The sequence below is a fragment of the Medicago truncatula genome, chromosome 3, assembly GCF_003473485.1.
Source record: "Medicago truncatula cultivar Jemalong A17 chromosome 3, MtrunA17r5.0-ANR, whole genome shotgun sequence".
Lineage (NCBI taxonomy): Eukaryota > Viridiplantae > Streptophyta > Magnoliopsida > Fabales > Fabaceae > Medicago > Medicago truncatula.
Window position 1 is genome coordinate 15971397 of NC_053044.1, and position 144179 is coordinate 16115575.

The window sequence follows — 144179 nt, forward strand, 5'->3', positions numbered from 1 at the left end:
GGCCCTACACGGGCCGCGGGCTTAATGGATCGGCCCGTATTAAAGTTTATATTTTTTTATTTTAAAAAAGTACTATAAAACACTGCTATAATTTTTTTATAAATAATATTTTTAATATGTTTAAATAATGTCTAGCACAAAAATAAATTGTACACATTTTCGTACAAACGTCGTAAACTAAAACGACTAGGAAAATGATTTTAAATAAATTAGATACGGTATGGTTATAGATATTTATATATTCGATCTTTAAAACTATAAATAATGAAACAAATAAATATAATTTTATATTACATTTATATTTGTGTTAATTCATTGAATTTTACTTTTGTTCTTTATTTGATAATCAACTAAGTAAAGAATTATTTGAAAAATATATATAATTTATAGGATTTTTTTGTTATGCGGCTACCCGCGGCCCGTTCGGGCTAGCCCTAACGGGTACCGGGCTTTTAAGGGTAGGGCTAAAAAGCCCTATTAAAATTCGGGCTCAATATTTTAGGCCCAAACCCTATATTTATTTGGGTTAAACGGGTCGGCCTATTTTGACACCTCTAGTTAATAGAATAAAACGACAAAGTACAAACGCCTACACATATGACTATTTTTAAATCTCCGGAATAACCATGTTTACGGATCTGACAATCTGAACTAATCAAATACCTGAGAGAAAACAAGAAAAACAAACAACGTCGCACAAAGACGACGAACAACCAACGTCGCACGAAGACGACGAAATCACAAAATAAAAAATGAAATAGATGTGAAAATCACTTATTTCAATAAAAGGGAAAGAGAAAAACGAGTTAGAGAGGTGATTTTGGGTTAAAAATCACTCATCTTTGATGGATGAAGGAGAAAAAACTAGGGTTTATGTGACGGCTCACAAAAGAGAGAAAAGAAAAAGAGGAACAACCAATTATTATCTTGTAAATTTTACAAACAATATTAGATATGAAACGTATCCAATATTACCTCATATGTCGGCAACACATTAGATATAATGAATCAATACCTATCGATTCTAATCTCACATTTATTTGTTACTTAACCATGAAAGCTGACGGTTCACGAGCACCTTATTTAACTTGTCTCATAAACCTTCGATTCCATAACTGTCATAAGACAATAGCAACTGAACAATTTAGTCAACTATTTTGTATTATACCCGACAAAATCATTCCATTTTATATGATTATAATTTAGTCAGTTGGTAAGGACAATGCATAATATATGCAAGGTTTGGAGTTCGAACCTCGGACACCAAAAAAAGAAAGCCTCTAAAAAAATATTTATTTGGAAAGTGATCTTCTATTTATCATGGCTAATAAATATTAGTCTTAATTGCAGTTTTGGTCCCCCTATTTTCACCACTTTGCAAAATTGGTCCCTCTAATTTAAAATTCATCAGTTTTGGTCCTTCCATCATATTGGTTAGAGTAAATTACTCTATTTTTTAACTATAAAAATTTGATGTGATAAATTTTAAATGTCATAGAATCTAAAGAAGAAAAAAATCAACATCGATAAAATTGTAACGAAATTCCCTTGAAAACTTCATTTAAAACAACATATCACAATATTTTAGACAATATTTGATAGAGGGACCAAAATTGTCGAATTTTAAAATAGGGGGACCAATTTCGCAAAATGATGAAAATAAGAAGACCAAAACTGCAATTAAACCTAAATATTTTTTGGAAAGTTATCTTACATTTATTTGAAATAAAAGGTTTTGCATTTTTAATACAGTAAAAATTCATATTAGTACGTTAAAATATACACATATTTAAAAAATTGTAACAGAAAATGTATTTAGAAAATTATAACAAAAAATGTTTTCAAAAAATTATCGAAGTGTTAGCTACGAGTGAGAAACACATTTGCAAATCTACAAATTTGAAAGTAACAATCACGTATAAGATTCTTATTTCAAGATGAGGAGATCGTGTTCTGGAAAAAGTAAAAAATTAAAATGGTTTAATGATCACTTACGATATTTATCTTGAGTAAACTACTAAATTGATCACCATATTTATAAATAATTTTTTTAATTAAGTCTTTCATCATGTGACAAAAATATAAAGATAACAACGTAATTGAAAAACTTTTAAGAGAAGTAAAAATTAATTTAAAATATTAATAGCTTTTTTTAGAAACCAAAAAAATATGAATAGAGTTAAAAGACTAATTTAAAACAAATGGTTGAATTGTTTGGAACATGTTAGAAGTATGAATTTTTTGGTAATTCACATATACAGAGAGGGGAACTCTTGTGCAGACAGCATGGCTAATGTTGGACTAGCATTGTCTTCATTTGCTTGGTTCCCCTCCCTCCCTGACTGTATTAGGCATGATTATGGTAGAAATCGACTGGGTATGCCTAGTTTTAGGTTTTCTTAATTTTGAAAGGGTCTTGACTTAGTTCCCCCTTTTTATTTGTTTGTACTTTGCTCTTTTTCTTTTTATATATATTCGGTAATGCTCTTTGCATTACTTTTTTTGGTTAAAAAAAAAAAAACTAATTTAAAAGTTGATTTGTAAAGATATAAACCAATTAAATATTTACTCTATTTACCTCACTCTAAAAAAATCAAAAAACTCCTAGTCCAATCACCCTTGGGATTCTTCTCCACCGACATTCCAATTCATATTAACAAAAAATATATTGGCCAAATTACACATGTGGTCTTTAAATTATTTAATTATAACAAATTTATCATTTAAATTAAGGCAAATTACACTAACCTCCCTTGAGGTATGTTGAAATGACACTCACCTACCCTCTATTTTTCAACCATACACAAACCTCCCCTAAAACACATCATGTATTGTTTGGTCCATTTACAATAGATGCGTCCTGTACTTTTGAAATGGTTAATGTTGGCATCCTGACCACAAGCACAAGCACTTGATGTCAAAGGCACTTGATGTCAAAGCCATTGTCAGTGCTTGAAAAGGGATGCGGTTATGCACCCTGCATAAATCTAGAAATGGTTTTGGAGTACAACTCACATAAATTATTTCCACAGCAAAATAGTTTTGGCATAATTTTATACAAAACATACTATAATTTTATGCAAGGTGTTGGAAACCATTAAGTACATCTAAATAGTTTTGGAGTACATCAGAATTTGCTTATGCACCATAACCACAGCCCTTGAAAAGTGGCAGAACATATCCTATACTATTATAACACCGACTCATCACCACCTACCTTTAATGAGGAAGAAGAAACCAAGGAATGTAAAACGGATCAAAGGAATTGGCTGGGATTTAGGTGTTTATTTTATTTAATGATAGGCTTGTAGTGCTGTCAGTTTTATTTTTTCTGTTTTGGAGTGGATCCCTGTGTTTTTGTTTTGCGCCAGTTTTGGATCTTGTTTTTAGTTTCTTGTCTTTTACACTTCTTGTGCCAAACTTTTAATGATATATGTTATTTTTAAAAAATAATATATATTTGGCTTGATTGTATAAATAGTCCTCTAAATAATTCGCGGTTTACATTTTGGTCTCATAAATTGTAAAACTCACATTTTGGTTTCATTGGTTTTGCTCCGTTAGTCAAATTGATCATCTCCGTTAATTTTTTAATGTCTAAATTTTTTGATATGATTTTAACCGATTGATTGCATGTCCATTATACATATAGTGAACCATCAGCACCTAATTTTTTCACTTTTCATCATCTTCCCTGTTCTTCTTCCTCATATCTTCATCATCTTTTCATCGTGTTCAAATTCCAGAAGAAAAAAAAAATCCCAGAAACCTAAATCCCTTCTAATCTTTCGATTTGAATCATCACCAACAACAAAAACCCTCAAATTTGAGTAAAAAATCAGAGCTGACAGAAGGAGCGTCGCGATTGGTGGTTGAGGAAGGAGAAGACGATGACAAATCTCGAGATTACATAGCGAAGAAGAGAGAATGAGAACGGAAGGGCTGCCGGGAGGAATTTTGCCTTGAACGATTTCACTTTCACACTGCACGTGTCTTCAAGAATTCCCAACTGCAGCTTTAAAATGGAGGTATCTAGAAAGTTGAAGATTGTTGCAGATTGAAATTGATTCACACTACCCCTAATTAATTCCTTTCAATTAAATTTAAAATTGAAGTTAATTAAGATGAAAACATGGTTTGATTGAAAAGAAAAACCCTTGGTGTGTGTTGTTTTTGCAATGATTGGACAGATAGAAAGAGATGAGTTACTCTGAGAAAAATCCTTGGTTTAATTTTTTTTTTTGTGAGGTTGTTTGATTTTTTTTCTTCAGATTCTTATAGTTAGAAATCAATGGTGTTGATGATATTGTTGTTGTTGATGATGCTTGATGTTTTAGGATTTTTATGGAAAAATGATGAAGATGATGATAGTGTTGATGAAGATTTGATGAAGATGATGAAGAAGAGGAATGAAGAAGATGAAGAAAGGGAAGAAAAATCAGTTGTTGTCGACTCACGATACGATACAATGGACCTTCATTATCCAACAGTCCTCATTTTAAAATATAGATCAAACAGTTTAAATTAAAATAATTAATAGGATCTATGGTGAACCACTCTTAAGGTTGGTCCACCACAGATATTTGGGGTTAAAGTTGACGGTCATGGACTTTTTTGACTAACTGAGCAAAACAAGAGGGACCAAAACGTTGACTTTACGAGTTATGGGACCAAGATGTAAACTGAATATTATTTAGGGGACACTTTATGCAATTAAGCCTATATATTTCCCTAATTGATTTGATTAGATCAGTTAGGAACTCCTGAAGCAAATTTTAAATTGTGATTTTCTAATTAACAGTATTTTAACGGTGTTCACTTAAAGGGGAAGTAAGTGTTTTTTTTATAAAATAGAGGGGTGTTAGTGTTCTTTAGTGAAACCTCAAGGGAGGTTAATGCAATTTACTCTTTAAATTATTTTGGGTTAAATATGTTTTTGGTTGTTATAAATATACTGATTTTTTGTTTTAGTCACTCAAAAATTTTCCTTCAACTTTTAGTCCCTCAAAAATTTTCCATCTTCACTTTTGGTCCCTCCTTTAAAGTAAAATTCATATTTTTGAATAAAATTTTGCAAAAAAATTCATAATATTATAAGAATCTTCCAAAAAAAAATAGAATTTTTTTAACAAACCATGAATTTTTACATTTTTTATGGTTAAAAATTCATATTAAATTTATGTTTTGTTAAAAAATTCTAATTTTTTTGGGAAAGATTTTTACAGGATTATACACATTTATGCACAATTTCATTAAAAAAAAATAACTTAAAAATAGGGATCAAAAATAATGATTGAAAATTTTATATGGATCAAAAGTTGAAAGAAAATTTTAGAGGGACTAAAACGAAAATTTTGTATATTCTTAAGGACGAAAAACATATTTAACCCAATTATTTTCATTCCACTTATATCTTTTAAATTATTTAACCATAAACAAGCTGGTGGATTCTAGGGTGAGGGTCCAATTAAATCCCTCCCCGGTGGACCACGAAAAAAACGCCACTAGATGAAATAGATGGATCAGATTTATTTAAATTAAAAATGGAAACATATACGGCTACTCACATTTAATCTTATCCTCAGCCTATGTTACACCCTTAGTATTTGTGGTTACACCCGGAATTGACATAAACACCCTTAATTCCTTTTTAAATTTTCAACTATTATCCTTTGTCTTCCTCTCCTATTTGTCCATTTTCCTTCGTCTTCCTCTCCCCTTCATTCTTCTCGTCCTTTGTCTCCCTCTTCCTCTCACTTTCAAACTGAAACCATTTTCTTCACCTATTTATTTGCATCATATTCCTATTTTAATTCATATTCCTATTTTAATTTCATTTAGGTTAGTCCAATTCACAATTTGTTGCAATTAATCAGTTATGTTAATCCAGTTCAAAATTTGATGAGTTAAATTAATTCCATAATATGAACAAATCAAGTGTGCAATGGCCCTGATCTCTATCTTTCTATTACGTGAATTCAAATGCAATTCAAGTGCATATCCCTTATTTGCAACAAAGATCACGTATATGATTTTTTTTAGGGAAGATCACGAATATGATTAAATGAATAAATTCATTTACGTGTGGGCGTTAAACATTCTGCATATACATTTTTCATATACATTGTTTCCTTTACGAGCAAGGGTAATTTTGTTTCCTTCACATTCTGCAGATAGTTTCATGGTGTAAGTACATAGGGTGTAACCATTAAAGGATAGGATTGAATGTGAGTAGTTGTATATGTTTCCATTTTTAATTCGAATAAATTTGAACCATGTATTTAATCTAACGGTGTTTTTTTCGTGGTCCACCGATGAGGGACTTAATTGGACCCTCACCTAGAATCCACCAAACAAGCTAGTCTTTTTAAGTTTTTTTTTTCCCTGTACCATTTATGTTTTTTAAGTTATTTAATTGTAATTTTTAAACGTCGAGCAACTCATATTTATAAGATCTACAATTCTCCAAATATTACATTTAAATAACATAAATGACCTAAGTGGTAAAAAAAAACTTAAAAATCAAATTGTTACAATTAAATAAATTAAAAGACTTTTTGTGTAATTTAGCCAAAAAGATTTGTTAAAAAAAAAAAAAAAAGTAAAGTAAAAATAGAAAAATGAAGAAACGGTATAAAAGGAGGCACATACATGACCCTCTCTTTCCATAACGGAACATATCCAAATAGAGAAAGAAGTTACAGAAAGAAAAGGAGAAGAAGAATGGCAACGGTTGGTGGAGTTCGCGATGTTTCAGGAAACCAGAACAGTCTTGCGATCGATGGTCTCGCTCGCTTTGCTGTTGAAGAACACAACAAAAAACAGGTTTCTTTTCTTTCTCTTTATGTTAATTTTTTATTGCGTCATGCCGATGATCGCTTTTGTTTCAAATACGCATGATTTTGTATTAGACTATGAAGCACGGATACGGATACGGACACCGGACACGACACTGACACGCCGACACAGCTAATAATTTGAAAAAAATCACATAATTTAGTGTAATTACAAGGGTCCGTGTCGTGTCTGTATCCGACACCGAGACACGCCTAATCCGTGCTTCATAGATTAGATCTTTCATCTTGTAAATTTTTTAGTAAATATTTGATTTGGTTCTTCACAATTTTCTCAAAACCCAATTTTTTTTTTATCAAGCTTAGTCGCTGGATATTCACCTCTAAGTGGAGAATTCATGTACCGCAATATCAAGCCATGCTCAAGGGAACACTAAAAAAGCCCCCTTTTTATTTTGACAAAATTATGAGAGACCAATTGTGTCTCCACTCATTTTTTTATTTTTGATTTTTTTATGTAGTAGTTTTTACTTTTGGGAAAAATTGAGTTAACCCTTCCGGTGAGTTTAGAGTTCAGTCAGTAGGACAATGCATAGCAATGACAAAGCATAATATAAACAGGGTTGAGGTTCGAAACTTAGACACCCCACTTATTCATCTTGAGAAAAATGTGACTTTCTAGTCATTAGGTTACTTGACAAAAAAAATAAAAATTGACCACCAAAGTAGATCCTTGAGATTATGAGTAGCATGTCAAAACGCTTCCGACTCTATTAAAATGTCAAGTTGGTCCATATATTTAACCACTTATTTTCAATTAAGTCTCTATATTTTAAAAACTTGCTCTTAATTAGGTCGTTAAGTTTATCCACTTTCTATCAATTTATTCCTTATCATGTTCTTTAAAATGACTAGTATGAGTAAAATTTGAGAGTCGCATACCTTTTTGAAATATTCATAAAGTCAAGGACCTATTTAAGAGTGTCCTGCAATGTCAAGGACTAATTTGGTGGTTTACTCGGTCAAAACCTGTTCGCTCTGCAAGCAATAAGCAATTGTTGAATCTATCGATTGGTCTAGAGGACCTTCAATGAGATCTCTCAAAAAAATTTATTAGAAAGGTTCGTTCCCGTGATCTTGTTTAAGGAATATGAGTCTGTTCCATTGAAACAATATAGTGTTGGTTTGTATAGTTGTATTTTATTTTAAGAAATACTAAAATTGGTTTTTGAGGTTCTTAAATATTCATTTCAGCTTTCAAATTAGTCCTCGCATCGTAAACTTTATACACAAATTACAGCAAATTTGACTGCTAGATTCATACTAAGAGGCCTTGAATGTAACTTCACTTTTTCAGTACTACATGACCTGGACCGTCTCTTACCAAAAGCCAAAGCCGTTTATTTATTTATTTTGTTCATTTTGTAGTGTATAGACTTCAATTGCAAATTTCTTTAGTTTTTTGGTGTGTTTTTTTTATCATTTTTATTTAGTTGATGATGGTTATGCAGAATGCACTTCTGGAATTTTCAAGGGTGATAAGTGCTAAAGAGCAAGTGGTTGCTGGTACCATACACCACATCACTTTAGAGGTAAAAGATGGGGTGAATAAAAAGGTTTATGAAGCCAAGGTTTGGGAAAAGTCTTGGATGAACTTCAAGGAGGTTCAAGAGTTCAAGCTCGTCGAAGATGCGCCTGCGCAGTAAAGCGCTTAACTAGGTATTTTATTACATTGCATAACTCCTCCTGTCTGTTGTTTTAAATATGAAGGGTTTATGAAGTTATAATGAATGCAAATCTTCAATGTTACTTGCTAGTTTTTGTGGACAGATGAATGAAAAAATGGGTTTTGAATGATTAGGGGAAGAAATGGGTTAAGGGAATTAGAACATGATGTTTTAGATCAGTTTCAGGTTTAGTAATGGGCTTATTTATCAATTAATGTGCTTGAGTTTGATGAATGATAATGTTCTTTCATTTTGTCGTTCCTCGGTGAAACCAGAACAAAATTGGGTTTTAATGGTGTGTAATTAGTTACTACCAAATGTACAGGAAATTAGAAATTTTTTAAATTCATTCTTTGATCAGACTCGCTGTTTTTTTGCCCCTATTAAGAAAGATAAATTTTATCTTTGCATGATTTTTATAGCATTTGGAAGTGAAAAAGAAAACATGAAATTTCTGTAGGTATTTGTAGCATTAAGATAGGGGAGAATGGTCTTATAATTACTTTTCCTCTGCACCTTTTCCGAACTGAGGTATTGTATAACCAAACATGATCTTGTTGTGAGAAACTGTGTTTATATATTTCTCTTCTAGACTAGACATTCAGAAATCTTTGTTGGGCTTTACGTATTTGGTGTCTATGAAGAGTGATTTATTACAAATATTCCAGATTAAATTAAGGTCATGTGAAAATCTTATATTAAAGTATCAATTCATGTTAAAAAAGAAAGACATCTGCAATGTTTTCCTCTTCTCGGATGCTCTTGGTTTCTTTACTTGTACTCATGCTGGTAACAAGGTTTTGCTGCCAATAAGGAGTACTGTTTTTATAATTATTGTATGCTTTAGGATATTGCTTTTGTTTTTTAACCATTAACATAACAGCAAAACAATACTCACTTTATGCTTTAGAATACATTATCCTTCCCAAATGAATGTTGTTCGTTCAAAGAGTATAATATGGTGGAGAGAAAGAAAAAAAGTGAAAAGGAGAATATGTTTTTTTACGAATAAACTTTTGTTATTGGTGAAGAGAAAGAGTAAAGGAGATAGATAGAATAATTGTGTTTTTGGTGCAAGACATATAAAATGCTTTTAGCACCAATCAACATTATCTTTTCAGATTTATTCCATTCTGTTAAATTATCTAACTTGACATGTATCGTATGTCCCTAGTTTTACTAATATTATTAAGGGAAATGTTAATCGGTGCCTCTGGTTAAGGAATTATAAGAGGAAATGATTCCTTGGAAATTGTGTATTCTATATTTTAAAAGTTAAAAATTTGCACTTTTCAATACAAATTATACTATATAAGGGACCATTATTAATGATTAGTGAATACTTCTGCATTGATTTTTCAGGTGACTAAAGAATAAAAATTATGTGCCCACTGCCCAGCATGTCTCGAAGGTGAAAAGCCTAAGGATCATGTTATGTATGGAATAAATCTAAACCATTGCTTTTACTTGTCACGAGTGTTGGAATTTTAGTTTCATCACAAATTATATATGAATCAAATTAGTTTCATGACTGTGACTGTATCATATAACACTCTCCTTGTGTGTGTGTGTGTATGAGCATTATTGACAACCCAATACAACATTCAACTTCGAAGTTGTGCTAATTAACAATGAAAAATGATATTTATACAACTATTTTATAGCTACTTTCTTTTTTATTGTTGACTAATAAAAAGATAAAAAAGAAAGTTGTCATTTAAATATTATTATTAATCATTACTCCCTCCGTCCCTTAATACATGACACAGTTGATCCAGTTACGCATACCAATGCGTAATTTTGAGTTTAAATATCTTGAATAATATATTGAAAAAAATTATGAAAATTTGATATTTTGAAAAATATTCATCGAGACGAATCTAACGACATCTTATATGATATTATTTATCTTTGTATATTAGTAAGTTAGGTCAAAATTGCACATTTTCAAACAGGTCATCTATTGCGGGAGGGAGGGAGGGAGTAACATATACCCAATAATATTGATAATTTTATTTGAGATATTATTCATCTAAAGTGAGCATCTTGCTTTGGGGAGTAAAGTTAGGCCATCACTATCATTCAATTATTTAACGTTCAAGATTGGTTCTTATTTAAAAATCTTTGTTTCTCACAACAATGGCTCTTTCCTCTTTCTCTTGTCACACTTTATCACAAACATCATCTTCTTCCTCATTTGTCGGCAACACGATTATAAAAATGGCGTGGCGTATAAGCTCATTGTGATGGCAATATCATCACTTAGATCAAGACAAAAGGCAACATTCTCTAAAAAATGTCACCAACGAATTTGAGAATGTAGAACAATTACATATGTGTTGAAATCTTGTGTGACGCCACCAACCTTGTTGTAGTTTTATCATATTTAATGCTACTATCATATTTAGTGCTAGTTTTATCATACATGAATGTAGACACAATGTTAACTAGTTTTATCATATTTAGTGCTACTACTTTTTTTAATTACCTTTTGTAATTTGTTCACAATGTGAGTGAATCTCATTTGCATGGAGGAGATAGTTTCACCATCTTCCATGTAAAATAACGCATATTGTTGGATAAGGGTGTTGATTTTTTATTGTTTGACGTCCTCGATGTCCTCCTGGAGCGTTTCTAAGGCGTCACCCATTGCTTTAGAGGTCTTACAATGTGAAACCGAGTGGTATGGGTGGGAATAGGCCAGGTCAGGCCAGGTTTAGATAGGCCTGAGCCTGACCTACGAAAAAATTTACAAGCCTGAGTCTGTCCTGTGGCCTATTATAGGCCGTTTTTCTTGGCCTGACCTGACCTATTTAAAAGCCTAGACTGGCCTGCAAGCCTACTTACAGACCTACTTTATATTAAGGCCATCAAATAGTTCATTTGGCATACTAAATAAGCTAAACATGTCTTAAAGCCTACTTAAAAGCCTATTTAACTACAAGTAAATTTTAACTAGATTAAAGCCTATTTAGGGACTAATAGATAGAGAAAAAGATACTCCCTCCGTTCCAAATTATAAGCAAAAAAAAAAAAAAAATCACACTTATTTAGAAAACTAAAACATAAGAATTTGGAGTATAATTTTTTGTGTTTTCTTTGGAAAAAAATTTATAGGAAGATGTAAAAACAATTTTCATTGACTATTGGTTATGGAAAAAATGAAAGAGAGAGAAAATTGAATGTAATTTGCATTTAATTTTATGAGAATAAAGAAAAGTTTTTCTTGGAAAAAAGATTTTTTAAAAAAACAAGATTAAATAAGATAAAAGTTTGTCTTTTTTGCTTATATTTTGGGACAAAGAAAATGAGTTTTTTTTGCTTATATTATGGGACGGAGGGAGTATTTATATTTTTAATGTATGCAATTATTTTAATATAAAAAATATTTTTTAATAAATAAGTATTAATAGGCCAGCCTATTAGACTTAACAGGCTTTTCTGGAAGCCTAAGCCTGACCTATTTAACTAAACAGGCTTTTAAAAAGCCTAAGCCTAAGCCTATCTACTAAACAAGTCAGGCCAGGCCAGGCCAAAACAAGCCAGGCCGTAGGCCCCTGTAGGCCAGCTTGGCCTATTCCCAACCCTACCTAGTGGTACTCGTTTACACCTAGGGTGGAAATGAGTATATTTCTCGCTTTGAAATTGTGTTGAACCTTTTCCTTATCATCATTCGTCCAAATCGGCCTTGTGCTTGTTCTGCTTGACACCGTTAACATTTACTTGCAGTTCAAAACGCCTATTGGCAATGACATCCCAAACATCTATGTCGACCGATTGAATGTGAACAATCATACATTATTTCTAATAGTCATAATTTTCACCATGAAAAATAAGAGCTTTATTATAATGAGTTAAAATAAAGCTTGAGTTAAAATACGATTATGATTGTCGGATTGTGCTTGAATATGATGACATGAAAAAAGCAATGTAAAGAAAAAAATTCAAATAAGAATGAGAAGTTCATTATTGAATCTTATAATACAATTCAACAAACAATACACACATTCAAATCACAAAACTAAACAATCTCAAACCAAACTGAGATTTATAGAGGTTCTCCTATTTTGTCCTCGCTAGGGGTACATCCTCGTGATAGAAAACATCGTTATCACGGTCTTCCACTATGATGAAAAATGTTTACAAGTCTATGATTACAAAAATTCATTTGATTCTCCAATCTTATTTGATAAGCAATCACACAAGATTCAATCTTCAAGACCTCTTGATATTGGACACCCACAAGGTCTTCGAACATCAAGCTTCCATGCAATCCTTTGAACTTCTACTCTAAGAATTCGTCTTTGGTATGTTAAACCTTTGATCCCCTTGAACCTTAAGTAGTTGAGGAGCAACCCACAAAACCCCTTTTCGAGGTGAAAAGTGTCTTCTTTTCTTCAGGTCCTTGATCCACCACTAGACCATCAACCTTACAAATTCACCGCTTCGCCTTGCCCCAAGACTCGTGCTTGGGGGGGGGGGGGGTGTGGACCGTTAATCTATCCTTGAGGGCACAATGCCCTCCATAAGGGCTCAGGTGCCTTCCATAAGGGCTCATGAAGCCTAGGCGCGATCCCTTATGGGCACCACCTCAACAAGCTTCTAGAAACCTCCAGAACGATGTAAAATGACTTAAGGCCCAAATTGCTTGGGGCTTAAGTCACGGAAATACAAGCCCATGAAGGGCTATAAATACCCCTCTTGAGAGCATTCTCAAGGTATCACCTAAGCAGTTCTAAACCCTAGTTTTAGATATTGTACTCACTGTAAGTACAACCACCAAGACCCTTGAGAGAAACAAATCTTACAAGTTATGTAGCACCCTAACAATCTAGACCTCACACTCTACAACATGCTTGAATCAAATCATAAAAAGCATGATATGATTCAAATAGTGTAAAATGATGTTCACAATGTGGAAAGCATGAAGATTGATACGAATCACAAGAACATTGAATCGTATCATATAATTTTCAGATGAAGTTTGAATCGATTCAAACTTGCAAAGGCTAGATTTTGAATCGTATCATTAAACCCATATAAAGTTTGATAGGATTCAAAGAATATTGATACGCATAAACCAAGCCAAAATCATGTTACATGGGGCTCAATTGAATTGTATCAAAGATTTCAAGAAAAACATAATATCATAAAAATACCAATAGAACCTGAGACAAGGAATGATATGAATCAGTATAAATTTGAATCGTATCATATGACTCAAAAACACATTTTTAACAAGGCTTGAATCCAAATAAACTTCTACACACAATTTAACATTTGTTATCATAGGACACTAAAGAAGAGGACCTGTGATTATGAATTGACTAGGGTGCTTTCACAATTGAGTTAGTTAAACATAAAATGTAAACAACATCTAAAGTAAAACATTTTCAAAATCCAAACTACGGAGTAACTAAAGGCACATGTTTAAGATTTTAAAAATAACAAGTATTTATTGAAAAAATTTAACTTTCAACTTGTTGAGAAATAAATTGTCACAATTTCCAATTTATAATTTATATTTTACTCCTAATTAATACAAATTAGTAGGTGTATTTCTTACTTTCTTCTTCTTCAATACATATCCCTGATTAGTACTATCAACTTGTATTAAAATATGAAAAGTCAAATTAAATATACATATTAACGAAGGATAATTTAATAAAATTCATACACAAACTTGTCACATTAATTACACTATCAACTTTTCTTAATACGTGGGAAATTAGTTAAAGAGACTTATAATAAAGGACAAATGGAGTACTCCCTCCGTCCCAATTTTTTTTTTTTGAATCAGCAAATATTAATAAACAACCAGGCTCAAGACGAACAAATATCAGTGAAATTGAGAATACAAACTAAAGGCGCCGTACATAGGCGGAACACCCTAAAAACACCCTATAAAGACAACACCCATCAAAATCCACCTAAAACAGACCCCTTCACGAAAGCGACCATTGTAAAAACGATATCTAATACCATCCATCGCCGCTACCACCCCCAAAGGAAAAACACCCCCTTAAAAACAAACTCTTAAACCTTAACACCAAAGCTGAGCCACATCCAACAAGCTCATCCCCGAAAGATCATTCAACTTCCACCATCTCTCGACCTCCGATCCATCGAAAGAAACAATAAAAAGCCCAAATCCAACCTCGAAACCAAAGAACTGACTCCCGATCTTGAATCAAAAGTGATCGGCCCACCAGACTTTAGCACAAAAAAAAGGGCACCCCTCACCTTCGGTACACCAGAGAAACACCAAAACGCGCGAAACAAGATTGCAGCTAGATACCGACTCCCGATCTCGAAGCAAAAGTAACCGGCCCATCGGAAATCAGCACACAAAAAGAATGGCAAATGACATGATATGCGATAGTGCAAACAACGAACAAATCAAAAGGAGAAGACTCATTTCAAACGAGACTCGCTTCCTCCAAACACCCTAACCTTAACAATCCCAACAAACACAAACAAGAGCTAGTGACGACGGATACAGACACGAGTAACAGAAGTTGCCTCCAAACGGAAAAACACCCCCAACAAACACCCTCCTCCTGACATAAACAACACCAGCCTACCCCTTATAAAGCTTTCGTCTGCCAACCGTTCCGACACCAAATCCGAGTCCATAACAATCATAATAAAATAAACGAACACAGAGTGACCTCGGGGGGTCTTCCACCAAAAAGAGTAAAATCTGAAGCACCACGGCCACCGGCGCGAACCACCACAATGCTTACGACGAAAAACGATCTGGAAGTTCGTTGAAGGATGATTAATCATGAATGAAAAAGATGATGCCACACGTACAACCGTCTGAAATAGATCACACATATCCGTACCACACATCGCCCCCTCCACACCACATGACCGTCACCCCCACCGACCAACCCGTCACTACCTACACTCCCTCTGTCCTAGATTAACTGAGTCATTTGCTCATTTTACACATATTAAGAAAAATGTATAATTAAAGGAGAGAGAAAAATAATTTTAAGTGCTCTTGTTAAGTACTGGTACATTCTCCACTATCATAAATGCAAAGTAGAATATATTAAATTGAAAATGATAAAAATAGTATTAATTAGAATTAGTATACAAGGGCACATCATGTTAGTATTTCCCATTTGACAATTCTATACAAGGGCACAAGGCCACCCGGGTGTGTCAGATTAATTTTGAAGAGAAAAAGTTTTTTTATTTGTATGAAATTAATATTTCCTCCACTCCCTCATGTCTCAATTATAAACAATTTTTCATTTTTTAGATTATGGTATACATTCTTTGGTCAATATTATAAGTAAAATTTTACATTTTAGATTTATTCATTTAATGATGTATATGGTCTTTATTATAGACCACATACATCATTAAATAAATTAACCTTAAATACAAAGTTTTGTTTATAATAGTAATCGGAGAGTGTATTTATTTTTTATTTTTTTTCAGATCTTAAAATGTGTCTTCAATTTTGCTTCTAATAGTACATTAGACTTAAACGGACCAAAAGTAGTAATTAGGCTACTCTACTCCGGTCTAATTTGTGAATCCATTTTACTTGGCTTCTTCAACTTCCAAGATTTTTCACATTGCCTCACAAAATCCTCGTTAACGGTGGTAATTTTATAACTTCAAATGTCAAGATGAATTGTATCAACCACAACCATTACTCATGCGCTGTTTTTGTTCTTGGAATTCCATCAGATTTTCACCCATTAATTATCCTTCTCATTTAATACATAAATCATTACACTTCCTTCCTCTTGTTTTGGGGTTTGCACAATCTTTAACTGCAATATTGATCCTTCATGTCTCTGTAATCATGCCTATTTATTTAACCTTCTTTTGCACCAGTCTTCCATCCAATCCTCCAAAAGTGATAAAGCCAAAAACAAATTATATTTTCCTTTGATTGACACAAATGGTTGAAGTTGAGTACCTGAACTCTGATCAGTGGCTCATGATTCCTTCTGGGCTAGGAATTAATCCTGTCACACCTGCTATAGTTCGTGTTAATCCGCGTCCTGAGCTGATCACACGATATTGGCAAATAACACGAATGCCATATGATCGGATGAAAGAACTGATGCAGCAAAACACTTCTGCTGCAACTGTATGTGCTGAAATAGCAAGATTCGACTCTACACCTGGGACAACTCTGTTTGCTGACTGGGGTATAGGTCCTGCTGTTGGAGAGGCTGATCCAAAGAGTGTTGTTGATAATGTTTACATGTTTGTTAGTAAAAATGCTGAAATGAACTTTGATGTACGTGATATGGGCATTTTAAATGCTGATAACATGTCTGTCACTGATGTTGCTTGGAGGAATCTTAACGATGTCGATATGGATCGGGTGAGTTTGAAGATAAATGAATACAGTATGCAACAACTTGCTGCGTTGAATCTTGTTCCATGCGCCGGCTCAAAATTGGCAGCATGGACAAGAGCTTATGGGGTAGGTTGTGGTATTATGCCTCATCCAACTTCAAGAATGATGAAAGAGTATTGCTGGACTGATTCTTTTGCGAAGCAAGAGAATGTTAGGGCTTGTTTAGCTTGGGAGAAGGAGATGTGTTCCGGAAAGCCGACGAACATGATTTGCTTGAATATTATTGGTCTGTTTGGGCTATTTCACCTCAATAAGGATCACACATTCTGTAATAACGATCCGATTATGAATCGTATTTGTACTTCATGGCTTAATACCTTGGATTCTATTACAACAAAGACAATGCAGAATGAGATTCTTAAACAGAAAGAAGCACTTTGTAGAATTGCTGCACATCCATTTGGACTAGCACAAACATACTGGCTTGCACAGGTGCTTGGGAGGACTAATATGTTGGCATCAAAGCTAGCTCTGACCATCGATGCGTCCCCGCCGCCGGTGCAAAGATTTTTGGTATTTGAGGCTACATTTAGTGATTGGGGGAAGCTTGCAACAGGTAAGGAAGTTAATTATTTCTATAAAGAGAGGATTGAGTTGATTCTAGAAGGTGTTGATTTAGTAAGAAAGTGTCCTCCTGCTTATTCGGAGCTGTATAAATTGTATGGTCTAGATGAAAAAAATGATCTAAGGAAGGAAATAACTGAAGCTTTATGGACAATGATGCCACTAGTATTCGGTTATGCTAGGTCAAAACATGGTGATAAAGGTATAATTCATGGTTTGAAGATGGAATATGGAGAAGTAATAATTAATTGGTGGACCAATAAGTGGGATATGGACAATGTGGAGAAAGCATATCCAACATCTACTAGTTCATCCGCTGATGGCTACTTGGGTTAACTTAAATATTATTTTGAAGTGGAAGACCTAAAAATATTAATCATTCAAATGTCCCTATTTCTTTTGAAAATAGTCCTTAATTCTCTGTTGATGAAACTTTGAATGTTATGTTATTGATCAAGAAAGTAGAGAACCATTTTGCTTGACTTTCTCGTTTGCTCTTGTTTCTTCCTTTCCCCTAAGCATGTGTGGTGGTTTTTGGTTGTTTCTTTCAGTACTGGACCATCCATCTTTTTTGATGAAAAATATAGCCCGTGTTTTAAAGCGAAAATGTTAATTTATACTAGTAATTTGTTTTTTCTTTTATGTAGTACTTTTTTTGGTAGATAATATATACTCCAATCCCCGTGAGCTTAGCTCTAAGAACAATGAATGATATATACAAGGTCTGAGGGTTCAAATACCGGACACAAAAAAAATATATTACCTCCGTCCCTAATTATAAGACCCTTTTGATAATTTTTTTTGTCCCTTTTTATAAGACCCATTTGCTATTTCCAACTACATTAATTATTTCTTTACATTTGCCTCTATTAATTATACATTTTTTTCTTCAATTAGCAATAAATAACATGTTGAAAACATAAATCATCTCTCTCTTAAAAGATAAAATTGTAAAAACAATACTAATTACAAACATATTTAATACAAATATCCATTATCTTAATTCCCGTTATTTTTTCAAAAGGATCCTATAATTATGAACGGAGGTAGTATATATATTCCTCCATCCTAAATTATGTCATTATATCAAAATTTATGTGTCCTAAATTATATGTTATTCATTCTCCTAGAATTCATGTGTGTGTAAATCCACGTAGCGACCTACCTAAAAAGAGTTAAGATCTTCTCCATCTACTATCACTCCGTAACCTTGTTTGTATGCACGAGTACCAACTTCCAAAATTTTGTAGTTGTAAATTTCATACTATTTCTCTTTAAAAATGTCAATAAATGTTAATTTCAAAAATATATCAAATTTTTTATAATATTGGAAATTTATTTAAATTTACTACAAAAAAGAGCTTCGATGTATTCACCGGTAACCAATTTTGAAATTTTATATTTATATATTTAATATTTATATGTAAAAATATCATTAAATATACATTTTCAAAAAATAGCAAGTTTTTTATAATATAGAAAGATTATTTGAATTTAACACAATTGCGACTTAGAAAATGGAGGAGCACACCTCAAGGTCTCATGCCAACACCACGAGGTCAATCCAAGTGGATTGCGACCTACTCTAAAAAAAGGAGATGTGATCTTGTTTGTATGCACGGGTATCGAGTTTCAAAAGTTTATTATTATAAATTTCATATTCCTCTTTTTTTAACGACAAGTGTTAATATATTAATTGTTATGTTAATTTTCTTCTTGTTAGTATCTGAACATTGAATTTTTAACTCCTTACTTATTAAATTTTTTAGCTCAAATCAATTGAACTACTCAATCCCTACATTTCATATTCCTCTTTGATTATATCATTTAACATTATTTAAATTAAAATTTAGCATAATTACGTCATATCTCTAAAACGCAGCGCAACACGCAGCCTCTTGTGTCCGTGCACGGGTGTCCTGCTAGTTTTTGATGAAAATGTAGAGCCTATGTTTTAAAGCTATTTACCACCTTAACATGTGTGTATTTTTTTTTTTTAAAAGGCTAAAATGGAATATATATATATATATATATATATATATATATATATTACTCAATCAAAAGATTCTCCCTAGCACAAGGTGTACTAGGAAAGAATTAAAGTAACAAAACAGCGAAATCGAAACAAAAAAAAAGAGAAAGAAAAAAAGAAACATTAGTCAATTCTCATCATAGTGAACGGACTAAGCCACCAAGCGTGATAGTTGAAAGAGAGATTAGGGATTTTCGCCTTCAACCACACAAAAGAAAGAGACTTAATCTTGTCCACCAGCTGATGAGACGAGCATTCATTGCCATTAAAGATCCTGTTCTTTCTTTCTTTCCAAATTTCCAAACAACATCATACCAAATTAGATGCAAAATGGATTGAGGCGTCTTAGAACAATTACCACCAACAAAACCAAATTGATTGAGATAATCCGCAGACCATCACGATGAAATTTCCAAAAGCAAGTTTTATTGAAATTGACTATTTGAAATTTGCTTGAACAATCACAACCAATGATATAACAAATATCAAATATATGTGGAATAAGATTTTATCTTAGAATTGAGAGATTCACGATACAAATATTTTGTACACAATCAATTATTAACAATCCTTAAACAAGATACAAAACAATTCACAATTTCAAACCAAACCTGTATGACAATAAACCTAAGTATCAATTAAAAACACAAAACACATGAATTTGGATAATTGAATTGGTATTGCAATTAATTGATCCAAGTGAAATTGTTTTAACCTAAATCAAAGGATTTAGATTAATTTGTTGAGAAAATACTACTTAGATCAAAACTAACAATTCACTAATCAATTATACAAATAATCAAGTGCTATAACAAAAGTAGAGAGAGAGAGAGAGAGAGAGAGAAAGAGAGAGAGAGATCAACACTGATGTTTATAGTAGTTTCCCCTTGTTCGTCCTCGCTAAGGGGTACGTCTACTCTACTTGATGAAGTACGCCTTCACCAAGGTCATCCACTATGTATGAAAAGTTGATTACAATGTTTACAAGAGTTCCTTCAAATTAAAGCCCTAATTCTTCAACTCCTATGTAAAATAAAGCTCCCCCAAACTTCAAGTACCCCTTGAATTTGGTGCTCCTTGAATCTTCGGATCCTTGCATTACTCGTGCAGTCCTTCGATCTCTTCACTCGAGTCTTCAATGCTACGTCCGGTAAATGAACCCCCTTCGATATCAAGAACGGTTAGAAAGACCCCCAAGCCCTTTGGAGGTGGAATGAGATTATTCAATTCCTTCGAAGCCTTGATTAAGCCCAATCAATCTTCTTGAGAGAACCAACTTACAATCCATATTAGCACCCTAGAGAATCTACACACTCAAAGACAAAGTGATTCTAAGAAAAAGTGTTTAATCTTGAAGAATGTATGAGAAAAGAGTTTTTGAGACCTAGAGAGAATAGATGCAAACGATTCAATACCTTTGGAGTTTAGGAGAGAAGTGTATATATAGTAATGAGTGAAAGTACCAAATTTTCGCACAAAATTAAATGATTGAATCGATTCAATTATATACTGAATCGATTCAGACACTGAGAGCGACAATCCCAAGAAGAGAGAAAGTATGAACATTGATGCAAGTCAGAAAATATTTGAAACGACTCACGCAACCCAAATGAAGGTTTGAATCGATTCATATCACATTTGAATCAATTCATATAGAAACAGAGAGATAGTTGAAACGACTCAAAAGCAAGTGACACGATACCAGCATGAATCGATTCATGATCATAGTGAATCGATTCAAGCTAAGTCAGAGACTCATCTGAATCGATTCAGACATGTTGTGAGACTATAAGGATGTAATTAAAAACATTGACAATAAGGATGTAATTAAAAACGTCTAACATAATCAAAACTAAAACTGAAGGCTTCACTTCTCACCATTCTTCTCCAAGCCTCGAAAATCTCTCTTCTTCTCCATTTCCAAAAAACGATTGACATGAAAACCAGATAACTAGGGTACGATTGTTTGAGTTCCTAATTTCGGTTAAGTTTGTGTTACTATTTAGAGTTCCGGATCTAGGGTTTGTGTTACTATTTTCAAAGAAGATGAAGTGGGTGGATAAATGCTTGAATGGAAAGGACACTGGTGAAAAATCTGCTCGTCGACAAGAGAAGAAGTTTCCTGACAAGAATGCCTCAAAGTAAGATTCGTTTTTGTCTTTGCTTGAATATAGGGTTGTCTGTTTTGGTTGTTGTGTGATGTCTGCTGCATATAATATTGTAACTAGGGTCGTCTTTTTTGGTTGTTGTGATTATATGATGTATGTTGCTTGTAACGCCCTAATTGTTATTTAATTATTTTTAGTTGATTTAAAGTCTTTTATATGATTTTAAATGATTTATGTTGATTTTGTGGTGTGGTGTATTTTATTAAATGGTTATTTTCATTATTTAATAGAATAAGTGGAAATTATTATTATTTTAGAAATTAGGGAGTTAATTAGGATTTAATAAAAATTAAGGGAGTTTAATGAAATAGGGAAGTTATAGTTTGGAAGTTAGAAAAAGAAAGAAAAACAGTCAGAATGTTTTAACGTAAGAAAACTAGCTTTTGGGAGAAAAGGGAGAAGAAGAGCAAGAACAAGAGAGGAGGGCTTAGGAACCGATTGTGCTGTGTAATCATTCTGCAAAATTAAGGTAAGGGTGAGACTATCTCTCAATAATCATAATCTATAATTTCTGAAAATTGACCTAATTGCATAGTTTTAGAAAATAAATTGAGGGTTAGGGTTTGATGATGATTCTGAGAGGAATGGGTATTGATCATGTTAATTCTGTTGTAATGTAATGTTTAGAATGAAAACTTAATCTATACTGTTGTTGTGATCATAAATTGATTGAAATTATGATTGATTGGATGAATTGATGAAGATTTGTATGATGGTGGAGTGATCTGTATTTGTTGTTGTTGATGCGTGTTTTATGTTCCTTTAGATGCCTAATTGTATAATGAACCTATAAACAATCTTTGGAAACATGTTTGGGCATTGGGAGATCAAAATTGGGAGTTTTGGGGTGAAAAATGGTTTAAACCCGTGAAAAATTATGCAGAAACGATGACTGTTCGCTTAAGCGAGCCGGAAGCGAGCTGTAAGCGAACAGCTACTGTAAGTCGTTCGCTTAAGCGAAGACTCGTTCGCTTAAGCGAAGTTCCTCTTTACAGCATTTCTTATTTTGCGTTCTTGTGTCTTTTTCACACGTTTCTGTTTTGAATTGGCCTTTGGTGTAAACATGAAAGTTGTAGATAATTTTGTTAGCTTTCCAATGGCTTTGGTTTGACTCTAAAATGATTTTTGGTTTAGGAGTTATGATAAAAATACTCCAAGTAGATCTTAGGGAAATTTTATGAAAATTCAGCAAAACATTTTCCAAGTTAATCCAAAACTTGTGGGATAATTCCAAGGCTCAAAACTAGAAGTAATATGAGTGCAATTAAGATGTTTAAGTTGATATTGATTATCATTTGATATTGTTATATCTTGAGATGTTTATGTGCTGCCTATGTTGCCATTGTTGAGTTTAGTGAATTTGGAGATGATTAATTGTGTATTTTCTGGAATCGTTGGATCAATTATGATGGATTATTGTTGACTGTGATTATATTTATATTTAAATAAATTATACATGTTGCTGAATTCTTTTCAAAGGTTGAAGTATTATTAATTGGATTGTCGAGGTGAAGTCATATTTACATATATGCATTGATGAGTGGTGGTTGTCGTTGATGTTGTTGAGTTGTATGTAGATATACACAAGTGGAGTCAGTTGCATTAAGGGGTGGTGAGTCATATAAGTACATATGCATTTGTCGTTGAGTTGTATGCAGATATACACAAGTGGAGTCAGTTGCATAAGCATAAAAACGATGAGGACTTCGGTCCTGGAACGCTTTGTCGTTCAAAACGATGGAACACTATGTTGTTCAAAACGATGTTATGATGAGGACTCATGTCCTGATAAAAGAATGCTTTAACCATTCTATAAAGATGAGGGCTTCGGCTCTGTTATGGTACCACATGCATAGTTGCATTTGTTGAGGAGTCTTAGTAGAGTTGTCATGTCCTGCATGAGTCTTAGAGGTGAAGTCGGGTTGTTGCATGAGTCGTTGTTTACTGTTTTTATTACTGTTGGATGTTGAAGTTGCTAATGATGCTATACTATAATTGATGAATTATTATTATGACAGAGTGTTAGATTTAATTGATGAATTAGATATCTATTATTGATGATATTGTTGATTATGAAATATATACATATATTGGATAATTGTAGCTGTCGTTGTTCTTGAGAGATTTGTTGTTGTCGTTGTTGATTAAGTTGTTGTCGTCGTTGATGGTTGAATTAGCAAGTGTTACTAAAGTTAAAGAAGTAAGAACATTATTGTTGAATATATGTAGTTGTTTATATTGTTATGATGTGATGATTATGTTGTGTCGTTTATATTATTATGAGAAGATGTTTATGATATTGATTACGATGTTATGATGACTGTTTATGGTGTTGAATATGAGGTTGTTATGATGTTACATGATGATGATTATGAATGTTGTGATGATGATTATGTGATGTTATCTATGAGTCGTTAAATGTACTTGATGATGGTTATGTTAAGTTGATAAGTTGTCTTATATTCATGAATTGCTAATGGAATGTTTGATGAATAATTATTATTATGAAATGATGATGTTACGCATAGTTGCTAAGTTGTCCTCTATTCATGAGTTGTTAATAAGGTGCTTGGTGGAGAATGTTAATAGGAATTAATGATGTTGTTATGTTGTATATGAACTATGAATATGATGTTGTTACGTTGTTTATGTCATTGATTATGAAGTTGTCATGTTGTATACGAATTATGAGTATGATGTTATATGATTATGATTAAGATGTTGATTATGAAGTTAAATGATGTTGTTATGATGATTGTTTATGATATCGAGTTATGACTGTTGATATGATGAGTACATGATATGGTTTAGGAGTCGTTAAAAGAATTATTATTACTAATTGATGGAGTTTAAGTTGTTAGATGCATTTGATGAATTATATATTATTATTATTGATTGTGAATCTCACCCCTTCTGCTTGAAAATGTTGCTCTTCGTATGAGTAACTTGCAGGTGATCGAGAGTAGGCTGCTGTGTTTTTGCTGTCGTGAGTGGCTATCCCTCACTGAGTCGTTTAGGTGCTCTGATACGTAACGGGATGGAAACTTAGTTGCATGCTTTTCTATTCCTTACGTATTGTTTATAAATTTACATGATTAAGTTGTTAATCGGATTTTTATGAGATGTTTTGATGAGGCCTTCGTGCCAAGACTTTTTATGTTAATGAATTTAATCCGCTGCAAAGTTTGAATTAATATGTTGAAGGATAAATTAGTTAATTAACTTATTTATGATTTTATGAAGTGTAGCATTCCGTTTACATGTTGAATACTCTGATTACTTAAATGAAATTTTTAAGTCGGGAAAACGGGGTGTTACATTGCTTGAATTTAGGGTAGAAATACTTTGTACATATGCTTTGTATAAATACTGTTGTACTGTAGAAATACTTTGCACATGATATAGTATAAGTATTCTTGTACTGTAGAAAAACTTTCTACGTTGTACACATACTTTGTAGAAATACTCTTGTACACATACTATTGCACTTATACTACTGATTTTGGTAAGGTTGGTGAGTCTATTTAATATAATAATAATGTCATTTAAGGGCTTTTTTAACTTAGCTAATATTATATTGCTTGCAGGGCTACTGAGGACCACCCACTGAAGATAAGGTATAGATACAATGGTTACTTTAGTGGGGATCCTAACTTGGAATATAAAAGGGGTGATACTTATGAGTATAGGGGCTTGTGAGACTTAGAGGAAGTTAACCTAATTGACTTGGACAAGCTGGTGAGAGAGATAGGTGTAAAGGGGGACTATACTGTCTGGTATGCTATGGCTGGAGGACAAGTCAAAGATGGTCTTAGAGAAATTAAAACTAATGGGGATGTGGTAATGTTCATAACTGAGTATAAGGCTGAGGAGAGTGTGACTTTTTACTTGGAACATTTTGATCTAGTTGATCTTGATGCAAGATATGAGGATGAGGAACATTCATATTCCCCTTTTGAATCTGAAAGTGGAACAGATCTTGAGTTTGTAGCAGTTGAAGGTGATGAATCTGAAAGTGATAGTGTTGATGGGGTGTCTCCGAATGATAGTGACTATGATGAGTGCTTTGACTAGACAGATGTGTTGCCTGACCAACTAATAAATCCTGAACTTGTGGTTACTTCAGATGTTCAAGCTTTGGTGGCTTTTGAAAGTTCAAAGAATCCTGATGCAACAAGACTTGAAGATTTTGATGATGAGAATGGAGATTCATCTGATTTAGATAGCATCTGCTCTTCTGATGAGGATACTGACCCTGGTAAGCCAAAATTACATAAGTTCAAATTGTCTATTGAAATTATTTTTGTAAAGGGACAAGTATTCTCAAGGGCTAAACTAATTAGGACATCTGGGAGAGAGTTTGCTTTGCAACAAAGGAAAAATATTTATGTTAAGAAAAGTGAGAGGAAGAGGGTTGTGGTTAAGTGTGTTGAGGGTTTTCCATTTTACATGAGGTTTAGCAAGGCTCCACCTAAAACATACTTTGTTTTAACTACTTATTACCCTGACGATAAGTGTCATTACGGTGGGAGAACTAGATTGATTAGAACTTCTTTGTTGGCTAAGAAGTTGATACCACTCCTGAAACTAACACCTCATATGAGGATAAAAGCATTGAAGGACGCTTGTAAAGAAAGATGGGGGGTGATGTTAAGTAGCTATCAGTTATATAGGACTAAGAAGAAGGCTTTGGAACTTATCCATGGTGCCATAGATGAGCAATATGTGCATTTGAAAAACTATGCTAAGGAATTGTTGAGGAGCAATCCTAATAGCAGTGTGAAGATTAAGTGTGCTGATAGTGATGTTGGGCCAGTTTTCCAAAGAATATATGTGTGTTTTTATGCATGCAAGAGGGCATTTGCAACTACTTGTAGGCCATTAATTAGTCTAGATGGGTGTTTTCTGAAAGGAAGAGATGGGGGACACTTATTAGCAGCAATTGAGAAAGATGGAAACAATCAAATGTTACCAATTGCATTTGCAGTAGTAGAAGCTGAAACAAAGGAAGCATGAGACTCGTTTCTTGAACTGTTATTGGCTGACTTGAATGGCATTGATGCAAAAAAATAATCTTTCATATCAGACCAGCAAAAGCTATGCAATTGTTGTTTATTTAACAAATTTAAGATTAAGTTAATTATAGTTGTCGTTATTTATTTATGCTTTAATATTTTTTTATTTATTTGAAGGGACTTGTAAACACAATTGCATCAATTCCCGATGCTCATGAGCATAAATTGTGTGTTAAGCATCTGTATGAGAACTTTAAGAAGAGACATCCAGGTGAGCATTTGAAGGAGGCAATGTGGAAGCTGCTAGGTGTACTACAATGGTTGAATTTAACAAGGCAATGGAGAATTTGAAGAACATTAATGAAGCTGCTTGGAAGGAGAGAAGTGAGCATGATGTAGGTACTTGGTCAAGGGCTGGGTTTAGTACTTACACTTGTTGTGATCTACAAGTAAACAACATGTGTGAGACATTTAATAGTGCAATAGTTGATATAAGAGAGCATGTTGTTATATCTCTTGTTGATGGGCTGAAAATGTAAATAGGATAGTAAAACTTAGATAAGTGTCCAATGATTGTGAAATTTGTCCAATGATTAACAAGTTGTTGGATAAGTGTAAGAAGGAAGCTGAGGGCTGGTCTCCAAATTGGAGTAGAGATAGGGGTTATGCTAGATTTATACTCCCTCCGGTCCTATTTACAAGAGACAATTTACTTTTTAGATACATTAAATAATTTATGTATTTGGTTTAGGTTCTTGACTAGATACATATATTATTCAATGTATCTAAAAAATCAACTTTCTCTTGTAAATAGGACCGGAGGGACTAGTTTATAATGGCACCGACTCATATGCTGTGAATCTTGGAGAAAATTCATGTGCCTACAGGAAATGGGATCTATATGGTATAGTCAGAAAAATCCAGATGACTATGTGGCTCATTGGTACCGGTTAGTACACTTACTGTCTAGCTTTTACTTTATTTTAGTTTATAAAGTACATCAGAAAGGGCTTACAATTTAACTTGAAATTATATAGGAAATCTACTTTTTTTGATACTTATGACAACCTCATACTGCCTACTAATGGACCAAAATGATGGCCACAAGTTGATCTTCCACCTATCTTGCCACCATATGTTAGAAGCGCACCACGTAGGCCCAAAAAACAAAGAAAGAAAGGTAATGATGAGAAGGTGAAACATTCTCAATCTGGTGCTAGTAGTAGTAACTTTTTGCCCAAAAGAAACCAACACAGTCTCAAGTGTGGAAGGTGTGGTGAGCTTGGTCATAATGCTAGGACATGCTATGGTAAACAAGCTAGTGACAAGATGCTTGCACCAGGGGGAATCAGGTACAAACTGTAATGTGTTATATTGTAGTGTAAAATATGCAACTATAATATGTATTTAACTTGTATTATGCCTACTTCAGACCAATCCAACTGTGCAGCAACCTCAAGCACCACCTGCACCCAAGAAGAAAGCGTCAGCTAAGAAGAAAGGACCAAGCAAAAAGGCTGGGCCACCAACTGCAACCGCAACTGCACCAACAGCAGCAACCACAACTGAAGCATCACCTGGAAACACAACGGCACCACCAGCTGCAAGCACCATTGTACCACCACCTGCTGCAACCAAGACTGGACCACCTGCTAGAAAGAAGACTGGAGCACCATCTGCAACCAAGACTGCACCAACTTATGCATCCACAACAAGTGGACCACCTGCTGCAACCAAGATTCGACCACCATCAACTACTTTGAACACTGTCATCAACAAACCACTTGCAAGCAACAATGTGCCAACTACAAGTAACACTATCACCAAAATTGTCCCAAAGAAGATTTTGATCAACTCTGTGCAAATCAACTATATGCCAATTGTAAAGCCACAAATAGTGGGGGAAAACATACTCATGGTGCCTAAGAAGTGCAGGAACATTGGTCTGAAGAGAAAGTCTGATGAAATGGAGCCTATTGGAACACAACAGTCAGTAAACAAGAAGTAGTGCCACCTATTTGATATGCATGTGGAAACTTATTCTATATTTTGGGTTGTAATGCAATTTAAGTACTCTTTTGTTGGCATATTATTTTGGGTAGTAATAGTTAAGTATTGAAACTTGATGTCATGTGTTATTTTGGAACACATTAGTTTAAGTTGTGTTATTTTGGAACCTATTAGTATTCAAACATGGTTGGTTGTAACTTAAGTCTTCTTTTGGATATTTTATTTTGCAACTTAATATCAAACTTTTTGTTATGTGTTATATTCTGTCCTCCATATCATATTTTCATATCGTTATCTTGTATATGTTCATAAGTTCATAACCACAAACATTTTTCATTAACTTGCCAAAATCAATGGTTACAAACATTTTCATTAACTTGCTGAAATCAAAGGTTACAAACATTCAACATCATTCATCTTCTTACAATAAAAAACAACTTCGAACTTAACATCCGAACAACATTCAACCTTGTTTCATAGCTAACCCTAGATCTAAAAGGCCAAACATGAACAACATCATTCCTAACACAACTATGGCAATTACAAAACTTCTTTCTTTCTTCTTCAATTCATCATTCTTCCTCAACAGTTCTCGAATTATTTTCTTCTGCCTATCAGGTACCTCAGGATCATACCACCTAAAAAAATTGCATTTTCTTTTGACAAAATACCTCCCACAACCGTGAAACCTCTTCCCTGGATTCTCATAAGTCCAAGAAGTCACCAATGGTGAATCAACACCACAATAACAAACCACTAACCGATGAAGATGAATATTCAACCATTTTTGATTTCCAGCAAAAACTGAGCTTCTTGTGTAGTTATGCAAGTCAGATGAACAAATAGAAGGCCATAACGAAATCGAAATCGATTTAAGAAGAAAGAAACAAGGACAATGATTGGAGAATAAGAAGGAGGAAATCAAACTTAATTTTGAGGTTGAAGAAGAAGGTGGATTGAGGTCGATTTGCAGATTTTGGAAATTGGGGATTTTTAAACCCTAATTTCTTACCGTTGTAGATTTTGGGGCACGTGACTTGACTTTCTTTTTTCCTTTTTTTTTTTTTTAATTTTTTCTAATTTAAAAATGCTACCATGAATTAAAAAAAGAAAAAAAAATTACACGTGGCACCTCACTTAAGTGATGTGGGTGGCACGTCAGCGAAGACCAAGTCAAAATTGATCTTGAGGGCCAAAACGGCCAAAGATCCAATACATAGGGGGCTGTTTTGTATTTTAATTAGTTAGGGGGCCAAGATCGCAACTTTTGGAAAGATAGAGGGCCAAAAGTGCAATTAAACCTTGATTATATTTATAACAACATATACTTGATCGAGTTTGTTTTACTTTTTTTAAGGATAAATGAAAAAAATTCGTCATATACTCAAATCGTGTTTGTTACTTGATATATTTTGTGTGGTGACAAAAAATAAATTTTGTGTTTGTTACACTTTTTTAATATTTGAATTCGCTCTCATCCATTATTTATTCTTTAATGATAAGGAAAAAAATTAGACTTATACATTTTGTTTTAATATTTGAATTTACTCTTATCTATTTGTTATATATGTTATTTGCATTGAATGTTAAGGGTAATTTTGGAAGAGGAAAAGTCAGCCAAAAGTTGCTATTTTCTTTATATATAACTAGCGAAAAGACGGCACTCACGTACCCGTCTTTCCGCTCTTTTTATTGTGTTAATACGCGTGTAGATTATCAACGATATTTTATAGAAATTTGCGTGTAAATTACAAACGATATTATATATTATATAACAAACTCAACAAACAATATTTATCATTTTCAATGACAACAATATTATAGCTAATATAATAAAAATTCTTATATTTTTTAGTAACGCCAACAATATAGCATTATTATAAGAAAATTTGTTTATCCCCGTGAACTTAACTCAGTTAGTAGGCATAATGCATAATATATGCAAGGTCTGAGGTTCGAATCCCGGACACCACAAAAAAAAATTGTTTAATGGTATAATTGGAATAGCAAAAAAGTCAGCCCAAAATCTTCCCAAAATGGACAATTTTCTTTATGAGGTGTGTTATTTGAATAACCATTTGTTTGACAATTTTTGGGACAATCATAAAAGTAGACATTGACATGGAAACAAAGCAGTAAAGAGAGTAAGTAAAAACATAATGTGAGTATAAGATAGACAAAAATTGTCACGAAATAGTTGTATAAATATCATTTCTTTTTCTTTATATATAGTATAGATAGATATGATATAGATGTATTTTGACATTTTTAACTAAATAAAATTCTAAAAAAATCATTGTCTCATCTATTTAAAAAAATTGGTGTGGTTTTCTTATATAGGTTAGATCTTATGCTTCTATCGATTGATCCGACTTATTTTCACATTTAGTCTTGGACAATTGAAAAGATTAATTATTCGAAATAATTGTAATCAATTGAAGAGTGATAACCTCTTCCAATTAGAGCTGTCAAAACGGGTTACCCTGTATGGGTTGGCCCGTTAAACCCGATTAATTGTAGGGCTTGTGCCTTAAATTTTGAGTCTGGATTTTTATAGCGCATTTTAGCCCGGTACCCGTTAGGACTAGTCCGCATGGGGAGCGGGTAGCCCTTTAGCCCGCATAACAAAAAAAATCCTATATGTTATATATATTTTTTAAATAATTTTTTACTTAGTTGATTATTAAAGTAGAAAATAAAAGTGAAAATTAAATGCATTAACACACAAATATAAAAGTAATATAAAATTATATTTACTCGTTTCATTAATTATAATTTTAAGGCTAAAATATGGTTTTGGTCCCTGCAAATATGCTTCGTTTTGGTTTTAGTCCCGGTAATTTTCTTTTTATAGTTTTTGGTCCATGCAAATATGTCTCGTTTTAGTTTTAGCCCCTTACCCCACTTTTGTGATGATTTGTACACGTGGCACATGATGATTGAACCCATTTTGTGGAAAAATAGTCCATACAAAATATTTTGATTTTTAAAAAGGTCCCTGCAAAATATTTTCCAGCGACCAAAAACAACTTTTTTTTTACAGGGACTAAAACCAAAATGAGGTATATTTGCATGTACTAAAACCATATTTTAGTCTAATTTTAAATATCAAATATAAAAATATATATAACCATAACGTACATAATTTATTTAAAAATGCTTTTCTTGCCGTTTTAGTTTGCGACGTTTGTATGAAAATGTTTATAATCTATTTTGTGCTAGGCATTAATTAAACTTATTAAAAATATTATTTATAAGAAATTTATAGAAATATTTTATAGTACTTTTTTATTAAAAAAAAAATAATTTTTAATACGGGTCTGGCTGTTTAGTACTCGACCCGCGTAATATTTTTCAAGCCCGTATTATAACTGGACTTTATAGTCCATCCTGATAAAACTCAAAGCTTGTTAGAGCCGACCCTAAACGGATTGTGTAGCCCGTTTTGACCGCTATACTTCCAACATATATATTTTTTTTTATATGTTTCGAAAATATTTTCTCTCAGAACTATAAAATTTATTACTACTAGTCTTTCCACCGTACTTTCTAGTTTCCGTGGAACCAAACAACAATACGTTGGGGCAAGGGCAAAAAGGAAAAACTTGCGGCCCAAGTCGATGACACGCATCATGTAATAAAAGCATAAATAAATAATAATAAAAATGACAATTAAAAAAATAAAAAAGGAGAGAGAGTGTGTGCGTGTGTAAGCGAGGGTTAGCTGATGATATATTGTTTTTGTCCCAAAACATTTGGAAAAAGTCTCATCGCTCTTTTGACACAACACAACACTCTTTAACACAGCCGCCACCTCTTTCCCGATCATCACTTCCTCTTCTATGAACCATGCAGGTTTCTTTCTACCTTTCTTCACTTCACTATCCACATTATTATTATTTAGGTTTCTCTTTTTCTTATACCTTGTGTTGTTGTTTTGCACTCTTGTTTATAAAGATTACTCATTTATTGAAAATAAATAAATAAATTTGATTCATTTTATTTGTGATGAGAATTCTGATCCCTTTGATGATAACCCTGTTCTGTTAGCAGTCTCTATTTTATTTAGGATGAGAAGGAAAAAAAAAATGATATTTTTTTTGTTTTTAGTTATTTATTAAAAAAGGGTTTTTAATTTTGTATCATTTGATTGAGTTTTTTTGAGAGATTAATGTTATTGATTGCATCAACATTTTATTCTTTTTCTGTTGGATTCAATGTTCTGAGTTTTTTTTTTTTTTGTTTTTTTTTTGTTGTTGTTGTTGTTGTTGTTGTTGATGATTATTATAATGTTTTACATGTCTAGAGTTTCTCTTATGTCATTGGTGTTTTATAGCTGATGATAGCCTCAAATGATGTTAGCTTTAACATGGTTCTTACATTTATGTTTCACGGTAGTTGTTGTTATACATGAAGCACGAACGGGACAGGACAGGACATGACACTCACACATAGAAATCGATAATGATTTGAGAAAATGACATAATCAAAATGTAATCATATGTGTCGTTGTCGTGTCGTGTCCATTTCTGTAGGTGGACATGTTTTGGACACTGAACACTCCTTCGATCAGAAGTGTCAATGCTATAGAGGTTGATATGTTGTTTTTGAAGTGGAGAAAGTTCCTCAGAAAATTGTCATCTTTCAGCTAATGCTGCCTATTTCATTTCATTTTTCTATAATTTAATTGTTTTGTAATATTGAACTTTATTTGCAGAATATGTTACGGTCAAAGCCGATCAGTACCTTTTCTAGTAGTGCTAGGAGCTTTTTTCTTGGTGGTACACGATGTAATGCACCAGATGCTAATTCCTGCACGTGCAACGAGGACGAAACATGTGCGTCAATAAGACAACAGAGGAAAAGGGATCAAGATTTACTTGCACAGAAGCCAACCTCTATAGTAGCCAAAACACTTGCACAGAAGCCAAACTCTATAGTAGCCAGCACACTTGCCCAGAAGCCAACCTCTATAGTAGCCAACGCTACATCTCGAGTAGAAGGAGCCTCAGTTTCAGAAACCCCGGCAAGTGGAACAAGTTCTCACAAGGTCGAGAGTGTTGATAAATCTGGCAGTGTACAACAAGTCAGGTCTACTTCACTTCCTTCAAGTAAATCAAACTCCGTAGCATATGCTTGTGTGGCTGATGATAGTCAGAATCATGTTACAGAGTCTTCACCTCTTGATGGTGAGCAGATTTATAGGGCCGGTATTGCAGCCGTCAATTTCATTTCTGATTTAGTTAATAGTAAGCTTCCTTTATCAGACGGGATGGGAATCCTAAGCTACTCTAAAAATTGTATGGTTGAACCTATAGCCAACATAAGATCTTCCAATGTAAAAAAAATTAGAAAGGAAGACTTTATTAGTGTTCATCCCAGACCACCTGTTTCTACTGAGCGAGGTCCATCAAACAATACTAGTAGTTATCATGGTTCAAAGGGGAGAGGTGATAAATCAAAGATAGGTAAAGGCTTTCAGCATGCTGCTTCTTCAGGGACCGGGAAGTCAGAGGTGGCTCCCAGTATTCCTTTCAATAATTATGACAGCAGACCCTTGCCACAGAGGACAAGAACTCATGCAAATCGATTTGTCACTAAATTTGATAGCAACATGCAAACTTCAAACTCGCAGATGTTGGGGTCGTTCAAGGAAAGCTTCAATAGATACCCCAGGGATCTGAAAACATCAACTGGAACTACTTCATCAAAAGCACATTATGCGAAGACAAATCGCCGCGGTGTGGAAGTTGTTAAAGATATACTGCAACAGTTAAAGTGGGGTCCTGCTACAGAAGAGGCTCTTTATAATCTGAATTTTTTTATAGATGCATATCAAGGCAACCAAGTCCTAAAGCAACTTGAAGACCACTCTGTTGCTCTAAGCTTCTTTTACTGGTTAAAGCGACAACCGAGCTTCCGGCATGATGGGCATACTTACACCACCATGGTTGGTATCTTGGGGCGTGCAAGGGAGTTTGGTGCCATAAACAATTTGTTGGAACAGATGGTCAAGGATGGATGTCAGCCTAATGTTGTAACATATAATCGCCTGATTCACAGCTATGGCCGCGCAAACTACCTAAAGGAAGCACTAAATGTCTTCAATCAAATGCAGGAGAAGCGATGTGAGCCTGATCGTGTCACTTACTGCACGCTCATCGATATCCATGCAAAGGCTGGATATCTTGATGTGGCCATGTCCATGTATGAAAGAATGCAACAAGTTGGCCTGTCTCCTGACACGTTTACTTACAGTGTGATGATCAACTGTTTGGGAAAATCTGGTAATTTAGCTGCTGCTGACAGACTATTTGGTGAAATGGTTGATCAAGGTTGTGTTCCTAATATTGTCACCTACAATATCATGATTGCTTTGCAAGCTAAAGCAAGGAATTATGAGGCAGCATTGAAACTATATCGTGACATGCAGAATGCTGGATTTAGACCTGACAAAGTTACATATAGCATTGTAATGGAGGTGCTTGGTCACTGTGGGTATCTTGAGGAAGCAGAAGCAGTCTTTGTTGAGATGAAGCAGAGGAATTGGGTTCCAGACGAACCTGTTTATGGTCTTCTGGTAGACCTATGGGGAAAGGCTGGTAATGTTGAGAAGGCTTGGGAATGGTACGGGGCAATGCTCAGTGCAGGTTTGCTTCCAAATGTACCAACTTGCAATTCTCTCCTCAGTGCATTTCTTAGGGTGCATCGATTGCCAGATGCGTATAATCTTCTCCAAAGCATGGTAGCACTTGGCCTAAGTCCTTCTTTGCAGACTTACACTTTGCTTCTCAGCTGCTGTACAGACGCACAATCACAGTATGATATGGGATTTTGTTGTGAGCTGATGAAAGTCAGTGGCCATCCTGCTCATGTATTTTTACAGTCAATGCCGGCAGCAGGGCCCGACGGTCAGAATGTGAGGGATCACGCAAGCAAATTTTTGGACCTGATGCATTCAGAGGATAGAGAGGGCAAACGAGGACTTGTAGATGCAGTGGTGGATTTTCTTCACAAGTCCGGGCTCAAAGAGGAAGCTGGTTCGGTTTGGGAGGTGGCTGCACAAAGAAATGTATATCCAGATGCTGTGAAGGAGAAAAGCCGCTGTTACTGGCTAATAAATCTTCATGTCATGTCTGATGGAACAGCCGTAACTGCATTGTCTAGGACACTTGCTTGGTTTCGCAAAGAGATGCTGGTATCTGGTGTTAGCCCTAACCGGATAGATATTGTGACTGGATGGGGCAGAAGGAGCAGGGTCACAGGTTCTTCTCTTGTGAGACAGTCGGTACATGAACTGTTGCGTCTATTTAGTTTTCCTTTTTTCACAGAAAATGGGAATTCAGGTTGTTTTGTGGGTTGTGGGGAGCCTCTTAGTGAATGGTTGCACCACTCTTACGTGGAGCGAATGCATTTACTCTAGTTGCTTTCTATCTTATTACACCCCAATTTTGCTGTGTTGGATTGACATTCTAGCATTTTACTCTTTAATATGTCACAGTGCGCAGTTATTTAAGCTATTACTCTGCCAAGTTTATGGATTTTTGGACTGGTAATATTATTGATTCATGTTAATGTTCACTCGCATTTGTTTAATGTTTCTCTCAGTTTCATTTTTTCAACATGTTGGTGCTTTGTTTTGTTGCCAAAATGTAAACAAATTGTGATTTGAGACATATCAATTAGATTACAGCTACTATTGTATATTACTAATATGATTATATCATTACTTGATTGAGTTTATTCAATTTCATGCCATGTAACGGAATGTTAAAGGGTCACAGGAATTATTTTATTTTTTAAAATTTATATAAAGGACAAAAACTGTTATTATATTATTTTGCAACTTTATAATTTTATTATATTTATAAGTCTTTTATAGTTGCAGCTTTTGTTTTTTTTTTTGGTTACAAAGCTAAAGCTAAAGAAAAAGTAAGAAAAAAGAAAACAAAGCTTTTATAGTTTAAGCTCTTCAGTGGTGATGCAAACCCCTACTTATTATATTTTTTTTTTTGAGGGAACTTATTATTTTATTTTGTTATCTTGTGTTGCCACTCCCTCTTGTTGACTCGGTACAGGTTGACTTTATGTCTCCAGTTATTAACATTTGTACTCTAATAACCTGTTTCATGTGGGTGTTGTGGAACTAGAATAGTGATGAAGTCTATGATTTTGATGACAACAAAGTTATGGTGATGGAAAAACTTATCACTAGATACTCCTATTTAGCAACGTTTATTGATGTCGGCAAATGAATAGACTTGAAGTTATCGAAAAAATATAATGAAATTCGAGACAATTGCGTATATTGACTAAAAGATGCGTCTGAAGTCTTTGCCGAGAATTGATGATTCGATGGATTGGTTGTTAAAGGGAGTGTCAGTCTTTTCAAAAAATCAGTATGTCACCTATGAACAAATTCAAGAATGATTTTTTTTTTTGTAACAAGAATAATTATTAAAACACACGGACATGATATACATGGTTCAAGGATTAAGAACTTCGAACATAAGCTAACAAACAAAGCTTGATCGTTAATTACTGTCATTGGCAGCTGGTGAAATGATACTCTCTGCCTTATTGGAAAAATATTGCGAAATTTTGAACTGATTAGTAATTGGATGGTTCCTCCAAAAGTTCGGGAAAGCTTAGAAACATCTCATTTTCTTGATCGAGTATGGTCTCTACGAATGAAATGTCCGAGGATGATGAGACTTGGTGTGACACGACCTCTTTCTTTGATAACAATCCACCTAAAATTTGTTGTTCTTGCAGGTTATTAGTAGGTGCATCTTGTGAAAAAGCATCTTGTAGAAGAAAGTCATTCCAACTAAATGGTGCAGAAAAGTTTGTTTCTTGTGTTGAAGTGGAGGAACAAGGAGATAAGGTAGGTAATGGTGTTGACGACGACGACGACAAGAATGCTTCCACAAACATTGATGTTGGGTTATTATTATTACTGGTTTGGAACTGACAAAGATTCATAACTGTTTCCATTTTGGGTGGCAATTGCTTTGATAGGTCATTTGTGTTTCTGATCAATCTTTGATTCCTAAAGTCTTGATTAATATGACAATTAGCACCACCTATATTTCCATAATCAACAATTAGTTTAGAGAAAGGCTTGTGAGTAACAGGGTCTATCCCCATTTGAGACAGCTTCTTTTTCAGCTTTGTGTTCCAATTGTTCTTAACATCATTGTCTGTTCTCCCAGGTAGTTGTTGAGCTATGATAGACCACCTACTACCTATGGCTGCATGAAGCTTAACAATTAGATCTTCTTCTTGGGATGTGAACTTATCATCATGCTTTGGATCAGACATGGAGTTACTCCACCTAAGCCTGCAACTTTTTCCATACCTTTTAACACCTGTTAAAAACATATTCTTATCAAATTCAATCCATGTATTCATCAACTTTACTGTGTCATTTTGAATAAACTTCAATTTTGTAAAATTGATTATCAATGAACCAAAAACACTTCTTGGATTAGGCGTCTCTCAGCAGCGCTGTTCTTGGGCAAGCGCAAAGAACTCTGCAGAGCCAACCTCCAATTTATGGGGGCCTCAATTATTAGTAGGGGTATGAGTATAATTGTTGGGATGTAGGGTAATATTTTCTTTTGTTATTTAGGTTCAAATCAAACACTTATTATTTGATAAAAATAAAGAGTAGATGGACAAGTTCGGCCAAACCCACCTTCAAAAAAAAAAAAAATTAGCTGAAACCCACACATCTATCAACAAAACAAATTAAAATCAAAATAATGCTTATTGTTAATTTGTGATTGTTTAAATTATCATTAATATTTTTTATTAGGGGTCATTTTTAATATTAGAGCCGAGCCTCCAATTTTATTGGAACGGCCCTGTATCTCAGTGTCAGACATGCATCAATGTTTATATTTATGACATTAACAGTGTCAACGTGTCCACGTCAGTGTCGTGTTTGGTGTCTGTGTAGAGTCCGTGCTTCATAGTTGATTATGTTAAAATTGAAGCAAAAGTCTTAATGTAAACTTTTCAACCTAATGCAATCAAAATCATTTTGCCTTGAAAGTAACCAAACATCTATATTTGTACTAAATTTGGTTGTACAGAAAGGTAAAATCAACTGTGACATTCTCTCCTTTAGAATCAAACATACATTCAAGAATGAGATGAAACTTATTTGTGTGAGATAAAAAATTACTAAGAAAAAAGAATATGAGAAATGAGAATAACAATGAAACCATAAGATAGAAAAGATAACAATTTCTCATTTTAACATATAGTAAATATTTTATTGAAAAAGAAACAAGTCTCTAACCTGTTTTTTTAGGGACAGAAGTCAAATTAACAGATCCATGCTCTGAGACAAATGAAGGTGTCTTTGCATCTTCTTCTGCAATCCATACACTTCTTTTGATGACACTATTTTTTTCACAACTTGAAGACCTCACCATGTTTTCTGCCAATACAAAAGATTAAATGGAAATCAAGGGATTTTCAAAATGCATAAGAAAAATAAAATGGACAGAGAGAGATGTCACACTCTGAAAATGGTCTTTGCTAGGTAAAAGAAGATGAGTTTAAAGGTATGACAAGTATGGAAGCAAGAAAAGCATGTGATGTTGTTACAAATTCAACATAATTTGCATGATGATTCTCACCATTCACAATAAATGGTGTCATACGAGATATATAAATAAATGTAACACACTTTCTAACACAACAATACTCACCTTGTACCATAATAAATTTGAGATCAGGTTTGAATCCGGTAAAATATTTGGTTAAAATTAGATTCAATTTAAGTTAATATCTTATTGTTCACACCAGTGCGAAATATCATGACCACTTTTTACATTAATTAAACAATAAAGTCAATAACTAACTGGGTTTTTCTAACATGTGCAAGATTGCACAGCTTAAGGGTTAATAAATACATTATTTTATTTGGTTTTTCTAATTTTTATTAATGATGGAGTTAAATAATCTTTTTCTTAAAAACTTTTTTTTTCTCTCTCCTACTAATATCCCACTTGTTTTATCTCTCCTATCGTCTTAAAAATAGTGTATTTATTAATCCTTAAACTGTGCAATCTTGCACAGGTTAGAAAAACTCTAACTAATTAGTGACATCTTTGAAAATATGAGATACATCTGTAGTCCATTGATTTTTTTTTTTTTAAAGATTCTATCCTATAATTCAAGATTCTTATCGTCTTAGTCTCTAATGTCATCTTTTCATCCAAGATAGATGACATGGCACATGGTATGAGATTTTGGTGTCATGTGGCTGACGATATCATGGCAAATCAGTGCCACATGGAAGCAAAATCACATACTCCCTCCGTCTCAAATTGTATGTCGCTTTGGAAAAAAAAATTATCCCAAATTATATGTCGCTTTACAATATCAATGTTACTTTTCCTATTATATCTTTAACTATTAATTACTCTCTCTTCTTTCAATTATTTCATTTATCTTTTCCATACCATTTATTAAGGATAATTTTGTAAAACAACTCATAATTTCTCTTCCCCACACAATATTAATTACATTTCTTAATATGTGTGAAATGGTCAAAACGTCATACAATTTGGGACGGAGGGAGTATGAGATATCACCTCAGCATGCCATATCATCTACTTATGATCAAAAGATGACTAAAGACTAAAACAATGAGACCATACATATCCGAGAGTACTTAAGGAATTTTTTTTTACTTCTCCAGTCAGTTTCAGCAAATGAAAAGACTAGTTTATAATCTGATTAGATTAATAAAGAACGACATACAACCCTAATATGGTAACGACTCTTCAATATCGAGTCTAAGAAAGAAAAAGCAACTAAAGGGATTGATAATCTAAAAGTCACATCTACTTAAAGTTACAAGTTATCGTACATGGATTGGATGGGATGAATAACGGCCAACAAACTCATTCATTTTCGTAGACCCTTTGATTATAGAAATACTAACTGCTACTAAACAATGACTATCTACTCTACACAACTCAATCTACAAGACTAAGTATCATGCTGCTTGGGGTGGCATATCAGGCACCAAGGACTGCTTATTGGCAACGTGGAAAAAACGATGTATCAATCTCAAGTAATATTCCCTTTCGCCCATTTATTCGATTTAGGACTACGTGTTTGTTATTTTAAACCTATCAACTAAAAACTTAATAATCAAACTTATATCATAGATTGCTCCATCAAGTTCAATTGTTGGGTTGAAATATTTTCAAATCAACGGTAAAACTAGAACTTCACACTTTACAATTGATTTTTCACAGACTATAACATAATACCATCAAATACATTTCCATATATAGAGATAGATTTATTACAAACTATTTTAGTTTTGTCCAATCACACATACTTGAGAATTGAGCTCTTGACAAAAGGGAAGATAAATCTAGATGACAAGCCCGACTTATTTAAACAAAAAAAAATGCTAACCAGTGTCCCTGAAACACTAATCAAGGCTAACCCACAATACCCTTCAGCACCTCAACCAACCTCAGGTGTGCAGTTAACTGAGGGCAATGGCCAGTCATGTCTATAAACTCCAAAGTAGACACTCCTTTAATGTTTTCATCCAAGTAATGCCCTATGCTTATTGGAACTGCCACATCATTACTTGACTGAATGATTGTGCAAGGGATCACTACCTTTTCAACCATATCTCTATAGTCACTGAAAAACACAGTTTTGGCTAAGGTAATTGCAACTTCACCACCCATTCTTTTCAAGCATTTTTGAAATTTGTCAACAGAGTCAGCATCATTTGGATCCACTGCAATAGGACCGTATGCTGAAACCCAGCTTTCGTATTGAGACTCTATGGTTGATATTAAGTTCTCAATATCTGATCTCTCAAAGCCTCCTTCATAGTCATCTGTATTTATATACCTATGTATGAATAATTATGGGATGTTAATACAAGACTATATTATTTTCCATCGATATTGTGCCATGAAATGTTTGAATTGGCCTAGGCTAGGAAAAAAAATAGTGATTTATTGAATTGGACTAGGCTAGGACAAAAAGAGGTGCACTTCTTTATGTGTTGTGGATAGAAAAACATAGTTGTGAGGAGAGACCACTTTAAAGATGGTTAGTGACTTTTCTAGATAGACATTAGATATTGACAAAAATTGGTGGAGATTTCGCACCAATAACATAATTAAAAAGTTACTTTAAATTACTTTCAAACATTTATCCAAATCTCTGTAGCACCGACACTTCTGATGGAAAGCGTGTCTGGTGTCCAACACGTGTCGTTGATACATGTGATTACGTTCAATTAATTCATTTTTTCAAATTTTTACCAGTATCAACATGTTTATGTCAGTGTCATATTTGATATTCGTGTTTGTGTTAGTGTTTCACCAAATACGCAATATGAGATTTCACCAAATAATCAAGTGTTTTTAACAATAGAATTCAAATATTGTGTTATTGTTAGTATTTTCATAAAGATGATAGTACCTTGGGGATGCACAAAGAAGAACAATCCTCTTAAAAAGCTCAGGCTTTTTAATGGAGGCAATGCAACCTATCATAGCAGCCATAGAGTGTCCAACAAAAGTGATACATTTGAGGTCCAACTCATCCATAAGAGTGATTAACTCATCAGCATAAGGTTCATAGGAATTATATTTTGCATGATTATAAAGGCTTTTATCTGTAATAGCTCCAGAAAATGGCCAATCAAACAGAACTAGACTGTAATTTTCAGCTAAAAGAGGAACAATTTTATTCCATGTAGACTGGTCTGTTCCAAAACCATGACATAAAACTATTGTTTCGGGTCCTGAGCCTATGGTTCTTGCATTTAAAGATGTTGAGAGGCTCTTTTTTGGTGTCACCATGCTTGTAAATGGTTCAAGGAGAGTAAGACAATTGAACTTCAGGGATAATGTGAGATAACTACATATAGTTAGAGTGATTTTGTTTATGCTACTTGATATCTATTTATAGTCCTTGGGATAAGATTATAAATGACCGATAATATAAAAGACGGTGGAAAATCGAGTGATTTAGATATAATGAGAGAAGACGTTTAGATTATGTAGTAAGGAGAGTAGATCAGATGAAAGATTAGTCAGATCCCTAAAGGTAGATGAAGACCTAGAAAAACTATCAGAGAAACTATTAGAAAATAGGCTTAAATATTGCACTTGTCCCTGCAAATATGGCCCGTTTAAGTTTTGGTCCTTGTAAAATAAAAATTCAGAAATCAGTCCCCGCAAAAAAATTTGTCGTTTAAAAATGCCCCTGGGCCCATTTAAGTCATGACAAGTCACCAAAATGCCTACGTGGCGTACGCTGATTGAACCCATTTTGTAGTTTTTGGGCCCTGCAAAATATTTTGTTTTTTAAAAAGGTCCCTGCAAAATTTTTTGTTTTTGAAAATAGTCCCTTCAAAAACAAAAAAATTTGCAGGGACCAAAAACAATTTTTATTTTTACAGGGACGAAAACTTAAACGGGTCATATTTGCAGGGACGAGTGCAATATTTAAGCCTAGAAAATATTTTGTATTAATGAGTTGAACCAAAATATGGTTTATGATAGAACATTGACGTAATTTGATTCATATAACCGACCTCACTTAGCAGAGATAAAAAAAACTTGGTTAATGTTGTTGATTTCTATGTATAGTTCAAAAGTGGCTTATTGTTTGTAATAAGAATGGTTCAGTTGGTTAGAAAATGACCCATATACTAATACTACAATGAGGATTTTGTAACCAACACAGGACCACGTTAGTTAGAAATCTGTTAGTGTAAGTGCTCCATTTTTTGTTGAAAGTATATTCACCTAATTTATTTTATATTGTAGAGAGGGGATTGGAATGGTTAGAATGTCATCTGTCAAATGCAGTTTAATTAGCTTATTGTGTAGCCTTCATGAAATTCAAAAATAAATAATGATACTTTGACTATTGATTTTTATATATATTAGTAAGAGAATAACTCTTTCTTTCAGCAAAAAAAATGAAAACTTAGTATATTCTGCATTATCTTTCTTCACAGCATGAATCATTGAGTGGAATATTGTTTGTTAATTTGTTCTAGAAACAATTTAATAAGAAACTATATGTGTCTAAAAAAACAAATTTGTACTTTTAATGAGGTAAGGAAGTTGACACATTCAAGAACCCTGATATATCTATTTGTGCCGGCCTTCTTTGAGAAATTAAATATTATGTTTTTGGGAGTTGTTAATTATTTTTGTTCTAATGCTGTGAGTTGTTAATTTAAATTGGGGTATTTAACTCTATTGTAAAACATAAATTGGGTTAATTAACTTAACTTTTGTTTCACGATGTTGAGGATGTGTCTTTGTTGAGCTATTTTTCTATGGTCGCAGGACCAAATAAATAGTGTTTGGGGGCACACACATAAAGAGATTATTATCAAAATATTCAATCTTTTTTTTTTATCAATTTCCTTTTTATTATTAAAAAATACTTCTTTATGTGTGTGTCCAAACACTATTTATTTGGTCGTGATCATATTAGAATTCCTCGTCTTAGTGACATTAAAAGTCATGGAGGTATATGTCACTTCTATTTCTTCCCCACTAAAAGGCTAATATATAAAATTAAAAGGAAACTACACCCTCCAAAAAATGTCTAATTACATCTCACGACACTCTAAGACAAGATATAAGAAGAAATAGTCTGGTACAAGCTTAAAGTGTTTCCGACCGATGCATCTTGTAATGGAGAACTACAATACAACTTATATATATATGGTCTTAGTCTCCCTCTTCCTTTACATTTCTAAACAATTCGGGATTTCTTCAACATGTATCAAGATGCATCAGTCGGAAACATTTTAAGCTTCTATTAGACTTTTTCTTTCAACGTGTATATTTTCAACCAACACCAACAAACAAATCAGTCACTGTGATGTTGAATGTCAACAATAAAACATAGTTATCAACTTTTCAAAACTAGAAGTAATTACAATTTACAAACATAAAAATGATTCAAAGATGGGTGAGATAAAGGAAATGCAGAAATGAAAATAGGAAGATAAAACCATAACATCATTGGAAGAGGGTAGAGAAACTCAGTGATAGAATGAGAATTATCTACTTGTAACATAACAGATTGATAAATAAATTTGATATACACAAATTTTCAGAAAATCAACAATTACATATCCCAAGGAATGTAATCAAAATCCAGTATCTAAGCTTTCTATTTTCTCACCAACTAGAAAACCATGCACTTGGTCTCCAATTTGAACCCAACTACAACCAGGATTTTTCTTAGCTCCCCTTGATTTCATCAATTCCCTTACCATATTTGCCTCATCCCATCTTCCAGCCTCAGCATACATATTTGAAAGCAGTATATAGTATCCACAATGGTCAGGTTTCAATTTAAACAAATGCTCGGCCGCCCAATGACCCAATTCCACATTCCCATATATCCTGCAAGCTCCAAGTAGTGCACCCCATATATTAGCATCAGGTTCAAAAGATAAGCCTCTAATAAGGTTTGCAGCTTCTTCAATTTGGCCTGCTCTTCCAAGAAGATCAACCATACAAGCATAGTGCGTATGTGTTGGCTCAATATTATAATCTTGCATTTGCTTAAAATATTTATTCCCTTTCTCGATTAGTCCTCCATGACTACATGCCGATAAAACTGCAATATATGAAACTGAATCGTATTCCACACCACCATCTTCCTTCATTGCTTCAAAGAGGTTGATTGCAGTTTCGAATTCACCACGCATACCATACCCTAAAATCATGGTATTCCATGAGGCTACATCTTTGTGTTGAATACGGTCGAAGACTTTAGTTGCAAGATCTATTCGACCACACTTGGTATACAAATCCAGAAGGGAATTTGCTGCAAAAAGATGAGTATGGAAAAGCTTTCTTACCAGATGTCCATGAATCTCCTTACCTTGTTTTATGGAAGACAGATGTGCACAAGCGGATATGATACCGATGAACGAAACAATGTCAGGCGTCATACCGGAAAGTCTCATTTCTGAAAACAAATTTAGAGACTCTGAGCTGTTAGTTGTTTGAGAATAGCCTATAATTAGTATATTGTAGGAAACTTTATCCTTGATAGAGACATTGAAAACATTTCGCGCAAGGCTTAAATGTCCACATTTTGAATACATGTCTGTCAGAGCATTGGACAGAAACAAATCAGTGGCGCATCCAGTTTGAATTATCCTGGCGTGAATTTCTTTTCCAACATTCAGGAAACCTAATCTTGCACATGCTGGAAGAACATTTGTGAAAGTCACATTGTTGGGGTTTTCTCCATGAGCTTGCATTTGTCTCAATAATTCTACCGCTGCAAAATGGTGTCTGTTCTGAGCAAAATTTGCAACCATAGAATTCCATGACACAATGTTTCTATCTCCCATTTTGTTAAATATAGTAGACGCTACACGCGACGATCCCGATTTCGCATACATATCTATCAATGAGTTACCAATAAAAATATCAGACTCGATACCCATCCTTAAACTATATCCATGTACTTCCATTCCTAACTTAAAAAGTCCTAACTCTCCTAATACAGGTAGCATACTCGAAATTGTGACTGGGTTTGGTCTCATTCCTGTATTAATCATCGACCTAAACGCATCCAAAGCATCCATAGAAAGCCCTCTAAAAGAAAAACCAGTAATAACAGCATTCCAAGAAACCTCATTTCTCTCATCCATTTCATCAAAAACTTTCTTGCAAGCCTCCTCACTCCCACATTTCCCATAAACATCAACCAACGCATTTCCAACCTTTACATGACCCGACAAACCAACCTTAAAAACATAACCATGCACAATTCTCGCCATGACGACATTCTCACTATCCGCACAAACCGGCAACACACTAACAACAGTAACCAAATCCGGTCTAACTACCGGCGCAGCCACAACCATTTCCTTAAAAAAACAAAGCGACTCCTCGTGAAAACCCCGATCAGAACACAAACCAATAACAGTATTCCACGACACCTTATCCCTCTCAAACATTTCATCAAACACGTTCATCGCATCAACAAAAAAACCACAATTACCATAAAACATCAAAAGCGTATTTCCAACAAAAACATCCTTATCAAAACCAACCTTAAACACAACACCATGAACCTCCCTACCCTTATCAAACTTTAAATAATCAGAACAAGCCTTTAAAACAAAAGGGTAAGTATGATCATCAGGTTTAACACCAGAACGAACCATGGTGTTATAAACACCAAACCCATCAAAAAAACCAGCAATGGAATAAGCACGAATAAGCGTGTTCCACAAGAAAGCAGTTTTGGAAAATGGAAGAGTGTTTTGGAAGAGGATGAGTGAAGTTTCGGGGTGTCGAAAGGAGGCGTATTTAAGAATGAGAGAGGCGGAGATGGAGACACTGTGAGGGAGGAAAGCATTGAGAATGGAGAAAGCGTGAAGTTGGTTTGTTTGTGAAAGGGTTTGGGAATGAGTGCAGAGATGAAGAAGGTTTGAAGATGAAGAAGAAGAAGAAGAAGAGAATGAAAAAGAAAAGTGTTTTTTGAATTTGAATTTGAATTTGAGTTTGTTGAGAAGATGATGGGAATGGAATATCATGGAACAATATTTGTCACTCAACTTTGTTGTTTGTTTGCTTCTGTCTCTCCCTAATGCCTATGTAGCATCGTATGTTTCTGTTTCAAAACTCAGTCGTTAGGTGAGGTTTAGCATGGGAAATCTACTTTTTTTCCCACCATGAAAAGTTAGTTTTTGACCATTAGAACAAACCAAGAACACATCTTTATCATACTCCCTCATCACTAAATTTTCTTCTTTTGTCTTCAACCTCAGAACCATCAACCAAGACGGTTATTATTCCCAAAGCTAAAATATGTTTTTGGTCCCTGCAAATATGCTTTTGGTCCTTAGGAATAATAACCGTCTTGATTGATGGTTGTGAGGTTGAAGACAAAAGAAGAAAATCTAGCGATGAGGAAGTATGATAAGAATGTCTTCTTGGTTTGATCTAATGGTCAAAAACTAACTTTCCCATGATAGGAAAAAAGTAGCTTTCCCATGTTAAACCTCACCTACTCGTTGGTAGGGTATATTGCAACATTAATGATGGGAACACTTTCTTCTAAAGAGTGTCTTTTAACGACATTTTTTTTTATCAATTTATCAATTCAGTGGTGGTATCTCCAAGGTGTGCCCCTCAATTATTCAGGTCATTTGGTTTGCTAGGGTGTGGGAAATCTGGAAGGAAAGAAATAACAAAATTTTCAATGACAAAATATGCTCGGTTTTATAGGTGGTAGATAAGATTAAGTCCCTTGCTTTTACGTGGTTGAAGGCGAAATTTGTTTCTCTTCCCTCCAATTACCATGAGTGGTGGCTTAGTCAGTTTGCCATTCTGGGTATAGGCTAGTGGTTATTTCTTTTCCTGTTTTCAATCATGTACAAATTCTTTTTGTAAATATTGTTTCGACTTTGTTGTCTCCTCCTTAGTATATTTTCTGCTAAGGAAAACACTTTATTTTGATAATATATTCCATTTTAGACTCTTAAAAAAAATATTTTTATGAATATATTTTATATAAAGTGGTAGAACATTCATTGATTTCATCAAATAAAAAAGAAAATGTTAGAGTATTTTTATGAATATATTTTATTCCATTTTGATAACATTCTTTATCTTGCGATGCTTTTTTTTTTTGGTTGAGAAATTCATCTTGGAAGTGATCAAATACAATGTTTTGATCCTGTGACCAACTAAGAATCGCTCAAAAACATGACATTCATTGAAATAAAAGAGAAAAACTTCAAAACTTATTGTATTTATGATAGTGGAATGAGATACAAAATGAAAAAGATAATACAAAAAGTGGTGGAGAAAGAAAAACTTCGGATGGATCACTAAAATAAATTTAAACTATAATAATATATAAACCTAAAATTAAGTTGTAATAAACATGCACAACGTTTTTGATAGCAATTAAACATATATTTGATCATAAAAAATAAAAACTTCATGTGTTAAAATAATTCTCTACGCATTATGAGTAATTTAAAATCATTATTAATAGACTTAGAACAATTTACGACTGTACTTGCAGAAAAGTACGGTAAGGATTCTAGGGTTGAGAATCGTAAATTAGGATTTTTAGACTGATTATTGGATAGATGAGAGTCTTCTCAACGATGGTATTTATAGCCTTCTTATGGGCTTGGGTTTTGGTTGCTTAACTTTCAAGTAATAGGGGTATTTACGTATTTAAGGGCGGTTTCTAGAAGATTCTAGATGTTTGTTGAGTCGGCGCCACGGGTAATGCGCGCCCGGGGCCCTTGGGCCTCTTTTAAGGGTGTTAAGACCTTCTTGAGGGGGTCTAGAAGCCCTTCCGAAGGTCTTTAAAGTCCTTAGGAATAATATGACGGTCCAACGACATAAAAAAGTATATATTTATTATCAAGTACTCTCCCTAGAATGAAATATAAATGATAGTTATTACATCAATATATGTGGTTAAAAATTTAATGCAAACATCAACATTTTTTTTTCTTTCAAAAAAAAAAAATGTAATTAAAAATTTAGTCTGCAAACATCAACTTTTTAACTATCGTTTTTGCTTATATTTCATCCTAGATGGAATATATTTTAAGAATATATTTTATTTATGTTTTCCGTGGTTAACTTAATCATCAGCATTTTATGTCAAAGGAACAAATACAAGACATAAAGACATAGTGTTAGGTTGGAGAATAAACCATTTTTTTTAAGGAATGTTGGGAGAATAAACTTATTCTCTTCAAATTTTGAAATGATATATATTTTTTCCTTCACCCTAAAACAAATGCAGAACAAGCTTTCAGATTCACTTTAAAAGCTTCAAAATATACACATTTACCTACGATACAAAGATCCAAGGAATTAGGTGCTGAAACAGCTTGACTTTACACAAATGTTTCCCCTTTCGAAGCAGTTTTGGTTTCTATATAGAATGAAACAGACTAAAAGGGGATACTACAAATGCCAAGATGAAATAATACAATGACCTGTTTAACCACGCAAACATTTCAACAACCACTTTTTTCTCAATCTCTCTTTTAAATTCAAAAACATCAATCCTCTCTTCTCATCGAAACATAAATATTCACAAGCTTCAATAATGAGATCATCATCAAAGTCAGGAATATTCTGCACCTTTTCAACCACTTCCTCCAAGCACGCAGTTTTGTTTCTTTCGGTCAATGCATCGGCTATCCGGCCGATATCAGTAGCCATAACATTCATCATTTGTAGCATCACATCATCGGTGCGTCTCCGCTTTGATGGCTGCTTTGAATGTGATGACGAAGGCCTTGCCCCTGTTTGCTCGGATGAACCCTCCACTTCATCACTTGCATTATCATGGCTCATCTCCTCTTCATTCGCTGACATCGGTGTTGGAGTTTCAGCATGCTCTTCAAAGTGAGAAGTGAGATTTACACCAGTGTGCTCTTCAAAGTTAGGAGTAAGATTTACATCCGCATTCTCTACAAAGTTAGGAGCAAGGTTCACATCAAACATCTCAGTGTCTTCCGACCAATTTCCACTAGCTTCCTCGTTGCCAACAATCAAACCTAACTCGTTGTAGTTCTCTATTCGTTTGTCTCGCAGATTCCTAGCATCTCGATGTTTCTGAATATACACAGGCCAATGATCAATCACGATTATCTAGGAACACATACATATATACTTGCGATTAGTCAGGAATATATAGGAACACATATATACCAACATATGGTGCACCTTGCAGGAGTGTGTGAGCATCTACACTATTGAGCACTCATTGGGACAAAGCCCAAAGGTGCCTAATATGGTTGTGGCTGCAGTTTGAAGCAACTGAACCCAACCAAATGCACAAACAAAAAATAAGTCAAAGATGCGCATTCAAATACAATCTTTGGTGTATTTTGGTAGCTACTATAATAATGGGTCTTTGATTAAATTACATAGAGAAGATAACAAATGGTTAAAAATTATGACAAGATCACCAGGCTTAATGACCTAATCTTGACATCCAATGAGCACTAGTTAAAGTACTACAATAGCAAATAAATGTAACCATAATTACTTCTGAAACTAAAATGAATATGAAGTTAGACTGAATAACTATACCTTAATGTATTCATTCCATGTTGAATCAGTTGCAACAACCATCTTACGTCCTTCATCCCACTCAAATCCCCCACGAGAAAGCATTTCCTTCATAAGGACATACTGCTTCTTCCATGTTCTTAATCGGCTTTTAATGTTTTCTATTGTTAAATTCAGGTCAAATCTCTCATTTAGAACTGCTAGAGTAGCTATGTAAGCTGAGGTCTTGAAATTTTTCTCAAGCTTATTTCCCAACATCACTTGCTTGACAAGCAGCTCTGTCAAGCAAAGATCCATTTCATCAGTCCATGTCACACTCTTTCCTTTTTCTGTTGTATTGTCAGTTCCATGGTAATTTGTCTCTTGAGCTTCCACAACATTATCATCTGTAAGCATACCCATCTTAGCACGAGCAGTGATCATACCTGGTGGATCAATGTGACCAATGATTATGCACAGCTCCTCATAGTTTCTGATGACTCGTCCTTTAAGAATTCGAACATCAGGATTTATCTGCTCCAGAAAAATGTATTAAGCTTAACAGTAATATTGTGTTATGCTACAACAAATGCCATATAGAAATTTAAAGTAGTATATAACATGCACCTTAATATATTCATTCCATACAGAATCATCTGCAATGACCATTTTTCGGTTCTCATCCCATTCAAAGCCACTCTTGCCCAGAAGTTCTTTCAGGATATCATATTGTTTCTTCCATGTTTTAAGACGGTTTTTAATATGATCTTTTGACATGTAAAGCTTAAACTTTTCATTAATAGCTAGCACAGCAGCTTCCAATGCAGCAGGTCTTAATTTGTGGTCAAACCTGCTTCTGTTACCAAGTTTAATTTGCTGCACGAGAATCTCACTTAAACAGCTGTCCATATCACTTGTCCACCTCATATGCTTCATTACATCTTTAAGATTGCTATCATAATTTACAGGACAGACACTTTCAAATTCAAAAGGCTCATCACAAGGCACAGAATCATTGCGATGCAAAGGCTCGTTGAAATGGCCAAAGATAGTGCAGAACTGCTCATAGTTCTCCAGGACCCTAGCACGGTAAGTCCTTGCATCTGGATGTGTCTGACATGATAGAAAAAATGAGGAGCAAGAATTAATGCTGGTAGGGACTGACATTTTATTAGCAAGACAAATACAAGAGTGCCACTAAGAGCTATCTGCAAACAGTGTACCAATGAAAAATACAGAAATAATAAAATACGGTTTTAAATTACGGCGAAACAAGATTTTTTTCTCTACCCATCGCATCCTCTCCAATGTCTTACTGCAAACTGTTCATTCTATTACATTAACTTCTCCGAGAAACTATAATTTTGCCACTTCCCTTATTTCTCAAACATGAGTGTCTAATATGCAAAATCTACAACCAAGTTTGAATTGTCAAATAGTGTGATCCATCTCTTTTGCATAATTAACGGTCTTTCAGAATAAACTAATTGATAAGTTGATTATCTGAATAAAAATTAATCAAAATTAAATAAAAAAATGAACCAAAACTACAGAGATTAAATATGACACTTGAACACACACAAAATGAACTCTGAATGCTGTGCTACTATTATTGATGGTGGGAGATTTATGTCCCAAACCCTAATTGGATCACCTACAAGAACAGTTAAGGTCAACCTTACGCATAACTCATATAAGTGCTCCTTTGGCTGAGGAAGGAAGTGTGCAAGGAATACATAAAGAAGTTTGAAACCATTGCAAATTAGAGAGCAAGATCATCTCATCGGAATCTTTTTGAACAGGTTGAAGGATGAGGCAATGGCTTTAACTTAAATGTTGCCTCCCCAATTTATTAGCAGAAGTTTGAATAAGGGAAACAAATGGAAGGTAGGCAGTGCAGAGGAGTAGATTCTGGAATTTGAGTGACTGACAACACATGTAGAGCAATAATCAGATCGTCAATATTTTGGGTATTTGATCTGTGGTTTGGAGGAGGGAATCAGAGGAAGGTTGCATATACAAACCATGCCCACCACCCCCCTGCCTTGTTCAATCCTAAGCAGTAGCGAGACGCAAAACAGTGGGGCGGAAAATCTTTGTGCATAGGATTTTCATCATGGGTCAGGCTCCAATTTTCGACCTGGACCATACAACTTAAGCAGCCCAAACAACACAGGTTGAAGTCATTAGCTAGATTGGGTGTACAAGTGCAAATCAGGGAAACAATGGCATGAACTTGAAAAACAACTCTGAGTGAGAAACGACATACCGGTGAGAGGGATAGAGGGATTATACATCTATTGCCATCAGTGTCGTCATCGACAACAAGAAGTGTCATTTTGCTCAAATTGTTGGAGAACATTTGGGGAGAGTCCAAATCTGCTCCAGTTTCTGTAACTGATGTGCAACACGTGGCAAGGGCAGATTTCAACGGATCAGATTTTAAAAACAAATCCATTTTTGGCTGAACAATTAGTGTGTAGGTGACTATTAATGTAATGGTTGGAGGAATAATGTGTATAAACTACTATGACTCAAGTTCATGTTGTCAATCGCGGATCGTGGAAAAAAATGGTCTGTTCATGTTACGCTGAACAAAAGTACTACAACACCAAGAGGCGCTATTTGACAATATTTTGTACTAAATAGCGTATCGTGGAACACTAGCAACTTGTTAACGCCGCGATTGAAGAACACTGCTCAAGTTAGTTACATGTTAACCAAAAATAAGTTATTTGCTATGTTTCCTTAATAATTCTTTGAGCATTTTGTTTCATTCAAGACCATGGTTCTCACGCATTTTTCTCCCTCAATCATATCAGTGCTAAGATCATGGAATGAGCCCGTCCACAGTGGAAGATCATGAGATCTTGGGAGCAGTACTTTTCCTAGTACTTTTCCTCGTGCTGGTTTCGCACATCTTGCCCGTTTGACCTGTTTCCGGCCCGGTACCAGTAGCGCCTTTTCAACCCGGTTTCATACATTTTCCACTCGGAATGCGCCTGAGAGAGAGGCTGAGTGGGTGGCTTATAGAGAAAATGAACAAAGATAAGACAAGAGGCAAAGTGGGTGGCTTGTAGAGAAGACGAACAGTTATGAGACGAGAGGCAGAGTAACAACTAGCTTTAGAGGAGACTTCAAAACAAAAAAAAAAAAATAGGATTAGAGGAGACTGTAACTAGTGTTAGCTAGGTTTCTCACGTGGGAATTGGGTCATTGAGCCAAATTCTCTTTTTTGTCCCTTTTTTTTTTTTGTTAAGTCCAGTTTTTATTATCTTAATAACAAAAAAAAAAAGGTTCTAATACTAATAACAAATAGAATAAATTAATGTTAGATAATAAATAATTCACAAAAAAATTATGATATAAAAAGTAATAAAATATAATTGTCATTTTGGTGGGATCTTACGATCCATGTTAAGATCCCACGATTTGTCCCCGTGAGCTTAGCTTAGTTGGTAGTGACATTGCATAATATATGCAGGTGCCAGGGTTCAAACCCCGGACACCCCACTTCTCCACATTTAAAATGTGTGAGCTCCAACCACTCGGCTACTTGACCAAAAAAAAGATCCCACAATTTACAATTTTTCAATATCCAAACGATCTTAGGTAGGATCACAAGTTTGACAACCATGTTCATGACTCTATTATCAAACAAAAAACTTTCTAATTTAAATGTTTATACCTACCCTTCATTGACAGCCAAGGCCGGAATACATTAATCTTGAATTTGAAGGCCTAATAATCTAAAATCAACAGAGAGCTAGCTGTAAATTATTGACATTTGCTACTACAGTTCACTTTGACTATTTGCTACATATCATTTTCTTCAGGCAATATTAAAAGGTTGAAACAAATGATAATCTGATGCAGATGGGATGTCAAATAAAATATGGGATTCTAATTACAAAATTAAAGCAGTACGAAAACAACCAGCTATCCAACTATCCATCCCCCAAAATACTTGTTACAATGTTATACATTAAATAAAAACTAGAGGATGTTTTGCAACATGTGAAGCATAGAAAACATAATGGTATCCCTTTTGACAAAGAGACCAATTTTACTGTATAACTTCATCTAAATAGCATTGGTTTTGAAAATATCATCACTCAATTGCCTTAACAGTAATAGAAAAAAGATTATAGATGCATGTGCAAATATTCGATGCTGTAAAGATGCCTTTACATAGCAAGTGAATTCAAAAAATTTGTCCTACCTACCTTATTTCATTCCAAATTAATTTCATTAATGAGAACAATGGATTATGACTTTTGCAAAGAATATAAAGAAAAATTCATTTTGCTACTGCATAAAGGTTTCTCTTCCAAAACAAAAGAGAAGCAAACTATGTAAATGACTTTGTTTGCATAAGAAGATAAATACTTTGTAAACCATTGGTACTTAACAGTTATAAAGGTCGAATAGGTGAAAACATACCCGGATGTAGTCAATCCATGTTGAATCATTTGCAATGATCATTTTCTTTGTTTCGTCCCATTTAAATCCAGCATGACACAGAATTTCCTTTGCTATTTCATACTGTTTCTTCCATGTTTTAAGACGATTTTTAATGTGAAATTTTGTTAGATGATGCCCAAATTTTGCATTCATGGCGGAAACAGCTTTGTCATATGCTTCTGTCTGAAAGACATTATCTATTTTAAGCCCTTTCCTCACTTGATCTACGAGAATCTTTCCAAGCCAGTGATCCATTTCCTCTGTCCATCTGAGGTGCTTAGACAGGTTTCCATCAGTTTGTGTTTCAGATAAAATGACAAGATCTGGCTCCTCGTCATCAACTGTGAAGTTTACATCAATTTCAGTAACATTGTCAGAAATTCTTGCAATTGATTGATCACTTTCAAGAATTATACATAATTTATCATAGTTTTCAATGGACTTTGCTCGGAAAATCTTGGCATCAGGGTGCTCCTGCAGGTATCGTAAGAATTTTACTTATTACTTATCACACAACAAACAGAAAACTATAAATTAATGGGGTGAATATTGTATTGCAGGTAACAATATTACCTTGATGTAGTCATTCCACACAGAATCGTTGGCCACAACCATCTTTTGTGTCTTATTCCAAACAAATCCCCTATGGGAAATGAGTTCCTTCAAAACCCCAAACTGCTTCCTCCAAGTCTTCAGCCGATTTTTTATGTGTCCTTTTGTCATATGCATACCAAACTTTTCATTTAATGCTTTCAGTGCAGCGGCAAATGCTGCCGGCTTTAAGATGTTATCCACTTTATTCCCCTTTTCCACCTGCTCTGCAAGCACATCAGTCAGGCAATTGTCCATTTCACTTGTCCAGACTATGTATTTTCCTCGGTCTGCAGCTCCTCGATCTATAGCAGTAGAGCTACGAGTCTGGTATACTTTTGGATGCATCCCTGAAAGTCCAGGTAATACACTATGATACTTTTTCTTGTGTACCAAGATGAACAAACATAAAAGAGTCGCAGGATTTTGAGTAAGGAAAAAGAAGGACGTTACAATAGGGATTTAAAAAAAAATATTTGCTTATGCAAAAATACTTTCCGAACTGCGAGTATAAATTTAAAAAGAAAAACCATTGTTCAAAACTTGGGTTGATGTGCTGATCTTAAAATTAACGATATGGCAGTTGTGATGATCTTAAATATGAAAACTTAATAATGTTGCTTATCCAACTGCCAAACTACAAATCAGATTAAATTAATAAAACAATAATCCTTATGTTACAAATTTCTTGAATACAACACGAGAAGTTAATAGATGGAGACTTAAAAATCTCATTCCTACTCTTCCAAAACTAAGTTCGAAAAGAAATGCATGTTAACCAAAAAAGCCTCTGACAAATTGGATTATTTTAACTCGGGCTATATTTGAAGCCTATCTACATCTACATCATAAGCAAACCCAAGGATGTGAAGCATCCAAAGATCACACATACGTAAGGCTCTTGTGATCAAAACTTACCTTGAAAAACATTTGAGTATGCAAATTACACAGTACTCAAATAGAGAAACCAATCAGATCAAATAATCTACACATTCAATAAAATATCACAAATCAATGCTAATTTACATAGTTCACATAATGTCAGTCGGATATATATATATATATATATATATATATATATATAGACACACACACACACACACTATGTTGTCAATGCGGTGCGGCGAACCCAAGGTCACAAGGTCACATCACGACTTATGAAGCCTGGATACTCTAGAAATGGAAAATATCCACCTTGTATCCATATCTCCAATACTTCTCGGATACTTCCCGTTAAGTATCATAAAAGTATACCAACAATATGGCTTTATTTGATCCATCAGCCGACCCCACTTAGTAGAGGCTTGGTTATTGTTGTTGTTGTAACTTTTCTCAAACTTTTGTGTCTATCTCACTCCAAATGAAATCCTCAATTTATAACCCGCAAAGCAACAACGCAACAACAACCATTAGTGAATCCGGATTTACTCCATTTATTTTCCATTTATGTCTATAAATGTAGCAAATCCGGACTCACCATTTTTTATTTTTGAATGGCAAAGGTTAGTAGTTAATTTGTTAGATTAATATTTACTCCTTTTTTCCTTAACTCAAACTAAAATCCGAACTTACCATTAGTCAGTAACTAGTAACTTAGCATCACAAATATTAATTAGACAACTAGGATTTTTTAAATTTCAATTTGAATTAAAAAAAAAAAAAATGAATTAATCAGTTACTCGGCATTACAATTATTAATTACTGAATTATTATTAAATTTGAATAGAATAAAAATATAATTAAAATAAGGGTTTGGCGAAATTGAAAGCGAAGAGAGTTTGTGTAAGTGTAACTCACCACCAAACAAAAGAGAAAGAAGAGAGACGAGCTACGGCAATGTGAAGACACGGCGGAGGAGATCGAAACGAAACTTGAAAGGGAGCACGCCGGAAAAGGAATCCGGCGGCGGAGATGGATTTGGTTTCCGGTGAAGCGGTCGCTGTGGCCGGGAAATGGGATTGAATCAACGAGACTGAATTTTGGAGTGTCGTGTGGACAGTGGGGAAAGGGATTAGGGTTTCTCAATTGAAATCTGTGTTTGGATGTGAAAAGAGAATTAGGAAAGAGAGAAATAAGAGTTAGATAGAAATTTGATAATTGTTATTTTATCAAATTATCTTTATTTATTATTTGTTTATTTTCTATTAAACTTTGAAAATTGTGTATATAATATTATTAATTAGAGCGTATAATTGAAAGAAGAAAAAAAAAAGTTAACATTATGTTAAAAACGAAAAATAGTATTTATTTTGAAACAATTTATTTTTGTTAAAATGACAATTATTTTAAAAAGGAAAGAGTAGTAAAGGTGAGAGAAACATTGTAATTTATTTTCATTGAATCATATAGAAAATAAAAAGTGTGCACTTCTACCATAGTCCACCAACACCCAAGTCCTGACCCATTTGACCTATAACACTTGATAAATTTGTAAATAGTTAAACTCCTTGAATGAGGGTCCACTTCTACCACTTGCTCGCCACTTTACCACCTATCAACCACTTGCTCGCCACTTTACCATCGCCGGAAGAATTGTTCTCAGCATGGAGGTAAGACTCTCACATTTTTCCACTACTTGCAAAACATGTCTCATATTTTTTTTGACAAAAACTTTTTGTATGTCCAATGGAACCACGATAAAACAAAATTTACCTAATTTCTCGTATTTGAACATCAACCTAGTATTATCTCTTGCATCACATTCAATTATGAGGTCTTGTTTTAGTGGCTCTTCAATAGCAATCTCCACCCTAATTTTCATATATTTCCTCCAATGATCATAGTTGTTTTCCTCGTCGTACTTAACCATTTTGCCAATATGACTCTCAACCAAGTCTATTATGGTTGTATCCATGAAATCGAATGGGATTTGATGAACTTGAACCCAAATATGTGTCGTGTTCATCGAAGTAGTCATGGAATCTTCACCAACCACTGCCTTCTTCAATATAAACATGTTGTTGTCAATCAGCCATGGGCTCCCTTGAAGAATTCTCTCCATATCACCTTTATGGAACAATTGGACCATAATCTTGTTATCTTCCATAAGAATCAAGGTCATTTGTCTACATGGTTTCCATATGTTTCCTAGTATTTCTTCTAACAGGATAGGTGAATCGGTTTGTTTCACCATTATCCTTTCAATGAGACAAAGATTTAACAACTCAATATGGGACAGTTTCGGTAGGTTGTTAATTACTCTGCCATCACTGAAGGTGAGAAAAACACAAGGGGGGGAGGGGGGTTGAATTGTGTTGGCTTTTTCAAAATGTTTCACGATTCAGAGTCTTGGAGAGTCCAGAGTTCATAGTTCATGAGTCAGAGTTTTTCAAATGGTTGCATGAATATTATGATTTGTATCATGCTTGAATCAGATCAAAATAGTTTGATTCGTATCATTTAAGTTCTTTAGTCTTGTGATTTGCATGAACGAATCATATCATTGTTCTTTGATTCGTATCAATCTTCATCTTGGTCTCTTTAAATCGATTCATTCCCTTGCATGTATTATTTTGATTCATATCATTATTTATCTAGAAAATCTTTGATTCGATTCAAATGTTCTTTGAATCGTAATCAATCTTTATAGCTTCATGTTTGCCCTTTTTCACATGTTTGATACTTAGTATGATTCAAATCAAGCTGTTGTTTTTTCCACAAAAATTGCACTTACCACCCATGTATGTATATAGATATACCCATACACCTTCCAACCAACTGAATCAATTGCAAATATTATTCTAGAGTCTCCAAACCTTTCTCTCTATTTGTTCTTGAGATTAAACATTTTTTTAAGATCTTTGTGGATTTTGAGTCATAGATTTCTAGAGTGCTACATGAGTTGTACATTGGTTTCTTTCAAGGAACTTGATTGAGGGTTAAAAGTCTAAAATAAAAGAGGGATTTGTTTCCACCTTCAAAGTGAATTGTGGGGGTCTTTCTAACTTCTCAGAAGTTAAAGGGGATCCAAGCTTCGGACATAGCAAAGAAGAATTCAAGGTGAAGGGATTCCAAGTATTGCATGGAAGCTTGAGTTTTGAAGACTTGTGGAATTTCCAATTTCAAGAGTACTTGAAGATTGGTGGTGTTGTTGTTTATTAGGATTGAAGATTAGGTTATCAAAGGAATCTTTTGTAACCATAACAATTTGTAAATATTTTTCAACATAGTGGAAGTTCTTGATAGAGACGTTTTCAATCAAGAAGAGTGGAGGTACCTCGAAGCGAGGACGAAAGGGGAGCCACTATTAATCCTAATGTCATTCTCTTCCCTATCCTTTTAGATTTCTGCAATTTCAATTACATATGAATTACTTGTTAAATACATCTTAATTTGATTATGAACTTTCTTTTACTTTACTCAACCTCAATTACTTCAATTGAGTTTCTTTCAATTTTATTCTCACAATCAAATTTCAAGAAATTCTCAAACAAGTTGATTCATATGTCTTGTGTATATTAGTTGTTAGTTTTCTCAATTGTTAATAGGTTTGGTTTGAGATTGTTTCGTTTTGCAATTTGGATGTATGTGTTGATTATTGACTATATAAGATTCATTATTTGAACCTCGCAATTCATACTTGATTCTTATTTTATTTTCATTGTCTTAATCTTCTTATCATCAACACACAAATTCAATAATCATACTCTTATCTGAAGTAGATAAAATAGTCACAAGAAAGGGGGGTTTGAATTGTGACCCTTTAAAAATTATCCTGTAACTTAAAAAGTAATTCTCAAGTTGAAACTTGGAATGGTTAAGTTAATGACAGACTTCAGAACGTTCTGATGTCTGAGTGCAAAAACAGTTTAACAAAGTAAATGTGTTTGTGTGTTTGTGTTTGCAGTAAGTAAAGAGTATAGGGAAGAGAGAATCAACACACGGAAATTAATAGTGGTTCCCCCAATGTGGGTTAGTCCACTCCTCACAATCTTGTGAGAGTTTCCACTATGATGCTTGAGATAACCTCTCAAATCCTGCACCTTACAATCTGTGTTCACCTGAACACTTACAATAATTATGTATTGTGTAAGCCTCAACAGGCTTGCACCTTGTTGCTAAGTTAACCACTTAGACTTTTACAATCTTTGCTCAAGCTAACACTTTAGTACCCCTAAAGCTAGATGAGAGTTGATTATAATTTGTGAGAAGTTTGAATGATTGTGAATCAAACAGAAGAGGAGGAAGAAGAAGTTATCTTTAAGAGAGATAACAAGAAGAGAATTAATTTACACTACAAAGAAGGTAAAAAGAGCCTTCAGTGATGATCAATTCAAATTTCAAGAGCTTCAAACAATTTATGTTGTTTTCTTGTATGCTAGCACCAAGATTGGCAGGAAAATTATATATTCTCTTCACACAACATATGATACAGTTGAAGAGTTCAATAATTGCAAAAATTATGTTTAGTAACATCAACACTTTGAATAAATTGAAGTGTATGCTTCAATGCAGTGTAACATATGTTCAAACCTTTTTCCCAACATATAATCTCAGCATCTAGGATGTTTAAGATACCAATATTCCTACAATATCCTCGAATACAAATAATTTTAAAAGTTCGCTTGACAGCACAAAGAAATAAAAGAAAAGAAAATAGAAAATTGTCAAGATTAACTCCAATAAGAATTCCCACAATTTCCCCGAATACAAATAATTTTAAAAGTTCGCTTGACAGCACAAAGAAATAAAAGAAAAGAAAATAGAAAATTGTCAAGATTAACTCCAATAAGAATTCCCACAATATCCTCGAATACAAATAATTTTAAAAGTTCGCTTGACAGCACAAAGAAATAAAAGAAAAGAAAATAGAAAATTGTCAAGATTAACTCCAATAAGAGAATCACCAAAGAATGAACGAAGAGTGGTGATAAAAGGGAGAGTTGATGAGTGTAAATGGCGATTGCATGAGCAAAATTTTCTCCATCCACTTTCAATTATAACAGTTGTTGTATTTGTTTCTGGATCATGTTTGAAAAGTCATTTGCATATTTTGACGGTGTTAGATGGTCCACATAATCTAAGATATTCGTGGTTTTTAATTTGTAAAAAGTTGTCAAGATCATTTGGTAAAATATGTAAAACCAATGAAATGAGATAAAATAGTAAAATATTTAAACAGTTGATTAAAATTGAAATGTTAATAAATAATATTACATAATTAGTGTAAATATTAAAAGGCTTACCAATTTTGAAGTAATCGATGAATTTTCTGGAATGGTGAATTGAAACATTAGATCTCGAGTAATGCAAGTAGTCAACCTATGGTAACTTGGATATTCATTTGTTGGTGTAGAAGCATTGAATATTTTTATTTGGAATATGCTATTACCTAAATATGTGAAAGACATAAGTGAATTTGTTTTGATATGATAAAAATCTCTAAATTGACCCCAACCGGCAGTAAGTATTGATATAGTGAGGATGTTGTTAAATACAACTTGATGATAATTTCCAATGCCATCTTGTAAAATCCATTGTTCTTCTAGTTCGTCGAAATATTCTGCAACAAAAAGTGGATCTAATTCGCAAATTATCTAGAAAATAAAATAAAGAATGTTAGTTGTATAGTATATAAATAAAACTCCTTAAAGATATATTGAGAAAATTTAATAAGTTATGTTAGTAATACTTCTGTGCAAACAGCTAAGAAAGAAGGTCTATTAGATTCAATTTCTATCAATGGAGCTTTGCTGCTCTCTCCTCTTCTTTGATTTGATGGTAGTTGACTGGTAGAGGAAGAACTTGACTGCATTGTTAGTGGATTGAAAGGAAAATACTTATAAGATTGTAAATAAAATATATGATAATGAAAAAAGTGAGTTGGTTTTTGAGGGAAGGTCTATTTATAAGAAGGATGTAGAGATGAGTTAACCTATATAGTTTGAATAAATATGTAAAATATATCATTTTTTAGTAAGTTTTATCAAGATTCCTGACATGATTTTACCATTCAATAGTTTGCTTGTGATATATAATTTGTAAGAGATTCCTTTTATTGAGTAGACCTTACATTGAGTGCATCTATTAAGAAGCATGAATATTATGTACTATTATATGTTTTGGTTTTTTATAATTAGTAGCAAGGTAAAAAACAGTTTGAATTATTGGATATTATATGTCACGAAAAAATACATTCATTTCACTAAGAGAAACTTTCATTAACTACTACATATACAAAGTGACACTTAATAGTTCATGACAGGAATAGTTAAATTACATAGGAAATTAAAAAATACTTAACACCAAAGTTCATATTTAAAAACATTGAACACTTTAATACTAAAGTTCATGACATAAATTTAAAAAAAAAAAAAAGACATATGACATTAAGATAAACGAAAATAAGAAAAATGAAATCTTCAACACACTGAGATTACATTTAAATCTTCCTCACTTTGATGACATTTGATCTTGACATGTTAACAAAGGTAAACATCAACTCATCACCCTCTTGAAATCCATTTAAACGACAAAACAATTGCCATTCCATTCCGAATTTCATTTTTCTCTTTCCGTCTACAACCTTCGTGATTACTTTGCATTCTACTTCACTCCCCTCTGCTCCATACAAAACAACATCATTGTATCTTGTTGATCGAATTATGTCGCCAATGTTCTTATTGAAGGTCTACAAAAATGTAATTTTCAATATTAAATAAAATATAAAGAAACAATATTTATTATTAAAACCAAATTAATTAAATAAAAAAATAAGATTAAAATCGAATTAATATAATTATAATTTATCAATTGTGATCCAGTGGCCATATTGTGTGTTAGTGGAACATCAAAGATATCATAGTGTTTATTGCTTAGCCGATAAGTGTGTTGAGATGGTAGCATAGATAAGTTCACAGGTTGTCCATGGTAAATATTGATGTAGAAAAGATTATTTCCTTGATAAGTGAATAAAATCATTCTATTTTCCTTAATTTGAAACAAACTTCGGACACGATTCCAACCATCGATTAGAAGGGGATGATGTGGGTGTTGGTTAAGCTTAACAGTGGTCCTGATGTTGTTGCTATCAACCAAAGTCCAATTTTCTCCAAGTTCATTGTCAAATTCTTCGACAAAATGGCATGGTATTTCTCCTCATGGCTTTTGAAAATGAAAAAAAAATAAATAAATAGAGTTAATAGATAAAATGAGACAAAATATATTAGAAATAAAAATTAAAAACTAAATTACTTTAAGATTTATGTTGAGCAGAAGGAAAATAAAAATATGATCTTACCTCAAGCAAAAGATGTGCAGTTAAAAAACCACCTCTGTTGTTATCTCTTAGCAATCTTGATATGGAAGGCATTGTTTCTCAATTGAGGGCAATGAAATAGATTGTATGTGAAAAGGAAAGTGAATGCAGTAGTTATATATAACAAAGAGGGAGAGGTCATTAGTGAGGTCATTAACATAAACAATTACAAATCAAATAATATCAAATCATACTTTACATGACAGTATAATGAAATAGTTAAACGAAACTATACCAATTTTCTCTTTTGAGCAGATATGCCTCTTAGCTTCAAATCAAAACATATGGTTGTTCTTTTGTTGTTACATCTGCTATGAAAAGTTGGATATTCTTCGGAAATGTCCTTGTATTCTGTCGCTAGCAATTCAAACACGTCTTCCCCATAATATCCAATATGCATGGTCTCGTTCTCAAGTTTCATATCATAAAATTCTCTTAGTTCAGGCCAACCCAAACACAGAATTGGATGTGGAGCATGTCCTTCAAAGTCAACCATCTTATAATTTCCATCTGGTCGTTTGAACTTCCATTTGTTGCCTAAACCTTTCCCATGAGATTTCAAAAAATCTGGATCCACTTCGCTGTAAGGCTGGAAATCACAGCGCAACAAAATACAAATTTAATTACTCGACATTCATACACTACCACATTTTCCCTCATTAGGGAGAACTAATCTATCATGAGGATTAGAGACAGGCACGATCTTTACCTGATTTGCCATGTGAACTGTTGTAAAACCTCCTATTGGGTACTACTCGTCTACACCCTCCATTGGATTCGGGAATGCTGTTGTAAATTCAAGAGTGCTTGATATTCAGGCTATCATGGGCTTTATAAATACATATATTCGTGCATATATGATCTTTTGGAATGAGCAGAGTAACCTGTAGATAATATAGAAAAGAGTTATTATGTGACAGAACATTGTGCTTATATTTGGTTGAGCGTAAAAAAATTTCTATTAAGGGCTTCATCAAGATGTTATACCTTAATGTTATAAATTAAACCTGTCTATTGAGAGAACATCTATCATTTGCTTTCATACCGAGGGTTTGTAGCTGAAAAAATGAAGAGCATAATAGAAACTTATTGAGTACCATGAAAAGAAGTATTCATGAAATTCAATTATATGAATAGAACAAATGATGAAGATGTTAAATAGGTTAAATAGTGTAGTCTTTAGTAGCAAACAATCTCACAGTGAGCTTTGTGAACTAAAAATTATTTTTTCTCCCACACACTGATGTTTCCTTTCAAAATTAAATATAACTTTTGTGAAATATTATAATTATTGTGTTCTTTTGACTTGCAAAGATTCTGCTGGTGTGGTTCCTTCGAGAATTCCATGATTTGGCTGTGGAAACCTGTGGAAGGGAGATAAAGAAGGGGCAAAAAAATGCATGTTGAATATACAAATAGAGAATGACAAAAAAGATGTCTATGTACTTGCACAAATCTTGTAAAACAGAATAAAAAGAATGCATACCATATAGATTAGCTACTACTTTTATCATCTAATATAAAACATGCATCATCAATTGTATAGTATGTTTATGTTTATGTTTATGTTTATTTATGTTTATGTAAATTTATGCTACATCATGAAAAAGTATTACAGTACACCATCAAGGAAAAAGAAGAATAAACTTACTTGTCTAGCAAAATCTATGAAGGATTTATAGCATGATGGAGATGAGATGGGAAGGCAGTGGTTTAAATACAGGGGAGAGGAGCGTAAGAGAGAGAAGGAGGGAGGAAGGAAAAAAAAATAAAGAAATAAGGAGCTTGGGGTGCAAGAAAGTTTAACTGCTGCAAGGACACATGTACACCAGCACTGCAGACCTGCATATTACTGAAACTTTCCAGCTTTATATGATATTATGGAACCATTGAAATGACCCGCAAAGTGTGCAAAAGCAAAAAAAATGAGACATCAAAGAAACCTTTAATCTATAATCTATAAATCTTACAATAGAGAAGTCTCCGAAATTACTGTGTGATACACTACCAGTGAATTGGGCTGTTCTCCACACTTTGCTAGTCATTTCAATGGTTACATTATATCAGAAAAAGCAGCCAAGGTGTCAATGTAGTGCAGGTGTGCAGTGCATCATTTAAGCTTTCTTGGGCGCCAAGCTCCTTATTTCTTTATTACTTTATCTTCTTCCCTGTTTCTCTCTCTCACGCTCCTCTCCCCTTTCTCTTCCCTCAAGTGTATTTAAACCATTGCCTTCCCATCTCATTCATTCATCTCCATCATGCCAAAAATCCTTCATACATTTTTCTAGCAAAGTAAGTTTCTGCTTCTTTTTCCTTAATGTTGTATTGTAATACATTTTCATGATGTTTGATATACTTACATAAACATACTCTACAATTGATGATGCAGGTGGTATATTAGATGATAAAACAAGCAGCTAATCTCATTGATATGCATTCTTTTTATTCTTTTTTACAAGATATGTGTAAGTACATGGATATCTTTTTGTCATTCTCCATTTGTATATTCAACATGCATCTTTTTGCCTCTTCTTTATCTCCCTTCCATAGTTTTCCACAACCAAATCATGGAATTCTTGAAGGAACCACACCAGCAGCATGAAGGCAAGCCAAAAGAACACAATAATTAGAATATTTCACCAAATCATAGGTATTCATAAAATTTAAGGGATATATCTTTTTATGGTACTCATTAAGTTTCTATTATCCTCTTCATTTTTTCAGCTAGAAGCCCTTCATATGAAAGGAAATGATAGATCTTCTCTAAATAAACAAGTTTAAGGTATAACATCTTGATGAAGCCCTTAATAGAAAGTTATTTATGCTTAACACAATGTTCTCACATATTAACTCTTACTCCTTTAATTTCTACAGGTTTCCTCCCCTCACATAACCAAATCGTCTAAGAGAACACTCTACCATCGTCCCTACGTTGACAACTACATCTATTTTATCCATAACATTTATATTTATAATTATACTTTTAAACCTTTATTGTCTTATGCAGAGTCTCATCATTCATAACATTCTTAGTACAAAATAGGGTTATAAGGCTAAATATGTGTGTTTGTGAGTGTTTACAAATATTATTAAATGAAAAAAACATGACATACAAATCCTGTTATGTACAAAACTATCAGAAACCAGTTGCAAACTAAAAATATTGAACTTTCTTCAAATCAGAAACAGCTTACACAATTGTTTGCTTTCATTTACTTTTACTTACAGCGATAATGTGTATTTGGACAGCAGCAAGTAAGCATGTAAACAAGTCCTCATAGTACACTTTGACAGCTCCTTCATCCCACAATATGTCAAAGTGTTTGGATAGAGCCAAGCAAGCATGTCAACTTTTGTTATGGATAATACTTTTGGATGTCACCATATTGAAAACACTCCATGGATATCAAAGGAATTGACTCAACAGGGACAGTTGTGGATCCACCAGCAACATTAGATGATTGACCTGTGAACAAAAGATAAAAATCATACCAAATACTTAAAATATACTATATATAATGACTTGAATGGTTAATAATCCACCAAGATACACTGCAAGTACAAAAATAAACATAAACATATATAAACCATAACCAGTCCAGATGAACCTAAAATCAATCTTAAACACACAAAGCCAATGGAACAAATAGAAGTAACAGAGCTACAAATCGAAGATCACCTAGCTGGTCACCAACATCAGAGAGACTGATGTACAATGAATCAATGGGAATCGTTGAAGAAGGAACTGGAATATAACAACAAATAGCTGAATAATCAGAAAAAGTCAAAGAAAATAAATACACAATGGAAAGATTGAACTTAGAACCCATATAAACACCTGACATTGCATTAGAAACATGGACTCTGGCCCTCTTAGACTTCAGAATCTGGAATCTCTATAAACGCCTCTTCTTGGCCTTAGAAGCAACCGATTACAACCCAAAGGGGTTCATTCTTTCCGGAATACACAAATTGAGAATAAGGGAGAATGAGGGAAAAGAAAACTGAGATTGAATACAATTCCTGATGTTTTTTGCATCCCACACTCAATCTACGCCATTGAAGAATGTAGCTTATAAAGGATTTATCAGCTCTCAGTCTTGAAAGAGAGACTATGAATATTCAGAGCAGCTGGAGGGTGCTACAAATGTAGCTGTTAAAAATTCACCTCTGATATGATGTAAGATATCAGGAAGAGTTTAAAAGGGAAAGTTTAAGAGATAAACTGGAAGAGGTTAAACCACTAAATAATGTCAGAGGACATGCTAAAGCTAAACCCAATAGAAGAAAAATATAGCAGACTAGCAAGCAGACTTAATAGGAGAAAAGTGAAAGAATACAGCAGCTCTTGACAAAAACTAAAGGGATATTCAAATAGGTTGAGAGTAAAACGCTTTAAAATATCAAATAATGCAATAAGTAAATGAAACCAGAATAAGGACCAATACATGACGTTAATTTTCAGCAAGCGGGACCAACAAACAAATTTACAAAATACCTGGATATAATACTGATGAATCATTATTAATATCAATAATATTTAACATTTTTAATCCATAATTTCATAGAACGAACAATGTTGAAATAAAAAAAATATGCCAAGAAGGACATTGAACAAATCAAAAAACAAAGGCAAAAAGGGGCATAGCACAAAACAAAGAGCATCATATTACAATAACCATTGTTTACTGCAAACAAAATAAATATCCAACATGCCATCTCAACCAAACATAACAAAGATAGAACAATTGACATGGCCTTTTGGATAAACAATTACAGAACAACATCGACATAATGCCTAAAATCAAATTACATGATACATGAACACCCCAAAATACAATCCCACTGAGGAGATTAGTGATAGGTTACAATAGTCCATTACAAATGAGATCAAATACAAACGCAGAAACAACACAAATCGATTGCACTTATCACACCAAACCAAAACAGGGAACGGATGCATCCCTTTATGCAGTAGGACCAGCACCATTTCCAACAGAAAAAAGTCCATCGAAAATCTCAAGCAGATCCCTCCTTGAAGCAGATGGGGGAGCACTTGTGCTGGCCCCAGCCGAGAACTTCGTGGACAATCCACCAGGAGAAGAGACAAATGAGGAACTCTTTCCAATCTCAGAGTTCTTTTGAAGAATCGAGAGAGTGATAGGAGAAAATCCGCCAACAGGTGCCTTGTACACACACTGAAAATCGAAAAGAAAAAAACATAAGAATTAATTTAAATCTTAACATAAAACCACCAGGTAAGATTTCTCTGATCAATGGATAAAAATCAATACAATCTTGGTTGGGGTGTAATCTTTCCCAAGCAGCTTGTAACAACCAACAATTTCATCGTCATTTGTGAAACAAATAACTTCGAATGGATGGCCAGAGAGATGGATGTAATTCTCCAATTTTTTCACCACAAAGAGAACATTCTTCCTCTTCATTGCCTCTAATCCAGCCTTGCTCAAGGCATACCTCACACCCTGACAAACAATGACATAAGAACAAAACACATCTAAAATAACTTTTTAACCAATAGGATATATGAGGAGATAAACAATGCATCAACCAAAAAACTCACCAGATCATCTAAGAGAAGCAATACCCTACAAGACATAGTCAGGCATCTCGAATGTAGCGGTGGCCTCACCATCGGAAACAACAACCCTCAGCATAGACCTACGAATAAAGACACGACCGTAAACATACAAATAACACAAAATCAGAATACAAAAGAACAAGGATAAAACATCCTTACTTAGACTTCACTGCAAACGTGTTGCGCCCACAAAGATCACACTAGTAGAGTCCATCACGAACTTTCATGCAGTTTCCGCAGTCACACATCGAAAACCACCACTGATCCACCTGAAAATAGCCAACAATTCGACCACTAACCACAAATAGTCCAGTCTCGGGCGATCTGATGAGGTCATAAATCGTCTTGGACGGGTAGATGCGGTTGATTTGAAATTGATCTGGAATAGCAACCATCATTGGACGCTGATTAACACCCACACGCAGGCGACCGACAGAGAGAACCAACCTGCACAAACAATTAATAACAAAACACAAAGATGAAATTAACCTACGACATAAACTAAGTAAACTGCAAATATCCAAAACCTCATGAAAGAGTTAAGCAAACCTATTCTTAAACCGAACGTATTCAGCGATGGGGGGATTAAATAACACCATGGTTATATCATCGACACCCTCAATGTAAACATAACCTAAAATCACAGAACCAAAACCTTAAGGGAAGAGAAAATAAAAACAAAGGATCCAAACACATGAAAAAATGAACTTAAGATACTTTAAATGTAAGCAAGAGATTTTAACAATGTTTGCAACAGTGATCAAGCCATCAACATCATTAATCACAATCTCATAGTGCAGAGCAGTCAAGAGGCCAACAAAATCTTTAAAAACGGAATCACAGTGAGATCAGAGACTAAATAAATGTAAATAAACAGTAAGACAAAGCAAACCAGACTACAAAAACGAAACAGATACCAACCAACCGAGCGGGATCAAAACGTGGCCTTTTGATCTCATCAGAGCGAAGCGAAGTCAACCCATACTTATGAATGAGAAAGCTATCATCCATTACAACCCTTGTACCCAACCTAAGCATAATGCTCTTTCTGTTACCAGTGGCAAAGGAGCCATTAACACTATCAACAACATTGAAAGTGGTGATAACATACACTAAATGCCCGAAGAACAAAGGTCCTAAGCGGCCAACACACTAGGATGGGATTGTTGCCTGAATCTTGTTGCCCTACGAACAAAATAAACACAATAGAATCAAGAGAGAAAAAGCCCTAAAAAATATATATAAAAAGAAAGAAATGAAAAAAATAATTTTTCATGGCGTATCAGCTCACATCTATGTCGAGCAAAATTAGCTCAATGCTACCAACACGACCATGGAAAAAGCTGCTCTCAACGGACCACCTACAAACCACCCTAACCTTGATCTTCCAGTCCACCCTACCAGTTGTTAGAGAGTGCAAGTTTGTGAAAGGCAACACCATTTTTCTTTAGCACAATGTTCTTACAAAGTTAGTTTTAAGTTTTTTAGAGAATAACAGAAACACTCGAGCAAATACCAGAACATACAAATTTCACAACGGGAAAGACATTGGAAAAAACATAGAGTTAATTAGGAAAAAAATTAGATTAAAGAGATGGGTTATCTTCTAGTAGATAGGTACCACGCTGTATATATAGGAAAAGATGGAAAAGAAATGACTCAATAAACACAAAGATATATTAAGGTAATTGAGGTAAATAAAATAAACAAAAAAGGTAAAAAAAAAATTAGGCATTGAATGCACGACTGTAACATGGCAAGGGAAAGATAGAGAATGAGATAGATTGATTGAAATATAACAATATAGAAATATAGGTTCGGATTATATTACAAATAAATTTAATCCATGAATAATGGTGAAATTTTAAAACCTATAACATCGATGTTTGTATTACATACACATCGATATACATTTATGGTGACTCTTAGGTTAATTACTATAGAGGCTTAATCAATGATTTGATCATTTAAGTTATTTTTTAGTTACATTTTGGTCCCATAAGTTATTAACGTTACAATTTTCTCCCTTAGGTTAGTATTTGTGAGCCATATAAATCCTCACGGTTAGTCTTTTGCCAAAATGATAAAAAGGCACGTGTGAACGGTGACGTGACAACTTACAATGTGTATCTACCTTAGACATTGGCCTAACGGTTTTGACGGTGGAGATTTATTAGCTAACGAAAGATAACTTAAAGGGATCTAATTGTACCGTTATGGGATGAAAGTTTGACCAACAAATAACTTGAGGGATGACGTGATTAATTAAGCCTTAATATAGATGTATTTTTATATAAAATAAATCTCACTCGATCAACAATAAAAATTTAAAATAAACCTTCCATTTAAATAACTAATTAGCGGGAGAAACAACTAATAAAATAAATAATAATTGGAATCTTACAAATGAGATAACATATACAGATTCAAAACACAATGAAATTACCAATGAAAACTATTTCATCCCTTTAATATAACATAACCAAAGGGTAGCAAACCTGAATTTCAACAAAAAGTGGGACACAAAATAACTGGGAATGAAACTTGTAAACATAAAAAGAAATAAAATTTTCGTATATCCATCCAAAAGACACACCTAAACAAAGCAAAAGATATGTTTTGTAGCATAAGCGAAATCTTACTCTAAAAATGAGAGTGTAAAATAATCCTTCTTTTTAAATAACTAATAACCGGGTAAAACACCTCATAAGATTAAAAATAATTTGAATCTTACAAAAGACATCCAATTTACAAAGTTAAAGGACAACGTGGCTTGCAAATTAAAACAACGTCATCCGTTAAACACAGAGCTGAACGACGATTTTTTTTTCCACTATAAAAAATTATGCTCTTCATAGTCATCAAAAGCCAAATGATGTTAGAAATTGAACCTAAGGTGGCAAATATACAACACAAAGAAAAAAGAGACCATCGCCAAATGAAAGGATCATACACAAAAAATTTAGGTATCAGAATTAGCAAAAATTTGCAACCAATTATGATCGATAAAAAACATACAATTGATATATTCATTCTAGTGGCAGTAACAAAACAACTTGTATTCAGCCAATCTGGCAAACAAAAATACATATTCCAATACAAATTACAATAAAAATAAACTATATGTACCTGTTAAAGATCTGAATAACTGTTGAAATTCTACAGCCAAAGAATCCGCATTGTAATTGAGTTCATCATATATAAGTCTATTACCAAGTTGTTCGACAACATATCCTGATGGATATGGAAAACCCTTAAAATCCTTCAATGTTCTTATGTTTCTTTCCACGTGCTTTTCAATCTCAATTAATGTTAAATTCTTGATCTGGTCATCATTGAGTTGTAGACCTGAGGCATTTTAAATAATAAGGTCAATTGTAACACACAAGGCTGACGAGGGCGAGGAGTGGTCGCCGGTGCACAAGGCACGACAATTAGCGGCTTCTGAGAGCTTCTAGAGGAACCGAATCACACCGGAATGAGAGGGTTCCTGAGGCCGTGTAGGTATGAGACTGCATGGTTAAAGGAAGGCTTATAATAATTGTTTGGTACTACCTATATCAATAAGATGCATCTTCTTTTCGGTAGCTCGTTCCATAAGAACTCCACAGTTAAGCGTGCTTGACTTGGAGCAATTTTGTGATGGGTGACCTACCGAAAGGTTTCCCGGTAAGCGTGCGAGTGAAGACAAAACACGCTGAAAAGACTCGTGTTGGTTTGTGGGGTCAGTCGGCAATACTGAAAGCAGTCTGGGATGTTACAAATGGTATTAGAGCCAACCTCTCCCAATACAGTGTGGTTCGGGGACAAACCAAACGGAAGCTGGTGGGCATGAAACACCCAAGGCTGACGAGGGCGGGGAGTGGTCACCGGTGCACAAGGTGTAACAGCCCGATTTATTTTTGTTAAGTGTGTAGAAACTTTTTAGAATTGTGATTGGGTGGGTTAAGCCCAATAAGGTATTAGGGTTGAGCCCATTTGAGAATAGCCTATATAAACCTTGTCTTAAGAGAAAATAACATTTATTTTTCATTTCATAAGATTTTTGGAGAGAGGTAGAGAGAGAAAGGGCAAGAGAAGAGGAAAATGGTTAGAGAAAGAGGAGACTTGAAGACCTAAGAGGTGGTGGTGATTCTAGGAGCTAAATTTAAGCTTCGGCTAGGATTTTTGCTAACTAAGGTAAGGGGGTTAGAATTCAACCATAATCAATTAGTTGTAATTTTTCATTAATTGCATGATTAAGTGCTTAATTGAATAAGTGATTATTTGCTCATAGTTGTTGAAATTCGTGCTTTAATTATGGTGATATGTTTGAATACATGAAATTGGTGATAATTGAATTGTTGTTGGTGAAATTGCATGTTCATAGTATGTGAAAATGATATATTGTGAATTGTGCTCAAATTGTTGAATTGTGCTATGTTGTTGTTGAATTGTGATAAGAATCATGTTTAATTGATGTTGTTGTTGTTAAGAGATATTGTTGTTGATGTTTCATGGCCTGCGTGTTCATGAATCATAATTTGATGATGAGAAATAAGTTGTTGTTGTTTTTGTACAAATGGGTTGATTTGGTGAATTATGTCCAAATGACAATTGTTTTCATGCTTGAATTTTTGTAAAATGTTTCTTTCAACTTGTTTAACTACTGTTTGAACTCCTAAACCTACTGGAACATGTTTTACTCATTCAAATTTTGGATTTTCCATTTTGGGTTGTGATGAGTCATTTATATGCTATTTTAATATGCTTTTTAGTTTAGTTTTATTTAGATTTTATATAATTTTATATTAGTATTATTTCCTTTTTAGGATAGTTTACTTTAAATTGCAATTTATTATATTTCAGGGAAGAATATTGGATGGATTGAGTCTTGGAGCAAAAGAAAGGGATTTGGAGAAAATTGGACACGAAAATACGAAGATTGGGAAACAAAATATATCTCCCACAAGTCAGAAGCCTGGCACGGCCCGTGCTAGCCTTGGCACGGCCGTGCCACCCTCCAGAAGACCTTTTGCTGCTTTTGCTTGGACTCCAAGCTATTCTATTTTTGCGCACAATCTACTGATGAATATTCTTGGAATATACTTGCTTAGATTTTAAGTCAATTGTGTACTATAAATAGAGTAGCTAGCCATCACAAATATTCATCTTTACTTGGAATACAATAAGTGACAATTGCTTTTCTAAAGAAAGTTCTTTTCCTTTCCTTTATTTTCCTGTCTTTTACTTTCATGCTTTCTCTCTTCTCCCCCATGTCTACGATGAACATGAGTGAGTAGACTTCTTCTTGTCTTGGGATTGTTGGATAAGTCTAAATGACATAATCCTAATCAAACCAAGCCCTAAGCCTTAATCTTATGTAACCCTAATATCTTATCTGAATTCACCGTCTTAACATGGATCAACCATTATCAAACTGTGGAAACGAAAGTGGAGGGTTTGATAATTGTTCGTCCATTATTCCAAATATCAATTCATAAAACGAAAGTGGAGCTTTGATATTCGAACAAGTGAATTCAGACAAGGATTGCAAAGTCAGCGAAATAGGCTTTGCAATCTTTGAGACATATAGTTTCGATCTTCAAGGGAACTAATAACAATCAAGTCAGCGAAATAGGCTTGGTTGTTAGAGGAACCAAAATCCAATAGTAATCAAGTTAGCGAAATAGGCTTGGTTGCTAGAGGAACTTAAGAGAAACTGTCTTGAGAAATTAGGTCTAACATAACATTATAAGCTTATGGTTTTGGTTTGAGAAGGACTTGTTATTTAGATGAAACCAACGATCCCAAGGCTCTTTTATTATATTGCTTTTTAACCGTTTAAAAACCCCCAACTTACAATTCTCTTCTCTCTTCTAATCATCTCTAAAGGTTAATTAAATTGAACTACTCCCTGTCGGAACGATACTCTTTTATACTACTTCGGTAAGACCGTGCACTTGCGGTTTTATCTCATCAGGTTGAAACTTGAATTTTGGAAGTTTCGTACTTTTGTCGAAACGAACTTTTATGAACTAAATGAGATTACAAGTCGGGCCTACAGTTCATATAGACTTAGACAAGACTTGTAAAGTGGGTTGAATGTCTTAATCATGTTAAACTTGAATTTCGGGTGGGAATGTGGAAAATGTGAACTTGGGTTTTCTCATACGAACTTAAGCTATTCTTTGAACTAATGTCTAGTAGTTTGTAAGTGGCTTAAGCTCACGACGACATGATTGATTAAGATTGATTTGTGAGTTTTCAAACTTGAATAAGTTATCTATTTTGGAAATTATCAATGTTGACCGTTTTGGCACTTGATACGGATTTTGTCGATAATGATTCTTAAGGCCAATTACTTTACAATCCTTTGTGATTAGTTGTATATGTTTGAATGAAGATATGTGAGTAAATGGTAAGTGTTAGAGGTGACGCTTAGCACAAGGTGTTGTATTTTTCATTTTACTTGGATGGTGATAAATTGTGTAAAGTTGATGAACTATAGAACATAGTTGAAGTTGATTTATGAATATATGTTGATGAATTGTGATATTTTGGTGATGACTCTTAAATGAATAATGACATGTTGATCGTGTGGATGTAAATACTTGATAATGCAATTGCCGTTGAAGTTGAACAATATAATTGGAGGTGTACTTTTACATTGTGTTGGTGTATGTATATGTTGAGTAGTTTGCATTATTGAGTCTTTGCTTATGTCCATGCATCATCGTCATATCGAGTCATATGAGAAATGTAAAAGGAGATATATTTTTACATAGTTGTGCGTAAGAGGAGGTGTACTCTTACATAAGATGTGCAGTTGGCATCTTGTTGTTGTTGTTTGGTACCACATGCATGTATGTGTCGGAATTAGGCGCATAACATATTGACATGAGTCGTAATTGTAACACCCCATTTTCCCGACTTAAAAATTTCACATATAATTACATATAAATCAGAGTATTTTCAACGTAAACGGTATGTCACACTACTTTTCATAAAATCATAAACTAAATAAATAATTATTTATCCTTCAAATTCAACAACATGTCAATTATTACTTTGCAGCGGAAATTATTTCAATATTTAAACATCTTTGGCACCCAGGCCTCAACATAAATTCTCATAAAATTGTTCCAACAACATGTTCTTAAACTTCATAAATAATACGTAAGGAACAGAAAGTAATAACAAATTCTCGTCCCGTTACGTATCAGAGCACCTAAGACACACGCGAGGGAAAATCCACTCACGACAGCATCTAACATCAACTATTCTCGATCACCTGCAAGTTACCCATACGAAGGACAACATTTCCAAGCAGAAGGGGTGAGATTCACATTCAATAATAATAGGTATATAAATCATCAACTGTATTTAACAACCTAATTAACAACGGATAATTCAACAGTCTTGTTTCATACTTCATCAGCATTAACAACACCTACAAACTCAACCAACAACAACGACAACAACTCAACCAACAACAACGACTATGCAACGACACAACGACAAATGTGATAATGCACATGCATGTGGTACCATTTTAACGCGTTTGAATGAACGAGCATTCACAGGGCATAAGCCCTCAACAATTTGAATGAACTAGCATTCATAGGGCATGAGCCCTCAACAATTTATGAGCATGCAATGGATTCAACATTTATGTATATCAACATACAACTCAGCAACTACAACGACAACTGTGCATAAATAATTATGACTTACTCCATAACTTGGTCAACTTAATGATATTAATAATCAACAACAGCAGAGACAGCAACATAAGCAACTTGCAATACAGCAATATTAATAATAACAACTTGAATGATATAAACAACGATATTTTCTATATCATACATTTTCCACATAATATATATAGCTTAAATTAACCAACAACATCAATTATATTAGTTTAGATTCACTGAAAAGCTATACCTTTATAAACAACTCCCATTCCTACCCCAAAGACCAACTCATGAACTCATTAGACCCTTTATACAAGGTTATTTCCTTCCTAAAAACATCTCTAGATGGTTAGGATAAAGTCCCTACACTTAGGAAGAAGTCTGGAAGCATTTGGAGTGAAGAAAATTGTATTTTTAAGGTTTCTTGGATGACAGCATCGTGGCACGTTGGTCTCCCATCGTGGCACGATTTTTCCAGTGTCAGACGAACTAAAATCCTGATCAAAATCGTGGCACGATCATAGTTTGACAGACAGCAACAAATTTTCAACCTTCACGTTTTCGCGCATAAAAATCAAACCGTTAATCTGTTTTCGATGCCATTTTCACCTACATGTTCCTGACACTTAGCCCTATCATAATATACATAAAGATTCAAGTTTCAACCACCCCAAAATCTATTTCCCAAACCTCACATAATCTCTTATTTGCAAAAACATTTAGACTCCGACTTTTCAAGCATAAATTCCAATTTCCATCGACCCAAACCCCAAAATTGATTGGGAACTTAGTCTGTGATTAATCTGCAATCTAAACATCCTTTATCACCCTAATCCATCAGATTACCTACTTCTTCCAATGATTCAATTCTACATTCTAACCCTAATTCCCAAATTCATAAACAACTACATGTTAAATCTATTTCAGAATTTATATACACTTTGATTATTGAGAGTTAGCCTCACCCTTACCTTAATTCTAACGAACGAAGATCTACGATCTCTCCGGTTCTTCACTTGGCACTTCTCCCTTTTTCTCCCCCAAAGGCTTGTTTTCATGTGAAATGTTTTTCTGACTTCTCAATTTCTTAACTCCTTAACTTAACTTCCATTTATTTTAATTAACCCCACACAACTCTCCTTATTTCTAATTCAGCCCCTAAACTCCAATTATTTCTAATTCCCACATATTCTAATAAATTAATAAAAATATAACATTTAATAAAATATAACAAACCACAAAATCAACATAATTCATATAAGTCATATAAAAGACTTTAAATCAACCAAAATCAACCCAAATATTTAAATGAATAAATAGGGTGTTACTGTAATTGTTGCATGTGAATGATAAGTGTTGAAGATTGTGATGAGATTGTGAATGATAATTTTTTATGATAAGTGTGCTTGGTGAATACTTGATCGTGATATTTGAGATTGTTATGTGAATGTGTATATTGAATTAACTGTTTATTTGAAGTACTCGAAATTGATTTTAATTCATATATGCTCAAATTTATTTTATTGATTATGATTGATGTAAAGCTTACCTCCAGTGGTTTTGACCGCCTACCTGTCTGTATGGATGAGTAGACGAAGTGCAGGGTTAGTTGCTTTGGTGAGTTGCTTGGTGATTGCTTGGATAGCGGGAGCTATCTCCGTTATCGTGTCCTTAGAGTCTAGGATAGGCTCTGATCTAGATGTCTATTTATGATTAATCTAGATTATCTGTTGGGGATTTATTATGTTTGGAGATTTACTCAATTGTCAGGATTTTTGGAGAATTTTGATGATGATGTATGCTTATGAATTAAATGGTTTATATCCGCTGCAACTGTTGAGAATTTTATACATGCATGTTGTTCTGGACTTTGTTGATGACGTAACTTCTATTTCTTGAATATTTATATTATTCGCGTGTTTTATCGCTTTAATAAAAAAAGAGCGTTACACAAGGCACGATAATGAGCGGCTCCTGACAGCTTCTAGAGGAACCGAATCACACCGCAATGAGAGGGTTCCTGAGCCCGTGTAGGTATGGGGCTGCACGGCTAAAGGAAGGCTTATAAGAATTGTTTGGTACTACTTATATCAACAAGATGCATCTTATTTTCGGTAGCTCGTTCCATAAGAACTCCACAGTTAAGCGTGCTTGACTTGGAACAATTTTGGGATGGGTGACCTATCGGAAAGTTTCCCGGTAAGCATGCAAGTGAGGACAAAACACGCTGAAAAGACTCGTGTTGGTTTGTGGGGTCAGTCGGCAATCCTGAAAGCAGTCTGGGATGTTACATCAATTACGTGTGGAAACCGTAGGTAACTATTTGAAGAAATTAAAAGAATGATTGAGATTAGAATCGGCAACATACCTGGATTGTTTGCCAACCTTATTTGTTCATCAAGAATACCATCACTCAGCCACTACCAAGTTTTTTCCCAAACATGTGTCGGTCTATGCATACATCTTGTTATCAAAAGAGCCACAAATAATAGTCTTAGGAAATATCCAGAACCCCACACATGGGCTTCTTTAATTGCAGCAATTTGTTCTTTGTCATCCATAAAAAAACCACTTGCAAAAAATGCTTCCCTAATTGAGTCATATGCGACATTGTTGACTGTTCTCATGTCCTCATAATATGTTGGTCCTTTGACTTTTGTTAACATCATTCTTAAGTAGTATAGTTCTCATGTGGTTGGTGGTACCCAAATTAACCTTCCTATAGTGAAACCTCTCTTTCTTGGTTTCGAAGTACGTTTAACTTTTACATAAACAAACTTAGATACAAAGTTTGCAACATATATATATAGTCTCCATAATAGATTTTGAATTCAGAACATGATTTGCTAGAATTGTCACATAGCTTGGCAGTCAAGTCAGCAAAATACAGTCACGATTTTTTCAACACATAATTAACATATTAGAAAACACAAAATAAGTTCAAAAGACCAATATATGGTACATAATAATTTTTTTAGTTAGGAAGTTGCTAAGTTCAGATAAACATATTATAGCAAAAAGTGGTTCATCATAAGAGTTCTTCTAAGTTCTTAGCCTCCAACTTTGGTTGTTTGGCCAGCTTAGTAGATGAGAGTTGGGTAGGCTCAACATCTAGGCTGGAAGATATCCAATCAACCTCATCCTGGGAAAGTCTCTTTATAGGATGGGTGACAAAAGTAGACAATGGATCATTTTCACCGCATAGGGACTGCTGCACATGGATTGTATATGGAATGTTTTTTAAGTATCAGATGGGTTTAATCTTAATTTGTATGAACTTTGGTATTGAACTTCATATATGTGAAAAGTAAACGCTTACAGTGGGAACAATTGAGATATCTTTTTTGTCAGCATCACTCGTCTGTCCACCTATTGCAAGCTTTGAACTCACCTACTCAAAATGGATTGGTTAATATTAGATAAGAATGATCAAGAAGATCTAAAATCCAGAAGATCCTGAGTTTTATAAGTAATATCTATACCTCTTCCAATCCAAATTGCATTTTCAAGTTGGTCATGAGTTGTTCATTGTCACTAAATTGAATAAGGGAACATGGATTTGAGCTAGGAAGTGCCTTAATTTTCCAAACCTTGTTTTTGTAGACCAATTTGTCTAGAGCTGGAGGATAAATCTTATGATGAAACTGACCAGCCTAAAAGAGACTAAAAGTTAGGAACATATGGGTCTACACAACAGTGGTAAACAATGCTTAGGTTTAATTTTAATAAGGCATTAACAATGGTTACCTCAATCATCTCCTCGTTCAAAATCTTCAGCATTTATTCCTACAATGGACATGACCTCAGTGTCCCACAGTAAAAACCTAGCCTTATCATCTTTGTGGATGGATTGAATCAATTTTATACCTGAAAAAGATATAAATTCAAGTTTATCATTGAATATTTATGCAAACATATGAGGAAAATGTAAATGAAACTGATGAGGATACCCAGGATTCTTTTGGACTCATATAACATCTATAAAAGCATCAAATAGTGTATGCAATTTCCAAGTTTGTGTTTTTTTTATGTAACTAAATTTATGTATATTTTCATATTCACATGGTAACTTTGACTGATATTCACAATTCATGCATTACTTGATCAGTCATCTGTGAATAATTGAAGCTAACAATTGAAATTTATAAGTGATGATGATGTATAGAATCAACCTTGCTCTAGGCTTTTCATTCTTATTGTTGTTGTTACATTTCAGTTCACCTTTGTCCAAGTGAACGACCTTACCACAGAAATTGCATCGATCATATATCCATCCAAACTTGTTGGCATTGATCTTCTTAATTTCAGCGATAGTGACACGGACTGTTTCCTATTAGTAAGATATATATAACAAAGATTAACCTCTTAAATGATGGCTTTAAGAGTATTTGAATTGAATTCCAAATGACATAAAAAAGATCTTACATGTTGAACATGATTCACCGCAGAAAGAGTAAGGAAATTGACTTTAGACATTATATCAGTTTGCTGAGTAATCTGAGAACCTTGGCTAAATTGCGAAGAGTGTTGAGTTGGATTGACATCATCTAGTTGCTCCTCTGCAAATCTGTGTTCACATGTTAAAGAATTGTTGTGTAAGTGAATATAAGATACACAAAACCAATTAAGAAAAGTGTGGTATCAGTACAACCTCGCTTTGAATTCTTTGATTTCAGGAATATCAGCATTAAGAATGAGGTCGGTACCAGACCATGTGTTTGTATCACATAATGGGTAAATTCCTAATTCCACCACAAGATGTAATTAAAAAGTATTTCAGCAAATGACAGCTTACAAATGGAAGATCAATAATTTAATGATATGAAAGGTTTTTAGTACCATGAGCAGGTTTGATCCTCCCACGTTTCACAACAACGAAGACCCTGTCATCATTTTGCTGAGAGAATGAATCCATGAACTGCTTTGCAAAATCATCCCACATACACACATGGATCATGTGACCACTTATTTAAACAAAAACAAATACAATCCAAATTAGTTTTATGAAGAAGAAAAGTCACTAATGTATGAAGTTTCAGCACAATAATTCAAACAAATCTAGTATCCTTAAGAAGAAAAGTCACTGATTTGAGTTTGTCATTACTGTGATTTGTATTGGTTACTTCTTAGAAAGCTCCAATGACATATGCAATTTCAAATATACAAAGTACAATTATTTTTTAATATAAGTAAAATACCATACATGTGAAATTTAATTACTTGTCAGCAAATCAGTACGGTAATTCCCATCCAAAATTTCACCAAAGTCTTTGAACCTCATAGGGACTATAGGGATTTCAAGAAAATGATCATGGTTGCACCTGTGACAACAAGTCGGTATGAATGAGTGGATGCCTTCATCACAATATCATTTTTAAGGACCTTAAAGTTCACCATCTCATAAGTCTTGTTTTTCACCAACATTTATTTCCATTCATCAAGTTGATCATTTGGAACTGTAACTTGAATAGTGTCATTCTGCACATGAAATTACTACAACTCATTAACAATAAATTTTAATTAGATTATCTCTCAAAATAAGTAGACTATTTGACAGCAGAATGACCTTCTTATCAACCACGACCATATCGAAATGCTCTTGTCTGAATTTACCCATAACAGATCAAGCATCTGCAACCCTGACAGCAAAAGTCCCAACATCTTTCTCCTGATTCACATCTTTGATGTTGTCATAAGGACGACAAACATCTTTCTTCTTATCCATGTAGCACCTAAAAGTGTATATGCACAAACTTAGTTATCCAAAATATCTACAATGTGACAAAGATAGTATATTTAAGTGCTTATCATTAAAGGTAAAACAACAAAGTTTATATAGTTTTACCAAACAACAATGGTTTGAACACAACCCCTAAAACATAAACCACAAATGAGTGCAACTTTATAAAATTGTTTATTCTTATCCATGTTCAAGTATAAGCAGCAAGATGGTTGCACACAATATTAACAATGTGACTAAGAGATTAAGCTTCGGTACCAATAATAACATGTAAAACAATATAATTTCAGTTCTTTTACTGTGAGAACAAATTTTTAGATTTACAACATGAAAAATGAAGAACTTTAAAGAAAATGATGTAAAAAGCGCACAATATGTATTTTCAAGGATGTAGAACATGAATATGACACTGATTTAACAAAAGCATGATAAATGGCTTCTTTTACAACTAAAATATCGCGAGGAAAATTTCAAAATCATCACATGCAAAATTATTTTCACTCTAAAAGCATGAAATCAGTGCTTTTGTTTTATAGATAAACATAATATAATGAATAAGTTGAAGATAGCAGCGATTGAAAGCAACATGCATTCAAAACAACATTCAAAGCTGTAATAATATTGAAAACAAAGAAAATGCAATGAATAATCAAACACATGAACCAATTAAACAACATGCAAGTGATAACAGGAAAAAATCGAAAGGAATGGCTGAGAGAGAGTACCTAAAGCAGAGATTTTTGTGATGGAGAGAAGGAACTTGGTAGAGAGAATATAGAAAGTTTAGAGCTCTTTGATAAGTCAATAAAATGTGGTTTTTAAGTGTCAAGTTTATTAGGATTTTATTTGTTTGGGTTAATAGTGCTTTACGCCCCTGTAATATAGGTCACTTTTGATTTTGCCCCCTGTAAAATATTTTTTTTAGATTCCGTCCTTGTAAAATAAAGATTCTTCATAAATAGACCCTGACCCATCCAACTCATCAGATTGGCTGATGTGGCGCTGATATGGCACGTTGACTCAACATTCTTTGATTACGTGGCACCGTGACTGTATAATTAATTTTATTTTTCTTTTTTTTTATTAAATTGGATTAAATTAATTAATTAAAAAGTCGTTTAATTTTTTTTTATAAGATCTTCATAATCACGAACATCATGTTCTTCATCTTCATCCCTTTAATAGTCATTTTTTTCATTATTCTTAAACCAAAAAACTCAATCTCTCCTTCAACATCATCAACAACAGAGGAACAACAACACAACAACACATCAACAACACAAATCTTCATCACACATTTTCCGGATCTAGACAGACAATTTATGTATAGTGAATGAATTTTTTAGTAATTATTGAATCAAAGACAAACACAACAACAATTACAGGTTCTAAAAAAAACTAGTTTATCGATAATGGAGGAGGGAAAAATTTAGAGAGAGAGAAATCGTTGTATAATGAGAGAGAGAGAGAGAGAGAGAGAGAGATGAAATCCAATAACCATTTTCTTCTTCACTCAAACACAACAACAATTATTAGTTCTTCTTCACTCTCCAAATCCCTAAGCCTTTTTAATTTCAACAAAAAAAATCCTCAAATCCATACACAACAATAATTTTTCTTCTATTCTCTTCTCCCTCTATTCACAATTGTGAACCAAATCCAACAACACAACAATACGATGCAACAAATTCTTCTTCCCCCAAATTTTTCTTCATCTTCAACGTCACAAAATATTGAATTTTATGGGTTTCACAAAAAACTCTATGTTTTCAGATTTGTTTTTTGTCATAACAGTAAAAGGGGAACAGATAATCATAAGTTGAAGGTTTTTCTTGAAGAAAGAGAAAGGGGAAGAAGAGAGGGAGCCGAGAGATAAGAGAGAAAACTTTGAAGAAAGAAGAGAGAGAACCAAGAGAGAGGAAGAAATCCAGATTTTTCTATTTCATGAATTATGAATTTTTTTCTTCTTTTTTTAATTAATTAATTAGATTTTTTAATTAATTTATTTAATCCAATTTAATTCAAAAATGAAAAAAAAATTAATTATACAGTCACAGTCCACATAATCAAAAAATGATGAGTCAACGTGACATATCAGCGAATCTAATAGTTGGATGGATCAGGGTCTATTTCTGAAGAATCTTTATTTTACAAGGACGGAATCTAAAAAAAATATTTTACAGGGGGCAAAACCAAAAGTGACAAATATTACAGGGGGTAAAACACTATTAACCCTATTTGTTTTTAATCACTTTTTAGAGCTTTGGTACTTCGAATTGCTTGTTATTTTATTTCAGGAACAAATATGGTGAAATTAAGTCTTGGAGCAAAAGAAGAGATTCAGAAGCATGGTTAAGGAAATAAAGGATCCAAACATCATCCATGGCTGATTGAGGAACAAAATATGAAGATCCTTTACAAATATATCGCGCACGGTCGTGCCTGTAAATGCATTGACTGAGCGCCTTTGCATTCAGAATGTGCTTTCATGACCAGAATAGTCCGCACGGTTCGTGCCCCCACACGCACGGTCGTGCACGACCTCCATACTCCCTTTGGTGTTTTGCTTTATTTATCAGTCACGGTCGTGCGCCTTGTAGGCACGACCGTGCATGGTCACAGCTGTCTCTTTAATGATATTTTTAACCTAAAAGCCCATGAGTTACCTTGTGGAACATTCTAGTGACTTTTTCTAGGGTTTTGGCTGCTCTTTAGGCTATGAATAGAGGAGCTAGCAGACTTGTATAATCATATTTTATTCTTGGGAATTTTCAGTGACAACTATTTCTTTGAATAAGAGTTCTTATTTTCTTGTTCTAATGACCCAAACATAGAACCCTAATTTTATGTAAATCTATTTTTCTAATCTAATCTCACCATTCTTAATTCTTATTTCAAATACTAATCGAAGTATCGAAAGAAGAAGATTAGTATTGGACATGTGAGATTAGACAAGGTTTACGAAACATGAGAATAGTCTAGTAAACCTTGAGACCTTAAAGTTTCGTTCTTAATGGGTTTCAATAACGATCAACCATGAGAATAGGCGTGATTGTTATTGAAACACAGTCATTGATTTCGAGATAAACCTTAATATACTTTAGAGAAACCAGTCTTTAGAAATAGATTTAATATAAGAGTCATTGTTGAAAAAAAATTGCAAACTAAATTTCTACTAAACATTAATTTAAGCATATTAGCAACAGAAAAAAAATAAGAGAGAGAGAGAGGTTTTCTTTTACCGTCTTAGTCACTTCTCGCGCGTCCTCTTAATTGACAATTTTACCCTATTCGAATTTTAAATTTGAACAGTATTTGATGGTTTTTGGATTATAAAATATGAACTGTGTTTAACCAGTTTTGTACATATTCAACTAAATTTATTAAAATGACATAATTCAAAATGCCATAATTTAAATTGGCAATAAAATGTAATTTTATGTGTTTTGTATACAGTTTGGATTATATAATCTGAAACGTGTCAAACCCCCCATAGCCCAAGTTCTAAGGCAGTTTGGGAAGGTTTCAAATTATATAATTTAAAAGAAAATTAGGCTTGTGTCCAACTAATATAATCTGAAGCAATCCAAAATATTCACGTTGGTGTTAAAAGAAATATTTGTTCTCGTGAGCTTAGCTCAGTTGGTATGGACAATGCATAAAATATGCAAGATCCGGGGTTTAAACCCCGGCCACCACAAAAAAAAAAAAGAAGCAATATTTGGACGGTTTTGTGACTCGTTTAATGCATTTTTTTGTAGGTTATCATTTTAAATGTTTCTTTTTATTGTAGTAACAATCTAGTATGATTTCGTGGCTATAAATAGTCATGCATTCTTCTCTATTTTCATTCGAAACCCCGTTTAAATTCCTTCTTCAGTTTTCTTTTTTAGTTTTCATTTGAGAGAGTGAGTTATGATATTATTGCGATTGTTGACCATTTATACTCTCTCTAAAATTGTTGTGCAGTTTTTTATGGGAATAATACAATGGTCAGCAGAGACATTCATATCAATTATAATATGTTTTATGCGTTTTAACATGATTCATATTATATAATCTGGAATCCTGCAAAACGGATTCAAATTATACAATTCAAAAAAGTATTTTGAGAATTTCAGAGGGCGCATGAGAAGTTTGTAGGATGTAAAAAGAAATTCTTTATAATAAACACAAGCATGTGAGATTATAAAAAAATTACTCTTCTCACTTCTCAAATTGATATTTTTTCAACCACGTTGGGCCAGCGGCAATTAGCTGTTATTCGGTCTTTCAGCAACATTTACGTGTCATTGGACACTTTTAAAATCAGTTAAACCAATTTAAAAGTGATTGAACCGCTCTAAAAAATGTCCAATGACACTTCACTATGGTTGAAAAGCCGAACAACAGTTAACTGCCGTCGGGGATATATTTTTGAGCAATTGGTGAAGTGAGAAAAATAATTTCCAGATTATAAGACTATTACTTTTTCCACCCGACTCATTTCTCGCGTGCCCTATATTTTTTCTTCCGAAAATGCCCCTGAGGTTTTCGAATTATAAAATTCGAAATCATTTTTCACTAATTTGGATTTTATAATCCGAAATATGTTTATGTATAATCAGCAATCAGAATCTCTCCCATTTCAGCAGTTTTGAATTTTGCTTTTAAAAACAACCAAAAAATAAAGTAGAAAATGCTAAAAATTTGTCAAATAAAATAAAAAAACTTCCATAAAAATTTTAAAAATCAAATAAAACTAATGCAAATTTTTTCAGATTTTTATGAGAATATGAAAAATAAAAATAAAATGAAAAATAGGTCTAAACGATGGAATTTTGGATTTTGAAAGGCGGAGTCCTGTAAGAAGTCTCTTCTAGAGGAATCTTGATCCTTGATTATTTTTTTCGATTTTATGGGAAAGTTTCGGAGCAATCCAATCAAGTAATCCGAAAATCAGATTTTTTGACTAAGAACAACTAACAAGGACCCAAAACAGATGGATGAGGGTTATGAAGATTAATATTATCCTTAAAATTATTATCCATGTTATAAACATATTTAGAATTTGCGTTAATATATTTCGGATTATATAATCCAAACTTTTTTTCCTTAAAAAAGGCTATTTGGGAGTGTTCGGATTCTATAATCTAAAAAAATCAAGCAACACACCTTATTGTTTTTTAAGAAAAACTAATTTTTTTACCTCCATAACAAAATATAGAGCATGCAAGAATCACATTAGGATGGAAAAAGTAACGGTGAGATTATAATACCACAAGCCCAACTCACTTCTTATTTGAAGAGACCCGTTATCATTGAAATAAGACAAACACAGATTTTTATTTAAAAAATGAATTCAATCCAAAAACAATAACAAAATCTCAGCATCAGTTCCACTTCCATCAAATCAATTCAAATACTATATACAACAAAATACAGCTGCTGCAGCTTTGTCTTCTTTTATTATTACAGATTGAAGTTGATCGTCGGCCGCAGTAACCAGGTTTTCATTTTTATTTCTCTGATTTAATTCTCATCTACTTGATTCTCCATGCATCTTAATTTCTTGAAAACTTTATCAAACTCATCTAATTAATTATATTTATTGTGGTGCTAATTTGATTATATATATTGATAATGATAAAAACATAATTAAAATTCTCAATATTTATGGTTGGCCATGTTGACTTCAATTAGGATATATTGACTTTGCTTCCTTCGTGCTTTATTAATCGTTTTTGAAATTGTGGATTTTAGTCTATGAAGCGCGACATGGACACCGGACATGACACAGACACTGACACGCCGACACAGCTAATAATTTGAAAAATCACATAATTCATGGTAATTACAAGTGTCGGTGTCGTGTCGGTGTTGGACACGAGATGTGGTTCGACACCGGGACACGCCTAATCTGAGGAATGTCCGTGCTTCGTAGATTTTAGTTGTCTTGTCCCCTGTTGTTTTTTAAACGCTTTCATGATGATTATTGAAAATATGTGGTTTGAGTTTTTTTGCGACATAACGAGTGACTGGAGTTTTATCTTGAGCTTGAAGAATCAAAAGCGTGAAATCATGTTGATTTCCACGGCCCGATATTTTTTATTGAATGTGGTAAATATGTTGCCTGATAAGCAAATCTGTAGTGAAACATGTTAGCATATAGAATGAAGGGAAGTTAGAGTAGCTACGATGAGATAAGGTACTTAGTTAGAGGGAAGGAGGCATGTGCTTTTGTGGTGCGTATGTTGCAGAGTTAACATACGCACCACAAAAGCACATGCCTCAAATGGATTTTTTTATGGGATGTCTTTAGGTACAGAAGAATTGAGCTGAATGTGGGTTCTCAAGTCGCGGTTGCTAATTTGCGTAATAATAAGAAAGGCAATGTTTCTGGGATGTGTTGATTCAAAACATTAGAAGGTTGCGTCAAATGGATTATAAGACGAAGGTTTGTCACTTTTACGATGCTTTGGCTAAAATAAGTTTTTTTCTTTGATTAATCATGAGCGTTGTCATGCTCACATTAATCAGTTTCTTTTGATTCATAGCTTGGGAATTTCTACTCCGCGCTTGGTTCATTTCAGGCGTAGGTCCTCTAGATTACCAAACAAAATAAAATATGAGAATATTTGTGAAGATGAAACTTCATAGGAAGATTGTACAATCCATTTTCTAGTTTTTCAGTAATACAAGTTTTTTTTTCCTTTAAATTCAATTTCTTTTGTTCCTAACAAACCATTAAAATTAGTTCTGCTCTGCTGGTTCCTTGATGTGTCTTAACACAGATTACAATTTTTTTAACCTAGAACTCATTTTCATTTTAGAGTTCAATCAAGTCATATGACGTAAACGGTGTTGAGTTAATCATAGGTAACATAAATTATCAACTGGTGTATTTTCCTCTGAGACAATTGAATATGATGTATATACATTTTATAAATATTATTTTTCCTCCCCAGGTATCACAATCCAGTAACTTTTTGATATTCCCATCAATAAACAATACGTAAGAGTAACTAAAATGGTATCTTTCTCATCTAAATTTTTTGAGACCAAATTATTATTGTTGATACATACTTTTTGACCAAAATATTATTGAAATATTCTAAAAACTCACAATTTTGACTTAATGTCACTTTTTATAGTAACCATGATACTAACCTTTTATAATCACAATTGCTTGATATATATTCCCATTGCTTATAAGGCTATTAAAGCCTCCCCAAGCTCAACACACAGCACAAAAAATAAAACAAACAGAGGAGAAAGAAAAAAAAACCTAAAAAAAACATTGATTTTTTTTTCTTTCTATCTGATTCTCCGATGTTCTAAGATCGATCTTACGTTGATTGTTTGTCAATTTTCTTCAATCGGGTACGTATCGATTGCCTCAAATACTGATTATATGAACTCTGAATTATTCTTCAATTGGGAATTTATATTAAAAATTAAACTTTTAGATCGATTTTCTGATCTGTGATTGTCTTTGAAGCTTTTTTATGTAATTGAATTCAACTGGGTTTGCTCTATTAAGATTAGTTGGGCAGTGTTATTGATATTAATTTTCATTGTTTGAGGAAGCTATTCAACGTAGGTTGTATTGCTAAGATTTAGAGGTAGTAAATTTTCACTTGTTAAACTCATATGCAATGCAATACATCACTTGGAATCAAACACACATTTAGATGGGTGGATTTGGCTACTTTTGTTTTGTTATGCTATGCTTGTTAACTGGTTTATGTTTCTTCATTGGATTGGTTAATATGATGCAGAGAGCATTGAACTCACTACAATAAGTAATGCTGAGAACTACGGTGAATCCATGCCAGCTTCCACTGTGCTTTTCAGACATGCATGTTCCCTTTTTTTCTTTTTCCCTTAATTGTGTTTGGTCAGTTTTTTTGGACTGTGTATGTTGGTGGTGATACAAGTAAAACCAAGTATTGAAAATCTTTGTTCATGTGAGCTAGCTACTGAACTGAGTCTTTGCCCCGATTATATGTCCATATGATTGAATAAATAGACGTTAAGTCTAAATGGATATACCATATAGTATCTAATGGGTTTTGTTTTTTATTTGTGGATTGTAATGATTTTTCCAAAAAGAAAATTTTGGACTTGAGATACATTGTATTCGCAATGGCTGTTGCCAAATACACCGGCAATGTTAAGTGTAAAAGTTGTTGCATATGAAGCACGGATACGGACACGCCGATACAGCTAATAATTTGAAAAAATCACATAACTCAATGTAATTACAAGTGTCAGTGTCGTGTCGGTATCGGACACGACACGTGTCCGACACCGGGACACGCCTAATTTATAACTAGTAATCACCACATTATTTTATGAGGTGGGCATAGGAGGATACAGAGAGAGTGAGTTTTGTGGGGGAAGTGAAAGTGAAAGATGGGTGAGGATGATGAACCTCTGACACCAGTGGGGAGGCTGTTTCTACAACCAGAGATGAACCAAATAATCCACTGTGTCATAGGTCTGAAGAATCCAATTGATGTTGACTCAGTAAATAACCAAATCCAGAACTCTGTTATGCTCCAACATCCAAGGTTTACAAGTCTCATGGTCCGTGACCATCGAGGCGTTGAACACTAGCATCCAATTAAAATCGACCTCAACCGCCGAATCTTCATCATCAACGATTCAGTCTCTACAAACAAGGAGGATGAATCAGCAATCAGTGAATACCAGTACCGGGTACACTTATGGTACTTGTACTGTACGTACCGATTACTACCCATTTTTTATTTGGATAATTTACGGTGTTGGATACGGCAAAAAGTGCGGGCGGTGGAAAAATGCAGAAAATATTTTGATTTTCTATTGTATTTCAATTATCACTCTTGCTTTTGATGAAAATAGTGGAGTCGGTTAACAAAAAATAATCTCGGAAGCATAATGATAGAAATATTGTTAAACACGACATTCACTCAAAAAATAATTTTTTTAATAGTTTATATGAACGTACCCGTACCTTTGATTTTGAAAATTTGTTGTATTTCGACCCGTATCGGGCATTGTACCCGTACCTATGCATCATAGGGATGAATTAAGGTAGTTAGTTAGAGGGAAGGAGGCATGTGCTTTTGTAGTGTGTATGCATCATGGGGTGTAAGGGTTTGACTTTGGCGCATGCAAGAGGGTAGGTACAGAAGAATTAAGCTGAATGTGGACTCTCAAGTCGTGGTTGCTACTTTGCGTAATAACTAGAAGGGAAACATTTATGAGATGAGGTTGATTTAGAACATTAGAAGGTTGCTTCAAATGGATTACGAGATGAAGGCTTCTCAGTTTTACTACCCTAAGGCAAATATGTGATGATGCTTTGGCTAATATGAGTTTTCTTCTTTGATTAATCATGAGTGTTGTCATGCTCACATTAATCAGTTTCTTTTGATTCATAGCTTGGGAGTTTCTACTCTGCGCTCAGTGGATCCATATTTATAGTATTTCTAGGCTCCTAGTCCTAATTAAATATAAAAACCAATAAAGATAGAATAAACACATAAAAACATTCCTAAGAGATAATCTGAAACACTTTAAGATCAAGATACCATACATTATTTTCCTGCAATCTTACATCTTGTACTTATTATTGATGTATTTTTTATCATCAGAATATTTTGTGAGTGTTTGACGCTTATCACTTATCAGTAATGCCAGCATTGCTCGTAGATTGTCCACACGAGTGTTTAATCAGAAGTTCATTCATCATGTATACTTGCTGATTTTATTTTATGTTCACATGCGTTGTATTGTAACATTCTTCATTTGTCCTTCACTGGCTCTTGAAAATAGCATGGATGCATATTACTGTAGATTCAGGCTATGCTCTTACTCTTAAATTCCTGAATTCTTTGGCAGTGCCTCATTATCGATGAAGCTGACAGGATATTGGAAGCAAACTTTGAGGATGAATTGAAGCAGATTATCAAGCTCCTCCCAAAGGTATCTATAATGTTGCCCCTCCTTCTCCTTTCCCTTTCTGTCATGCATGAGCCTGTGAAATTATAGTGGCAGTTTCAAGTTGCTTTGTCCAGCCCATTTTCCTTACAAGGGTTGGATGACTGAACCAGAAAACCCCTAGCAAAAAGGACTTCAATAATTTAAAATTTACAAATATTATCTATTTCTTACCATAGAGGAAAAGTACAGCTATAAATTCTACCCAAAAGTCTGTTGCCTTCGAATGTCAGCAGCTGCTTGCAGTTGGCTTAAAAATACATGGTCTTGGAGATCATATTTTTAAATTATGGCCAACAATTTTAGGCTGAGATGTGCTGCTATATTTCCCGTTTGATTTTGCTTCAATAATTTACACTTATTATAAGTGAATATTTAGTGTGTTTCTAACTGATGTCTGTGGGCTTGGCTAATTGATCTACTTCTCATTCAACAGAACATACAGACAGCTTTATTTTCAGCTACACAAACAAAGAAGGTTTGTTCTTCATTTTCCATCTTCTGTCTAGTTCTTTCGCTAAAAGTTTATTTTAATCTAATCTCAATTTATAAGAATTTTAATATAAGTTTTTTTGTTTAATTTGAAAATCATGGCCTGCCCATTATTTTTGTGAAATTACTATTATACCCTTGACCTTATTTAAAAACTACAGACATGCCACTCAATTTTCTTTTCTGAAACATTAAAAGCGATATCATTTTCTCCTCCTCTAGCCATTGCAGTACAACCTCCGTCCATCTCCTACCGTCAGCCAGGCCGCGACCGTTGCCTTCTCTAACTCTCCATCGAACTCGAAACCCACACTCATCTCACTCGTCTTCTTCTCTTTTCTCTCTATATTGATCTTTGATTCCTCTTCATTTGTGTCCATCTCTCCCACAAACCTTAGCTGAGTAAGTGTAAATTTTGTTTTTGTTTGGTAATTATACTGCTTCATTTTCCTATTGTTTGTTGATTAATTTCGTTTTTTGATTTGGTTTTTAACTTCAACTTTCCTATAACCCTAGGCAAAACAAAAGGGGGAAAATGAAAAAGTAAATCACAAACTGTAGTGTTGATTTAAATCGATCTTGATTCTCAATTATAATGTTTCAATTGTAATATTGATTTCTAATAGTTGAACTGTTTGCTTGCTTATTCTTCCCATTTATTAGGTGCCTTACAGAAATTGTTGATTGATACAAAAGAAATGTAATAATATATTTGGATGAAACAATTAAGACAACGTGCCATGTACACCTATAGAATGTTGATATATACATCTTTTAATCAAAAGCCTTCCTAGGTAGTTAGGTTGAAATGTTTCTTTTTCAATTGTAATGTTGATTTATAATAGTTTTGAAGTGCTTGATTGCTTGTTCATACCATACCAAAACAGAGAAAGAGTCGATTTTGAAATTGAAATGCACTTCATTAAGAGTCTTTAACACATTATATCATTTCGATAAATGCATTTATTAGTTCCGAGTCAATTATTGATGATTTAGTATAAAAGCTATGAAGATGGAGAGATGACAATAGATTTTTGGGACTGTTCTGTTGTTGTTGCGGCTGCTAGGTGCTGTCTATACTCTATAGCTTGTGTTTTGTTTCCTACTCTCTGGATTTTATAGGAGCATGCTGATATTGGATTTTTTTTCCTTCTGTTTTTAGGCTTTGGTTTTGGAGTTTTTTAGTGTATTATGTGAGCAATTGGCATCAGTCCAATCCTCTAGTTTCCTTGTGTACCTCTTAACTCCCCTCTTCTGTTTTGGAGTTTTTTAGGCTAGTGTATTATGTGTATTAAGTGGGTATGCTGGTGCCTTTGTGTGGCTTTCTAGTTTCCTTGTGTACCAGTAGACTTAGTTTGGCTTCTTTAAGTATTTTTACAATTGGCATCAGTCCAATCCTCTACCTGCTACGTCTTGTTCAGGTGGAGTGTATTAATAAATTCGCCGTTTGAAAGAAATATATGATTTATATATTTTAGTTTATTTGATAGCGGCCATCCCATTTTTTTTTGTCTGGCTCCGCCACTGTCTGCGCTTGGTTGCTTTATAGTTCATTTCATTTTGGGTGTAGGTCCTCCAGATTACCAAACAAAATAAAATATGAGAACCTTTGTCAAGATGAAACTTCAGAGGATGATTCTACAATTCATTTTCTTTCAGTTTTTCAGTAATACAAGTTTTTCTTTCTTTAAATTCAATTTCTTTGGTTCCTAACAAACCATTAAAATTGGTGGCAGCTCTGTTGGTTCCTAGATGTGTCTCAACACAGATTACAATTTTTTAACCCAGAACTCATTTTCATTTCAGAGTTCAGATCATATGAAGTAAACGGTGTGTAGTTAATCATAGGTAACATAAATTATCAACTGGTGTATTTTCCTCTGAGGCAATTAAGGAATTCCAATACTTAGTGAAAGGGTTCGGAGTACCTTGTATTGAAAAGCCATCAATTTGACCAGCCATTTTCTTATTGATGAATCATCATATACTGAACGTCAAGTTTAGGTGAAAGCAAGCTCCCAATTTCGAAGGGTCTATAATAAATATTTTTCTTATGACTTGCATTTTATTTTTGTTTATTTTTGCATTTTGTATTTTATTTGTTATTTGTTATTTGATGTTGATTGTGGACAATATAACTCAATGTTTGCATGAGTTTCATAATGTCTTATGTACCTGATATAAGAAAGCTGTAATCAATTTGTAGGATGAACTGCTGATCTCATCCCAGCTTTGGTTTTTGCGGAAAGAAAAGGCCCTGAAAGCAGAAAATATTCTCAATTCATCAGAATATTATCTAATCTTCTTGTAGAAAATGGCTGCCGAAGATAATAAGGATCTTATTGAAATCGTTGAAAACTTGAACTCAATCGATGTTGCTAAATATATGAATTTTGTCAGTGCCCCACAAGCTGGTGCTATAGCTACATTTTCAGGCACCACTCGTGACACTTTTGATGGAAAAATAGTTGTGGAATTGATATACGAAGCTTACATTCCAATGGCAATACGTTGTATCAAGTCCGTCTGTTCATCTGCTAGAGAATCCTGGAATCTACATTCCATTGCTGTTGCTCACCGGCTAGGTACAGTACCTGTTGGAGGAACGAGTGTCTTCATTGCAGTGTCCTCTGTCCACAGGGCTGATGCGCTTGAGGCATGTAGATATTTGATAGATGAGATAAAAGCAACAGTTCCTATTTGGAAAAAAGAGGTTTATTCAAATGGCGAGGTCTGGAAAGAGAACACCGAATTCTTGGAGAGAAGGTCTGAGCTTGGTAAAAAGGATGTAGTTGCAGATTGCTCTGTGAAAAAGTCAGAAATTAAGGAGCATAGCAAAAAGCTTTGTTGCGGGAATAAGGTTCGGGTTGATGATGAAGGTAGGAAGGAGTAAAGTCAATAAACCTGCCATCTCTTGGCACTAATATTATCAATCTTGTTATATAACTTCATTTATTGAGATTGTCATTTCCATCACAATCAGAAGGAAAAAATGAATTTTCAACATTGGCGCGAGAGGGATACAGGGAAATAATGTTAATAGATAATTTTTTTAATGACCCTTCTTATGTTATGATGTTGTTGGGACATCTAATTCTGTCAAATTTAGTTTTTATTGGTGAGCATAGGTGTTGGTGATGAAAGCAAGAAAACAATATCACACAGTTCCAAATTCCAGTAATTTTGATGATGTTTTCAATTGATCTTTCACAAAGATAACATTAGTTTGCAGGAAAAGAAGTTATCTAAAGATAACTGCTGTCAAACTTGAAAAATTGATAGAAGAAAAAAGGATAATGAGGCTACATCAAAAGAGAAGTGAAAAAACAGAACCTCTCTCTTTGCCTTTAGTTCCTTTTTTCGGTCAAGTAGCCTAGTGGCTCTTTCCTTTTAGTTCCTAATGAAGACTAAAATTATTTAACATTTGATATATTGCTGATCCACAACAGAAAAACATCTCCATCTCTTAGTACATATTTTTAATATGCAGGATGGATAGACAGTTGATCATGAAATTGAAAGAATATTTTATTCTTTATGAGATTTTTTCGACACTTGATGCAAATTGGTAGCATCATGAAGTTCCCACAGATACCTAACTTTTCTGCCATTGGCGTCAATCTGAGTTTGAGGGAAAGTTCATAAACCCTAGTCCAGAATGAGGTTGGTTTTTTCTACCTTAGAGGGTTACTCTATTCTTGATATGGATTTTAGGATGAGGAGGTTGTTATCTTACACTAGGGACCATCCTTAAGGACATTATCAGCACAACTTGGAGATAACCAAGAGATGTAGAGTTTTTTCCCTGGCTATGGAATCTCCAACAGATTCCTGTGTAGGACAAAAGCTTTTCAGCTAGAGTTTAATCGAAAAACTCATATGTATCACATTGGATGAGATATATGACTTTAAAAAGTCTTTCTAAATCAGAGACATGTTTTAGTCGGTTTTTGTAGGGTTAAGTTAGCTACGACCTAATTTTTTAAATGGTATAAAGTTTTTTTAAGATCTATTGTACTTTCCCTTACCGGATCACTCGTTGTCGCACTCCATTTGTCTACTCTTGAACATTATATGAGATATATGACTTGAGAGAAAAAAAAAACGTAAGTGAAAAACATCTCTCATCATACAAGTCGAATTTGTAGAATTGATTTAGACCCCTATGTTCGACCGTCTCAATTTCATCGAACAATGGTATCCACTTCTTCTTTTGAAAGATTGGTGTTCCTCACATACTCCATTGTGAGGATGAAAACAAACTAGAGAGAGAGACAAAAGACAAACAAGCATAGGACATAGAAGGAAAATAGAAACTAGAACAATCTAAGATAGAAAAATCCAAAAGAGAATGGGGTCCAAGATTACATGGGAAGAGACCTGCCACCTGGAACCCTAGGAACCCAAAAAAAATTAAATTCAATAAAATCCTAACTATAGCAATATCAATCAGTGTTATTTTCCCACTGAATGCTCTCTTGTCACACATTAAGATTTTGTCTCTTGTGATCTTTGGATCAACGTACTTGTGATTCTTAATGAAGAGCTAGAGATTTTTGGCATTTCTATTTTAAGAGTAGTGATATTTGAACAACTCTTTTGGTACAATTTTTGGGACAACCTTGTTGTGTTCTCTTTTTATTGGTCAAAAACAATAGAGAGAGAAAAAGGAAAAGAGAGAATAAGAAGATAATGTGAGTATGGGAGAGAAGGTTGTACAAAAGTTGTACAAAAATGGTTGTACAAATATCATTTCTCCTATTTTAATAATTTTTTACTTTATAAGTAGTTATAATTTTATTAATAATGGTGTCCACTAAAGTATGAAGAAGACACTCTACTCAACAAGCAAAAATACAAGACCACAAGACACCTCTATAACATGTACACTCTAACACCACAATTAAAATCATTCAATTTGATTCTTAAACATTAACCATACCTCTTATTTAAAGTCCACTTGTTGCAACTTTTTTTTAAAATAATTTTAAGTGTTTCATCTTTTTATAAATTTTTTGAAAAGATTTTATATTTAAAAAAAAAAAAAAGCTTTAAATGAAAAATTGATCTAAATATCAACAAAAAATATTTTAAGTATTTCATCAATGACTTTTCTTTTAATAATAAAATTTTAAAGAATGCTTAAAATGATAACCTATTTTGAGTAGCTTTCATAAAAATCACTTTTCAAAGATATCTTTTTGAAAATGAGATATGATTTTATTTTAAAATCTTTAACAATGAATATATAAATTAATGAATATCAAAATCACTTTTTTAATCATAACAATGCATACAAAATAATTTCAACCATTTTTTATTAAGTTCTTATAAAAGTTAAAGTATTTTCTAAAATTCACACACAATACATTCTTTATCTTAGAAAATGTGGTTGAGTCTAACACAACCATACAAAACCGACTTGTAACGTGAGGATTGCCCCAACTTATAAATACATTATCAGACCATCAACTATCTGATGTGAAACTCTTAACAATTTACATGATTGATAATAGTTTAAGAGCTATTTAATATAGTTTTATAGTTTAGAGACTAAAAGAAGAAAATGATGATAATCTATAGATGAAACCTATAGTTTATTCTTTTTCTAATTTAATTCCTATTCACACAATATGATCTTGTCTACTTGTGGATGAGATCATGTGGTATGAGATGATGGATATCTCCCATCCGTCGGTGTATTCTAGATATTTATTTATGACTTGTGTAGTTTCATTTTCAGGAGAATGCTTGAACACAAATTGAATGGACGTGATAACCATTTTGAACCATAGCCAAGTATGTATTAATTAATATACTAAAAGATGGGCAAGTCCAAACCATACATGATGTAGATAGATAGTGGTCATTAGAATGTCTTATTGTACCTATTCAACTTAGTGGTAGGACAAGATGTCAACTAGCTATGATACACGGACACTCCTTATAATTACACTGAATTATGTGATTTTCTGAAATTATTAATGGTGTTGGCGTGTCGGTATCCGTGTCGTGTCCAGTATCTATGTCTGTATCTGTATTTCTTATGCTTTAATAACAACCAGCAAGGTTGTGACCCGTGGTATATAAACATAAATATTAGAGGTGTGAAGTTACTGCCAGATGAAGATTCAAAGAATAAAAATCAAGAGACTTGAAAAAATAGAAACATGTTGAAAGTTATTGTCATTGGTATAATCATGGAAATGTTCGTAGGTGGCAGTTGCAATGAAATATATCTCAAATTATACATCAAAAGTATATGATTGTGAGGCTATAATTAACTCGTTTTATAGCTTTTTCGTCAACATCAAGAGCGATCTTGTTCACACTTGTGGTGGAATTCTATACATTCATTTTTTTTGGGGGGGTCATGGAATTCTGTACATTCTAAACCACGCGATTTACCACTCTCTCAATGAGCTATAGTGTCATGTAATTCTAAACATTTTGTTCATTAAAAAAAATTAGTGGGGAAGGGGGAATTTTATTAATATAAGTGACATTAATGATCATATTACAATTACAACTTTGTTAGGCGGGATTCAAACTCTATTCGTTGAAGTTATAAAATTAAGCTCTAAGTCAAACCTCTCAGCTGAAATCTTTTAGATAACCATTTTGTTCATATTTAGTCTCCCACACCAAAATAATGGACCTCTTTTTAAAATAATTTGTCCCAAAATGATTAGGTCCAATTTTCAATGCAATATTGATTACTTGTTTTCTTTTCAAATGTACCTCTAATTGATATTAGTGGAGGAAGGTTTTAGTGGGGTCTAATGGCAAATGCGATTTAAGGGGTTTGAAGCAAAGAGGGGATGAACGGCCCTTTCAAACCTCCAATATGTGGATGATACACTTTGTATTAGGGTGGGGACAGTTGATAACCTTTGTACTACAAAGGCGTTGTTAACGGGGTTTCAAATGGTGTCGGAGTTGAAAGTTAATTTCCACAAGAGTTGTCTAATAGCTGTTAATGTGCATTCAAATTTCATAGCTTAGGCTTGCAATTTTCTAAATTGTAGTCAAGGCTCCATCCCTTTTATGTATTTAGGCTTTCCGCGCGGGTGTCAACCCGCACAAATTCTCAACTTGGGAGTCTTTGTTCGAGCAATTGAGAAGTAGGATTCATACATGTGGAAATAAGTATGTTAATTTGGAAAGTCGAACTTTCCTTTTAAATTCAGTGTTGAATATAGTCCATATTTTCCATCTATCCTTTTTGAAAATGCTGACATAGGTGCTCAAAGTGATTTTAGGACTTCATAGGAATTTCCTTTGGGGGTGGGGGGGCTATTGGAGAGAAGAAAATTTGTTGGGTAAAGTGGTATAGAGGTTGCCAAATGGAGATCGATGTTGCTTCATGTGGATCATCAACTTTGAAAGATGGTACTTATGGATAAATATGGCCCAAGGGTGGAAGGTGTTGCAGTTATGGGTGGTCAGGTTTGGCCCTCATATGTTGCTACTTTGTGGAAAGATTTGATGTAATTGGAGGGTGGTCAGGTTTCACTAGGTTTATTGTATTTATGTTTTCCCATCTGTGTCGACTTGAGTGGGTGATAAGTGTAACAACCCGATTTTTAGCTAGATTTATTTTAATTACTTTTATTGTGTGTTTTATGTGTTTGTTTGTGATTATTTGTGCTTATGTGTATTTAATTGTCATTGGGTGCATTTACATGGATTACAGTATTAGAAGAGTTTTTTGGTCATTTGGCAGGTAAGGGTAAAATGGTAATTTTGGTGACAATTATTTTAATATTTAGCGAGAACCCTTATTTTACTAAGTTACTAGTGTAGTGATTAATTTTTACCGTTTAGTGACCGTTGGTTATATTTTACCGTTGTTAGTAATTACCGTTGAGTGTATAGAAACTTTTTAGAATTATGTTAGAATGGGTTAAGCCCATTAGGGTCTAGAATTGAGCCCATTAAGGGAGATAACATTAGGGTTGTCATAGGAAAATATCTTTCATTCACTTCATAAAATTTTCCTAGAGAGAGAGGTAGAGAGAGAAAGAGTTGAAGAGAAGAACAAGGGTTTTGAAGAGAATAGCTTGAGGGATCAATTGGGGTAAGCTTAGGAGCTGAATTGAAGCAAGAGTTAGGGTTAATCTTCTTCTAAGGTAAGGGGGTTAGTCTTTATCATAATCATCTTCACTTTGCAAATTCTCAAATGTTGTATGAATTGTGATTATGGATAATTGTTGCTAAATTCGTGCTCCAACTGTGATGATATGTTTGTATGCATGAATTGAAGATAATTGTATGATTGTTGGTGAAATTGCATGTTCAAATGTGTAAAAATGATAAGTTATGAAAATTGTGCTCAATTGGTGAATTTTGCTAAGTTGTTGTTAATTTGAGATTTGATTCTTGTTCAATTGATGTTATGGATGTTAATTGATGTTATGATTGATGAATAATTGATTGGGTTTGCATATTCATGGATTGATGATGAAAATTTGAATTGTGTTGGTGTTTTGGTGAAAATTATGAGTTAGCTCAAATGTTAAGTGTTTTCAAGTGTGATTGTGTCTTTGTGAGTCTCTTTAGTCATATTGACCTATAAACATGTTCTGGAAAATTTTGGAATTGAGGGATCAAATTGGGAATTTTGAGTGAAAAGGGTTCCAAACCCGTAACTTTTTCTGCAAACCTGTGAAGGTTCGCTTAAGCGACCTGGTAAGCGAACATTCATAGTTTTTCTAGGTTCAGTTCGCCTAAGCGAACTGTGAGCGAGCAAGTAAGCGAATATTTCTGGTTGCTACTGGAACTCGTTCCCTTAAGCGAACATGTGGTCGCTCAAGCGAACTGGTGAGCGACCAGAAAGCGAACAAAGTGAGTTGCTACTGTAACTTGTTCGCTTAAGCGAACAGCTCCAGTTTCAGTCACTTTGATCTTTTGTTCCCGGTCTTTGGGGCCAATCCGAGTTTTCTTAAATGATATCCTAAGCATGTTTAACCACTGTTAACCTTCCAAAACCTACTGGAACAATGATTGCTCGCATATACTTGGAATTTTTGAATTGAATCTTAACTTGTGAAATTTTGAGAATTCCAAACTTTGTCGAAAACAAATTTTGTAAGCTAATAAGGCTTGCAAGTTGAACCTACAGCTCATATAGACTTAGGTGATGCTTTCAAGGGTGGTCAATATCTTAATCAAAGTATAAATGATATTTCGGTTGGGAAGTGAAAGGTTGTGAAAATGAGATTTTTCTATGAACTTAAGTTGTGCTTGGGTTAATGTTGATGATCCGAAGACGACTTAATTTCATGTATACATTGTTGATTAAGATTGGTTAATGGTTTTCAACTTGTCTATGTTGTTTCGTTACAAGTTGGTACGGTGACTTGTTTATATGGTTAAGTGAAATTGTGTGAATGATTGACATGTTATGAGATGTATATGCTATCTTACTTATGATGTAGTAGATGTTGGAAGGATGAAACTATATGTGATAGTGGGTGTTGAATGATATTGTTGATTGGTGATAATCAAGTTATTATGTGATGATGAATGCTATGATTTATTTGTGTGTGGGCATGTTTCCTGTAACGCCCTAGTTATTTATTTAATTAATTTTAAACTATGTGGAGTATATATATATATATATATATTTATATATGATGGTTTGGTGATTTATGTGGAGTATATGCATATGTTTATATTTATATGTGTGATTTCGGGTGATTTATATGGTGTATTATTTTATTATATGGTTTATTTAATAATAATTAGAATAAGTATGAAATATTAATTATTTTGGAGTTTGGGGAATTAATTGGAATTATTAGGATTTGGGGGAGTTAAGTGTAATTAGGAGGGAGTTACTCTTAAGTGGGAAGTTAAGAAAATAGAAAGTGGGAGTCAGAATCATTTTACGTGAAACCAAGCCAAGGAAGAGAAAACCAGGAGCAAGAGAGAAGAACTAGAGGAACCCCTTGTTGCTGTGCATTTTTCATTCTGAACTAAGGTAAGGGTGGGGTTTACTTCAATAGTGTAGAATTTAAAGTCTGATTTTGAGTTAACAGGTTTTGGTAAAAATTGGGGATTTTGGGTTTTATGATGAAATTGTGGTTTTGAAGTTGTAGGCATGAATTTGATGTTAGAAATAGGTTCTAATTGCATACAGAAAGTTAATTCGCATCTGTAAACTGATTTGGGGAGTGATTGGAAGAAAAATGGGATTTTGGGGAAAAACCAGTTTTCTGTCCGTACTGATGTTCATCGCTCGCCTCGCGAGCATTCATGTCTCGCCTCGCGAGTGAACAACATCATCACTCGCCTCGCGAGCAATACAACTCGCCATCGCGAGTAAACCCAGGCAAAATGTGATTTTTGAAAAGTTGTTATAAGATGTTTTGGGAATGGTTTAAGGTACCTAGATGATTTTAATGATGAATGGTGGAAGTTTCAGGTTAAAAAGATGAATAGGGAACTTAGAAATGGAGTTTGAGTGAGAAAATGTCACTTTTTCCCGAGAGCACCTGATTTTCACTCGCCTCGAGTTCGCCTTGAACTCGCCATGGTGAGCTAGGATTTTTGTGAACTCGCCATGGCGAGCAGATGTGCTCGCGAGGCGAGCTAGTGCAGTTTTGAGTGCAGTTTTGCTTGCTTGAATGATAAGGTTTAAGCGTTGTTGTTTAAGCATAATTTTATTTTATTGTGCATCATTCTGAATGGTTGAATCTTTGTTGGATGTTAATTGATGATGAGGAATGCATTGTATGTTTTAACTATTAATCATACATGTTGTATCAATAGAAGTCTCATGGAGTTGCATTGCATGGTCAGTTGTATGTAGATATACACAAGTAGGTCCATTGCATATGCATAAAAACAGCAGTGAGGGCTTCGGTTCTGGAGCACTAGTTGCTCAACAACGGTGAGGGCTTCGGTCCTGATGAATGCTTTAACCATTCAAAAGCGGTGAGGGCCTCGGTCCTGATTGGTACCACATGCATAATTGCATTTCATTAAGAAGTCTAAGATGGTGTCTTAGCAGTGGTCATGTCATTTGCATGAGTCTTGGTTGATTTCAGTTATTATCTGGTTGTTACTGTTGATGTTGTTGATATTCTATACATTGTTTACATACTTGTTAAATGGATGGTGTTGATGATGTTGTTGTGGCTTGTGAACAAATATTGATAATTGCGAAGTTGATGTAATTGAAGTTATAGGGTGTTAGATTCATTTGATGATTTTAATATCTATATTTATTGTTGTGAATCTCACCCCTTCTGCTTGAAAATGTTGCCCTTCCTATGGGTAACTTGCAGGTGATCCTGAGTAGTAGGTGGTGGCTCATCGTCGTGTCTAGGGCTCTGATACGTGGGATGGGAATATTGATTATCTTTGTTGTTGTTGCTTTTCCTTTTCATGTATCAAATTTTGGAACTTGTTGATGTGCCCTTTTCATTGGCTAACTTATTGTTGTTTAGGCTTAATGCCAAGTTGTTGTTGGAGATTAAAACATTGTTGTTGTTATTGAAACGCAAACTTTCTGCTGCATGATTTTGAAATTATGACTGATGTTGAACTAAATAGCTTTATTTTCTATTTAGGAATTTTGAATTTGCAAAGTAGCATACCCGTTTGGTGAAATACTCTGATGATTATTGTTATTTATTTACTTTTGGGTAACGGGGTGTTACATTTCCTTGATAATGCAATGTTGTGGAGATAATCAATATAATTGGGTGTTGTCCTATATATTGAGGTTAAAATTGTGAATTGTTGTCGCATTATCGAGTCCTTATACATGTCCATGCATCATAGTCGAGTTGTTGTAAAAGGGTTGAGCTCTTTTACTTCGGAGATTATGTAAGGCGGCGGTGAACCCTTACATACGATGTGTTTTATCATCGGAGGTGACGACCTTTTGGAGATTTGGTACCACATGCATTTATGTGTCAATAAGTGCATATCATAACATGAGTCTTATGTAATATATGTGATTGGTGATAAAATGAGATGAATGATTGTGATTGATGATTGTGAATGAATACTTATGAATGGATAATTGCTCATATGATTGATGTATGTTGATATGAGCTATCAAATTGTAATGTAAGTATTTATGTATGACTAATATTATTCAAATACATGATATTATACGATTTAATTGTTATTTGAATTATGATAATGTAATACTTACCCCCAGTGGTTTTAACCGCCTACTTGCCTGTATGGGTGAGTAGACGTTGTGCAGGAGTAGTGCTCGGTGAGTCTTTGCTTGGGATATCGAGAGCTTTTTCCGATATCGGTGTTGAGTCGGCTCTGATCTAGGCTTGTTGTGTCTAGATTAGGTTATTTTATTTTTCCTTTGGATTATTGTTTTGTTGGTGACTACCCGTATGTTTGGGTTTTTGAGATTCATCTTTGGGATATGATTTATTTGTTCATGACATGTACATATTTTGATTACTCTGGTTTATATTCCGCTGTAACTGTTGATGTTTATATACATGTCTATCGGTTTTGAATTTTGAATGTGGCGTAGCCTCTATTTCTTGAATAAATGTATTATTCGCATGTTTAATTGCTTAAATAGAAATAAGAGCGTTACAATAAGTGACCGATTGAGATCGTCTTTAAAACAGGCAAGGAAGTTGACCCTAATCGCGACCTTCCGGTTGAAGTAACACTTGTCCCAAGAACAAAGAAAAAGTAGTAAGTTTGTATTGTAACTTGTGTATTTTATATTGAATATATAAATTTTAAATAAATAATTATTGGTTTCAATAAAAAATTGTATTTTTAATTAAATGATCATGAGTTTGATGTTGAACTCTTTTGTATAAAGAAAATTCAATTGACGCACCTTGACCAAAAGTTGTTGAAAGAAGATTAATCATTATTAAAGTGTCAAACTTCATATTTACAAAAATTACTATACTTGCTTCTTTAACCGGTGCTCTTGGGACACCGGTTAACATTTTCCAATATAATATACATGAGCTGATATTTGAACCTTGAATTCTCACTTATTCATCTTAAGATGAATTTCTAGTCATTAAACTAAAAAAATAGAGTAGTGATATTTTGACAACCATTTTGGTACAACCTTTTAGACAACTTTGTTGTTCTATCTTCTCATTGGTTAAAAACAATAGAAAGAGAAAAAGGTAGAGAGAGAATAAAAACATAATGTGAGTATGAGAGAGAAAATTATACAAAAGTTGTACCAAAATGGTTGCACAAATATCATTTCTCAAAAAAATAATAATGAAACACATTAATTAAAATTTCTACTAAAAGAAAAAAAATAATAATAAAGAAACACATTAAAATTTCTACTAAAAGAAAAAGAAAAAAAGAAACATTACTAAAAAAGAAAAGGAAAAGCAGACATACCGTTTCTTCTGGTATTAAAAATGACCACATTCTAATTTGGTGAACCATCCATCCTCTCACCAACCAACTAACTTATTCATTTATTTATAAATATTCACAACTTCATCACGCAACCTTTATTTTACGCGTTCTTCTTCTTCTTCTTCGTAAACATCACCAAATTCAAATTCCCCCAATTTCTAGGGTTTCGTATAAACCCTATCCCTCAACGTTTTCTCCATTTCTTCTTCTAATTTTCATTCGTTTCAGGTCAGCATGCATCTTAAAATTCCTTATTTTTCTGTAATTTGAAGGCAATTTGGTGGATTGAGAATGATTTGATTATGCTTTATTGCTTATTCATAACTCTGAATTATTTGTTGCATGCCTATTTGTCACACTTTGGAGTCAATTGTGATTATTTGAATGAGGAATGAAATTGAATTAGCTCTTTTGCATGTTAAACCAAATGAAGAAATTACAATTTTTGAAGTATATTAGATGCAATTTAAGAATCCAACAATATAATGTAGTTCTTTTTTTATGGTTCCAACAGATTATATATATATAAGAGAAAATTGGGTCAACAAAAGTTGATGTATCTGGTCCGAACATCCGAACAGATACATGAACCAGAGGGAGTGCATTTTATGGAAGGTTTTCTTGTGTGTATCTATGATTTGCAATGTAAATAAGTCTGATAAAGACAACAAATTTGTTTTGCAGTTTTAGCCAATGACATCTTGATTGTTAAACATTTAACCGGTATAATAACTCCAATGGTTTTGTTCTAGTGGTAAAAAGACATGTTTTGGACCCGGATGGAGGTGAATGTAAATTTTTTTGTGAGTGCCCTTTGAGCCTGAAGGTTTTTCCTGCCTTGGACTAGGGGCACCACCCCTTACCCTAAACTTTCCTTATTAAAAAAACAAGGATTTCACTGTATAGAGTAGACAATTAATATGATTATGAATGTATATAATGCTCAATGACCTGGTGAAAAGGGTAGAAAGAATATTAAATAAGTTATTGTTGCACAATGATACTTACTCTGAATATCTTTTTCCAGCTTCGTTTCTCTCATTCACTTCACCATGTCAAGTTTGGAGGAGCCTCTTGGCCATGACAAGCTACCAAGCATGAGTACCATGGACAGAGTTCAGAGGTTTTCATCTGGTTGTTGCCGTCCACAAGTAGATAATTTGGGTATGGGAAACTGCTTTATTGAAGGACGAAGTTGCAGCACATCTAATAGCTGCAAGTGAGTCGAATTTCGCAACTTAGTACAAGTCAATACTTATGCATATATTTAATATCATTCAACTTCGTTTTGTCCTCCTTTACTTTACATTAACTCCTTTCACGTATTACTGACCTATTATCTGCCAATTATATATATATATAGCATAACCTTAAGACTATATTCTGTGCAGTGAAGACAATGAGGATTACACAGCAGAAACATACCCTTGGAAAAGGCAAACAAGAGACATGTCCCGAGGTGACTCTTTCAGTCCAAGGACCATGACAACAGGGAGAAACACGTTGAAATCTGGAATCGTTGACAATTCATTTTATACCTCAGATTACCAGTATAGTCAAAAGCGTAATAACAAAGACATGCAAGATATGGCATATAAGGTATGCAACGGCAGCAGTACTTTCTGTTCAAGGACAATTCTTTATTTCCATTAAATTATAATTCTCTGGTGTCTCTTTTTGTATCTACATTTTATGTTTTATGTCAAAGTTTAAATTCATTGCAGTTGGTGATTTTATCATATTTCTTTGGTTAGTTGGTATGTGAGATACTTAAATTTTTTAACTGGGCAATGCAGTTTATGAAAGGTATGCCTGAGTTTGTTAAGATAGTTGAAGTTGGACCAAGGGATGGATTACAAAATGAGAAGAACATTGTACCAACAGATGTAAAGATTGAATTGATTCATAGACTAGCATCTACTGGGTTATCTGTCATTGAGGCTACTAGTTTTGTATCTCCCAAATGGGTCCCACAGGTATATATTATAATTCCTTTGTCATATTTATGTAACTTGACATTGATATTATGAATGATTGTTGTGGTACACTTTCTTCAAAGTGCATTTACATGATATTAGTTCTCAATCCCATAAATTAAAAGATAATGGTAAAATATCATTTTCTGTTTATAACTGAACTATTATATTTTCTTCCAAAATGATTTCCCTCACTTTTTATCTGTGCTCAACAAAAAAGATATTTTACCTCAATCATTCAATCCGAACAGACCTTACGCATTTAGTGCACAGTTGTAATCTATTTGTCCATTATAAAAGATACGATTACAACTAGAGTACTAGTTGTTATCCTTAACCAATTATTTCCACCGTGATGTGAGATTTACCTGCTTCAATGTCATTTGCTTTGTCTTTCAGTTGGCTGATGCAAAAGATGTGATGCAAGCAGTTCATAACCTGAGAGGCATCAGATTGCCAGTTCTGACTCCTAATTTAAAGGTGCAACTATCTAAAACAACCATACGTTGCCAGCTTTACATTCAGATGTCTTATCTATATTTTACATTTATAGGGGTTTGAAGCTGCCGTTGCTGCTGGAGCTAGAGAAGTAGCTGTTTTTGCATCAGCTTCTGAATCTTTCTCAAAATCAAACATTAATTGTAGTATTGAAGAGAGTCTTTCCCGCTATCGAGCTGTCACTCGTGCTGCCAAAGAGCTCTCAATTCCAGTTCGAGGGTATACATTTTGTTTCTTCATTATTCTAAGCATCCATCAAATATCTCCACTTTAATATACTTGCAAGTTGCAAGTGGGTTTGTATGCTTGATTGAAAGATTCCAATTTTTTTTTTCCCATTTGATATTTTCTATAGGATTCACATGTTTTTCTCTGCAATCTTATCTGTATTTGGTGGCTCATGTATAAATTAATTGAAAATTTCTTCTAACATTGAACTGGTTATCACCATTATTCCTAATGCTATCCCGTAAGACCTCAAATTCTATGAAATACTTAATACCAATCTCAACATCTATATCTGTATTGTTGTTTTGAGATGATTTGGCACTGGTGAAGACCTTCTTTGTATTTTTGAAACTCAATCAGGTCAAGCCGTCAAGGTCTTAACAGTTACACATGTGAAAGTCCCTTTGTGTTGATGTTGTAAATTTTATGGAAAGAGAAATTCTGTTTCTGTTGTACTTATTCCAATCAGTGCTGTATTTAAATTTGGTAGGTATGTATCATGCGTTGTTGGATGCCCAGTTGAAGGACCAGTTCCTCCATCAAAAGTAGCTTATGTAGCTAAAGCACTATATGATATGGGTTGTTTCGAAATCTCACTTGGTGACACAATTGGGGTAGGCACACCAGGTAATGTGTTAGATGACTTTCTTTTTTAATTTTTAAATTACAGTCGTACTTGGTTTGAGAAAATCATATATTTTTTTTATTGTTGAAGAAGCGAATTAAAAAACCAACCCAATTAAGCACAAGATGTGCCTAAAGGGAAGTAAAACAAAGAATCGAAAATACAACAAACAGGGCCGAACCAAGAACCACAATTACACTGTGGTATACCCTATACGGAGAGACGGCGAAGAATACCAAAAGTGAAAATTAAAAGAAAAATTTGGGTTTTGCTTCTTGTTTACTCATAGTCATAAAAATGTTCTTACCATTTCATATTTTCAAAGATTTTATAACATAAATGTTATTTGCACCATTTTTCTATACAACTAATTGAAAACGGAAATCAAAGGGAAAATAAGGTAGTAAACGAGTGTCAAACATTTAATTGAGACTAGGAAGAATTGGGGAATTAATGTTAATTGTCAAACTGTGTTTTTCCTCTTAATCCTGAATATATATACTCTTTCTGAGAGTTTATTATTTTAATTGTGATCAGGCACCGTAGTTCCAATGCTTTTGGCTGTAATGGCTATTGTACCAACAGAAAAGCTTGCTGTCCACTTCCATGACACATATGGGCAATCCCTTCCAAATATTCTTGTCTCCCTCCAAGTAAGTTAACAAACAGCTTGAATTTTTCATTTCTTTTTGTTTATTGGTTAGTAGAACTTATTGAGCTTTTTCCTCTTCTATATATGTAATGTGTAATAAAAGCGGCAATTAATGAACGAACTATCAAACGACTATGATTAATGGAAATTCACTAGCATCAATGAATACTGTATACCTTGGATTTAGATTTTCTGCAGTTGGAAAATCCTGAATTTGCCGCAGCCATGCATCTTAGGGCTGCCTGATTAAGATCAAATGAATCATGTTACAACTGCATCCTTCGAATGTGATTTACCGAGTTGAACATGAGTCATCCTATCTTGATTGGACTGCCAGAGATACATGACTGTGGCAAACTTAGGATTTTCTAGCTGTAAGGAATCTGGATCATATATTTTCTAGAATATAGGTATCCGTATAACCAGGTTTAACTTTAAGCTGGGTCTTCCTTTTATCATTTGTTAGTCGCAGTTATTAATGGACATTATTGGTTTTTCTGCATGTAAATAGATGGGAATAAGTGCAGTGGATTCTTCAGTTGCTGGTCTTGGTGGCTGTCCATATGCTAAGGGGGCATCAGGAAATGTAGCGACGGAAGATGTTGTGTACATGCTGAATGGACTTGGTATCAAAACCAATGTTGATATTGGAAAGCTCATGTCAGCTGGCGACTTCATCGGCAAGCAGTTGGGGCGCCCTTCTGGCTCAAAGACTGCCATTGCCCTTAACCGAGTCACTGCTGATGCTTCCAAGATATGATAACATCTATATATAGATTTATATATTGTACCATAATATACATCCAGGTGATTCAACCAATGGGATATCATTCTATATGTTTCATGTGTATTTTATTTTTTTCAGAGTTATAGAAGAACAAAATGTCCACTCACGTTGATGAGTTAGGAAATAGTAATGCATATAATGTGCCAATAGCAAATGCAAGCTTCTCATTTTGAGTCAAAGCTTGCAATTTTTATACAACCATCCATCATGCACTAAGTTGTGTATGATGTATAGTTAGCTAGATGACTCAATATGAACTCTAAATATAGAGCAAAGAAAATATTATATATAATTTTAAAGGTATTCTGTAAAGTGGAGATTGATAAATTTTATCTCCATTTTGAAGGTATTCTGGAAAGTGGAGATTGATAAATTTTATCTTTTTGCAAGATTAGCCTTACTAACAAACTAATGTGTCCAGCTAACTTTGTTTCAAAATCAATATTGTCAAATAAATATAAAACAAAACAACTAAAATTTACTTTTGAAGTTGTGCTTGTCGTTGTTTTATAGAGTTTTTTTTTTTTTTTTTTGACAAATTGTTTTAGAGTTAAAATCATCAATTAACAACTATCCTCATGGTTGTTTTATATTTTACTTGGTTAAAAGACTTACATAAGTGTTGAAAAAGAAGGCCAGTTATACAGTATCCTATCCTATAAAGTTTAAAAAAAACATAGAGACCAAAATAAATAATAGCATACTAATAAGTTTATAAAAGAAAAAAAAAATCTGAGCGGATCATTTTCTCTGCTAAGGTTACCACAAAAGTGATGTTAGAAATATTACATTCCTCCCTCAGAAAAAAAAAAAAAAACAGAGAAATATAACATTCCTATGTTTGGCACAAGTCTAAAAAAGTCTTTTTTTAACAAGAAAAAATGGATTATATTAACATTGCAAAAGTGATATCGTCAGCAAAAGGTGTGCCAAGAAACCACCGCAAACAAAGGTTCACAAAAGATACAAAGAGTCTATCCAACGCTTAAACACGACGTAGGACTAGACCACCACATATGATCACCAAATACAAAACAAGCCTTTTTGGCTTTCAACCACCACAAAGAATAATACTTTACTTTGTCTAGTAGCTGATCTAAAGATGACTCCTTTTGATTAAATAATCTAGCATTTCTTTCATTCCATATGGTCCAAACGGTTAGAAGCCAAATAAGCTGAAGAAAAGACCGTCTTGATTTCATAACACCTGTATAGTGAGTAAACTGAATAAAATGATTAGAAATTTCTTGATGATCAACACCATCAAAACCAATCCACGACCGCACTAGAGGCCACAATGACCCAAAGCAGGGACAACAAATGACGAGCATCCTCCACCTGACCACACCCCGAAACACACATAGAAGCATCCACATTAATTATACCACGTGATGCCAAGTTAGATTTAGTAGGAGGACGATCACGGAGCAGCCGCCAAGCAAAGACTGACACCTTTAGGAGAACCTGTTTATGCCAAATCAAATCGACATCCTGAGTAACCTGCGGTACCTCCTGAGTTGTGAGCATAACATACATAGAACGAACAAAGTAATCACCTGAGGGATCCGGTAACCACTGCCACACATCATAAGAAAGAGACTGCAAAGAAACATTAAGAAGTAACATTCTACACTCCTCTAAAAGATCCTCCTCCCACACCCACAACCGCCTACGCCACTGCCAAGCCTCACCTCCTTCCCCCCACCCTTGTAAAAACATATCTTTAACCGTTATTGATTTATTTTAAGAAGTTAAAATAGAATATATTATTCAACTGTCTGGAAATTAAAGCACAAGAAGTGCCAAAAACCAGCAAAAATGGGTATCAGTTTACATCAAGAAATAACAATGCATGGGGAAAGAAAAAGGGTCAAATCCGCCCCTTTACAAAAATATTCCCAAACAAGATAAAGGACAAAGCCACCACAAATGATAAGTAAAAGAAAAATTAGGACGATTCGCTTTCAGACACCAATATGATTGAAGTTTAATTTTGTCAACCAGATGTGTTAACGAGACCTCTTTTTGATCAAAAACCCGAGCATTTCTTTCGCTCCAAATCACTCATACACACGAGAGCCAAATGAGATTAAAAGCAGAACATATACCTTTAGGAAAACCGCCAAAGATTTCAAATGAGGCCTCTTTTTAATGTTTAAAGGGTGAAAATATTTTATTCTTGGAAATAAAACACAACTACCAACAACTACCCACTTTTCTCTATTATTTCTCATATGTTTATCATTTTTAAATTAAATAAATTATTATTAAAGTTTTCTATGAATATCAGTTTGACTTGCTGTTGTGTGGGCTTATTGGAACTCTCATATGATATTATTTTTTGCATGAGGAACTCCGACTGTCGTGCTTCTTGTAGATAGGGTGAAGCTCTCTTCGTGAAAGTGGTTCATGGGTAAGAGTTCTGCCAGCATATGCTTCTTATACGATTGGGAGGCGTAACATGTCCTGTGCTAGTTTTGGTAGGGTGTTTGGGTTGTGGGTTCAGGTCCTCAGCTGGGGTGTTGTGGCGAGTCAGCCGCTCCTATCCGGCTTGTCGAGGAGGTGTTTTCTTTTTGTTTTCCTTGTTTCTTGCCTTACGGTTTTTCAAGGTGGTTGAAGTTTGGTGTTTTTGTTTTATTTTTCTGGAGTACCTTTGGTTCACATAGCCAGGCTCCTGTTGGCCCTCTCGTGTTTGGTTTTTGTTACTCTTATACTATTTGGGACTTGATCCCTCTTGTTTATATATATTATTACTTTACCATTAAAAAAAAATGAATAGCTAGATGTTAGAAACAAAAGTATAAACCATGCATCTTAATAGTTTCAATATCATCAAGAAATTACTAAATGTGAAATATGTTACTTTTCATACGTTAATTGAAATAATTTCTAATGCACAAGATCTTCATTAAAAGCAATCCATAATTTGCTATATTTCAAATATTCAGTAGATAAAGTGATAAACACAACAAAATCAGTAGCCTAATTCCCATTGTTTTAAGTTTCTGGATCCTGTTTTCAGTATCAAATGCGATGTCTAATATCAAAGGACCAACACTTTCCTCTTTCTCACCATTTCTATCACAAAATAGACTCTTGATTTCATCTTCATCAAGCACAATCTGATGATGTAAAATCACCAAATTCAGGACTACACAAAGCCCTACCATTTTCAACTACTTCATCATCATCGGAACTTGATAGTTCATAAACTAATTTGTGATCCTCTTCATCAGAAGCTTCCTTTTGATGTTTCTCAAACTTGGAAGTAAAACCAGGTGGAGTTAGGCCATCAGAGTTTTCAACCTTGATTCTATTATTATCTCCTTCCTCACTTGATTTCGATTGCTGCCACCAATCATAGTATCTAGAACACAATTGAATGAGCAAATCTATATCTAGTATTGCGATCGGCTTGTTATAAATCATCCAAGGATCCTTCTTACAGGAATATCTTGATCCATACCAAATTGCATTGCGACACGATGAGGGAAGTACTTCTCTTTACATTCCATACCAACACCAACTCACAAACTTTCAAACATCAAGAAAACGACGCTAACTCTTCATCTAAACAAGGACTATCATATCTCCACATATCCTTTTCATTATAAAACCTCAATGCATGGTGAATTCTCGTATGGCTTTCACAGAAATTCATTATTAAATCCTGCACAATCCATGACCTTTTTCAAGACTTTAGTTTTCATCATTTCTATTCCACCCCATCTAGCCACCTTTGGTACAACATGGTGCCCTTTTCCATAAGGGTGTGGCGTCAATGCTTGAAACCTCTCTAAAGCCCAAATTTGAACCAATTGAAAAGGTGCCCAAATAATTTCTCTAAAACTCTTTATGGTTGTTGTGACATTTCCATTAATGGCGCTATTAAGCAAAGTTAAGTCTCCCCAAGGGAACACAAAAGTATTGGTCTTGGAACACCATCTATTAGCAAGTTCAAGAATAAAATCATCATCCCTTTTGATTTCATAAGTAGAAGCTGTGATTGCATGATATATTCCAGTTTGGCTTAATAGCAGTTTTCGCACCCTAACTTTCACGAAGTTGCGATTTTGACTCCCTAAGAAAAAAAACTACAAAATCGCCCCATAAGTTTTGCAACTATAGTAGTTTTGGCCCCCCAATGCCAATTTTTGGTAAAAAAATAATATAAAAATAACACGTGGCACATCACTTAAGGTGTCACGTCAGCGTAGACCGAATCAAAATTGACATTGGGGGCCAAAACTGGCACATGTGCAAAATTTAGGGGATGGTTTTTTAGTATTTTTCTCGGGGGCCAAAATCGCATCTTTGGGAAAGTTAGGGGGTTATAACTGCTATTAAACCTTCCAATTTTGATCCATAAAAATTCAAACTTTGGTTGTAATTTTTTGACCCATTTCTTCCATTCTTCTTGTGGAGTTCTCCACCCATTGTACTTCACTTCTAATGGCAAATTTGTGGTGGTTTGAGAGGAAATAGAGAAATGGGGTGTAAGAGAATAAGTGTCGTCTCTGATGCATGGTTTAAGAAAATAGGCGGTTTTGACAGTTTGGTTTTCAGCAGATGATGGTGAAACCATGAGTTCTTTTCTAGCTCCTATGATGTTGATGCTTTCATCCATTTTCGTAAAAGTGACAAAAACAAAATGGTTTTTTTGTTACTGAAAGCTGTACAAGTTTGTCGTTAGAAAAAGAGTTTCTGCAATTTCCCAACCATTTTTCACATTTATTAAGGGGTGGTGATACGTGAACCACACTATGTGGCATACCACTCTATACACATTCCACATGTACAGAAAAATGTCATAAAATAATCTTTATTTTATTTATTATTTATTTTATTAATCAATTATCAATTGAAAACAACACGGCTCATCCACTCCTTTCTCTGCCTCTCTCCTTTCTCTGCCTCGCCAGCCACCGGACACCGCCGCTTTTTTCATCACCGAACACCACCACGCAGTCGTTTTCTGAAACGTTTTTTTCTGGTCGTTTTCTGAAACCAGTTACTTCCTGAAACGCAGATCTTAAAACGCATAACCCATTAATGCAGATCTGGACGGAAAGTTGCGGCGCCGACGAGAAAAGTGAAGGTGACGGTGAGTGAAGGTAAGGACGGAAATGGAAGTTAGATCGAGGGTAGTGACGGATGATGTTGGATCTGAGGGCGACTGGGGTGTGAGAGAGAGAAGGGGAACGTTTGAGTGACGGCGGTGGTTGTGATGCGGAGATGGTCAGTGGATGATGTTGGTCAATGACAACGGAGATGGTGGTGGTGACGGCGGTGGTTGGTGGCAAGTGAGGACTGAGGAGAAGAAAGGAAAAAAAAAAGTGTGAGGCAGTGAGGGTGTGGTTCACTGTTTGCGAAATTACCAATATACCCTGTCATATGGGGGGTATACAAGAGTGGTATGAGAAAGGATGTCTATGAATCATTTTCCTTTATTAAGTGTACTTGGGATGACATCACACACTCAAGTATAATCTAAAAAAAATATATTAAAAATAGAAATTAACATTATAAATAAAAATTATAAATGTGTTCACATGTCGAAGATTATAGCTTTTTTGATTTTTTCCTATAAACTAGGTATGTAATCATATCCAAATTTTTTATTGAACATATTTAATTGGTATAAAATCTATGTTAATTTACTACATATATTTAGTAAATTTAAATATGTTCATATGTCAATGATTATAATTTTTTTTGATTTTATCCTTTAAACTAGGTATGTAATCAAATCCTAATTTTTTATTGAACATATTTAATTGGTATATATATATATATATATATATATATATATATATTAAATTATAAATATGTTCACATGATCCATTTAAAAAATAAAAATATGTTCACATGCCCCATTCTAAAAAAAAAATATATGATCGCATGTCGATGATTATAATTTTGTCTGATTTTATCCTTAAAACTAGATACATAATCAAATTTTAATTTTTTTTTTTTTATGAAATATATTTAATTTGTATAAAATTTATGTTTATAATTTAGTGCATATATCTAGTTAAAATATTCTTGTCAAAAAAAAAAAATCTAGTTAAAATATAACAATTATATAGAAACAACATAATTTATTTTTTTTTGTCTTCTTCAACCACCAAAACCGTAGAGGGTTCTTCCTTTTCATTTACCTCCCTCCTCGGCCAGACATCTTATCTTATGAGAGAAAATTTTAAAAATTGAAGAATTTGGGAAATTTGAATGTGTGAAAATGAAGAATGAGACATAAATGATTTTTTTTCTTCGTGGGTTTGTTTGGATTTTATGATGAATGTATCAAACTGATGATGAAGATGAAGAATAGAAGGAATGAAGAAGATAAAGAAATGTAGTAGATAAATTAAGTGTTGGTGACACATTGTTAGATCTTGTAGACATGTATGATCTAATGGTTGTTTTTCCGTAAAAAATATCAAACGGTTGAGATTAAAAATATTACTTAGGCCTTTGGTGGATCACCTATAATATTGGCCCACCTGAGACATTTGGGGTTAACCCCTTAACAGTTTTTTCACAACCCTAACGGAAGGGACCAAAAAGTGTAATGAAAATTAATTTAAATGACTCAAATAGACTTTTTATTACTTATGGAACCAAAGCGATACTAAAAAAATATTTAAGGGAAGAAAATAGCAATTAAGCCTAATACTTACAAATATTAAGAAAGATACACCATAAAGGTAAATGATATTTACATAACAAAACTGCCACTATGATAGGCGGTCCTAGTTTTTTAGCGAGAGAAACTTCAACTTCTCTCTAAGTTTTCATTCTTTTTCACTTATTGAGGAGGGGTGATTTTAGGTCATTTTTTTGACATATCTGCATGTTTTCCCCATTTTTTCTGATCTAAATAAGTGATTATCACACATATATCAAGTTTTTTCTTTTGTGACTTTTTGTGATTTCGCCGTCTGAGTGCGGTGTTGTGTTGTTCGTCATCTTGTGTGACATTTAATTTTGCATCTTGTTGCGGTGTTCATTTGGTTCATATTGAAAGATCAGCTTCAATCAATCACATATTCAATCAATGATTTGGACGTCAACGTTGCAGATCCAGAAGCATGGGTATTTTGGTAATTTAGATTTTATCGTATTATTGGTTGGCATTTTGTCGTTGTATGCTATTAACTTGGGTGTTGTGAGATTGTTAGCAGATTCACCCTATACATTTTTAGCGATGTCATTATTGTATCTGATGTATTCTATCAATTTGAATGAATGAATATTGTTCTGTTTTTGTATACTTAATTGCCTTAATGTATAAATGCATTCAATGTTAATTATTCATATTACAAGACAATTGTTAGTATTAATGTTCTGGACCGGTCAGAAGACAAACCGCACGACGACACGTGGCATAAGATACACTGCGTTAAGGCTCCGCACTCAAAGTAGCACTCTAGCTTGCGTATATCTTACCACATAGGAGCGGACCCTCGCGCAAGGATCACCATACACGTGTCCTGCTCTGTCCCTAATCATACGCCTCATAACCTGGAGACGGTTATGACTTAAGCGCGCCTATATAAGGGTGAACTTGCTTCACCCTCAAGGTACACATCACTTTTCACAACACTTCTTACAAACTGTTTCTCAGTTCCATTACTGAGTTGAGAATCAGAGTGCTAATGTGCCTGCAAGCACCTTTCGTTCCACCACGAAGATTCATCGCCACCATGCTGGAAGTCGGTACTGTCCCATCAAAGCATTCTCTACCACCGTTGCTACTCAACTGTTATCACCGGACATATCATTTGGCACTAGAAGGAGAGGACCGTTCGTGAAACCGCCATGGTCCAACGATCCTCCACCGTAACCGTTTTTTGTTATGCGCATCCCCGCCGTAACTATTATCAGTTACACGTTCCTCCACCGCAACGGTTAATAGTTACTGCTCCTATCCCCGAAGTAATGGCTGGAACTCACAGGAGAACCTTCGCGAGTCGTTCCTGCACCTCTCAAGCACCGCGTTTAACAATCCAAATTCTCCAAAGTCAAACAGTTCCGATTCTCGAACCGGTGAATCCCGAGGGAAACAACGATACATGTAATAACCTGTTTTTCGCCAGAATTATTTTAATTATTTATTATATGTAACTATATATGTTTATGTGTGATTTATTGTTTTGTTTGTATTTATTTGGGATTTGTGGATTTTTGCCCTAGAAGGGTATTTTAGTCATTTTTAGATTAAGGGGTAAATTAGTTATTTTCATTAAGAAGGTTATTTTTGGTATTTTAGTGAGAATAATTATTTTTGCTAAGTTACTATTTAGAGATGATAATTATTCGGTGTTTTAGCGGATTAAGTGAGTAGTAACTTTTGTGAATTAGTTAGTAAGAATGTTGAACCCATCAAGACAATTAGAAACCTAGCCCAATTAAGAGATGACTATCTAATCATAACTCTTAATGAGAAAACTATGTTAAGCCATTTATTATTTTCATTTCACAAACATAAGAGGTAGAGAGAGAAAGTAGATCACAAGAGAAAAGAAGAGGATGCTAGAGAAAGCTTGGGGTTTGAAGAGCTAGGGGGAGATTGAAGCTTAAGCTAGTGGATTCAAGACCTAGAGCTAAGGGGGATAGATTCCTTTTATCAATTAAGCTATAACTTCATCTTTTTAATTATGGGTCATAAGTGATTATTGTGAATTAAGACTTTTTGTGATTTTTAATGATGAATTTCGTGCTCTTAATTCATGTGGAATTATTGTTTGGCTAACTTTATAGCTCTCATAGTCCCTGATAGCTCAACATGTAGAGCATTACCAACTCTTGTGTTCTCCCCAAAACATAAGAGGAAATTTGAATCATGGTTTCTGAAAATACATCCACAAGCAGAAGATTGATTAGTTGAAGACCTATCAATGTTGCATTTAACCCACTGAGGAATAGGAGGTCTCCAAATGACTTCAATGATCTTGGAAGCTTTGGGAGGATGAAGAGTAACATTGAGTTTCTTTATGATGACAAAGTTTGAAATGCTAGCAAAGGCTACAACTTTTGAGAGGTTTCCAATTAAAGCTGTGTTTGAAATAAGAGATAAGGGGTTAATATAGTAAAAGTCTCTAATTTTAGTTGATTATGTCAAAGTCTATTATGCTACTAAATGAATACACCATTCATTGTCGATTGCAATCTATTAATTTTGTTTGTGTATTTTTTTATAACAACAACCTGTACTAAGTAATATTCAGCATTTGTACTAAAGTATGTTCGGAGATTCAACTTTTGTTTTTTAGGGTTAAGCTAAACAACAACTGGTGTTTGTATTATGTAAGATATTCTCACACTTGATCAAATCTCGATTGTTTACTGTCGTCTCCAAGGGCGATAGTTGTTATCCTCATCGAATCTAACCATCCTACCGATATGGCACCCAACCTCAACACCCACTAATACATCCATAAATCCAAAAGGAAGCTGGTCGACCTGGACCCATATATCTGTTGTGTTCATCGGAATTGCCAAAGGATCCTTCCTCCCCAACCACTACTTTCTTGATGATCATATTGTTATCTAGCAATCAAGGACGACTGCCATCAAGGATTGGTTTGTTGACCATCACACGCCCGACATGACATAAGTCTAATAGCTCAGCTTAGGACAATTTCGGCAAGGAGCTATTAGCGCCGCTATCATCATTAATGTTCAGGTTCTCCATTTTTTTAGACGAGAGGATGATTGTGAATGTTAGAAATTAATATAACAAGGCCAGTGATGTAATTTTCATAAAATAATGAGAAAAACTAATCCAAAGGCCAGTTGTATTTATGTAGAGAAGTGCTATATAACACGAGTCCTTAGCACACGACACAACAATCATGCGGAGCAAGTGGCTCCGTGCGGGGGATGCGAACTCTAAGTTTTTCCATTCTATTATGTCTTCTCGTCGACGTTTTAACACTATTTGTTCTGTGTTGGTTGAGGATGTGCGAATTGAAGGAGTGGAGCCTGTTAGAATGCTATTTTCACTCATTTTGCTCAACATTTCAAGTCGCAAAATGTGGTGCGTCCGAGTGTTTCTAGTCTTCGGTTTCAGAAGCTGTCTGTGTTTGAGGGTGGAGGTTTGGTTAAACCTTTTTCGGTTGATGAAGTCAAAGAGGCGATTTGGGACTATGATAGCTATAAAAGTTCGGGTCCTGACGGGGTAAGTTTTGGTTTATTAAGGAGTTTTGGAGTGTTTTGAAAGTTGATATTATGCGGTTTGTGTCTGAATTCCATCGCAATGGAAAGCTGGCAAAAGGCATCAATACTACTTTTATTGTTCTTATCCCAAAAGTGGACAACCCTCAAAGATTGAATGATTTTCGCCTGATTTCTCTGGTGGGGAGTTTATACAAAATCATTGCGAAATTATTAGCTAATAGATTTAGATTAGTTATTGGCAGTGTTGTGTCTGATACGCAGTCGGCCTTTGTAAATAAGCGTCAAATTCTGGACGGTATTCTGATTGCTAATGAGGTTGTTGATGAAGCAAGCAAGTTTAAGAAGGATCTCATGTTATTTAAAGTGGATTTTGAAAAGGGGTACGATCCGGTCGATTGGGGTTATCTTGATGAGGTTTTGCAGTGCATGTCTTTTCCGGTGTTGTGGAGGAAATGAATTAGAGAATGTGTTAGTACCGCTACAGCTTCTGTGTTAGTTAATGGCAGCCCTACAGATGAATTCCCGCTTAAGAGGGGTCTCCGGCAGGGGGATCCTCTGTCACCTTTTTTGTTCCTTCTGGCAGCTGAGGGTTTGAATATTTTGATGAAAGCTATGGTTGACAATCACTTGTTTACAGGGTACTCGGTTGGGACGGTTAATCCGGTGAGAGTCTCTCATTTACAATTTGCTGACGATACTTTGTTGTTAGGTAAGAAAAGCTGGGCCAATGTTCGGACTCTCCGTGCTACTCTTGTCATTTTTGAGACCATGTCGGGTTTGAAGGTTAATTTTAATAAAAGTTTGTTAGTTGGTGTTAATATTTCCGAGTCTTGGTTGGTTGAGGCGGCTTTAGTGTTGAGTTGTAAAGTGGGCAAGATTCCTTTCATGTACCTTGGTCTTCCTATTGGGGGTAATCCGCGTCGTTTGTCGTTTTGGGACCCTGTTGTGAATAAAATTAAATCTAGACTGTCTGGTTGGAATAGCCGGTTTTTATCGTTCGGTGGTCGCTTAGTCCTCTTGAAAGCAGTTCTGACTTCTTTGCCTGTCTATGCTCTTTCCTTCTTTAAAGCTCCATTAGGTATAATCTCTTCCATTGAATCTTTGTTGAATAATTTTTTTTTTTTTTGGGGGGGGGGGGTGAGGACCGTCGGAAAATTACTTGGATAGGTTGGAATACTTTATGTTCTTCTAAGGAGTCTGGAGGGTTGGGGGTTAGGAGATTGAGGGAGTTTAATTTTGCATTGTTAGGTAAATGGTGTTGGAGGATGTTGGTCGATAAAGTAGGTTTATGGTATAGTGTTCTTGTCGCCTGTTATGGCGAGGTGGGTGGGAGGTTGGAGGTGGGGGGCCGGAGTTGTTCTTCTTGGTGGAGGGAGGTAGGGAGGATTCGAGATGGGGATGGTGGTGTAGGGGGTAGTTGGTTTGGTGATAGTGTGCGTCGGAAGGTGGGTGATGGGTGTAACACCCCGTTTCCCAAAATCAATTAAAATAATAATAATACATCAATCATCAGAGTAATCACAACGGGCATGCCACATTTCTTCATTTAAAATCTTCTAAATAGAGTGTATATAAAAATCTATTTAATCAAACGTCATTCATAAAATTGTCATTAAACTTGCAGCGGAATATTTGTAACATCAATAAGTCTACAATAATTATTCTTGGCATAAAAGTCATTTCAACATAAAATTCAATCACAAAGGGCTACATCAGCAATATTTCAAAATTGATACATAGGAAAGAATTCAAGCAATAAAATCCCATCCCACGTATCAGAGCCCTAGACACTGTGAGCCACCACCTACTACTCAGGATCACCTGCAAGTTACCCATAGGAAGGGAAACATTTTCAAGCAGAAGGGGTGAGATTCTCAAACAATAATAATAATATATAATAACATAAATGAATCTAACACCCTATCATCATAATCATTCATCAATTATAGTATAACATCATTAGCAACTTCAACATCCAACAGTAATATAAACAGTAAGCAACGACTCATGCAACAACCCGACTTCACCTCTAAGACTCATGCAGGACATGACAACTCTACTAAGACTCCTCAACAAATGCAACTATGCATGTGGTACCATAACAGAGCCGAAGCCCTCATCTTTATAGAATGGTTAAAACATTCTTTTATCAGGACATGAGTCCTCATCATTAACATCGTTTTGAACAACATAGTGTTCCATCATTTTGAACGACAAAGCGTTCCAGGACCGAAGTCCTCATCGTTTTTATGCTTATGCAACTGACTCCACTTGTGTATATCTGCATACAACTCAACGACAAATGCATATGTACTCATATGACTCACCACCCCTTAATGCAACATGTTTCATTCACTTGATTCAAGTATTCCAACATCTTCAAAATTCATAAAATTTAACCAACTAAATATCATCATAAATTAAGTAGGATTTTATGTCTATACAAAGGTTATACAAGCTAGAAGGAACACCTAGAAGTACTCAAAAGGATCCCTTAGTGCACGAAGCAAGGTTCAGAAAAAGGCTGACTAACACTCAGTTCGCTTAAGCGACGGCTAGTTCGCTTAAGCGACCAGCTTAGAGTAGGTCTGGGTTCAGTTCGCTTACGGGTCGCTCACGGCTCGCTTAAGCGAATTCTTGGCAAAATCAAATTCAATTTTCGCTTACCAGCTCGCTCACTGTTCGCTTAAGCGAACGGGTAAAATCTAATTTCTGGGCAGCTACATGAATGTTCGCTTAAGCGACGGGTACTTCGCTTAAGCGACCACTCTTCTGGGCGGGGTAAAAGTTACGATTTTCAGACTTCTCCTCACTCCAAAAACCCAGTTTTAATCCCCTGATCACCCAAAACGTTTTCTAGAAATGTTTACAAGTCCTATATACAATCAGACATCAACAGGAACAACAACTAAACATCAACAACAACAATTCAGCCCAATCAAGCATTCATACAGAACTTCCAAAATTCATCCATCATATTCTATTTTCATTTCAATTACGATCAATATCAACAACATGGATTAAGAAATCATACTAATCATCCAAGTACAACATTATAAACCTGCTTCTTACACCTTTTCTTTCAAAATCATCATTAACCATTATTTTCCCAATTTTACCTTAAGAACAGTTTAATTGATTAATTTTCAGAAATTACATATTATGACTATTGAAAGATAATCCCACCCTTACCTTAGAATTGCAAAGACAAATAGCACAGCAAATCAGTTCCTAAGTTCTTCTCTCTTGGTCTTCTCTCCTTGCCTTAGCTTTTCTCCTCTCCACTTGTTTGCACGTTAAACTGTTTTCTGACTTTTCTTTCCGTAACTCCCTAAAACTATAACTTCTCCTTTTTCATTAAAACCTCCCTTATTACTATTAATTTCTAATTATTCCCCAAACTCCTAAATAATTCCATTATTCATATTATTCTATTTATATTAAATAAATTATATAAATAAATACTACACACCACATATAGCACATATATTAATTAAAAACACACAAAAGACTCTAACTAATTCTAAAAATAATAAAATAACGACTAGGGCGTTACAATGGGACTGATACATTGTTTTGACATCACTGGTGGTGTGGCGAAGCGCCTCTTAGAGAGTTGTTTCCGAGGTTTGATGAGATAAAACCGCAAGTGCACGGTCTTACCGAAGTAGTATGAAAAGAGTATCGTTCCGACAGGGAGTTATGAATTCAATCAACTTTAGATAATGATTAGACTAAAGGTTTATAAGATAGAAAAGTTTGGGTTTTTAATTAAAAGAAAATAAAAGAAAAGATAAAAGCCTTGGAATTATTGGTTCATCCTAATGACAAGTCCTTCACAAACCAAACTATTAAACTTATAACCTTATGTTAGATCTAATTTCTCAAGACAGTTTCTTTTGTTCCTCTAGCAACCAAGCCTATTTCGCTGACTTGATTACTATTAGATTTTGGTTCCTCTAACAACCAAGCCTATTTCGCTGACTTGATCATTATTAGTTCCCTTGAAGATCGAAACTATATGTCTCAAAGATTGTAAAGACTATTTCGCTGCCTTTACAATCTTTGTCTAAATTCACTTGTTCGAATATCAAAGCTCCACTTTCGTTTTATGAATTGATATTTGAGATGATGGATAAACAATTATCAAACCCTCCACTTTCGTTTCCACAGTTTGATAATGGTTGATCCATGTTAAAGCGGTGAATTTAGATAAGGAATTAGGGTTACATAAGATTAAGGTTTAAAGCTTGGTTTGATTAGGATTATGTCATTAGACTTATCCAAAAATCCCAAGACAAGAGAAGTCTACTCACTAATGTTCATCGTAGACAAGGAGAAGAAGAGAGAAAGCATAAAAGTAAATAACAAGAAAGTAAATGAACTTTTATTAGAAAGACAATTGTCACATATTGTATTCCAAGAAAAGATGATTATTTGTGATGGATGGCTACTCTATTTATAGCATTTGTTCGACTTAAAATCTAAGCTATTACATTCGGGCTAAAAATAGAGTAGCTTAAAATCTAAGCAAAAGCAACAAAAGAGGCATTGGAAGGTAGCACGGCCGTGCCAAGCCTAGCACGGGCCGTGCCAAGGTTTTGACTTTGGGGGAGACATATTTTGTCATCGAATCTTCGTATTTCTGCACCGAATCAGCTCCAATCCTCTTTCTTTTGCTCCAAGACTCAATTCATCCAATATTCATTCCTGAAATATAAAATATGCAATTGTAGTAATATAATTCAAAAAGGAAATATTATAAATATAAATATAACTAAAATCTAAATAAAACAATACTAAATATTATGGATAAAATAGATATAATAATGACTCATCAAGGTTGTTTTGTTTAGCTGTGAATAAAGATATTTCTGTAGCTAACATGTTTTCCTTGAGGTTGTTGCGAGGTGGGGAGGGGTGGAGTTGGAGACGGAGGTTGTGGGCGTGGGAGGAGGTTTTATTAGAGGAGTGTAGGGCCTTAATACTTGATGTTTCTTTGGTTCCTAATATTTCAGATTCTTGGGTTTGGCTTCCTGACCCCATTGGAGGTTTCACAGTTCGAGGTGCTTATGAGGTCCTTGCAGCGTCTGCCAATCCCAACAGGGATAGTGCTTTGGATTTGGTTTGGCATCATCAGGTTCCTTTGAAGATTTCAATCTCCGCTTGGCGTCTCATTAGGGATCGGTTACCGACGAGAGCAAATTTGGCAGCACGTGGTATCTTACAGTTAGACACGGCTTGGTGTGTGGCAGGGTGTGGTATGATTGAGACAGCAGATCACTTATTTCTTTCATGCCCTTTTTTTACGGTTTTATGGGAGCAGGTGCGGCACTGGTTAGGTTGTGCTGGGGTTGACTCCAACACTATTTCTCATCACTTTGTGCAGTTCACTGGTTTGGCAGGTTTTGGCAAAGCTAGGAGGTCTTTTCTTCAGTTAATATGGCTTCTGGCATCTTAGGTGATTTGGAATGAGCGTAATATTCGTTTGTTTAAAAATGTGTTTACTGAGGTTCCTAGATTACTTGATAAAATTATGTTGTTATCTTTAGCTTGGCTGAAAGCTAAAAATGCCACTTTTGTTTTTGGAACTCAGATGTGGTGGTCAAGTCCTATGGTTTGTTTGGGCTTTGGCTAATCACCGGAGGTTGTTTCCTCTTGACTTTGTTACTGTGTTGTTCTCTTTGTGTTGTTGTTAGTGGTCTTTTGGCACACCTTGTGCGAAGAGATTGCTATCGCTTTTGGTAATATAATTTCATTTTGGCTTGTTAAAAAAAAAAAAAAAAATCATGCAGAAGGGAGAAAATATTAGCAGAAAATAAATAATTAATAAAAAGAAAAAGTTTCATCAAACGGCTTAAAACATTGTCGAATATATTCGTGCTTCTTAATTTGTCGTGCTATCAAGTACTTCTCATTTATGTATCACGCTGGGTAAACAGCCAGATCTTGACTAGTAAAAGAAAAGGATTCGTCCCCGTGAGCATAGCTCAGTTGGCAGGGACAATGCATTATTATATGCAGGGGCCGGGGTTCGAACCCCGAACACCCCACTTATTCACTTTAAAAGTGAAATTCTAGCCACTAGGTTACCTAACCAAAAAAAAAAAAAAAAAAAAAAGGATTCATGCATGTTTTTTTTTTTTTTGGTAGATAGACGAAATGGCAAAGCCATTATAAATTCACACACATAAGTGGAGGTACCGGGGTTCAAACCCCGGTCATGGTATCCAGCCTAACAATTTCGGCATTTGCCAGTTGAGCTAGGACTTCTGGATTCTAACAAAATATCTATAGATCTTTGTATCAAACCAATAACTTCGATATCACACCCACATAAAACCAAAATAAAGCACGCTTAATAACTTCAAAGAAAAGATCTCCACACAAATCGATCAGATTAAGGATAATTGAAATGGAAATTGTTATGTTAATTTATTACACCTAAAAAATGTCAAAAATATAGACAAATCATCGTAATTTTTCAAGTTTATTCTTCAAATTTTAAATATAAGTAGCACAGATTAAAATAGTAAAAATTTAAAATAAGTTTTGAATGAAGTCTAATTGCAACATAAATTGAAATGTCGAAATAATAAATGCAAAAATAAATTTAATTACGAGAGTCAAAGTTTTAGTTTTGTATCAATCTTCTACAATGGAAATTCTTAAAAAAAATAAAATAAAAAAGTCAAAGAAAATCATTGACAATCAATGTCTTTGATACTCATATCAACTATTGTAAAAAATCAAATAAATAGTAACACTGAAATGAAAGATGAATTGCAGCAACGTTAATGTATAAAAAAATTCAGCTAAGGTAATATTGAGTGAAAATCATTATCCATATGTTTGATTCTCTGATTTTGACATTGTCTTAACATTTTCAATTCTATTTGAAATTATTTTGTGTGTTTGAGCAAATATCATCATGAAGCTCGGAAACATTATACTAACAGTGGGAGCTTTGTTTGCTCTCTTCACCCTCACCTATGGATCAGGTACACATATTATTAGAATAAACTATTATTTTGGTTCTTAAACTATCACTCATTTAAAAATTTAGTCCTTCAACTATATAAATATTCTAAATAACCTTTAAATTTTTATTGTTGATCAATCAAATTAGTTTTTCATTTCCTTTAGAAATAAGACAGAGAATGATAATCTAGAGACTATCTTGATATACTAAAAATAGTTTAAAAACATTTACTACAATTTTACAGGGGTGTTAATAGTGCTTTACTATGTAATATAGGTCATTTTTTATTTTCACCCCTGTAAAATATTTTGTTTGAATTTCATCCTTGTAATTTGAAGATTTTTTGGTTTTGAACCTTCGTGAAAAATTTCACCCCCTGTAATTTGAGCAAATTTAGGTTTACCCCCTTGTAATTTGAGCAAATTTCGGTTTACCTCCATGTTAATTTGAGCAAATTTTGCTTTACCCTTGCCATATCTTCGATTTTGTACAGTCAAAATTCATAAAGGTCCAAAACGAAAAATCTTCAAATTACAAGGACGAAATCCTAAAAAAAAAATATTTTACAGGGGAGAAAACCGGAAATGACCTATATGACAGGTAGAACACTATTAACCCATTTTATAGTTTATGAACTAAATTGATGAGAGAGTGGTAGTTTAGGAACCAAAGCCAATGATTTATTATTATTATTATTATTATTATTATTGCTGCTGCTGCTGCGGCTAATATTATGATTGTTGTTAAACTAAACTAACATGTGAAAATGTTGTAGGCGAGCTTGCCGATAAATTTTGTTACAAAACTATAGGAAGGTTAGATAACAACTGTGACAATGCCCTTCAAGACTGTGAACAAGAATTCGTGCAACGGTTTGGAAAAGACTCTCAACCCTACGGTTGTAAATGTCGAACTGATCGTACTAATTTATATCACAAATGCTCATGTAATGTCATGTGTTGACCTAAGTGGCAAGGACGAGTGTTTAGTCTATTTAACTAATAATGAAAGGAATTAAACAATTATCTCCCTCACGTCGTATTGTTTGTGGTGTTTTTCATCTTGGATTTGGATTCTCTTCTGCCTTTTTAATCTGGCCTCTCTCATTTTTCTATTCCAACGGTTGATTGGGCTAAAAAAAATAGAGAAAGAGGAAAAAAAGATGAGTGAAAATGTATCAAACATGAGAATTTGCATTCAACAGCTGTTCCAAAAACACACTAAAGCATCTACCATACCATTCCCAAATCTAATAAAATACATGCAATATTGCGGTCTAGTTTGCATAATAACGCAAGAGATCTTACAAAGTTTTGTTTATTTTCCATCAATGAAGCACAAACATGATACGAGTATCGGATACGACATGTATCCGAACGGCGATACACATCATTCATTGAAAAACATAGGATACGATACGTTTGAGATACACACACATACACACACACACATATATATAAGAGTCAGGATCCGTTGACACCAGGTGTCAACGAATTCGTTGACACCAAATCTCATCTATTGAATTAGTTTAATCTAGAGGCTATTAATTATTCACTTAAAAGTGTACTGTGACATCAAATCTATTTTACACACCTTATTACCTTTTGGTTTATTTTCTCTTCCTTTCTCTTGTGGTGTACTATGATGTCGTTGTTTCATAAGAGGTGGTGTACTCTCACGTAGTTGTATTGACAAGTTGACGTTGTCGTCGTCGAATCGTTGAAGTTGTTGTTGATGACAAACCATGGAATGTTAATGATCATGTTGTCGTTTATATTTCTATGAGATGATGATTATGTTGTTGTTTATATTATTATAAGATGATGAATATATGTTGTGTTGTTTATATTATTATGAGATGATGATTATGTTGTGTTGTTTATATTATTATGAGATGATGATTATGTTGTGTCGTTTATGTTATAAGATGATGTTTATGATGTGATGATTTATGATGTTATATGATGATAGTTATGATTTGATTATTATGTGCTAAGTGATGATGTATATAATGCGATGAATATGAAATTAATAATGATTAGAAGTTGATTGAGTTATTAATGAAATATTATAAGAAGATTTAATGTTATTAATTGATGAAGTTTAAGTTGTTAAATGCTTTCGATGAATTATATGCTTATTATTATTGAATGTGAAATCTCACCCCTTCTGCTTGAAAATGTTGCTCTTCGTATGAGTAACTTGCAGGTGATCGAGAATAAGTTGTTGTTAGATTGCTGTCGTGAGTGGACTATCTTCCACGTGTGTCTTTAGGTGCTCTGATACGTAACGGGATGGGAACTTTGTTGCATGCTTTTCTATTTTACGTATTACTTTATGAAGTTTTATGAACATGTTGTTGGAATAACTTTATGAGATTTTACATTGAGGCCTTTGTGCCAAGGTTATTTTAAACGTTGAAATAATTTCCGCTGCACTAAGATTTAATTTGATGATTGAGATAATCAGTAATTTTACTATATTCAAATTTGAAAGGGGTGTAGCATCTTGTTTAGTTGTTTTACTCTGATTTATGCAAAAAAAATAAAACAAATTATGTTGGGAAAACGGGGTGTTACAGGGCTCATGCCTTGTATGAGCCCTGTATTGGTACCACATTCATATAAGAAGTCCAAGTTGCATTGTGGCATAGTCGAGTCAAATAATGAAAGATGTTATGATGTTATGTGAATAATGATGCTACGATGTTTAAGATGTTATGTTAAGATGTTTATGTTGTTATTTACGATTGTTGAATTATATTGATTAATATTATTGTTTTGTGAAATCTCACCCCTTCTGCTTGGAAATGTTGCCCTTCGTATGAGTAACTTGCAGGTGATCGAGCTTAGAGTGATGTGTTGTTGTCGTGAGTGACGTGTTCCTCACTGAGTCGTTAGGTTGCTCTGATACGTAACGGGATGGGGTTTTTGAATGCATGCTTCATTTCCTTATGTATTTGACTATGATGTTTATGCTTAAGTTGTTTAACTAAGATATTATGATGAGGCCTGCGTGCCAAACTTATTTATGGTTGATGATATATTCCCGCTGCTATTTTGTTGAAAGTTAAATTATTATTTGACTATTTACGATTATGTTTAAATGTGATATCCCGTTTATGATGTTTACTCTGATATTTGTTAAGAAATTTTTATGTTGGGAAAAAAGGGTGTTACAATTGGTATTAGAGCAGGTCGGTCCGTCCGGCCAATTAGAAGAGTCGTGTCGAGTCTTAGTAATATTTGTATTACTATCTTATGTTGTTGTTACCTGTTGTGTAGAATCTCAGAAATGGCTGGAAGAAACGATGCTGCATTAGCTGCTAAACTACAAGCCGTAGCTCAAGCTGTGGGGCAACAACCTAATGCAAATGCTGGTGTGAATGCTGAGACGAGGATGCTTGAGACTTTACGAGGAATCATCCTCCTACTTTCAAGGGAAGATATGACCCCGATGGAGCCCAGACGTGGCTTAAGGAGATCGAGAGAGTTTTTCGTGTTATGCAATGCACTGAAGTTCAGAAGGTGCGATTTGGTACACATCAGCTAGCCGAGGAAGCTGATGATTGGTGGGTTAGTCTTATACCTACCCTAGAGCAAGATGGTGCTACTGTGACTTGGGTTGTGTTTAGGAGGGAGTTCCTAAGCAGATACTTTCCGGAAGATGTTCGCGGGAAGAAAGAGATTGAGTTCCTTGAGCTGAAGCAAGGAAACATGTCAGTGACTGAGTATGCTTCCAAGTTTGTGGAGTTGGCAAAATTTTATCCGCATTACGCTGCAGAGACTACTGAGTTTTCGAAGTGTATCAAGTTCGAGAATGGATTGAGGGCTGAGATCAAGAGGGCAATTGGATACCAATAGATCCGAGTTTTCTCTGAGTTGGTGAACAGTTGCAGGATATATGAGGAGGATACCAAGGCTCATTACAAGATTGTGAATGTGCGGAAGACTAAGGGCCAACAGAGTCGCCCTAAGCCCTATAATGCCCTTGCTGATAAGGGCAAACAGAGGATGGTCGAGGATAGACGGCCGAGGAAGAAGGATGCTCATGCTGAGATTGTCTGTTTTAATTGTGGTGAGAAAGGCCATAAGAGCAATGCTTGTCCTGGAGAGGTAAAAAGATGTTTCGGATGTGGTAAGAAGGGTCATGCATTAGCCGATTGCAACCGTAATGATCAGAGGTACTTGTTATATTGGTTCTCAGTGCAAGCAGCCTAAGAAGGCGCCGACTATTGGTAGAGTTTTCGCTTTGACTGGTACTCAGACCGAGAATGAGGATCGCTTGATCATAGGTACATGTTATATTAATAATACTCCTTTAGTTGCTATTATTGATATTGGTGCAACACATTGTTTTATTGCTTTCGATTGTGCTTCTACTTTGGGTCTTGATATGTCTAATATGAATGGAGAGATGGTTGTCGAAACTCCAGCTAAGGGTTCGGTGACTACTTCTCTCGTATGTTTGAAAAGTTCTTTGTCTATGTTTGGTCGTGATTTTGAGATGGATTTAGTTTGTCTACCTTTGAGCGGTATGTATGTGATTCTGGGTATGAACTGGTTCGAGTAGAACCATGTTCATATTAATTATTTTAGCAAGTCAGTGTATTTCTCCTCAGTCGAAGAGGAAATTGGTGCAGAGTTCTTGTTTACTAAGCAGCTGAAGCAACTGGAACGTGATGGTATATTGATGTTTTCTTTGATGGCTTCTTTATCAATTGAGAATCAAGCAGTGATTGATAAGCTACAAGTGGTATGCGATTTTCCTGAAGTTTTTCCAGATGAAATTCCTGATGTGCCTCCAGAGAGAGAAGTTGAGTTTTCTATTGATCTTGTTCCTGGAACGAAGCCGGTGTCGATGGCACCTTATCGTATGTCAGCTTCCGAGTTAGCTGAGTTGAAGAAGATTTGTTAGACCAAGTGTTTCACCTTGGGGAGCGCCAGTTTTTCTAGTGAAGAAGAAAGATGGTAGCATGAGATTGTGTATCCACTTCCGAGAATTGATGATTTGATGGATCAGTTAGTGGGTGCACGTGTTTTCAGCAAGATAGATTTGAGATCAGGTTATCACCAGATTAAAGTAAAAGACGAAGATATGCAGAAGACATCTTTCAGAACGCGGTATGGTCACTATGAATACAAAGTTATGCCTTTCGGTGTTACGAATGCACCTGGAGTATTCATGGAGTACATGAATCGCATCTTTCATGCCTTTTTGGATCGATTCGTGGTTGTTTTTATCGATGATATTTTGATTTACTCCAAGACTGAAGAAGAACATGCTGAGCATCTGAAGATTGTCTTGCAAGTGTTGAAAGAGAAGAAACTTTATGCTAAATTATCTAAGTGTGAGTTCTGGTTGAAAGAAGTAAGTTTTCTTGGCCTTGTTATTTCTGGTGATGGTATTGCAGTAGATCTCTCTAAAGTCGAAGCGGTATCGCAATGGGAGACGCCTAAGTCAGTTACAGAGATTAGAAGCTTCTTGGGTTTAGCTGGTTACTACAGAAGATTTATTGAAGGATTTTCCAAGTTAGCACTTCCGCTAACGCAGTTGACTTGTAAAGGTAAAGCCTTTGTGTGGGATGTTCATTGCAAGAACAATTTCAGTGAATTGAAGAAGCGGCTGACGACAGCTCCGGTTTTGATTTTGCCGAAGTCTGATGAACCTTTTGTGGTATACTGTGATGCGTCCAAGTTGAGTTTAGGAGGTGTACTTATGCAAGATGGTAAAGTGGTAGCTTATGCTTCAAGACAGTTGAGAATTCATGAGAAGAATTACCCGACGCATGATTTAGAGTTGGCAGCTGTGGTCTTTGTATTGAAAATATGGAGACATTACTTGTATGGTTCGAGATTTGAGGTGTTTAGTGATCACAAGAGCTTGAAATATTTGTTCGATCAGAATGAATTGAATATGAGGCAGCGTAGATGGCTAGAATTGCTGAAAGATTATGACTTTGATTTGAATTATCATCCAGGTAAAGCTAATGTTGTTGCAGATGCCTTAAGTAGGAAGACATTGCATATGTCCACTATGATAGTTAGAGAGTTCGAGTTGCTTGAATAGTTTAGAGATATGAGCTTAGTTTGTGAGTGGTCACCTCAGAGTGTGAAACTGGGAATGCTGAAAATTGATAGTGAATTTTTGAAAAGTATTAAAGAGGCACAAAAAGTTGATATCAAGTTTGTAGACTTGTTGGTTGCAAGTAATCAGACTGAAGATGGTGACTTTAAGGTCGATGACCATGGTGTGTTGAGATTCCGAGGTTGAATTTGTATTCCTGATGATGAAGAGATGAAGAAAATGATTCTTGAAAAGAGTCATAGAAGTAGCTTGAGTATTCACCCGGGAGCTACGAAGATGTATCATGATCTGAAGAAAATTTTCTGGTGGTCTGGTTTGAAACGTGATGTGGCACAGTTTGTGTATTCCTGTTTAGTTTATCAGAAGTTGAAGATTGAACATCAGAAACCTGCTGGTATGATGGTATCTTTAGATGTGCCAGAGTGGAAATGGGATAGTATATCCATGGATTTTGTGACGAGTTTGCAGAATACTCCTAGAGGGAATGACGCAATTTGGGTAATCGTTGATAGATTGACGAAGACGGCTCATTTTCTACCGATTAATATTTAGTTTTCCTGTTGCCCAGTAGGCAGAGATTTATATCAAGGAGATTGTGAGATTGCATGGTGTTCCTTCGAGCATTGTATCAGATAGAGATCCAAGATTTACTTCTAGATTTTGGAAAAGTTTGCAAGAGGCTTTGGGTTCGAAGTTGAGATTGAGTTCGGCGTATCATCCGCAGACAGATGGTCAGTCGGAAAGGACAATTCAGTCGCTAGAAGATTTGTTGAGAGTTTGTGTTCTTGAGCAAGGAGGAACTTGGGATAGTCATATTCCGTTGATCGAGTTCACATATAATAATAGTTATCATTCTAGTATTGGAATGGCACCTTTTGAGGCTTTGTATGGTCGGAGATGCAGAACTCCGTTGTGCTGGTTTGAGTCAGGTGAAAGAGCGGTCTTAGGACCCGAGATTGTTCAGCAGACTACCGAGAAGGTTAAGATGATTCAAGAGAAGATGAAAGCGTCGCAGAGTCGACAAAAGAGTTATCATGATAAGCGTAGAAAAGACCTTGAGTTTCAAGAAGGAGACCACGTGTTTTTGAGAGTTACTCCTGTGACTGGTGTTGGACGTGCTTTGAAGTCAAAGAAGTTGACTCCGAGATTTATTGGTCCGTATCAGATATCGGAAAGAGTTGGAACGGTGGCGTATCGAGTTGGATTACCACTGCATCTTTCGAATTTGCATGATGTTTTCCATGTGTCGCAACTTCGGAAGTATGTTCCGGATCCATCTCATGTGATCCAGAGTGATGATGTGCAAGTTAGAGACAACCTTACGGTAGAGACTTTACTTGTGAGGATTGATGATCGTAAAGTGAAGACGTTGAGAGGCAAGGATATACCTCTTGTGAGAGTCGTTTGGAACGGAGCGACTGGTGAAAGCTTGACGTGGGAGCTAGAGAGTAAGATGCTGGAGTCTTATCTAGAGTTGTTTGCTTGAGGTAAATTTTAGAGGACGAAAATCTTATAAGTTGGGGAGAGTTGTAACGCCCACTTTTAATTAATCGATTATTTAATTAAGTCTAGACGAGTTATATTATATTTATATAATATATGTGTGATTTATGATGATTTTAGATGATTTATGTGATTTGAGATGATTTATGTCATGTGATGATTTTTATGAGGAGATGAGACTTATTTTGTTGTTTAAGAAAATAAGATTTGAAAATAAAATAAAATATTTAGTTATGGGCTGTTTTGAGATATTTTTAGAGAGTTTTGGGGGAGAAAGAGAGATAAGATAAGATATGGGGAAGAGATATAAAAAAGAAAGACTTAGGTTTTTAGAAACACTTTGTACGTACGTCTGTTTTTGGAGAAAAGTGAGAAAAAGCCAAGAGAAGAGCAAGAGAGACCTAGGGCTGCGATTTCTTCAAATTAAGGTAAGGGTGAGACTAACTCTGCAATTTTATTAATCATATAATCCATCTGGTTGTAATTAGCAAGAAGTAGGATTTAATTGGAGAAGTTGAGAATTAGGTCAAATTGTTAGAATTGATGATCAAACGGTGAAAATTGGTTAGATTGATGTAGAAACTGTCCTTTGACCTTAGAATATGAATATGATAAATTCTGGAATTGAAATTAGGCTTAAAATTACCATGTGAGTTGTTGAATTTTCGTGAAAAACTGCATTCTGCCCGAGCCTACATTCATCGCTCGCCCTCGCGAACGATCATTCTCGCCTCGCGAGTGATGAAGTTCATCGCTCGCCACGCGAGCCATTTCCCTTCGCCTCGCGAGTTGCAAGTCGCAGCTCGCCACAGCGAACAACCTTACTCGCCATAGCGAGCATGACCAGAGAGCATGTCGAATTCTGTATTTTTGACTTTTGAGTTGAACCTTATATGTTTTTGAGTGCCTAAAGATGTTTATTAAAGATTAGATGATGACTTAGAGTGAGATTGAACCTGGTTTAGCTTAGAATAACTTTAGTTGGAATTCTGGCTCGTACTCGCCATGGCGAGCAGATGTTCTCGCCTCGAGAGCACTTCCAGAACCGAGTGCGATTGAGGATATTGCGATCTGTGTCGCATAATTTGATTAGAGATGGACCCCCTAGGTAGTAATGTGACTTATATAAGAAGTTAACTGCAATCTGTGAAGCTATTATGAAATGTTAATGTTGAATATGATGTAAGATGAAGTTTAATTGCATTACTTGAAATGTTAATGAATGAATGATTGAGATGATGCTTGCTTTTATTTGATATCCTTATATGATGTCATAATGTTGTTGCAATCTGCCTATGCTGCTATTGTTATTTAACTAAGTTGCATGAGTCAATATAAGATGAATAAGATGATGTTGAATCTCCAAATTATTGGATACATAAGAGATGATGATTAAGATGTTTTAAGAGATCGAGTCCATGCATTAGCATACATATGTAGGGGGCTCATGCCCTGGAGATTAGTACTCACCACGATGGAGCTTTAGCTCAAATTAAAGATGGGGGCTTATGCCCTGGAAGTATATTAATACTCAATAACGTTGGAGGCTCATGCCCTATATTGGTACCACATGCATATAAGAAGTCTAAGTTGCATTGTCGCATAGTCGAGTCAAATAATGAAAGATGTTATGATGTTATGTGAATAATGATGCTACGATGTTTAAGATGTTATGTTAAGATGTTTATGTTGTTATTTACAATTGTTGAATTATATTGATTAATATTACTGTTTTGTGAAATCTCACCCCTTCTGCTTGGAAATGTTGCTCTTCGTATGAGTAACTTGCAGGTGATCGAGCTTAGAGTGGCGTGTTGCTGTCGTGAGTGACGTGTTCTTCACTGAGTCGTTAGGTTGCTCTGATACGTAACGGGATGGAGTTTTTGAATGCATGCTTCATTTCCTTACGTATTTGACTATGATGTTTATGCTTAAGTTGTTTAACTGAGATATTATGATGAGGCCTGCGTGCCAAACTTATTTATGGTTGATGATATATTTCCGCTGCTATTTTGTTGAAAGTTAAATTATTATTTGACTATTTACGATTATGTTTAAATGTGATATCCCGTTTATGATGTTTACTCTGATATTTGTTAAGAAATTTTTATGTTGGGAAAACGGGGTGTTACAATGGTGACGGGTGCCCTTCTGATTGGGTCCTAAAGTCTGGTGGGCCGATCACTTTTGATTCGAGATCGGGAGTCTGTTCGTTGGATCAAGTTTTGGTTTTGGACTTTTTATGGTTTCTTTCGGTGGATAGGAGGTCGAGAGGTGGTGGAAGCTTAATGATCTTTCAGATAGGAGCTTTTCGGATGTGGCTCGGGTTTGGTGTTCAAGTCTGGGAGTTTAATTTTGAGGGGTGTTTTTCTTTCGGGGTGAATAGTGACGATGTGTGGTGTTGGATATCGTTTTTTCAGTGGTCGTTTGTCGCGTCATTTTTCGGAGATCAAGACTATTTGATTAGCTTTTGACTCACTAATTATTCCAGGACTGAACAATTTTATTTGTTTAAGAAAAGGGAAAAAAAAAGTTCAAACTACCCCATTGAAAAGATTTTGGGTTCGGGGGTTAGTTATATTTAAGGAAGGTATTAGCACCCTAAATATTCGTAGTACTCTACGAGAACCTCTTGATTTTATTTATTTTTCGTTCTATAACTTACTTGCTTTTTTTTTTGTTTAAAAGAAGGAATTAAAAACTAGTGATTTAAAGAAAAAGAAAGTGAGACCTAATTTATCTACATTTTTTATGATTTGGAAGGACATGGTCCTCTGCCTACGTACCCATGAGGGATCAAAACCTCGTAGTTCGGGTAGAAATTGACGTTTGATTGGTTTTGTGTTTTTTATAAGTTTTTGAAAAAAGTTTTAAAGAGAAAAGCCAAGTGGCAAATGAGTATTTGTTTGTGTTTTTTAATATTGAAAAAAAGAGACTTAAAGTAAAGTTAAATTGATTGAAGTTTGATTAAGAAAAGAAAATAAAAATGCGGTCACTTGATTTGGATCAAGGTTTGTTTATGAAAATATTTTTGTGATTTTGATTATTTGCATGTTTTTTGTTGTTTTTTTTGGAATATTAAAAAAAAATTAAACTAACGGAGCAATAAAAATAAAAGCGCATGGATTTTTGTCGTGACGTTGGATCACCACAAAATCCCTAATCTAATTTTTTTGCATTTTTGGATATATATATATATATATATGTATATATATATATATATATATATATATATAAGGCCGTAAAGAAATAAAAGGACACACACACCCACACACTTTTCTCATTTATATTTACATTGGACCTAAATACATTCTAATTGCTGGAAAATAAATAACAATAATTAAAATGCTAAATAAAAATAAAAAAAATGCAAAAATGCTAAAAAGAAATAAAATGCAAGAAAATAAAAGAAATGGACAACCGAAGGGACGAAAATTACCGAAGGGATAAAATTCCGAAGGGACTTATTCTGAAGGGACAGAAAAAAGAGGGAGAAGAAAAGAATAGCTCGTCAACACAAGCTAAAGAGGGAGAAGAGAGAAAAGTTCTTTGACAACTCAAGAGAACTTTTGATGTGTGAAATTGTGTGGAATGAGAGCTCTATTTATAGGTGAGGAGGTTGATGAAAAATGGAAAATTGGTTTAATGGAAATGATGGACAATTATGGTGAATTTTGAAAAAGGAATGTTAAAGTTGACACTTGATTTGAATTTTTTTTTAGACCTTGTACATTTTATTTTTGGACCTATTGACACTTTGTTTGTTTCGAACACTAATTAATTAAAAAGAAATAAAAAATCTAATACGAAATAAAATAAAAACAAATTAAACTAAATTATGTAAAGAAAAATAAAATTAAAAGATGGAAAATAAAAATTATTAAATATGAAAATAGTAACTAAACTTAAAATTAAAATTAATAAAAGATGGAAATTAGATAATAAAAAGAAAATAAAGAGAGAAAAGAGGGCCCGACTCGGAATCAAAAATGAGGTATTTTAAAATACCTCCATGCCGAATATTTATTGAAAAATCAGAGATCGATCAGAGTCAAGTGACATGTGTCGGTGGGGCCTTAGGTCAAAAATTGGGGTATGACAGATGCCCCTATTTAAGTTTCTTTGTCCGGAGATTTGAAGATGAAATCTTTGATTTGACGAGTCGAAGAGACTTAAATATAAAGCACACAATTTTTGACCTAAGATGCTATGGATGCATGTGATGCAATTTATGAATGCAGGATGGTTTGACTCGAATGAGAAATAACGACGGGATACCCGAATTCGTTGAAGAAAAGGGGCCTGACTCCGCTAGAAGAATGTAGTTTCACTAGGGAAAATGATTGTCTACTATCGTATTGATAGCTTAACAGAGATGATTGATACTTTTACCTAACTATCGATGAGATAGCTTTAATAAAGGTAAGAATGAGAGAAAAACATCATCTAAGTACCGATGAAATGATAGCTTAACAAAGACAAATAATACTTTTACCTAACTATCGATGAGATAGCTTAACAAAGGTAAGAATGAGTGAAAAAAACATCGTCTAACTATCGATGAAATGATAGCTTTACAAAGACAAATGATATACTTTTACCTAACTATCGATGAGATAGCTTAACAAAGGTAAGAATGAAAGAAAAACCATCGTCTAACTATCGTTGAAATGATAGCTTAACAAATTCAAATGATACTTTTACTTAACTATCAATGAGATAGCTTAACAAAGGTAAGAATGAAAGAAAAACCATCGTCTAACTATCGTTCAAATGATAGCTTAACAAAGACAAATGATACTTTTACCTAACTATCGATGAGATAGCTTAACAAAGGTAAGAATGAGAGAAAAACCATCGTCTAACTATCGTTGAAATGATAGCTTAACAAAGACAAATGATAGTTTTACCTAACTATCGATGAGATAGCTTAACAAAGGTAAGAATGAAAGAAAATCCATCGTCTAACTACCGTTGAAATGATAGCTTAACAAAGACAAATGATACTTTTACCTAACTATCGATGAGATAGCTTAACAAAGGTAAGAATGAGTGAAAAAACATCGTCTAACTATCGATGAAATGATAGCTTAACAAAGACAAATGATACTTTTACCTAACTATCGATAAGATAGCTTAACAAAGGTAAGAATGAGAGAAAACATCGTCTAACTATCGATGAAATGATAGCTTAACAATGACGATTGACAAGTTTTATCTAACTATCACATGAAGATAGCTTAACAAAGGTAAATTTAGAGAAGACAACTGGGTCAGTTACACTGGGGATGACACTTTTGAGAGGATGAGAATTTGTAATTGCAAGCTGTTCATATGAAGAAACCACCACTTGTTGTTTGGGTAAGGACCAACCAAAGAGACACGGTTAAACAAGACTCTAGGTGACTAATGCAAACATGTGTGAATGATGTTGTATATATATTGTGTATGCATGAATGTATGAATGTGATGAATGTAGGAATGAATGTATGAATGTCCAACTCGTACGTCTGTATGACTGTAGGACAGGTAACTCGATGAACCGAGACAAGACATGTAAGATGGGAGGCGGACTGAGATCGTAGTACAAACACTCGGCAAACTTCCTTGGAGATAATACTATTGTGAACAAATCGAGCCATTGACGATGTAAGAACCTGGCACAAGGTAGCAATTGATGCCTCCTAGGGGTAAGCCCATTGTTGATAAAAAGTTTGGAAGAAAGTCGCCATTTGTAAACCGGTAGAGAGTATTCTTCCATTGGTATGCTTCAGCAGTCGTTTTTTTTTTAAAAAAAAGATCCCTAACTTTTGCCTGGACCGTCCTTTCAGATTTTCAGTCCACCGAGACGCTCTCTATTGCTTAAGCCGCCTTTTTAGGTTTTCAACTTAGCGAGCTTTGATTTTTTTTATTTTTTTTGTATATATTTTTTTTGACTGTGACAGCATCTTGTTCAAGGCCTGATCCTTTCCAGAGTGCTTAGCTCTGTTTCTCTTCTGGAGTGTAACTGTTCTTGAGGCGAATGTTGATGTATGTTTCACCTACTTATGAGTTCAAAGTGAGTGTGTTTGTTGTTCACACTTTTCAAAAGATATAAAAAAAAAAGTTTTGTATTTTGAAAATTTTTGCTTTAAGTATTGCCATCAAAAATAGAAGAAATTTTGCAAATAGAATAAATGAGAGTTCCAAATAAATGGGCACAGGCTCAAATTTGATGAATTGAGTGGTGACATGCCAAGGGCATGACTCCACAGATTTTTGAAAATTTTGGAAAAATGGTAAATGTAATGGGAAGGGTACATTGAACAAATTAACCACTATTCTCCCTAACAACTTTGAATGCCAATGTTCCGAGTCTTTGATTTGCAGATGCTTCGAATCGGAGGTCTTTTGATAGCCGGATGCCCCAAGTGGACTGTGCCCGGCCGGATGCAGTTAATTTGTCTTTTGATCCTTAACTTTTGCATAGATCGCCCTTTCGGATTTTCAATCTATCAGGATAATCATTTTTGTTCATGTCTCTAATTTTTGCCTAGACCGCCCTTTCGGGTTTTTAGTCTATCGAGACGCTCATTTTTTCCTAAGCCGCCTTTTCAGGTTTGCGACTTATCGAGCTTTTATTTTTTGACAGAGTATTTCTTGACTGCACCGGCATTCATAGGAAGTGCAAGTTTGTCACCATCCATAGTTGTAAAAGTCATTGCACATGAACCTTCAAAGTTAGGCGTCCAAAGTCTCTTTCTTGAATTTTGCGGGGACGAACCTTCTTGTTGGAAGTTTATTTCAACCTCTTTTGACATGGTTGTACAAGGTCGTCATGCATTTTAAGTTCAATCAAGCTTGGACTTCGGCAAAACTCCTATTGTCGGGACTTCGACCTCCACAGGAAGCACGACCTTCATGTTATATACTTGAGGGAAGGAGGGGGTTTCCCCTGTTGAAGTGTGTACTACCGGACAATACTCATGAAGTGCAAGTGGTAGCATCTCGTGCCAGTCTTTGTAAATGAAAGCAATCTTTTGGACAATCTTCTTTGATATTTTGTTCGCAGCTTTGACGGTTAAGATGCCCTAGTGGGCGAGAGATCTTGCTGGGAGTCTCTTCATTCTCCTCTTCTTCATCTTCGGTCACAGAGAACTCAAAGTTGGGAAAGAGTACATGGTTATTGTGTTCAATGGGTTTATTAATGCATGATTTGATATTGATTTTGACAAGTAAGTACAAAATAAAATAAAGTCGGGATCAAAACGACTTTTTTATTAATGATGACAATTCTTAAAGCAAAAAGCCCTACACCTGTTCACTTTCATCTCGGGCAGGCTGAAAGGATGTTTTTTTTTTTTTTTTTAAAAGCGAAAAGCAACAAACAAACATTATTTGAACAAAAGGTAGTGGAAGGAACGTCAACAACGATCCAATTACGGCTAAACACTCCATGTGTCACAAACATTAGGTATTACGATCTTGGTGGCGGATCGACCTGCACATTTGGGTTCAATTGTTTTTGGCTTGAACCAACTTCTGGATTTCGGCTTTCAAAACGTAACAATGCTCAATGTCATGGTCGGGTGCCCCTTGATGAAAGGCACAGGAGAGATCAGATCAGTACCAAGTTGGCAACTAGTCAGGCACCCGAGGAGGCGCTCTAGTTTGGACCAGGTTCTTCTCAAG

At 34.4% G+C, this 144179-nt stretch overlaps 12 protein-coding genes and 1 long non-coding RNA gene across 19 annotated transcripts; 8 read left to right on the forward strand and 5 right to left on the reverse strand.

The window, feature by feature from the left end:
* The first annotated feature begins 6656 nt into the window (after nt 1-6656).
* On the forward strand, nt 6657-10174 carry LOC11407914 (cysteine proteinase inhibitor). Its single transcript, XM_003599662.4, has 3 exons — nt 6657-6825; nt 8306-8513; nt 9884-10174. Exons 1-2 carry the CDS (start codon nt 6724-6726, stop codon nt 8498-8500), a joined length of 297 nt encoding a protein of 98 aa, XP_003599710.2. The 5' UTR covers nt 6657-6723; the 3' UTR covers nt 8501-8513; nt 9884-10174.
* A 15289-nt stretch (nt 10175-25463) lies between these two features.
* Nucleotides 25464-26696, forward strand: LOC112420108 (uncharacterized). The gene is made up of 2 exons (XM_024778744.1): nt 25464-25712; nt 25755-26696. The coding sequence occupies exons 1-2, from the start codon at nt 25464-25466 to the stop codon at nt 26694-26696; spliced, it is 1191 nt and encodes a 396-aa protein (XP_024634512.1).
* Nucleotides 26697-27012: 316 nt separating this feature from the next.
* Nucleotides 27013-28703, forward strand: LOC112420109 (mucin-7-like). The gene is made up of 2 exons (XM_024778747.1): nt 27013-27144; nt 28128-28703. Exons 1-2 carry the CDS (start codon nt 27013-27015, stop codon nt 28701-28703), a joined length of 708 nt encoding a protein of 235 aa, XP_024634515.1.
* Nucleotides 28704-32405: 3702 nt separating this feature from the next.
* Nucleotides 32406-36327, forward strand: LOC25488891 (pentatricopeptide repeat-containing protein At1g74750). Its single transcript, XM_013604046.3, has 2 exons — nt 32406-32560; nt 33423-36327. The coding sequence occupies exons 1-2, from the start codon at nt 32555-32557 to the stop codon at nt 36126-36128; spliced, it is 2712 nt and encodes a 903-aa protein (XP_013459500.1). The 5' UTR covers nt 32406-32554; the 3' UTR covers nt 36129-36327.
* Nucleotides 36328-36920: 593 nt separating this feature from the next.
* On the reverse strand, nt 36921-39372 carry LOC25488892 (transcription factor MYB35). Its single transcript, XM_013604047.3, has 3 exons — nt 39240-39372; nt 39015-39155; nt 36921-38076 (listed from the first exon to the last, which is right to left on the reverse strand). The coding sequence occupies exons 2-3, from the start codon at nt 39148-39150 to the stop codon at nt 37316-37318; spliced, it is 897 nt and encodes a 298-aa protein (XP_013459501.1). The 5' UTR covers nt 39151-39155; nt 39240-39372; the 3' UTR covers nt 36921-37315.
* Nucleotides 39373-40965: 1593 nt separating this feature from the next.
* Nucleotides 40966-42639, reverse strand: LOC25488893 (probable strigolactone esterase DAD2). Its single transcript, XM_013604048.3, has 2 exons — nt 42188-42639; nt 40966-41608 (listed from the first exon to the last, which is right to left on the reverse strand). Exons 1-2 carry the CDS (start codon nt 42568-42570, stop codon nt 41182-41184), a joined length of 810 nt encoding a protein of 269 aa, XP_013459502.1. The 5' UTR covers nt 42571-42639; the 3' UTR covers nt 40966-41181.
* Nucleotides 42640-44711: 2072 nt separating this feature from the next.
* LOC25488894 (pentatricopeptide repeat-containing protein At3g16610) lies at nt 44712-47401 on the reverse strand. Its single transcript, XM_013604049.3, has one exon. The coding sequence runs from the start codon at nt 47301-47303 to the stop codon at nt 44889-44891; it is 2415 nt and encodes an 804-aa protein (XP_013459503.1). The 5' UTR covers nt 47304-47401; the 3' UTR covers nt 44712-44888.
* A 2096-nt stretch (nt 47402-49497) lies between these two features.
* On the reverse strand, nt 49498-57927 carry LOC25488895 (uncharacterized). Of its 2 annotated transcripts, none has more exons than XM_039832324.1 (6): nt 57658-57927; nt 55840-56207; nt 55246-55740; nt 51430-51915; nt 50845-51336; nt 49498-50364 (listed from the first exon to the last, which is right to left on the reverse strand). In XM_039832324.1, exons 2-6 carry the CDS (start codon nt 56203-56205, stop codon nt 49744-49746), a joined length of 2460 nt encoding a protein of 819 aa, XP_039688258.1. In that variant the 5' UTR covers nt 56206-56207; nt 57658-57927; the 3' UTR covers nt 49498-49743. The 2 variants fall into 2 exon arrangements, with proteins under 2 accessions (XP_039688258.1, XP_013459505.1); XM_013604051.3 differs by having other exon boundaries at nt 57655-57927.
* An 11490-nt stretch (nt 57928-69417) lies between these two features.
* On the reverse strand, nt 69418-71254 carry LOC120579764 (uncharacterized). Its single transcript, XR_005645506.1, has 4 exons — nt 71008-71254; nt 69876-70901; nt 69699-69796; nt 69418-69600 (listed from the first exon to the last, which is right to left on the reverse strand). It is a non-coding gene; the product is annotated as an uncharacterized lncRNA (long non-coding RNA).
* A 17134-nt stretch (nt 71255-88388) lies between these two features.
* LOC11407912 (molybdopterin synthase catalytic subunit) lies at nt 88389-96792 on the forward strand. Of its 5 annotated transcripts, none has more exons than XM_024779793.2 (4): nt 88390-88620; nt 93003-93086; nt 93538-93579; nt 95800-96792. In XM_024779793.2, exon 4 carries the CDS (start codon nt 95908-95910, stop codon nt 96484-96486), a length of 579 nt encoding a protein of 192 aa, XP_024635561.1. In that variant the 5' UTR covers nt 88390-88620; nt 93003-93086; nt 93538-93579; nt 95800-95907; the 3' UTR covers nt 96487-96792. The 5 variants fall into 5 exon arrangements, with proteins under 5 accessions (XP_003599683.1, XP_024635561.1, XP_024635562.1 ...); XM_024779794.2 differs by lacking the exon at nt 88390-88620 and adding an exon at nt 88656-89568; XM_003599635.4 differs by lacking the exon at nt 93538-93579 and having other exon boundaries at nt 88389-88620.
* Nucleotides 96793-107008: 10216 nt separating this feature from the next.
* Nucleotides 107009-112140, forward strand: LOC11406357 (hydroxymethylglutaryl-CoA lyase, mitochondrial). 2 transcript variants are annotated; one of them, XM_003599632.4, is made up of 9 exons: nt 107009-107213; nt 108013-108204; nt 108377-108584; nt 108782-108961; nt 109361-109441; nt 109515-109678; nt 110178-110314; nt 110850-110965; nt 111476-111724. In XM_003599632.4, the coding sequence occupies exons 2-9, from the start codon at nt 108038-108040 to the stop codon at nt 111722-111724; spliced, it is 1302 nt and encodes a 433-aa protein (XP_003599680.1). In that variant the 5' UTR covers nt 107009-107213; nt 108013-108037. The 2 variants fall into 2 exon arrangements, with proteins under 2 accessions (XP_003599680.1, XP_024635811.1); XM_024780043.2 differs by lacking the exon at nt 107009-107213 and having other exon boundaries at nt 108038-108204; nt 111476-112140.
* Nucleotides 112141-121611: 9471 nt separating this feature from the next.
* Nucleotides 121612-122392, forward strand: LOC120579516 (uncharacterized). The gene is made up of 3 exons (XM_039831931.1): nt 121612-121743; nt 121785-121937; nt 122024-122392. Exons 1-3 carry the CDS (start codon nt 121612-121614, stop codon nt 122390-122392), a joined length of 654 nt encoding a protein of 217 aa, XP_039687865.1.
* LOC120579676 (uncharacterized) lies at nt 121942-127699 on the forward strand. Its single transcript, XM_039832342.1, has 2 exons — nt 121942-123014; nt 126955-127699. Exons 1-2 carry the CDS (start codon nt 122540-122542, stop codon nt 127395-127397), a joined length of 918 nt encoding a protein of 305 aa, XP_039688276.1. The 5' UTR covers nt 121942-122539; the 3' UTR covers nt 127398-127699.
* Nucleotides 127700-144179: the final 16480 nt, after the last annotated feature.

Coding starts and splice junctions, on each gene's coding strand:
- LOC11407914 (XM_003599662.4), top strand. CDS start 6,724: ATGGCAACGGTTGGTGGAGTTCGCGATGTTTCAGGAAACCAGAACAGT. Junction 6,826..8,305: donor AAGAACACAACAAAAAACAG/GTTTCTTTTCTT, acceptor ATGGTTATGCAG/AATGCACTTCTGGAATTTTC.
- LOC112420108 (XM_024778744.1), top strand. CDS start 25,464: ATGGCTGGAGGACAAGTCAAAGATGGTCTTAGAGAAATTAAAACTAAT. Junction 25,713..25,754: donor AAAGTGATAGTGTTGATGGG/GTGTCTCCGAAT, acceptor TGCTTTGACTAG/ACAGATGTGTTGCCTGACCA.
- LOC112420109 (XM_024778747.1), top strand. CDS start 27,013: ATGGTTGAATTTAACAAGGCAATGGAGAATTTGAAGAACATTAATGAA. Junction 27,145..28,127: donor ACACTTGTTGTGATCTACAA/GTAAACAACATG, acceptor TGCCTACTTCAG/ACCAATCCAACTGTGCAGCA.
- LOC25488892 (XM_013604047.3), bottom strand. CDS start 39,150: ATGGTGAGGTCTTCAAGTTGTGAAAAAAATAGTGTCATCAAAAGAAGT. Junction 38,077..39,014: donor TTCTGTCCCTAAAAAAACAG/GTTAGAGACTTG, acceptor TGTTTTTAACAG/GTGTTAAAAGGTATGGAAAA.
- LOC25488893 (XM_013604048.3), bottom strand. CDS start 42,570: ATGGTGACACCAAAAAAGAGCCTCTCAACATCTTTAAATGCAAGAACC. Junction 41,609..42,187: donor CTTCTTTGTGCATCCCCAAG/GTACTATCATCT, acceptor ATTCATACATAG/GTATATAAATACAGATGACT.
- LOC25488894 (XM_013604049.3), bottom strand. CDS start 47,303: ATGATATTCCATTCCCATCATCTTCTCAACAAACTCAAATTCAAATTC.
- LOC25488895 (XM_039832324.1), bottom strand. CDS start 56,205: ATGCATCCAAAAGTATACCAGACTCGTAGCTCTACTGCTATAGATCGA. Junction 55,741..55,839: donor TGTGGAATGACTACATCAAG/GTAATATTGTTA, acceptor CGATACCTGCAG/GAGCACCCTGATGCCAAGAT. Junction 51,916..55,245: donor CATGGATTGACTACATCCGG/GTATGTTTTCAC, acceptor CTATCATGTCAG/ACACATCCAGATGCAAGGAC.
- LOC11407912 (XM_003599635.4), top strand. CDS start 95,908: ATGGCTGCCGAAGATAATAAGGATCTTATTGAAATCGTTGAAAACTTG.
- LOC11406357 (XM_003599632.4), top strand. CDS start 108,038: ATGTCAAGTTTGGAGGAGCCTCTTGGCCATGACAAGCTACCAAGCATG. Junction 109,442..109,514: donor TTCTGACTCCTAATTTAAAG/GTGCAACTATCT, acceptor TTACATTTATAG/GGGTTTGAAGCTGCCGTTGC. Junction 110,966..111,475: donor ATATTCTTGTCTCCCTCCAA/GTAAGTTAACAA, acceptor GCATGTAAATAG/ATGGGAATAAGTGCAGTGGA.
- LOC120579516 (XM_039831931.1), top strand. CDS start 121,612: ATGCGGAGCAAGTGGCTCCGTGCGGGGGATGCGAACTCTAAGTTTTTC. Junction 121,744..121,784: donor GAATTGAAGGAGTGGAGCCT/GTTAGAATGCTA, acceptor CAACATTTCAAG/TCGCAAAATGTGGTGCGTCC. Junction 121,938..122,023: donor AAAGTTCGGGTCCTGACGGG/GTAAGTTTTGGT, acceptor CGCAATGGAAAG/CTGGCAAAAGGCATCAATAC.
- LOC120579676 (XM_039832342.1), top strand. CDS start 122,540: ATGAAAGCTATGGTTGACAATCACTTGTTTACAGGGTACTCGGTTGGG. Junction 123,015..126,954: donor CTTCTTTAAAGCTCCATTAG/GTATAATCTCTT, acceptor CTAATATTTCAG/ATTCTTGGGTTTGGCTTCCT.